The 139,376-nt window shown below is 41.4% G+C and overlaps 33 protein-coding genes across 33 annotated transcripts in view; 15 read left to right on the plus strand and 18 right to left on the minus strand.

The window, feature by feature from the left end:
• Positions 1 to 4,657: 4,657 nt before the first annotated feature.
• Positions 4,658 to 7,213, plus strand: EAE98_004213 (uncharacterized protein; the record flags this gene model as incomplete). The annotated part of the gene is made up of 2 exons (XM_038951833.1): positions 4,658 to 5,199; positions 5,266 to 7,213. The coding sequence occupies 2 exons, from the start codon at positions 4,658 to 4,660 to the stop codon at positions 7,211 to 7,213; spliced, it is 2,490 nt and encodes an 829-aa protein (XP_038811369.1).
• A 4,602-nt stretch (positions 7,214 to 11,815) lies between these two features.
• On the minus strand, positions 11,816 to 14,452 carry EAE98_004214 (uncharacterized protein; the record flags this gene model as incomplete). Its single annotated transcript, XM_038951834.1, has 5 exons — positions 11,816 to 12,508; positions 12,571 to 13,443; positions 13,495 to 13,628; positions 13,683 to 14,031; positions 14,255 to 14,452. The coding sequence occupies 5 exons, from the start codon at positions 14,450 to 14,452 to the stop codon at positions 11,816 to 11,818; spliced, it is 2,247 nt and encodes a 748-aa protein (XP_038811370.1).
• A 916-nt stretch (positions 14,453 to 15,368) lies between these two features.
• EAE98_004215 (uncharacterized protein) lies at positions 15,369 to 16,059 on the minus strand (the record flags this gene model as incomplete). The annotated part of the gene is made up of 2 exons (XM_038951835.1): positions 15,369 to 15,539; positions 15,697 to 16,059. The coding sequence occupies 2 exons, from the start codon at positions 16,057 to 16,059 to the stop codon at positions 15,369 to 15,371; spliced, it is 534 nt and encodes a 177-aa protein (XP_038811371.1).
• A 792-nt stretch (positions 16,060 to 16,851) lies between these two features.
• EAE98_004216 (uncharacterized protein) lies at positions 16,852 to 18,306 on the minus strand. Its single transcript, XM_038951836.1, has 2 exons — positions 17,671 to 18,306; positions 16,852 to 17,616 (listed from the first exon to the last, which is right to left on the minus strand). The coding sequence occupies exons 1-2, from the start codon at positions 18,005 to 18,007 to the stop codon at positions 16,949 to 16,951; spliced, it is 1,005 nt and encodes a 334-aa protein (XP_038811372.1). The 5' UTR covers positions 18,008 to 18,306; the 3' UTR covers positions 16,852 to 16,948.
• Positions 18,307 to 20,207: 1,901 nt separating this feature from the next.
• EAE98_004217 (uncharacterized protein) lies at positions 20,208 to 21,115 on the plus strand (the record flags this gene model as incomplete). The annotated part of the gene is made up of 7 exons (XM_038951837.1): positions 20,208 to 20,283; positions 20,335 to 20,453; positions 20,502 to 20,567; positions 20,617 to 20,682; positions 20,734 to 20,799; positions 20,867 to 20,932; positions 21,056 to 21,115. 7 exons carry the CDS (start codon positions 20,208 to 20,210, stop codon positions 21,113 to 21,115), a joined length of 519 nt encoding a protein of 172 aa, XP_038811373.1.
• Positions 21,116 to 22,690: 1,575 nt separating this feature from the next.
• Positions 22,691 to 24,515, minus strand: EAE98_004218 (uncharacterized protein; the record flags this gene model as incomplete). The annotated part of the gene is made up of 5 exons (XM_038951838.1): positions 22,691 to 22,726; positions 22,781 to 23,064; positions 23,116 to 24,083; positions 24,137 to 24,287; positions 24,347 to 24,515. 5 exons carry the CDS (start codon positions 24,513 to 24,515, stop codon positions 22,691 to 22,693), a joined length of 1,608 nt encoding a protein of 535 aa, XP_038811374.1.
• A 7,488-nt stretch (positions 24,516 to 32,003) lies between these two features.
• EAE98_004219 (uncharacterized protein) lies at positions 32,004 to 32,664 on the minus strand (the record flags this gene model as incomplete). The annotated part of the gene is made up of 2 exons (XM_038951839.1): positions 32,004 to 32,336; positions 32,413 to 32,664. 2 exons carry the CDS (start codon positions 32,662 to 32,664, stop codon positions 32,004 to 32,006), a joined length of 585 nt encoding a protein of 194 aa, XP_038811375.1.
• Positions 32,665 to 33,497: 833 nt separating this feature from the next.
• EAE98_004220 (uncharacterized protein) lies at positions 33,498 to 34,529 on the minus strand (the record flags this gene model as incomplete). The annotated part of the gene is made up of 3 exons (XM_038951840.1): positions 33,498 to 33,919; positions 34,008 to 34,404; positions 34,485 to 34,529. 3 exons carry the CDS (start codon positions 34,527 to 34,529, stop codon positions 33,498 to 33,500), a joined length of 864 nt encoding a protein of 287 aa, XP_038811376.1.
• A 2,526-nt stretch (positions 34,530 to 37,055) lies between these two features.
• On the minus strand, positions 37,056 to 39,263 carry EAE98_004221 (uncharacterized protein). Its single transcript, XM_038951841.1, has 5 exons — positions 39,076 to 39,263; positions 38,511 to 39,026; positions 38,255 to 38,462; positions 37,825 to 38,202; positions 37,056 to 37,772 (listed from the first exon to the last, which is right to left on the minus strand). Exons 1-5 carry the CDS (start codon positions 39,199 to 39,201, stop codon positions 37,246 to 37,248), a joined length of 1,755 nt encoding a protein of 584 aa, XP_038811377.1. The 5' UTR covers positions 39,202 to 39,263; the 3' UTR covers positions 37,056 to 37,245.
• A 478-nt stretch (positions 39,264 to 39,741) lies between these two features.
• EAE98_004222 (uncharacterized protein) lies at positions 39,742 to 40,514 on the minus strand (the record flags this gene model as incomplete). The annotated part of the gene is made up of 4 exons (XM_038951842.1): positions 39,742 to 39,812; positions 39,869 to 39,998; positions 40,056 to 40,322; positions 40,482 to 40,514. The coding sequence occupies 4 exons, from the start codon at positions 40,512 to 40,514 to the stop codon at positions 39,742 to 39,744; spliced, it is 501 nt and encodes a 166-aa protein (XP_038811378.1).
• Positions 40,515 to 41,636: 1,122 nt separating this feature from the next.
• Positions 41,637 to 43,757, plus strand: EAE98_004223 (uncharacterized protein; the record flags this gene model as incomplete). The annotated part of the gene is made up of 3 exons (XM_038951843.1): positions 41,637 to 42,111; positions 42,165 to 42,562; positions 42,615 to 43,757. 3 exons carry the CDS (start codon positions 41,637 to 41,639, stop codon positions 43,755 to 43,757), a joined length of 2,016 nt encoding a protein of 671 aa, XP_038811379.1.
• A 261-nt stretch (positions 43,758 to 44,018) lies between these two features.
• EAE98_004224 (uncharacterized protein) lies at positions 44,019 to 45,398 on the minus strand (the record flags this gene model as incomplete). The annotated part of the gene is made up of 3 exons (XM_038951844.1): positions 44,019 to 44,917; positions 44,977 to 45,114; positions 45,173 to 45,398. The coding sequence occupies 3 exons, from the start codon at positions 45,396 to 45,398 to the stop codon at positions 44,019 to 44,021; spliced, it is 1,263 nt and encodes a 420-aa protein (XP_038811380.1).
• A 443-nt stretch (positions 45,399 to 45,841) lies between these two features.
• EAE98_004225 (uncharacterized protein) lies at positions 45,842 to 51,205 on the plus strand. Its single transcript, XM_038951845.1, has 4 exons — positions 45,842 to 46,677; positions 47,093 to 48,244; positions 48,328 to 48,821; positions 48,905 to 51,205. The coding sequence occupies exons 1-4, from the start codon at positions 46,432 to 46,434 to the stop codon at positions 51,114 to 51,116; spliced, it is 4,104 nt and encodes a 1,367-aa protein (XP_038811381.1). The 5' UTR covers positions 45,842 to 46,431; the 3' UTR covers positions 51,117 to 51,205.
• A 380-nt stretch (positions 51,206 to 51,585) lies between these two features.
• Positions 51,586 to 55,210, plus strand: EAE98_004226 (uncharacterized protein). The gene is made up of 2 exons (XM_038951846.1): positions 51,586 to 52,328; positions 52,389 to 55,210. The coding sequence occupies exons 1-2, from the start codon at positions 51,867 to 51,869 to the stop codon at positions 55,095 to 55,097; spliced, it is 3,171 nt and encodes a 1,056-aa protein (XP_038811382.1). The 5' UTR covers positions 51,586 to 51,866; the 3' UTR covers positions 55,098 to 55,210.
• A 583-nt stretch (positions 55,211 to 55,793) lies between these two features.
• EAE98_004227 (uncharacterized protein) lies at positions 55,794 to 59,032 on the plus strand (the record flags this gene model as incomplete). The annotated part of the gene is made up of 2 exons (XM_038951847.1): positions 55,794 to 56,835; positions 56,885 to 59,032. 2 exons carry the CDS (start codon positions 55,794 to 55,796, stop codon positions 58,906 to 58,908), a joined length of 3,066 nt encoding a protein of 1,021 aa, XP_038811383.1. The 3' UTR covers positions 58,909 to 59,032.
• Positions 59,033 to 59,475: 443 nt separating this feature from the next.
• On the plus strand, positions 59,476 to 61,912 carry EAE98_004228 (uncharacterized protein; the record flags this gene model as incomplete). The annotated part of the gene is made up of 3 exons (XM_038951848.1): positions 59,476 to 59,926; positions 60,019 to 61,142; positions 61,298 to 61,912. The coding sequence occupies 3 exons, from the start codon at positions 59,476 to 59,478 to the stop codon at positions 61,910 to 61,912; spliced, it is 2,190 nt and encodes a 729-aa protein (XP_038811384.1).
• A 2,920-nt stretch (positions 61,913 to 64,832) lies between these two features.
• EAE98_004229 (uncharacterized protein) lies at positions 64,833 to 66,673 on the plus strand (the record flags this gene model as incomplete). Its single annotated transcript, XM_038951849.1, has 4 exons — positions 64,833 to 65,214; positions 65,262 to 65,296; positions 65,346 to 66,113; positions 66,170 to 66,673. 4 exons carry the CDS (start codon positions 64,833 to 64,835, stop codon positions 66,671 to 66,673), a joined length of 1,689 nt encoding a protein of 562 aa, XP_038811385.1.
• A 738-nt stretch (positions 66,674 to 67,411) lies between these two features.
• Positions 67,412 to 68,393, plus strand: EAE98_004230 (uncharacterized protein; the record flags this gene model as incomplete). Its single annotated transcript, XM_038951850.1, has 3 exons — positions 67,412 to 67,703; positions 67,815 to 67,965; positions 68,021 to 68,393. 3 exons carry the CDS (start codon positions 67,412 to 67,414, stop codon positions 68,391 to 68,393), a joined length of 816 nt encoding a protein of 271 aa, XP_038811386.1.
• A 175-nt stretch (positions 68,394 to 68,568) lies between these two features.
• EAE98_004231 (uncharacterized protein) lies at positions 68,569 to 71,838 on the minus strand (the record flags this gene model as incomplete). Its single annotated transcript, XM_038951851.1, has 1 exon — positions 68,569 to 71,838. One exon carries the CDS (start codon positions 71,836 to 71,838, stop codon positions 68,569 to 68,571), a length of 3,270 nt encoding a protein of 1,089 aa, XP_038811387.1.
• A 2,014-nt stretch (positions 71,839 to 73,852) lies between these two features.
• On the plus strand, positions 73,853 to 75,759 carry EAE98_004232 (uncharacterized protein; the record flags this gene model as incomplete). Its single annotated transcript, XM_038951852.1, has 2 exons — positions 73,853 to 75,156; positions 75,207 to 75,759. The coding sequence occupies 2 exons, from the start codon at positions 73,853 to 73,855 to the stop codon at positions 75,757 to 75,759; spliced, it is 1,857 nt and encodes a 618-aa protein (XP_038811388.1).
• Positions 75,760 to 76,451: 692 nt separating this feature from the next.
• EAE98_004233 (uncharacterized protein) lies at positions 76,452 to 79,172 on the minus strand (the record flags this gene model as incomplete). Its single annotated transcript, XM_038951853.1, has 1 exon — positions 76,452 to 79,172. One exon carries the CDS (start codon positions 79,170 to 79,172, stop codon positions 76,452 to 76,454), a length of 2,721 nt encoding a protein of 906 aa, XP_038811389.1.
• Positions 79,173 to 82,086: 2,914 nt separating this feature from the next.
• Positions 82,087 to 86,193, plus strand: EAE98_004234 (uncharacterized protein; the record flags this gene model as incomplete). The annotated part of the gene is made up of 7 exons (XM_038951854.1): positions 82,087 to 82,105; positions 82,171 to 82,215; positions 82,270 to 84,386; positions 84,438 to 84,729; positions 84,782 to 84,936; positions 84,985 to 85,587; positions 85,642 to 86,193. The coding sequence occupies 7 exons, from the start codon at positions 82,087 to 82,089 to the stop codon at positions 86,191 to 86,193; spliced, it is 3,783 nt and encodes a 1,260-aa protein (XP_038811390.1).
• A 1,118-nt stretch (positions 86,194 to 87,311) lies between these two features.
• On the minus strand, positions 87,312 to 90,395 carry EAE98_004235 (uncharacterized protein). The gene is made up of 5 exons (XM_038951855.1): positions 90,115 to 90,395; positions 89,975 to 90,042; positions 89,869 to 89,900; positions 87,967 to 89,812; positions 87,312 to 87,911 (listed from the first exon to the last, which is right to left on the minus strand). Exons 1-5 carry the CDS (start codon positions 90,119 to 90,121, stop codon positions 87,624 to 87,626), a joined length of 2,241 nt encoding a protein of 746 aa, XP_038811391.1. The 5' UTR covers positions 90,122 to 90,395; the 3' UTR covers positions 87,312 to 87,623.
• Positions 90,396 to 91,728: 1,333 nt separating this feature from the next.
• On the minus strand, positions 91,729 to 94,257 carry EAE98_004236 (uncharacterized protein; the record flags this gene model as incomplete). Its single annotated transcript, XM_038951856.1, has 4 exons — positions 91,729 to 91,998; positions 92,050 to 93,901; positions 93,959 to 94,125; positions 94,219 to 94,257. The coding sequence occupies 4 exons, from the start codon at positions 94,255 to 94,257 to the stop codon at positions 91,729 to 91,731; spliced, it is 2,328 nt and encodes a 775-aa protein (XP_038811392.1).
• Positions 94,258 to 109,146: 14,889 nt separating this feature from the next.
• On the minus strand, positions 109,147 to 111,631 carry EAE98_004237 (uncharacterized protein; the record flags this gene model as incomplete). The annotated part of the gene is made up of 2 exons (XM_038951857.1): positions 109,147 to 111,270; positions 111,326 to 111,631. 2 exons carry the CDS (start codon positions 111,629 to 111,631, stop codon positions 109,147 to 109,149), a joined length of 2,430 nt encoding a protein of 809 aa, XP_038811393.1.
• An 866-nt stretch (positions 111,632 to 112,497) lies between these two features.
• Positions 112,498 to 113,163, plus strand: EAE98_004238 (uncharacterized protein; the record flags this gene model as incomplete). Its single annotated transcript, XM_038951858.1, has 1 exon — positions 112,498 to 113,163. The coding sequence occupies one exon, from the start codon at positions 112,498 to 112,500 to the stop codon at positions 113,161 to 113,163; it is 666 nt and encodes a 221-aa protein (XP_038811394.1).
• Positions 113,164 to 113,599: 436 nt separating this feature from the next.
• On the minus strand, positions 113,600 to 115,963 carry EAE98_004239 (uncharacterized protein; the record flags this gene model as incomplete). Its single annotated transcript, XM_038951859.1, has 1 exon — positions 113,600 to 115,963. The coding sequence occupies one exon, from the start codon at positions 115,961 to 115,963 to the stop codon at positions 113,600 to 113,602; it is 2,364 nt and encodes a 787-aa protein (XP_038811395.1).
• Positions 115,964 to 117,966: 2,003 nt separating this feature from the next.
• On the minus strand, positions 117,967 to 119,697 carry EAE98_004240 (uncharacterized protein; the record flags this gene model as incomplete). Its single annotated transcript, XM_038951860.1, has 4 exons — positions 117,967 to 118,341; positions 118,419 to 118,682; positions 118,743 to 118,904; positions 118,969 to 119,697. The coding sequence occupies 4 exons, from the start codon at positions 119,695 to 119,697 to the stop codon at positions 117,967 to 117,969; spliced, it is 1,530 nt and encodes a 509-aa protein (XP_038811396.1).
• A 1,353-nt stretch (positions 119,698 to 121,050) lies between these two features.
• Positions 121,051 to 122,016, minus strand: EAE98_004241 (uncharacterized protein; the record flags this gene model as incomplete). Its single annotated transcript, XM_038951861.1, has 3 exons — positions 121,051 to 121,362; positions 121,433 to 121,527; positions 121,581 to 122,016. The coding sequence occupies 3 exons, from the start codon at positions 122,014 to 122,016 to the stop codon at positions 121,051 to 121,053; spliced, it is 843 nt and encodes a 280-aa protein (XP_038811397.1).
• An 889-nt stretch (positions 122,017 to 122,905) lies between these two features.
• Positions 122,906 to 124,526, plus strand: EAE98_004242 (uncharacterized protein; the record flags this gene model as incomplete). The annotated part of the gene is made up of 4 exons (XM_038951862.1): positions 122,906 to 123,523; positions 123,573 to 123,776; positions 123,836 to 124,081; positions 124,134 to 124,526. The coding sequence occupies 4 exons, from the start codon at positions 122,906 to 122,908 to the stop codon at positions 124,524 to 124,526; spliced, it is 1,461 nt and encodes a 486-aa protein (XP_038811398.1).
• A 1,058-nt stretch (positions 124,527 to 125,584) lies between these two features.
• EAE98_004243 (uncharacterized protein) lies at positions 125,585 to 127,171 on the plus strand (the record flags this gene model as incomplete). The annotated part of the gene is made up of 3 exons (XM_038951863.1): positions 125,585 to 126,302; positions 126,349 to 126,557; positions 126,614 to 127,171. 3 exons carry the CDS (start codon positions 125,585 to 125,587, stop codon positions 127,169 to 127,171), a joined length of 1,485 nt encoding a protein of 494 aa, XP_038811399.1.
• Positions 127,172 to 131,205: 4,034 nt separating this feature from the next.
• Positions 131,206 to 137,225, plus strand: EAE98_004244 (uncharacterized protein). The gene is made up of 6 exons (XM_038951864.1): positions 131,206 to 131,469; positions 131,518 to 132,492; positions 132,564 to 132,594; positions 132,751 to 136,050; positions 136,102 to 136,235; positions 136,288 to 137,225. The coding sequence occupies exons 2-6, from the start codon at positions 132,409 to 132,411 to the stop codon at positions 136,432 to 136,434; spliced, it is 3,696 nt and encodes a 1,231-aa protein (XP_038811400.1). The 5' UTR covers positions 131,206 to 131,469; positions 131,518 to 132,408; the 3' UTR covers positions 136,435 to 137,225.
• Positions 137,226 to 138,266: 1,041 nt separating this feature from the next.
• Positions 138,267 to 139,376, minus strand: part of EAE98_004245 (uncharacterized protein) — a 3,882-nt gene continuing 2,772 nt past the window's right edge. The window contains exon 4 of the mRNA XM_038951865.1: positions 138,267 to 139,376. This exon is cut by the window's right edge and continues 1,007 nt beyond it. Within this exon, the coding sequence (XP_038811401.1) occupies positions 138,583 to 139,376 (794 nt within the window). The 3' untranslated portion in view covers positions 138,267 to 138,582.

The following is a 139,376-nucleotide window of genomic DNA, read 5'->3' on the forward strand; positions in this document are numbered from 1 at the left end:
GCGTCATACAATTGAGGTTCGTGAGAATGGCTATTTCGTATTTGTAATGTGTAGGAGGTTCGAAGCTATGTTTTGTGATTTGGTGTCAACTTTACACGTGGAAGTAAGAGGGTTTGATTGTAAAGTAGAATGTAGCGATTGATTTGCGTGGGAGAAATCACAATATGAAATGCCTATAGGCTGTAAATGATGGTGAAATGTGTTGTAGTCTGATACTAGACATGGAATTTCTTTCTCGTCATGAATCATGCACATCCAAATGTACATTCAGATGGTGAAATCGTAGAAGGTTTAGATCTATGATGAGATGGTCTGGTAGACAGCACGTCTGTAACCACTAGGACCACTTAGCTCACAGGAAATAGTATTAACATGTGTTGTAACATCGTCCTGAGAAAATATAGGACTTGCGAGGAAAATAAACCTTCCTGTGCAGGCCATTAGAATACCGAGTCTGCAACTAGCCGAACTCAAAATGTCACACACTTCGTGCATATCAAAACTTATGTATGATATTTCGGACCTTCCGAGCCGGGAATGTCGGGAGATAATGGTACACGTGGGATTTGCAAGATTGGTTTCATACATATATTCCACTCATTCTTGAGTGTTAATTTGGTGATGTTGGTACTAGGTCGACATCAGATGGAAATATTATATGGACTGCCATAAAATAGTCATTGCGCAGGTCTTTCAATCCTTTATCTGTTTGAAAGTATAGACTTAGTGCATGCAATAAGGTCTGCCAGCACACAACACATTGGAATGCTAGTACCTGGACCTATGTGTGGTTTCTATGATTTCATTGGTCGAGCGAGTCCCGTGACGTAAAATCCATCGGAAGTTTGTTCTGCTGATGCATCGGGTGCATTTCAAGCTGCTCAGGTGTGACACAGAAAACGAGGTTCGAAAGATTTGTTCCAACAGTGGAGAGCATAGATATATGTGAGTTGAAAGAAGATGTTTTCCAGGTACCAGGAACAAAGATTATAGATGGCACCACCTGCCTCGGCATGGATCTGTCCAAAAACAGGAGCCAAGATATATAAGTGGCTGAATTTGAAGTCGATGTTGTGTGACCCAAGGCTTTGGGATTCGGGTCAGTTGATGGGTGGTTTTAATAGAAGGAAAATCATATACTCAGTTACGAGTCATCTTGCCTTCTATCATCATCATCCTCCTCCTCATCATCATCATCATGCGCAGAAAGTACGCCATTAATATTCTGCCACTTATTTTTCAAAACTTACTGTGATTGTTTTTCGTGCCTTGCATTTTGCAGATGCAAAAAGTGTTTTTTTTTTGTGGTTCCTGAGCGTACTCACTACTCAGTGGTAGGTAAATTCGGACCTGGATTCGCACTTGTCTGGGTGTGGTCCGGCTGGACGATCAATTAAAGATCTGCATTATCAAGTTATGCCTACTCATACATTTCAGCTGCCACATAGAATTGCTTAGCTGATGGATATCTTTGTACGGACAAGATGAGGCTAGATGCAATGAGATGAGTGTACCGGACTGGTGTATGATCATTTGTGATCGTCCGTGGTGGTTGAATGATAAAGTCAGCTTACTGTTTTGGGGGGAGTGGAGGTAGCAAATGTAGCAATGTAGTGATGTACCTTGTCATCCATCTTCTTGACAGTACCTATCGTAGTGTTGTCTTGGCTTCATCTTGATTGTTCACTGGCTGATTTATATATAACGTGTTGGATCAACGAACACCTTCTTCCTTCTTACCAAGTATATGGATGAACTTTTGATTCGCTCTTTGGTTGGTGTGATTGTATCGGATCTCGCCAACTGCATCGATTGACTCGAGTCAACGACCAAACAGGGGAAGTCAAGATGATGGTTTATTCGAATTCTTGTCAACGGTGAGTAAGAGTGCAAAGATAATGACTGATAATAAGAGGATTCCAGCACTTTTTGCCCTGCCCCGCCCCTCGATTGCTTATCGCAGTTAGTGGCGGCACATTAGCTCAAAGGTAGAGAGAGCACAGGGCGTATCGGACAGAAAGTGTCAAGCATCTTGTCAAGCCATGAGATTCAAAGGCAACGAATGAGCAAGAAAGATTACCCACTCACCACCGAGCCACCGTATAGTAGAGAAAGAAGAGAATAAGACCCGATCCGATACGATACCGATAGCCCAATATCACATCATTCATGTTCACGAGGCGGCTCTCGAGAGTCGACATATGTAATGTATTATATATCTTTTTAGCAACACAACACATCATCATATCATCTTCGAATCCTGTAACATTACACATGTCACAGATTACATGATGTTATGTATCATGTTACGTGTAATCTATTTGCCGTGAACAAATAGAATTCTTACCAGTATTTTTTTCTAGAGGGGTAGAATCGCAGAAGAAGCTTATTGAATGTGCTATTTAATATTGATCCACTTGATGAAAATACAAAACGATGACTTGCAGTGCTTGCTGAAATGTAATAGGATGCTTGTGTTATATTAAGCGCATATGCTGCAGGCTGGAGCGGTTCAGGTAAGGGACAGGAACATGAATTCAAGTTAATCCTCGTCACTTTAAGTGGCTCGAGAGTTGAGTGAAAGTTTTGAAGATGCACGATGGGTTGTAAAGTGGAAAAAAGTGTATCGTTCCTGAAAATATGGGTTTCCCGCTGTCATCTTGTCATCTTGTCAGGTCCTCCTTATATTCATTCATCCGTACGCCCATTCATTTATTCAAATCAATGTTCCTGCGAGTACTCCGTACGGACTTTGGTTTCATCTTAACAGCCAGCTCTGCACCAGCTAATAAGCCATCAAATGATGTACAAGTAGAAATTGTTCAGCTGTGGGTAGACTAGTACGTGAGACTGAATGAGAATGGGACTGGTCGGAATGAAGGGGGAATACGTCTATCGATTTCCTCTGCCGAGAAGTTATTTTGGTCTTCCGATTTGGAAAGGTAGATGTGTGTTGCGTGCGTGTCTACAACCGGAAATCCAGTCACTTTCTTTGTATCGAAGATAGACTTTGACTAACTTTCACACCGACGATTTCCTTTATTCTTCTTCTCGTCATTCGTTAACTTTTCCCTTCGTACCTTTCGTACCTTTTCGTACCTTTTGGTAGACCACTTTGAATTCGCTTATCGTTACGCTACCATAAGGTTATCGGTTCAACTATGACAGCTCGAACGAGCTTGAGGACAGCTACTACGAAGCATGCTAACAAGACTAAATTTATACTTTACAGCTTCCCTGCTTAGAAGAAATACTAACATTTGGTAGAATAATATGTGCGAAAACTAAAAACATTCCTTTGAATAAAACTCTGCCTCTCTACCCCTTCCTCTGCCTCTGCCGGTGATAAGTAATCGTACCTGGAACTCATCCCACCTATCAATACTTGCTAGCAACGAGACGATCTGATTTCATCGTTATAATCTACGATATAATATATAATATATTAATGAAATACCATGAAAGCTAGAGAGTTGAGTGGATATATATGAAAAAGCCTTTGTACCCTCATACTCTCATACTTACTTACAATCATACTTACACCTCTTCTCACCCATTTTTATCAAGTCAGAAAAATCTTTCGAATCTTCCAAATCTATCAAGTCGTCAAGGAATATTTTGTTCAGGTGTTCGTCTTGTCCTGACCCGAATCCTTCCTTTCTTGAAACACTTAAGACTAGCTAGCTACCCGGCTACTCGAGTCGAGCTATTCTTTTACCCCTTCATTTGCTTCTGCCACAGCCAACAAGCAAGCAAGCAAACTTTGAACGAAAGACCATCCACTACAATCATCGCACACAAGCAATCTTCATAAAATCTTTGAACCATAACATACACAATCGATAGATATACTTCTACCTTATCGTGCCTCTTATTCTTTGCATCAATTCAAGGTACGACGCTTGAATCATTCATCCGCTTACCACGAGATCGATATCGAGATCAATTCTTGCAGATCTTATAAGAGTCGTCTAAAGCGTCTAAAGATTTATAGAAAACCATCCTTGCATCACTCACTACACTATACCGGGTAGCGATAATCTTTTGCAATCAAATCGATTTTTAATCTTCGCGGGCGGAAACGAGGCAAAGAGAGGAAAAGACATCAGGAAAAGATCAAAAGAGGAAAAGAGGAAAAGAGCAAAAGAGCAAAAGAGCAACATCATTCTCCCGGTCGCATATTATTGTTGTAACCGCTACCAACCTAGTATTTCCTTGTCCCCCCCCGCCATCCTCTTATCGACGACATAATATTATCGCCGTTACTCGGATAACCTCGACCTCGACCTTTATAATACTGGACAACTATTGAGAAAAAAATAAAAAGCATTTTCGAGGAAAAAGAAATACTCCTCGATTATTAATTCATCGTCCTGTCAACAATACCCTCTTCGATTCGGTTGCAGGTCTAGGCTGTGTCTTCTTCATTTCCAGGCTGAAAGAAAATCACCGGAGCTGGATTCTTTTGAAACCAAGCCTCCTCTACTTGGGTACCTTTGCCCTGCTTACGAATTCAACAACACACTCTTGTTTGTCTTGATGCGGTGACAGAGATACGATTCACATCGCCTCATCCTTTTCATCCCTCACACGACCTACTATCGCAATCACCCCTCTCGTCGAGTCCGTAGTGATCAGATCAATATCGTCGACCACAATGAGTACCGATCCTCAATCAACTCGGGAGCCAGCATCTGGTCCGAGATCCGGTCCCTCCTTCCTACCTACAAATACCATCCGTACAAATAACCTCAATGGTTCCGAAGTCGAAGGACCATTCAGCGGCCACAATCCCCAAGAGTCGACGGTTACGACACCTCGACCCAATACCGCACCCAATACCCAACCTCGGCCGATGCATGGATCGGAAGATGCAACAACTCCTACAACAGTCTCATTCAGACCAGTCTCAGATGCGCTTGCCAATCAAAGACCTCTCCCACAAGCTCCTTTCGATGTCGCCGCGACCATTCCAGAAACCGTGGCAGGTTTGACAGCCATGAACAGAAATAATTCGACGAGGTCAAATAATTCTATTGGTTCTGAGGATGTTGATATGGACAAATCCGATGCTGCTAGTTCCAATGGCAATAGCCCAAGACCGCACAAGAAGAAGAAGAGTCAGAAATTCTATTGCACGGATTATCCGCCATGTAACCTCAATTTTACCAGAACCGAGCATTTGCAGCGTCATATAAGGTAATTCACTACGTTCTGAACCACTCTACAATCACTTCTCATCTACTAACCCTTGGTGTGATGCAGAAAACACACCGGAGAACGTCCCTACGAATGCTTTTGTGGGCGTTACTTCTCTCGAAGAGACAATTTACGCCAACATGCTCAAACGGTACATCAAAAGGAGGAAATCCCCCCAGGATCGTTGGCAGCCACTAGCACAAGATTTCCTAGACAGCCTCGTACAGATAGATCTAAGCCCCCTGGCAGACAACGAGCTGCCACAGTGAGCGAACAGGTACCATCATATCGTGGTCATCATCGAAATTCCTACTCCACTTCCAGCATAATGTCGAATATGTCGCACGCATCGAGTTATAGTCAAGCACACAATCTCAGACGCCCACTCGCTCTACAAATGCCTAGTCCCTTAACAAGACGCCCAAGTTCACCTGGAGGTTACAGTACGCCCACTTCTGCTACTTTCTCAACTGGTCAGAATAGTCCGCGATGGCCAACCCTCGGGTTTCAATCATCTCCTGGACCAGGCGTAGGTGTACAAATACCAGCTGGTCGCATTTATGACGGGCATCATACGCCCGGTCGAAGATTGTCTACACCCTCGGCCGCAAATCCGTTTTCCCCCACTGGTCCCGCTTCCAACCCTTTTGGCACGTCATCAAATTTCTCTGCAGCGGCACCCTATTCGCCAAGTTTGGTTTCAAGCCCTACAAACTCGACATTCAACAATGGTGGACAATCGATGGCTGCCCACCATTCAGATATGGATAATAGAAGGAGAACCTGGCACCAAGGAACCAATGCGGCTACACTAGCATCATTCACCACGAGACTGCATAGTGTTATGAACGCAAACCATTACGCTGATGGTCCTATACCTGAACCGGCCGCGATCCTTCGCAGTAATGCCCCTCCACAAGAACATGCAAGACTTCCTGGTATCTCAAGCTTGTTGCCTGGTAGAGGAGAATCTCCTCCGCCTCGCCGTAGTCGAGAACAAATGATGATTGACAGACCACACTCTTATCATCAGCCAAGCCTCAGTATGACTGAACGTCCAAGAGAAAATCCTGCGGATAGACCAGCGTCCTATTATCAGCCAATCTCCGACGTGTCTAATCGTGGTCCAAGTCAAAGAATGATCGATAGACCGCCTTACTATCAGACCAATACTCCCATGTCTGATGACCCTCGTCCGGGTCAAATGATGACCGATAGACCAAATTCTTACCACCAGCCAAACCCGATTGTGCCTGAACGTCGTCCAAGTCAAATTATGACTGATAGATCAAGCTCTTATTATCAACCAAGACATTCCATATCAGAATCGGTCTCCTATTCTAATCCAAGACCAATGCCTTCCAGGGACCGACCTCTTAGCTCTCACCTTGATCGACAATTTACCCAATTGGAAATTCAAGGCCCACCACATGCGGATGCTGCGAGCTGGGCTAACGAGACAGCTCGTGCTGTTCATGCAACTGCACAGCAATCACAGGCCAATCAACCAAGAGTAACGTTTGAGCAGCCAGCACTTAGTCCTCGAACAGGCGCATCTTCATCTTATCACCACAAGCATACCGCTAGCTTACCTGTAAACATGCACAGATCAAACAGACGCGATGGGTGGTACAACGGTCCAGTAGTATACCAGCAGACTTCTGACAATAGATTCCAAGGAACTTCTCCGGAAGGATCGACTGGTTCCGAAGGTGCAGCGCCTATAACTCCACAAAGTGCCACCGCGACAGATTATAACCCTGCCGTTGTACGCTCCAATGGATACCACGAGGAACCTTCTCGAACCATTCCTCAACCACCAGCTGTTCACCACTACCACACACTCTCAAATGGCAATGAACATTCTTATACACATAAACCCCCTACGTCAACTCAAACTATGTATCCGCAAGTCCCTCAATCATCTACGCAACATTATCGCACTGAAGGATTGGACGCTCTGGCAGCAGCCGCAACAAGTGGTCAGATCAGTGTACACAATAATGCATTTTGAAGGATTGATTTCGTTGGTGCATACCTTTTGTGTAAATATTACACCTCGAGTCAATTTCTTTTAACGATACCCGACTAACATTCTATTTGTAAGAATGTCACGAATTCATGAAACAAGACAGATTCACTTTATTATCACGATTTTTCCCTTTATTTTTCTGCGACTATTGGGAAAGGGACATTTTGATTTACCAGCGTTGGTGTTTAGGTTTTTGGCATTATCAACTCTTTTTTCTATTATTCTCTCTCAAGCTTTATCGACTTCTTCACGCCATTCGATGTTGTGGTATATACAGATCTCATGTACCGCGGCTAGTACCCGTGATTGTGTCTAGTGTTTTCATCGTCACATTCGATATCGTCGACCACTGATTACACAGTGCATTGATGTCCTATACGAAAATTCGATTGTCTTCAATGACTTGGAGGAAGCTTGAGCCCGAGGTTTTGACCAATTTCCTTTGTACTTAGGTCTGATTTTTGGGTAGCGTTTGGGTGGGATTACTTTGGATTTTTTTTATCATGATTTAGCGTACTTGGGAGGTTTCAATTGTTATTTCTAGCGTCAGGACAAGGCGGTACTGTACTCGGGATTTTCTAATGGGCGGCATGCTTGGCTATGACTTGGCTATGAGATTTGCAATATTGATACCTCTATACCCAAATGCTATTCAAACATTTTCTCAAGGCTTTTTCGACAATTTTTCTTTAGAGATTACGGTTCTAGATATGTGTGTATGCTTCTAAATTTTCATGGGTGGCAGATATAATACTTGGGTCTTGGGGGATGTTACGAGGAAGAGGAAGGTGAAATGATGTATGTCATGGGGGTTTGGGATGGGTTGAACGAGTTGGCTGGCGGGCGTCTGGCTAGTCTGTTTTGTATGCGTGCATCTTTCTTTTGCGGTGGTGGTACATCCTTGCTTGCATTTTCGTCTCTAGGGAAGGGGGTCTTTTTAGTATGGTATGTATGGCCTCGAGAGTTGAGAATATAGGGTTTGATCTTGGAATCTTTTGATGTTTTGATCCGTGGAGCTGGGAAATGAGGTTGGGTGGCCGGGCCGGGTGGTTTGTGGATTGGTTGGCGGGCTGGATGTTAGATGGGTGAAGGGTTGTGTGTAGGTACTTATGCATGTAGGGTAGTTGGTTGAGTGGTGTGGGCTGGGCTGGGCTGGGCTGGAAGGGGTGGGGCTGGGTGGGTTGTGGATGGATGGATGGATGGATGGGTGGAGGGATGGAGTGGTGAATGGATGGATGGATGGATGATTGGACGAGGGGATAGAAGAGTGAGATATTTCTGGGGAGTAGGGGACGGATATGGGGACGGAGATGGGGGTGCGTGGTAGCTTCGTTTAGCTTGGTTTTATTTAACTTGACTTCGCTTGACTTGACTTGACTGATCTTGACTTGGGCATTATATCATCATTATCTTTATATTCGTGTTTTGTGTTTATGTATTTATGTATGGGTGTAGGGGTGTAGGGTTGATAGGTTTGATTAGTAGGTAGGTAGGTAGGTAGGTAGGTAGGTAGGTATGGTTTACGGATGAGGTTTATGAGTATTCTTTAGCTTTGATATTTATGAATTATGGATGTGAGTTTTGGTTAGGGTTAGGGATGTGGTTTATGGATGTGGTTTATGGATGTGGTTTATGGATGTGGTTTATGGATGTGGTTTATGGATGTGGTTTATGAATTATGAATTATATATTACGAATTGTGAATGATGGAATTGTGATTTATGATTTGTGCTTTTAGGTATGTATGTATATCTAGTATATGTACATCCCAACCTCGCTGTTTTCACTTTTCGGGTTTTTTGCTTTTGCGGGTTTTGCTTTTTTTTGGTTTGAGGGGGAGAGGGGTGGGAGATGGGGATGGGAGATGAGGGGAGAAGAGGCTATGGCGTGGAAGTTTGGAGTAGATGGATGGATTAGATAGAAACTTGGGGGGGGGGGGGGGTATCTGGGTAAGTAGGAGAGAGGGAGGTAGGGAGGTAGATGTCTATTAGGGGATGTGAGATGGAGATTGATAGAGGGGAAATGAAGGGGAAATGGGGATTGGGATAGAGAGAGAGATACTGGGGTTGGATGAGATCGGATGGGATATGATGGGATATGATGGGATGGGATGGGATGGGATGAGAGCTGCTGAGATCATACTATGGGAAGGGAATGCGGATAGTGTGTGTGCGTGTATGGTGAGTCTGTTAATTGATGGGGAGCGATTCCGGACATAGGTTGGTAGGTGTTACTACACCATTACTATGCCATTACTATGCGAACAGATGGGCGGGCTAGCTAGAGCATGAGCCTTGAGTTGCACAAGCTCATTTTCTTAATTTCTCGTTTCCTTGATTTAAGATGCAAAGATTATAGATCTAAGTTACGGAAAGGAAAGTACGAGGATATACGCGGAGATGGGAGGATTTAGAACAGTGGATGGATGCTTGCGAGAGGATATGTTTCAGATTTGTATGTGTGAGGGGTACGTGGGTTTGGATTTGGGGTTGGGTTTTGGAAGAGTGGGTTTGATTGGTGGGGTGTGAGGGGCATGAGGGGAGGGTGGAGAGTGGGAGGGAGAGTGAGTGTGAGTGTGAGTGTGGAGAGGGTGAAGGTGTGAGGGCGCGGGGAGAGTTGGAATGATTAACTTGGTGAGGGTTTGGTGTGTGTGTGTGTGTGTCTGTGTGAGGGGTGTGAGAGAGTATACGGGAGGTTTGTGTTTGGGGTTGAGGGGGAGGAGGAGGAGAAGGAAGTCAGAAAGCAAGCAGATAAGTACGAAACAAATGGGCAAAGAGATGAAGTGATATGGGAAATAGGAAATAGCAAATAGAAAAGAAGGGTTAAAAAGGGGAGGGCTAAATTTGGAGATTCGGAATTAGGCATAAATGAAGCGCGAAGCATCTAGCCTTACTGTATGATGAGATAAATAGGTAGGTGGAAGAATGCAGGCAGAATCGTTTTCGTACATCTCCATTTCCTCGACATCTACGTATGGAGACCACAGAGACATAAAGATGGGAACCATGTATGAAACTTTTGGGATGGAGATCCATAATGAGATACCCACTGGTGACCTAGATGGATGGATAGGAATGCAATGGGCTTTTTGCATCAATGGAGTCTCGATCGAATCTTATAAGCTTATTTATGATCATCGTTCGGGTCAACGGCGGAGTTACATATCTAGTTACAGTACAGATAGATAGATACTTGGAAAACTGGATAGTGGGAATGTATTCTTCGATGTGTATGCTAGAATTCCGGGTCCAAGTTTCTTTATCTTGATATGCATGCGATGTATGATATTCATACGCATGAAAACGGGGCTGCGGGAAAGCTAACATGTAATAGGACAAGATTCAACCTAAAGGATTCCGCCCCAGATACGAACAGCAGAGTTCAGGTGAGGGAAAAGAGAAAGAGAGGTGGATTGGATGGGGTGAGATCGGAGTCGGGATGTGTATCTGTGCTTTATGCAGAGAAGTGGAGATGGGAATGAGCTGAGTGGTTTGGTTTGTTTATATGGATTTGGGAGGATGGAAGGGAAAGGAGGGGTAAGTGGGTATGTGGGTATGATGGATGGTGGCGATCTTTTCTTCCTTGGGGGATTGGGGATTTGAAGGGTTAGGTGCGAGAGGGTGTGAAAGGAAGTTGGATGGTTGGCTGGTTGGTTGGATGGTTGAATACACTTCGTTATGATACGATGTATGATGAGAAACTGGGAATTCATCTAGTCGAAACTTGATGTTAATATATCCATCTATGATGGATTGGAGTGGGAGAATAGTTTTGATACGAGATGATGTGGATATTTGCGACGCTGTCTATAGACTTATTTTTGTGTGTGATGTGTTATCATTGGTTTAGCGATGGATTTGGAATTCGTGAACAGAGTGGTATGTATGTATGTATGAATGCTTGGGTGCATTGGGACCACGAGATGAGAGCGTGCTGGGGCGAGGTTGTATTTTGGCGTGAGTTTGCATATGGGTATGGGTATGGTGCATGATGGCTGTGGTCAGCAGGAGAATTCTCTTGGTGTTGATAGAGTGATGGGAGAGGGTGTTGAGAGAGTTGACTGCATCGAAGTTGGATATTCTAGTTTCAAATAGTGGTGGGGGAATGTGTCTTCAGACTGGAATTTGAGTCAGATGGATAAGAGCGTTGGGATTTCTTACTGAGGAGCTTGGGATGGAGGGAGAGTGATGCTAGGGTGTATGTTGTTGTCTTTATATCAGACGACGGTTGATGATTTCGTGGACTGGTAGGTGAGAATTGATGAAGAGGGGTAATGCCATTGTACTGTAGTATCTCAAAGGGGTAGGGTGATCTGAATCATCTTAATGTTTGTTACAGATTGGAACAATCAGGGTTGATTAGTTATTAGATTATCGTTTCAATAACCCAATATCATGATAAACAAGTAGAAGAATGCAATACCTACCTACCTGGGTACTTAGCTAAGGATGATAGGAACTACTCTCAAAACCACAACATCTCGTTCACGATATTACTTAAGTAAATGCTAAGTTCAACTCAACATAAACCAGACTCTGCTATGAAGTAATTGATCTCTCAAATATCTCAAGCCAACTTCCAGTATCATCTCAACTCTTCTTTCTCTTCAATCTCACTTTCCTTTCCTTTGATATCACTTCCCTCAGTATTCGCGAAAGCCTTTTCACTATTGCCCATCCAATCAGACTTCCACTCCGCGTGCCATTCCACTTTCTTACCATCGTTCCTGGTTTTGAAGATGTCTGAGAATGTGGGTGTGATGGAGTCGGCGTTTTGGAGCTGAGATGAAGAAGGATTGTTTCTCCAGTTTTTTAATGGGCGTGGGATTGTTTTGTGAGATGTGTGGACTTTGAGGCTGGATTGCGTATCATCGTCCTCGTTCTCATTCCCATCATCTTCGTTTCCGTCGTCTCCATTCTTGTCTCCATCACTTCCATCATTCCCATCGTTGTCATCACCTCCTTCATATCCATCCCAATATCTCGCTTCACCCCACCACTTACACCTCTCTCTCGTCCCTACATCAACCCACAAATCCTCTTCTACTCTCACTTCTCCTTCCGGTACAATCATACTTCCATTTTCTTTCGATCCAAGAATTACAATCCCATCTTTATAAACTGGAAACTCTGGTCCAATCAACCCGCGATTCGGATCTCCTTCTTTCACAAACCCAACAATATAGGCCTGAAGTGTTTGTGCAACGATTTCGGTAGATGGAAGGACCTTTCCCGTGTTGTATATATCTGCTGGATCAGAAGGCGGTTTTTGATAGAACTGTTTATACAGTTAGAATGTTTGAAATGGAAACGTAGAATATCAAGAGAGGATTCACTAACCGAAAACCCAACATCCTGTCCATGAACACCCGGTTCTACTCCAAAAACATACTTATAACTCCCCTCAGCTCCAAAAGCATCAAGCAAATACACCGCATTACAAATCGTGCTCAGTTCCGCTGTTGCATTTGCACCCCTGAGCAATTTATCCAGAACTCCTGCATTTTCGTCGTCCAAAGGATACAGATCCTTAACAATGTACTCTAAATCTTCATCTTTTAATCCTGGTAAACTATTCCGTATGAATGTCGCAAATGTATCATCATTTTCCACAGCTTTGATGTCTGTAAATAACAGTCCCTCAAGTGAATTATGAGCAACCATTATCCCATCAATGTCATCCCAGAAATCTCCATCTCTCAATAGAACGGAAACAGGCTTTGGGATAAAAATAGTGTCTAGAGTAGGTCCGAAAGTAAATTGTGCATATGGCGATTTCGAAACCAAAAGCTTATTGGCAGAAATCAATACTTCCTCAGGCTTGTTCTTCAATTCTTCAAAAGTATCTGCTCTAGCTACGAATAAAAAGTCGTCAAAAGCCTCGAGCTCGGTATCAGCATCGGCTGCGGGAAAAAAGGCTGGGGATTGTAGAATAGCTCGTTGAAAAGGTGCACGTGGTAAGGAATCTGGGTTTAATGAGGACGACGAGCCGCCATAAGATGTAATGTGGTGCAGGATAGATGATGCGCCGGCAGATTCTCCGATGACGGTCACACGGTCGGGGTCACCCCCAAATTTGGATATGTGTTGGGAAACCCAGTTTAAGGCGAGAGCTTGGTCGTAGAGACCAGCGTTTGGGGTTGGGTGAGGGTCGGTCGAGTTGTCAGGGGTGGAGAGGAAACCGAAGGCGCCGAGACGGTAGTTTAGGGTTACCTTGAGTTAAATGTTAGTTGTGAGCAAGCCCTAGGAGGACGATAGACAAACAAAAATGATGCTATCGTGGATAGCTACGCTTTCTGATGTGAAGGTAGAAGCATTGAGAAAACCATATGGACTACCATCTTGATTCTTATGTCCGAACGTAAAACCCCCTCCGTGTATCCAAACCATTACTGGTACTATTGTTTTGTAAGTCTCTCTATTCAGCGATATCATACGGTGATAGTACTTACAAGGAACAAAATCATCATCTTCCTCCACCGCTTCAGCTACTCCCTCTGGTACAACCACATCCAACAACAAACAATCCTCGCTTTCCCAACCATTAGGAACGTCTTCAAATGGATTTGGTTTCAAGTGACTTGGATCTATATTATTAATAAGTCCCAAAGTATACAACGCAACTAGTAGACCAGCATCCTCTGTCCAATCTGGACGAGCTTGTGGACATATATGTCCGATGGAACCATCATTAATATGCGAAGAAGTACTATTTATAGGAAGAGGTTTTGAAAACCGAAGATCTTGGAGAGGTGGAATAGCGTAGGGAATATTGCTGAAGTTATTATAGTGGCCGGTGGACTAGATGGGGATTTGGTTAGTAAGAGTATGGGAATAGGTAGGGTGTCTGATAGTCCAAACTGAAATCCAACAATGAAGATTATCAAATCTCTAAGGCAATTGGAACATTGAGATATTTTCAGATATCCAACTGCTTTTAGATATTCAAAACCTTACATTGTTGAACTGCAGTCCAAAATATCGGATACTCTGGTCTGAATGGGAATGAATAAGGGGTACTGACATTGAAGATGGCTTGATGACGCTCGTAACCGAGATCGACTATTGGTCCAGGAATTGATGTGTTTTTGGGATGAGGTCTTGGAAAAGTTGGAGGGGGGCGTAGGGAAGGTCGAGATGGTTGGAAGGGACGGCCATGATGACCTCCCTCAGATGCTTCAACTGAAGTAATGATGAATGCAAAGATGTTCAAGAGCTTCATCTTGAGACGGAAATAGCAATACTTGGAGAAAGAAATCAAAAAGGAAATGGGGTGTAGGCTTTCTTGTATCTGAATGTTTCGTTCACTGTCTCATTCATGTGATGTGTCTGAGCTCAGCTTAGAATTAAAAATCGCATTGTAATTGCGATGCAACGCCGGATAGCATATGTGAAGTTGTGAAGTCGTACTAGGACTTGTGTCATAGATTTTGTCTCAAACACAATAACTCCCATGTCGTACTTTCACTATCGCCTTCATCCATAGGCCTAATCTTTGTCCAGATTCGAACACCGTATCTGGAGGTAGGTTATTGATCTTTCCAATCCTTTCAGTTTCGAGAACCTTAAAAATGACGAAAGCAGAGTGCAGTCAGAGTACATAAGAAGCACTCAGTCTGTGTTGGATGAAGATCAGTTGTAGTACAACATTGGGACGAAGCAAGACATGTGCTCATTGTCCCATAAAACTCCAGATATTAGAGTCAAGTCTCGCTTTCTAGTACCACGAGACTGAAATGCCAAGTAATTGAAGTACTTTGAAAGCGGGATAACACTAAAGTTGCTCCTAAGACATTGAACTGTGAGTCTGGCAGATTTTCAAAGTATTATGACGTATAAGTGAGATGGGAATTTCAGATTGGGAAACGAAAAGGGCCAATTTATCCGTAGGTTGAGACAATAATACTTATTGCGTAGCTTGAGCTAATCCAGTTGTTCTTTTGGATCAGGGTGTGTAATTGTCCGGATTTCAATTCAACAATGAAGATTATCAAATCTCCAAACCAATTCGAATAATCAAATCATTTGTGAGACTAAATCTGGTTGAACATTGAACTATTTGCAGATTTCTGATTGCTTTTAGATATTTGAAACCTTATATCATTGAATCACAGTCTGGACTATGGGAAAGCGTTTGCCTATGAAGAAGGCAAGTCCAAGTTGATGATCCAGGGAGCATTGGTAGGCTGATGTTCTCCATCCAGAATCGCCGCATTAACCATCAGAGTTTCTTTGCCAGACTCAATATGCAAATCCATAGCCTGCGGATACTTGTTGACCAGGTCATCCTCTCTCTTCATCTCATCTTCCTATGCGATTTTGTTGGCGCTATACCCCTCATGGATATGGCCGAAGCAATTCATCAAAGACTTCGCACATTGGATTGCGCGAAAGGTATTCTCGCAGCCCAAGTTCTCGTCACGAAAGCCCTTTGGTGGTCCGTGGGTCATAACAATACCTATCCACATCAGCTGGGATAGGATTTTCAGCAATGGAAGTTACGCCCTCTGCAGTTTCCCCAGATGCATTGAATCGATCTTCGTTACGTTTGTAAGGAGAGGTGTAATCGTTAAACTCGTGTTGGTATGGCGAAGCATATATCTTAAATGTTGCACCACTTTTAAGATTGAAAGTGTGCGTTCCTTCCTCCAAATAAGTAACAACCGGTTCTTTCGCTAATTCCCCCTTCATTACCTCCATGGCCCGTGCATGGTCGTCAAGATAGTCCTCGTCTTCCTCGAGGTGTGCTTTGCACCATCCTTCATCAAGCTCCAAATCATGATTTCCTGTAATAACCAGTCTAAGCTCTGCTTCAAAGTTGCTGGGCATTTCGAGTGCTTTTTTGAAGGCAGGAACACCTCCAACTTGTGTTAAATCTCCATAGTGGAGAAGAACATCGACTTTTGGGACAGGAAGCTACAATTTGCTCGAGGCGTTGTCGCCAAATTTGTAATCGTGTGTGTCAGAAAACACGATAAAACTTGTTGCTTGAGTTCTTGTCATATTTACCATTGTAATATAATTGTTAATAGTGTAGTCTAATTAAAATATGAGAATTATTCCAAATGATAAATTCGTGGATTCGAAGTGATAATAGTCGGCTCTTCCAAGCGGCCTCCTAGTTCCTAGTCGGGGAAAGCGGTTGTCCCTAAAAAACTTCGAAAATACTATAATAATTGAATTATATCAATCACAACCTTTATAAATTATATAACTATTAATAAAATATTAATTTTTATTATTCATTTCCTACATCTATTATAATAAATAAAATTAAAGCTAAATATAGTAAATAATATTATTAAATTTAAAGAAATTATAATCATATAATAATATCAAATCTATCCATCATTTATTATTCTTTTTTTATAAAATACCTACCAAAATTTTTGGGGACAACCGCTTTCCCCGACTAGGAACTAGGAGGCCGCTTGGAAGAGCCGACTATTAATATAGATTCATCCTCGTATATCTGTGCATGGAGCTAGAGTAGGTGACGTTGAGCACGTGATCAGACATCACTCACTAACGTATCCTGGCTATTTGGATTGATAATTTTTACTAGACAGGCTTAATGTTTGTAAGTTTTTCTTCCCAGAAACAGAGATAACTTTTCCTCAACACGATGCACATTATCATAGTTCTCACAGCAATTCAACTCTAAAAACTCAATACTATTGCACAGCATCAAACTTCCAATTCAGTTCACTCCACTTCATTACAGAATCTCCGTCCCATCCTGTCCATCATCCTTATGATTATCAAACCACCTAAATATCTCCTTCGCCTCATGCGTCATATGTCTAACCGGCTCATCCACCGGTCTCCTCAACGCCCCAAACTTCTCCAACGGCACCGCAATCTCATCATGATACTCTAGTATCGCTTCAAAGTCCCTACACTTATGATTGATATTAAAATCCGGCACTGCATTTTCCTGCATATCCACCCAATAATGTCCATACGTATCCACATTTCCCTGGCACATCAGATTCTGCAGCAGGGCATACACACAATGCGAAGCGTGGAGTTGATGGTACTTCCCCATCTGTTCGTTAGGGTAATAGTATTCTACGTTCCAGTAGAGATGCATGCGTAGCCGGTTGAGACAGTGGATTTGATGGAAGACGTCGATGCGTCCGATGAAGGCATCGCGGCCGAACCCGAAGGATTCGGGAAATTTTGCATACAAATCTGGGTTTTTGCCTTGATTTATGAGGTCTTCTCGGGATATGGGAACGGGATCTTGAGTCTCGATACGAGCCCATGCTGCGTCGACTTCTGGGGATGGAGGTTTCCGATAGATGGATTCGTTTTCGCGTTCTAGGAAGGTGCCGTTGAGTCGCCAGGTTGAAAGGGGAATGTCGATTGCGTCTAGAATTGGAGCTATGATTTTTTTCATGAGATGAGTTTCGGTGTTGGAAGATTTTTAGATCTTACATTTTTCGGAGACTTGCTTCAACGCCCAATTTCGCTCTTTTCCACCGGGAACTTGCTTCCAATTAAGCATAGCCGCTGTGAATAAGTACAAAGACAGACAAAAGAAAAGACCATTTAGCCAACCCAGACACCTCACAAACGAATGATGCTTATGGCAGGTATCATTCTCTTCCTTTTCAGTATGTTCGAATGACTCATCGCCGACAGAAAAGCGGTTAAGAAGTCGATCTTCATCTTGATATTCGTTATCCGAATTTACATGAGAGGGATCCAATTCTGCATATGTGAATGGCTTATTGTGCTTGAATATTTGTAATATGCGTTGATTAAAACCCATTTTGAAGTGGAGGGGTTGGAAATGGGAGAAGAGAGAAGTATAATGCGGAGAGAAAAAGCAAATGATAGATTAGTTGTTTTCAAACGGAATGGGAGATGGTATATTGTAAGTTATACAGCTAATGGGTATGATATAGCATCATAAATCAGGACTCGTGTTGCTTGCACTTCGGACCACCAGCAAGTGTGTGGATTGACAAATCACCTCCCAATTTTCGATATTTTTAGCAAATTCATTTTTTAATTGTCTAATGTTAGAACTCACGTCTTGATTATTCTATTTCGAATCAAGAATTATAAACAATTCTAGAAATAAACGATTTGATGTATTAAGAAATATTCATCAATCTATTTTTGCAGCATTTCATCAGTCCGTACACCCATTAGTACTCCCTCACAATCAACACTCAACCCCCAACATTCGATTATCTCAACACGTTACACATACCCGTCATAACTTCCTCCCCATATTCTCTCTAGATAAGAGAAAACCACCCTCTTCTCTTTCAGCCAAGAAGAGATAAGCCACATACTGCACAGTTATCTAGATCCAACTGATTCACGAATATGCAAGCCAACTCATGTAGACAGTAACATGCACGACATCTGTAGTCTCATGATGGAAGTTTCGGCTAATTTTTCCCGCTCGCGTGGCAAACTTTGTGTTTCTCGGTTGGTGGTACAGAATACATTTTGGACTTTAGTTGGACGAGAAGAAATGCTGTGGATGTGTATCTATCGGTAGATTAAAATTTCACTCCCTGTATTGTTGATGATCTTGAAAAGTGTGGGTAAAGCTTCCGAGAACACATCTACGCGGGTTTGACGACTTGAAATATTTTGGGCCCGAACTTCACACTCGGAAGCAACCTTGATAGATCAGCAGCAGAGAGCAAACGCCAAATTATCTTTGCATCTTTATCTTAGCTAGCTGCTCGCTCGATATGAAATCACGTCGTTCGTAACTCAGAGATAGTTATCTGAGGGGCATCGCTGTTTGTATGGATCATATTTCATACAGGGACTAAACGGATGGGCCACAGATCAAAAGTATGTAAGAATACATGGCTATAGCAATACTATTGACATCATAACCGATTTAGCCTACTCTCTGTCACAAAAGCGAGAATCGAATAAACACTATCTTTACTCCTGGAAATACCAGAAACGCTTGTCGTGAAGTCTCCTGCCCAAAATACTTGAAGTCTACAACCGCTATATATTAAGAATCAATTCTAGGTACATTGAATCTCCCAACAGAAGCCCAAGTGAGATCAGCGTGTATCTCTCCTATTCGTGGTGATGAAGAGTACCTCTTCCCCCCTATTCCAACCAACCCTGCTTACTCCCCGCGTAATCCTCGCTTGCACACCCACACATTCTCCATCAATTTTCCCATCCTCCCATTTCACTCTTGCTTCTCGGTATGTAGCCCGAATCAAACCAACTCTATTCTCGCAAGTGTGTAAAGTCACTCACATATGCAGATAGATATCTAAAAATGACGTATAACCCATTACTTGCACGGATTGCTTCAGCAAACACAAACAACGACTTGGTGATAAAGAAACAATAATTTGAGGTATTTCTTTGATTTCTGCTTCGCCACAATTTTCGTCGCAGCGGAGAGTTTTGAAAAGTCTCATGATTACCTGCTTTGACATCCTTGTAGCGTTTTCGACAAAACTCGAGTTGCAGGTATACTTTGAAACGATACTGGGATCTAATTCACAATTTGTACATCTTTCTGATTTCTCGAATCGGGGTTGAGTTCGACTTCGCTTGCCGAATACATGATCCGATAGACTACACGACTCGTTGCAAATTACGTCGGTTGTGCATATGATTGTATGTTTAAGAACGTATTACACCAGTGTTCTTTGCGGGGATAATCTTATCTTGTATGAATGAACGAAAAGAATAGATCGGCGGCAAGATAACAGTTAGTTACAAAACTTCGAAGCTTGTTACTCTACGGAACAGTCTTGTGCAGCACTTTCGGATCTCCCGGTCGGCTTTGCAAGTAGATCGAAAAGACTCACGCAATTTCACTCATTTGAAAGTCAAAAAATATCTATATAAACAGTCCACAACTAGAAATTTAATCTTAATCCTCTCAACCATCTAAACCATAAATCCCTTCAACCAAACTCAACAACCCCATCACAGAAGTTCCAACACTGCACAGAAACCTCTCCAAAATGGTTCGAATGACCGCAATCTTGGCTACGGCCATTCTCAGTCTCGCATATGCTGCTCCTCTCAGCCCCGTTCAAGGTCTACTATATCCTCCCTCAAACAAAAAACATTACTGACTGACTTAAGTAGAAGAAGTCAAAGCCCGAGGTGTGTTGGATGCTACGTATGCGCAGCTGGATTGGTTCATGGCTAAACGTGATCCAGAGCTATCTTATGTGAATAGCCGCGCAGCGGAATTGAGTTATGTGGTATGTTTTGTGAAGTTGCTGTGGGGTATTTAGCTCACGGGAGTGTAGAATTCGAAGCGGCAACCGGAGTTGAGCTATGTCAATTCTAAGCGCGAGCCTGAGCTCAGCTATGTGGTTTGTTTCACAGATATGTTGTTTTAGTATCCAGCTCACACAAACATAGAATTCAAAGCGAGAACCAGAACTTAGCTATGTCAATTCTAAGCGCGAGCCTGAGCTTAGTTACGTGGTTAGTTTAGCACTCCCCATTTTCGAATAGACCCTATTGACAAGTTTTTAGAACTCCAAGCGAGAGCCTGAGTTGAGCTATGTCAATTCAAAGAGAGAGCCCGAGCTCAGCTACGTCGTATGTCCCGCACATTCCTCCTCCTTCTCCATTGATTCCTGTCCCATCTACTAACCTCCAATTCTAGAACTCCAAGCGAGAACCAGAACTTAGCTACGTCAACTCCAAACGTTCCCCAGAACTCAGCTACGTCGTACGTCCCACACTATTCTCCACACCTCCCTCCCCCTCCCCCTTCTCCTTCTCCTCCTCCTTCACCACCCCCCACTAATCCCCACCCCCCAATCCCCACCCCCCACACACTAACCTCCCCCAGAACTCCAAGCGCTCGCCCGAACTCAGCTACGTCAACAGCCGCCACACGCACCAGGAATAAAATTCCCCACCCCCACCCCCATCCCACCCCCATCTCATCTCCAGATCTCTCTCCGTCTCCGCATCAGAGATCAGATCTATCTCTTAATTACCGAGTATCATACGCCGAGAAGGGGAGAGGAGAGCAAATTCATGTATTCGCGGGCGTGAGAGCGAGAGAGAGAGACAGAAATTGACCCCACCCATCCCAATATCTCAATCCACATTTCCATTCACATCCATCAAATCAAATCAAAACACGCACACAATTAATTTCCTTCCGTGACCTAGCTTCAACTCACCACTCCCAACCGCTCTGATATACATACAAATCAAAACTGAACAAGCGACACGCACACAGCACACAGCACAGAAAAGAACAGAATATACATGCCCAACCCGCATCTTCCTTCCAGCTATTTCATTCTCGTGCACAATATGATGTGATTCCTATATTAATGTGTGTATATTTATATACTCTTCCTCTCTTGCTCCGCATTCATCGATCCATATCCACACAGCAGAAATCCCTCGATTCGATTTCCTATTCCTATTCCCACTCCCACTCCCACTACCGCCCCTTTCTAATCATCTCCCTCCCACAATCTCCCTCCCCCCATCACCCTCCCCCATCTCCCTGCCAAAATCTATCCCTCAAACCAAACCAACCCAACCCACCACCCACCCATCAACCCAAAAAATTAAATCCCAAAATTTCAAACACCTAACTAACTGCCAACTACCCGCGGCATCCATCTATTTCTGTAGTGGTGAATATACCCATATATCCTGATCTCTATCCCCGTCCCCGTCCCCATCCCCATCCCCATCCCCATCCCCATCCCCATTCCCCTTTCTTTCTCCATCTCTCCACCTCGTCTCTTCCCCTCGTCTCATCTCATCTCATCTCATTTCGCTTCGCTTCGCCTCCCTGCTATCTCATCCTGTTTATCCCATCTCATCTATTCCATCCCATCCCATCCCATAAAGAGTACAGCAAAAGAAGATACCTACCTACCTAGGTATGAAATAATAGACAAACCATACAACCAAGTACCTCCAGGGCTAGCTATAATCACGAACAGAATGTACAATTGACCAACTTTGATCAATATCTTCTCTACATCTAGAAAAATCCAACTACTCTATCATTCAAATCACATATCACACTATTCAATCATCCAAGTGTTCATTAAGCCACTTATTGCAATTCAAATGAATCTTCATTCTCATTTCTCATGCTTCCCTTCTCATCTCTTTTGAAAAACAAAAGTTGATGACTAATTACAATTGATTAAGTACCCTTTGGTGAGTTTCATGTGCTTTCTTCGTCGAAGGTTGAAGAAATTACACAAGCCCACTCTTCCATTCCTATCTTCATTACTACTTTCATGAATAACGCCTATCCTTCCCCTATAATTTAATGGACAGAAATATTTGAACGCCCAGTCTAATGCATTAAAATGATCATAACCTTACTGCCGCAACTTTGCCCCTAGTATGCGGAGATTGGCGTTCCGATAATAAAAAAATGGTGAGAAGGTAGTTTGAAGATTGATGAAAATTTTCGAAATTTCGAACAGAGATATCAAGATGATTAAGGTCTCTTTGTAAAGGTCAATGGACAATCATCCTGTAATTTGTGTTAGTAATGATCAAGAGCCATTCAATGTGAATGTGTACTAACCATAGGGAAAATTGTAGCAAAGACCTTGATCTCTTCTGATTTTGGAGTTGGATGATGAACCCAGTCAAGTTCCATCGATGCCTTTCCAATCATAAGAGCAAGGTTCATTTGGGCATATTCTTGTCCCAGACAATAATGAGCACCAGTTCCAAAGACCAAATAGTTCTTAGCACCCTTTACTTCTGCGTCACCAGAGAAATAACGTTCAGGGTCGAATTCGTCAGGTCGGTCATAGACATCAGGATCGCGTAAAGCTGGGTATGTTGTTGGCACAATCATGGCTCCTATTTCAGTGGTTAGAATTGGATTTTTGTTTTTTTATCAGCTTGACATACCTTTGGGAACAGTATAATCTGGAGTGATTGGGAATGCTTTCTTGGCAACATATGGAACCATGAGAACAGGAGGGCGCCATCTCAATAACTCTCTAACCACGGCACGAGTATATTTCATGCTTTCCATCATGTCCATGTTTGGTCTAACTCGTTTGTCACCACCACGAACGCGTAAGTTCTCCTCACGGACCTTATCTAAAACCTCAGGACGTTGGGCCATAACTTGGAATAACCAGGTGGCGGCACTGCTCGTAGCATCTTGGGAAGCGAACAAGAAGGTAAAGACGGTTTGAGCAATTTCGTAGTCGGTGAACTCACGGAGTAATGGTGTTGGCTTCGTCATTCCTTTGGTTGAGAGACCCTTTTCTTCTGCCTCGCGCCAAGCAGCGGACTCGAGTTGAGACTTGACCCATCCATCCATAATACAAGAGACTTCACCACCGGCAGCCATGCGAACCTTGCTTTTTGCGGCACATTTGGAGAATTCCTCAAGAACCATATCAGCAGCAATCTTTCCATACCAGGACTTGGTGAATGGAAGAATGATTGGGAAGTTGACCAATTCCAAGGCGGCAGTGATGTTGTAGTAATCGTCGGCAATCTTCTTGATAGCTTCGTCTGAGATGTAGAAACCAACAAATGTACGACAGGAAACGGCGCACAACAATTCTCTGAATTCGGACATGAATGGAACGGGTTTTCCTCCAGCTTCCTCGGTAACCTTGGCGAATCTTTCGTTGTATTGATTGTAGACGTCGTCTTGTCCTGGGAGATAACAATCGAGAGCTTTGCGAGTGAATAATCCATTGAGACCCTTTCGGAAATCAACGTGAGCCTTTCCGTCAAGGAAAACCCAGTTGGTCTCGCCCAACAATTTATGTGCTGAATCGACTACACATGGTTTGACGTATGCTGGGGAGTTGAAAACTTTTCTGGCCATATCACGAGTAGAAGCAATAACGACGAATCTGATCGAGATTAGTGCCTGATTTGGGAGTGGCAGATAATAGTCTTGACCTACTTGTGGAAAACAGATACGCAACTGAGGTCACCGCTTGCCCATTTTGCTTGATATTCGTGAAATTTTGGATTGACAGATTGTAAAAATGGACCGATAAAGGGGGCTTTCCATGCTGGACCGATGATTGAACCTTTTTGCCAGAGATAACTACCTTGAAAGTTGTTAGTGGGTGGTGCAATTGGTTGATTGACGCGTCGAGAAGTTTCTTACATTGATCATAAGCTACCATGAGGCAAAGAATTGTAAGTACAATCTGCCATGCGCTGACTTCTGCCAGTTTGGCTAGATAACCATTGAGTTGAGGATGCCCAATAATCTGAGCAAATTTTGCATCTGCCACAGGTGAGGCATACGTGATATTTTGTACCACGTCCGCCATGATTTGTTCGTTGTGGTATCTGTACCAAACGAGGTGGTGAAAATGGTCGCAAGTAACAATTCCACTCAAAGAAGATTGATATGCAGAACAATCTTGTAAGAAGAACAATCTGACTGTGGACTAGCAATTCTCTGGTCAGAAGATATCTGGAAGATATCTGGTACTTGAACGATAGGACAAGTTGTTGAATGAAAAGGATTAAGAAGAATTGAAGGCAGGGGAAGGAAGAGAAGGAAAGAATTTTGGGTGGGAGGATGGGATGGGAAAGTCGGGAATTATTATTAAATTATGAAGCACCCTCGCACCAAAAGCTAAGGTTACCTCAGGTTGCTACTCTACTAGGTAGGTACTAGGTAATAGTTAATTACCGTAAGGAACAATTGGGAAGTTACGGAATTTGATTAAGTAATCCACTCCAGCTACCATGGTGACCTGAATGACGACCAGACCCAATCATGTTGGATCCAATTTGATGAGTTTGGTTAGATTGGCACATTGGGACACAATCGGGTGAATAGACCGATCTGAAAAATTCATCTAACGTATTTGCTATTGGATTGTACCAGGATTAGATTTCATTAAATGGTTAATATTAAAGACCCTCGAGAGGAGAGACCTTTGCAAACAAGGGTTAATCCGCCCGGCAAGAAAGGAAAGAAAGGAAAGAAAATTCGAACATGAACATGAACATCAGTGGAGTGGAATTCGAAGAGCTAATATACTAGGGAGGAACTAGAAGGGAAAAAAGGCCATCTATGATCTATTGACTAGTGGCGCGAGATGTTGGTGGATTAATCCGGCCCATGAATAATAATAATGATACTAGAAAAGACCTAGGTATAATTGAGTGAATTTAGGAAGGATGTTGAATGAATTTAGGAAGGATGTGTATCGTAGGAAATGAGATATTCACAGTTGTCAGTAATAACCTTGGAAGTAGCAGACAATTACTCGTAGAATCTACTCAAAAAGGAGGAGCGTAGCGAATGCGCGTATTGTTCCGGTACCTAGGTAGTTGGTTACATATTCACTTTTTCTATACCGGTACTCGGTAATCTTTTATATGCATTAGTTAAAGGAGGGCAAAAAAGAGAAGTTAAAGATATTTCATCCTATCACAAAGACGTCATGATTCTTTCAATTCATTTATTCAGGTGTCTAGGTTCTCTAGGGAGGTACCTAGGTAGATAACGGAAGCAAACAATAGGGCTAGATGTTACCTAGTTCAAGGGTTATGGGTTGATTGATAGGTTGATAGGTTGATGTTCATAGGTCAAGCATTTGGATGAAGAAAGTAAAAAGTTTGTATAAAGAAAAGCATAAGCAAGCAAGCAAGCAAGCAGGTACGAAATGATTGTGGTTGGTTCTCATACTATGTGCCGGATGCTTTCTGTTGGTGCCATTGTGGTGGTGACCCTTTGCTGACCTGATTTAACCTTATTGTTTCTGAGCCCAATATCGACATCATCATATCATCCGTCCACCACCACTAGAAATTAAAGATGTACATGCTACTTCGCAGGTACCTTGTATATACGGGAGAATCCTTGTCAAATAATATAATCAGTCACTCACTCATACTTGTATTACCAACCACTTTCCATATCTTCCGAAGCTTCCATACATGATACAAAGGAGGGAGGAAGAGGATTTGCAGTAAATTTCATTCTGGAACGACATACTTGTATATTGTTAGATATGATATATTGTTCTAACCATACTACAGACTTTGATGGCTACTACAGACTTCGATGGCTACTACAGACTTTGATGGCTACTACAGACTTTGATGGCTACTACAGACTTCGATGGCCAACGCCTAGATGAAGCCACTGTTAGATTCTACATATCAAAAGCATGTCATGAATCTCCATTTGACTCAATCACGAGAGATCATCTATACTTGGATCCCCCAATCTGTACTCCATACCTAGTGAACAAAACTGGTGGCTGGTTATAAGGTACAACCAACTCAACAAACACAAGTCTTGGCATGCATGCATCCCCTATTAAGAATATATCTTCATCCCCCGACAGAATCCTCCCAAAAGCAGCACAAACAACTTCAATAAACACCAGGGCCTCCGACTCAAAACACAAAACACAAAACACAAAACACATATATCAATCGGTATCTACATACGGGAAATATCATATCACGCCAGATTCCTCATCAAACAAAATCCTCCGCGCCATCTCCAAACTCCAAACTCCACAAAAATCCACCCAAAACCTAATCTGAATCAACTTCTCAGATCGCCTCATAAATAAAACATGTGTTAGCTCAGTCCACCGAGGAGTCCAGCAATGTTGTTGAATCGAATGCTTTTGTATAGGCGTATATATTACATACTTACATAGATGCAGAACGGAATAAATATATTATAACGATAACAGTGGGGAAGTACATATCTATCTCGAGCCTGTCCTGTCCTATCTTGTCTAAAAATCTAGTCAGCAGCATTGACCAACATACATATTTTACAACCACCTCAAATTTTCAAACCTCAGTACCAGTATTTTCACTCACATCATCTCTAATTCAAACCCAAAACCCCCATTTTTATCCAACTTGAATAACCTCCAAATAGTAAAACCATCTATCTACCTATCAGGAAAAGTAGAATCTCAATCTATTAAATCCTCTTCACACAATCCATTCTCTACGCCATGATTGATTTCCAGCCCCGCCCTCAATAGCAATCGCGAGAATCAACAAATCAAGCTAGAATCTCACATGAAGGAATATAGCCGAGCTATTCCACGGAGTATTTTCCATGAAAATGGGCTTACTTCCTGGGAAGAAGAGGGGTTGAATCCTTCATCATGATTAGAAGGTGACATATTGATCACGAGTCAATTATCTCTCTAGTGGGAGATTCTAGACTTGGTATTTACTAGATGCGAGTAACCTTGGTTTACTCTCATATGTTTTGAAGTGCATTGTTAGGTGTTTGGTCATTACTTTGATTTTCTTGGGACGGGTCCTCATATGTATATTTCAGTACGAGATGTGTTTTAATAACATGTTCCTGTCTTCTCCTCTCTCTCTCCTTTTGATATTCTTACCCTTTCTGCCCTTTCTGCTTCACTTTGGCTTGTCTGTCAATTCCACGCGTCCAAACACTCGCAGAAACATCCCTATCGCATTGCTACATACGCATTCCTTCACTCACATACAATCACAGACAACAGAAGATTGATTTTCAATTCAGCTATGCCCAGATGCAATTTGTACTGATCTATATCCCGATCTAAGTTTCGATACAATGAATACAGTTCTACCTTTCTCTCTCACACCAGGAAGATTTGAGGAAAATAAAATCTACCTCTTGAATACACTTACACACACCATTATCATTACACAAAGATTAGATCTCCAATAATAAAATCAAGTATCACCTCTATCCACGTGCCTCCACTTTCTCATTCTCCTAAACGTCATCTTTCAATGAATCAAATTCATAATCTTGTAGTCAATGAAAAAACATCTTACCTCCTCTCTTCCCATTTCTTATTTCTTTCTTATGCTTTCTTCCTCTCCCTTCTCCTATTTCTTCCTTACTCTCTTCTCTCTGCTTTTCTTCTACTACTACTCTTCTTTTTCTTGTAACTCCTTCATCTTCTCAGCGGTTTCAAGAGCTTCATGTTCATTGTATGCCTTCAAGTTCTCAAGTATCTTGCAGATTTCCTGAAACAACACTCCTGCATATGGTCATTCGTATTTTCGGATCCAAGTCAAACACAAATATAATGTTTCATCCACATCTTCATATAAATCTTGTTTTCTATCTATCTCAAGAAATATGGTACGTAGGATCTAACATCCATCTTTCATCTCCCATCATTAATCCCTCCGCTTTCTTCCCTCAAACCCGCTCCACAATCTTTCTTCTAGAATTGAGAAGATCCAAAAAATTAATACAAGCATATAACAAACAACCATTCATCATCACCACACATCAAAAATTCCTTCCCATTACAAGCACACTCACACATCTACCAATCCACCATCCATCATCCATTATCCATCATCCATCATCCCAACAACCCAACAACACCCCTCTAAATTCCAAACCGCATAAACAACCCATCATTCCATTTCAAACCTCTTTCACACTTAGATTTTTAAATTCTCATTAGATAGGTACCTATCTATACAATTCTCAAAATCTCCTATCTAAAGAGTCAGAAAATCCGCATATAGAATCTATTCAAATCCAAAACATCATCTATTTTCTCATTTCTGTAACTAGAATATCGGGATATTAGTTATTTATTGATTTGAGAATGATATCTATATATTATACGTTATATATTATATATTATATATTATACATTATATGTTATATGTTATATATTATATATTATACGTTATACATTATATATTATATATTATATATTATACATTATACATTATACGTTATAGAGTATAAAAATAGATTATCAATTGATCAATTTCAGAAGAATTTTCTATATCTCATACTCTCTTTTTACTTCTATATTATTAAATATAATATCTATAAACCCAACCCAATCCAACATCCCAATCTTCAACCAAACAAACATTACATATACAATATCTAAACCCAAACTCAAATCATTTATTCATTTCTCAATCTCATAGACTCATCTCACCCCCTCGCTAAATATTCAAATATCTCATATCTCATCTCTTATATCTCATCTCTCACAGAAAGTATCTCTCTCTCTCTATATATCTTCATCATACAAAAATTCCATATATGATCCACTAGAAAAATACATAAAACTAATACTAATTCACTATATCATATTATTATTATCCATAAATACCTACTTAGATATTAATAACAAATTTTCTATATACTATAATCTTACAATCTCAGCTAGAAAGTATAGAAAGATAGAAGCGTTTTTGTTTAAATACTTCTTCTTCAGATACTTTTAAAGTTATATAATTATTTCAATATTCACTTCATGGGATCTCTTAAGTTTATTTCATATTTCATCTCGATTCTCCTTAATCTTTTCTTTTTTTTTATCTTTTTTTTTTATCTTTTCTTTTCTTTTATCTTTTCTTTTTGCTCAAAGTAGGTAGGTAGGTAGGTATTTATCTATCTGTTTGTTTAAAAATATAGATGTATTATATATCTGTTTATTAAAATATATAGATGTATATATAAGATTATACTATACTATACTATATTGTATTATATTATATTATATTCTTTATTTACTTACTTATTTACTTACTAACTAAGGAATTAAATATACTATATAGATATATATATATATATATATATATACCCACCCTCACAATCCCTAAACACTCCAATCCTGAATCTCTCAACCCTCTCAACCCTCTCCCTAGTCCTAGTATACACACCATATCATCACATCTCACCCCTCCGATCTCACTTTCTCAATCCCATTCCCCAATCCCCATCCATCATAAAATCAGACTCCTACTCGCAATCACTATACATACTCACTAGTGGCACTACACACAAAACAATTTATTCTCGCTTCGCTGGGTATCCATACTCTCGAGTCTCGCGATGGCTTTTAAGTTTTTAGGGGAAGGGAGGGGAGGGGGTTTTTGGATTTATATTATTGGAGCTGCTGGAGAGGAATTGTTTCTTAACTTTTTTTGGTGAGGAATTTAGGGGGTTGGGTTTGGGTTTGGATTTGGGTTTGGGTTTGTGATGTAATGGGGTGGGTGTATATGTTTGTATATGTGCGAAGATGAAGATGAAGATGACAATCTCCAGCGAAAAGTATATGTATATGAATTATGAATTAAGAGTCAGAAGTCAGAAGTTAGAAGTAATCAACAATTTCCTCCCCTTCTTCTCCCCCCCTTTTCTTTCCCCTCATCCCCTCATCCTCTCCCCCCCGGAAGAAAACAAGAAAACAAGAGAAAACACAAAATCAGATACCTTCTACGAGTAGGCAATCAAGATACAATAATACAAACTCACCACCACTCCACTCATCTGATTACCCTACTCTTTTACCCTTTTTAACCCTCCTACCTACCTCCCTACCTACCTATCTGAAAATCGAAAATTGAACATGGATTTCTAATCGAATTGGGATGGTTTCTTGTTTTACAGTTTTATATATTTACCTACCTAGGTACCTAGACATTTCACGGTAGTTTACGAAAGACGATGTTAGATGTATATTTCCATGCATGTCTTTCGCTCTAGGTTAGAATCTTGTTTTTTCATGAATTGTGATTGTGTTTGTGTTTGTGTAAACTTTATTCTATCCTTATTGCATTCATATCCAAACCTCATATCCAAACCTCATATCCAAACCTCATATCCAAACCTCATATCCAAACCTCATATCCAAATCCACATCCATATCCCAACCCACAAACAAACATCCCACCATCCCACCACCCTCAAAAACTCCCAACCCCCTTTTCCATCCCCAAATCCACATTCCACATTCCGCACCTAAACATATCAAATCCAAAATCCAAAATCCATTCTAACAACTCAAAGCTTATCTACAGATTCAACAGACTCCACTTCTACCAATCTGCAACTCTATATCATACCATATGAATGGAATAGCTTTTGTTTGTTATGGTATGTTATAATATAATATAATACGATATAGTACATATATATATATATATATAACAAAGTGAGTATGAAAAACTAGTAAATGCGCACCAAGTATTCCGAGGTCTAGATAGATAGTCTCCTTTTGATAAGCGAGTAAGTATTGGGGAGTAGGGAGTTAGGAGGGATTTGATATGAAATGAGATTAGATTAGATGAGATGAGATGGGTATATATATATATATATATATATAACTATAAAGTTGTTAGACGATAGTATGTATTGAATAGGGGATGGGTAGATTTGTGGGAATAGAGTGACAACATGAGATGAAGTGGAATGGTATGGGTGGATGCATGGATATATGAATAAAGGAAGAAAAGGAAGAAAAGGAAGAAAAGGAAGAAAAGGAAGAAAAGGAAGAAAAGGAAGAAAAGGAAGAAAGAATATCGCATCCTATAGCATGTAAGAAACATCAAGAGAGCAAGAATAAATATCACGTTTCTAAGACTTGAGGATTTGGATTGTAGTAACACAGGCAAGTACCATCCAATTTCCTATAGAATTTTGTATTTCCCATAGGTATCTACCATCCATCATGAAATAGGTACTTAGGACAGATGCTTGTGCAAATCGTCTTACAGACGGGAACAATGTGTATTGAACACATAAAGTTGAAGCCAAGATTAATACAAATACAGGTGCTTTGTTTCATGACATAGAGTTACTTTTACTCTGTGAGCGACTACTAGGTCTGCAGTAACTTCACATTCCTCTGTAAGAAAAATCCATCTTGAAGCTATGCTTTGAGAGTACACCATAAATGCATATGTAATCCACGAACTGTCGCCCATCAATGATCTATTCACCACCCGTGGACATCACCATTAATACCACCCCCCCAGCAACCCCAACCCTCACAACATCCTCACCTCTCCACCTCCCCCCCCTTCCCACTCCACTCCCCCCAACTCCCCTCAAACTCCCCCACCTTCCTCCACCCATTCCCCTTTGCAATCTGCGCCGCCGCCCGCGACCTCACTCCCGCCTTACAATAAAACACACACTCCACCTCCTTCCCCGGCCTCTCAAACCCAAAGCGATCTTCAAATTCTTCCTCGCTAATACTAAACGCATCCGGATCCGTCGTGATAGAAATATTCACCGCGCCGGGAATGCGTCCTGTTTGTTGCACTTCGAGAGGTGTACGGACATCGATAATATGAGTATCGGGATGTGGAGCGGAAGCGAGTTTTTGCATCTAAAGGAAGAGAGAGCGAGGGAATAAGTCAGTCATTTCATCTCAGGAGAAACAGCGAAGGGGGAGGAGAACAAACATCTTCAAAAGTGTAGTATTTTGATTTCGTCTCCGATTCCTGCGAATACGATCTTCCAACGTATCTCGATCCTCGAGCCGACTCTCGACCAAAAATCCCCGCATTCATCAACCCACCCTCTCGAACCCGGATACTGAAATTCTTGCGACGGCTCGTGGACAACTGCGATGTGGAATAACATTTTACAGACGAAGCTCCCATGCGCGTTTGGAGCGCGCGGGCTAAAGTACGAGATACTCGAGGGGTAGACATATTCTTGGTTTTTGGTGCCGAAGTAGTGAAAACAAAATCTGTATTCGACGCGGAGTAATTCAATTGACGACTGCGAGGGTGTGTACGGTCGGGTTATGGAAAGGCTTTCTTGCTATTCGAGGTGTGGTTTTGATGGTGGGATGAAATGGAGGGATGAATTATTACCCCGGATTTTAGGTCCGTCTAGCGACCCTTGTTTGATTTCATGTCATTATCAACTCGTAGAAATAATTGAATTCACATCAAAATAAAGAAAACAAAGGGCACAGAACGAAATCGCAAGTTACTCAATCAAGAAGTTTTCATGGATTTTGCGATTGTAGAGTAATTGGGTTTATCCATTAATTTACAAGGCGGCTCGCCGGGAGTAACAAATAGCTAAACATCGTTCTCAAACGGGCTCACCGGGAGCTCACCAGGGGTTCACCAGGAACAACTTGCCATGGAAGAGCTTAAAAGCACATGAATATTCTACGTTTTAGAGAGTCGATAATTTGCCGAGTCACAAAAACACATCAGGAGATCTTTACCAAAAACCAAACTCGGAGCTAGAATCTTAATTCTCGGACACTTCAACAGCTGTTGCAAATCAAGTGTATTATAGATCCATGATAAAAGGGGCCATAGTACTTCAAACGAAGATCGATACACGATGAATAACAGGTTAACACAATAAATTGTACATGATAATGGGTATCGATCTATTTGTTTGATTTGAAATGACTTGTACTCCTTGAACATATTCCTCTCCCCTTAGTTCGGGCCAGCCTTTACTCAGTCTCTCCTCAACCATTCATCCCAGGGCAAATATGTCCCTCAAGGTATCTCCAATTTTAAAACAACATCCTACTTGGATTGGCCTCCTTGGCAGGATCTTCCCCCTCAGGCTTCTTAGCTACCGGACTTCCATGGGCGAAGAACAACACCTTAATAGCAATTGCCAAACCTGCATGTAGAACAACTACCATGATAAGTAATATTTTACTTGTCTGTTTATCCGTAGCGCTAAGAACTGGATATAAGTTCCTAAGGAGGAAAGCAACGCTCAACCCAAATCCAACTCCTACGAATACCCAATTCATGATTGTAAGGGATGACCAGGAGACCAATGCGACAGGAATCCATACGAGATTGGAGTAGCCGTAAAGAGCGGCGCATTCGAGAAGATTGGCAGATTCGCTACCAAAATATTTGAGGGCTAGGAAGAGAAGGATTGGAATTACGAATGTATATCCATAGATTAGACCTGCGGCGCCTGTAGAAGAATCCAAGTTAGTATTATGCTCATTCTCTCTAGCCATGAATGCACTTCAATTTTCACGCAAGAAGAGGGAATAACCTACCGCTCAACAACCCAAAATCGTACGCAAATCTTCCTTCTCCTCTTTCCGCCAGATACAAACTAACCGTTCCTCCCATGAATAAAATAAAAATAACCGTCGTAGCAATCCAAAAGGGACCATACAAATCCGGATTCCCCTCTAACACATCCAGGAAATTTGCACGAGGATATAAAGCTGCCCAACATCGTGCTAGAACGGAAGAAGTATCGACATCGAAGAACTGTGAGTAGAAATGTAGGGACCAGAGGTAACGTTTCGAGGTATTGGGACCACCTGCAGTCGCTGGAGCGGGGAGACCAGGCGATGTGGGCTTATTGCGGGATGAGGAGGGATTATTTTCGAAATTGGAATTATGGAAGGAGAGATCCTCTTGGAGATCAGTGTGGCCTAGATCGCCCTGGGTTTGTTAGTATGAGAAAATGGGTTTGGATTCAAGACAGAAAAATGAGTCCTGGGGGAAGTAAATGATAAACATACCTCCTCATCCACATCAACAACGACATCATATCCAGCTCCTGACATTTTGTTTTGCTGCAACTAGAATAATTTAATGTTGTGAGGATTGTTGCATGAGTGGTGTTCTATGTTGTAGCTTGGGACAGCTTGCGAATCTGGATAGACGCGCTAAGAGATGCAGGCGATATCATCCCTGCAAAGCGAGCGTTCATTCCGCTGATTAGATGAGATGAGATATCAAAAAGTCCAAAACGAATCAAATGTTATTTTATGTAGGTCGGGTACGAGGGCGTGTCTTTGATGAATGCCGGGTCCGTGCGCAAGCACTTTTTCACACCAAAATTCACCCAAATTCACCCATTTTAGAATTCAATATTAAATCAATTAATATTATTATATATTTGAAATTTTGTAGAAGTAATAATTTTTATTGAAAATTTCATAACATAATTTTAGTTTTCTTATTAGAGTTTTCAATTAAGTCAAAATTTATATTGAATTTTTATGTTTAAAATTTTTATGAGAAATAATGTTTATTTTAAGAATCAAATTTCTATATAGAATTTTATTATCAATTTGATTCAAAAATTAGTAATTTTAATATTAAATTAATTATTAATCAATGCTTTTTATATAATTAAAATTTCAAAATTTTATAATGAATATTTGAATTATTATTTATTTATAAATATATAGAATAAAGCATGGTTTTGGTGAGGAAATTCGCTTAAATTTCAGCCCGGCATTCATCAAAGACACGCCCTCGTATTCTTATTCATATTTCCAAATTCACATAAAGATATCTCTTCATGTGGAGATGTTATACTAGACGTGAGGCATTTAGATACATTCGTTCAGATAACAAAAAAATTGATCTAATAGATCTCTTGTGCTTGACAACGTTGTATCTTTCACAATAGTCATAGTGCTGGAAAGACTTGTGCTGATCCACCACGATAATAAGACTAAAAACTATTTTATATACCTATCCACCCTTGAAGATAACCACCGATTGTTGTGTTACCCTTGTTCTACTACGTACTGAGAGATTCATTATCCTACACCGTTCAAGTCTGATTAGATTTCTGCTGGAAGGGGGCTTGCTTACCAGGCAATAAATGAATCTTATTTGTGTCTTTTGTATTCCTCATTTAGCTACTAGGTCGTCTGGAGATTATGCCGGCTCGAGAAAGAATGTCGCAAAGTACCATTTGTCACAAAGTCATTGCTTGCCGCAACACTGTACATTGTGTAGAATAGATAGTTCGTTCCCGTGATGCATCCATTTGTCCAAGCAAGAAGTCCTCCAATATTAGCTCAAGGCCCACAATCGACTAGAAAGTTGAATCAAATTAGTTCAGACAGGCAGGCACATATCGACTTCAAATTCAACTGCACACGAATGAGTGTTCTTGAAGATATTTGTAATTGGTGTGCTGAATAATCGTCTCATTGCTTCATTTGCCTCATGCTATTGTTCTCAAATACAGAGCCGGCCACGCAAAGAATCCATTGATACATCCGCGCACCAATCCTCCCTTCCACAATCTCCCTGTGAACCCAAACGCCATAGGAGCGAAACATTTACTTGAGCTTCTTCTTTGGGCGGAGTTGGTTGGTGTGTCCGCACTTCTTCTTTCTGCAGTTGGTAGCACGGGGAGGGAGACGGGCCTAAATTCGTTCATTAGTATTTTATGAATTGATGAGAAAGATCGAAAAACGTACGTAGCACTTTCTGCAGATCATCTTCTCGCAGTTGAACTTGGAGGCAAGGGCCTTGAGAGATGGCTCAATAATACCACCACGGAGACGGAGGACCAAGTGGAGAGTGGATTCCTGTGGGCAAAATAATGTCAATCAACCAATTCCGAAACTTCCATCTTGTTATCCCCTCCATATACACCCTCCAGCTCCAATAGATTCCAAAGACATCCAATCCAAACTTGTCGGTTCAACCTGGAGTGTAAGATAATCGTACCTTTTGGATGTTGTAGTCTGAGAGAGTACGTCCGTCCTCAAGTTGCTTTCCAGCGAAGATCAAACGTTGTTGATCGGGGGGAATTCCCTCCTTGTCTTGGATCTTGGCCTTAACATTGTCGATGGTGTCAGAGGACTCGACCTCAAGAGTGATGGTCTTGCCCGTAAGGGTCTTGACGAAGCTATTATTATATCATCAGTTTCCTATCATTTAAATTCGTGTATCGATGTCGCAAATAATTCCGAAAATCGTATAATCTCAAAGGAGGTGGCGGGTGGGATATCGGGGGTTCTTACATCTGCACTAAAATCGCAAACAAGGTCAGTAATTACTCGCAAATATTCTAAATGACCGCAAGGGCTGTATATACTTACTGGTTGCTGAGGTTCTTCGATTTGTCGTACTTGTCGTGGAAATCTAAATTTCGAAGTCCCAACTCAGGTCGAATATTGCAAAGAATGTGGGTTGGGAAGCGAGAAAAACCCTAGCGCGTTGAGTCACATGACATGACCGTGTATCAACCCTCGAATTTGAGGCTGCCTGCCTAGTACTCATCAAGTAGGTAGCCATCAAGGTGAAAATGATAGGATGATGTTAGAACAGAATTGATTCCATTGATGTAAACGTTATGAGTCTGAAGGTTTCATTCAATCATTTCTCTGGGTATCTACAATAAATCCTAAACACCAATGAACCTATTCAAAGCAAGATCGCACCCTTTTCCAATGCGTCCGAACCAGAACTATTACCCGTACCCGTCTTACGAAAACTGCACACGAATTAGGGAACCTAATTGCTTCATGCTCACTCTATCGTAGGAGAATCAACGTCTTTCTCGTCGAATTCTTCCTTCCCGACGTCGCCATGCACCTCGTCGCCATGTATCATCTCCTCCTGATTAGCGTTTTCTTCCTCACTCTCTTCCTGCTCTAACAACTCTTTCCTACGCTCATCTAACATCCATTTCTCCAATCGAACCTCGGTAGTAAAAACACCATGTACCAATTTTTCAATAGATGTTCCAATATTCCTCGCTATACCAGTCAATGAGAGCATGAAGACATCATCTAACAAGAACAACTTACCAGCAATCTCAAAAAAGGCCTTAGCACTTTCAGGTAACTCTTCAACTGTCCGATATCTTCTATACTTTTCACCTGGGCGAACAATATCTTGGGATTCTTCATCATCCACACGTGCTACTGGCTTCTGAAGGGTTAATGTTTTGTGAACTTCTTTGGCCCGATTGATTGGATCCGGATCAACTATTTCCATTGTCGTCTCAGATATGATATCCGTCAATGGGAAGAGCTCCAAAATTTGCTGCGGAACTGTTCACAATCTTAGTAAAAAGTATGTTCAACCAATGTAGTACCTGCTCACCTTTTTGATCTCTATCATCGATCCAAGTCTTGTGATACCAATTCATCCAGTCATCCATTTGTTCTCCAGTCATTTTAAAAACATCTGCATCGGTAATTTTGATTTCATCTCCACGCTTCAAGCCTTCAGTCGTATTGTCGAGCATAATACTTTGCCATTTGGTCCAGTTGATTCTTGCAGCTGTGGCATCTAGATTGCTTTCTGGATGACGGTGTATGTCATCGAATGGCTGGCTGAGCTTTGTGGCAATAACTATCAGACTGGTGAGTTGATATTCTGGATACCCAGTTGTTCCATGTAGCCGCTTGTTATGGATCGGGTATGAAAAATTGTATTCCAGAATCTCAGCAAGATGATTTACAGCCATGTAAATGTCAACTGAGAGATGTTAGAGTTTGACAGAACCCTGAATTTAAACTTGAGAACACACCTGGAAGACCCAGATCTCTAATACTCTTGTATAGAAGTAGTTTGTGGTTTATTGGGGGGAAAACCATTTCGAAATTGAAATTGAAAAAGGAAACCATATCGAGTACTGTTTGATGAAGTCTATGCCCATTCAAGATGCCGTGGATTTCGAGTGCTCTGAAATAATGACCTGGTAATCGAGCTCTCATATCTTTAGGAATTTCTTTAATCTGCATTCGTTTAGTACATATGGAACTATGTCTACGAACCTCACTTACCGCTCGTGTATAGATAATCTCATCCCTAGTTGCCCATTTATATATCTCTCCTAAACTTGTAGGCAGTCGCAAAAGTAATATCCCAAGGTAGCAAAACCCCAGAGTCTCAATTAATCTTGGAAGATGTTTCTTGGTCCTAGATGCTCTCTTCCTACTCATAACAGTCGAAGCCGTACTTCTATACCCCGTCCCATCCGTATCCGTCTCGTCCCCTTCCGTCGTTGACCCAAATTCTGTCCCATACTCACTTCTCTCATCTCCCGAACCTTGTAAGACTCTCAATCTCAATTCCCACAAATCTCTTACGATAGTTTCTAGTTCTTTTGGAAAGCCCTTCACTGTCACTAACCAGTGGGTTTGTTTCCAAAGGATTAATTGGTAACATTGTAAATAGAGTTGTGTAGCATCACGACCCCCGAAAACTTTTTCCACCTGCTCTTTTTCCTCTCGTCGCTTTCTGGACTTCTTCCCTTGTTGATTCCAGTCATCCTCATCTTGTTGAGTTTGTGTAAAACCCTAGACTGGTTAATTTTATGAACATTTTGATTTGGAAACGTTTACAAACTGCTTGCTCATGACCTCGTTGACAAAACTTTTTACCATCTTCAATATAGAATTTTCGAGCGCGGCATCCTTCTTCGCTACATGTCTCCCCTCTGCGAAATTTATGATAATCAATGGCCGATGACATAGCTTATAGCAGAGATTAGGACTTTGAGAGTTTTTGAATCATGACTTCCAGTGGCATATTCAGTACATAGAATCGGATGTCATTTTCCCGAAATCGTTTACGTGGAAGAATTGGCGCTAGAAGCGGGCGGACATGGCACTTCTACTTTTTTTTCTTTTCAATGTACTACTACGGAGTAGTAGATACTTCACTGATGGAAATTATAGATTCATGCGTCTCACATAGATTCTTGATAACTGGGAGATAATTTTTTATTTCGTGAAAACAGACTATGTAGCATGTCCGCTTGACTACGCCGGTCAAGAATATCATAAAACAGCATTCAGCTATAAAATTATGATACTGGGAATACTAGGAGAGATAAGATAACCAGTATGACCAAGTTTTCGTAGATCAAATCGCCCCAACGTAGACCATAAGAATGCAGATATCCGAAAGCATCATATTCCTCTGGATTTAAAGGACCTTCGAGCGAACAGATATTCACGCAAAACAACCCATGCTATTGCGAAAATCTCGGTGATATTACTTTTCAGATATTTAACCAGATTTTGGTGCCTCCTTTCCATCGATAGCGAGTTGCTCACCCATAGCAGTGAGGACAATGACGTCTAGAAGAGGGACCTGTCAGTGATGTGTTGAATTTTTCCGAATATGCGTTACTTACTAGTGTCCTTGTCGGAGTCGAAAAGACCACGGATCTTTTGTCCGACCTCTCCATCTGGCAACTTGACATCCTCCTTAAGATCACCTCCCTCAGACATCAAGGAGAGGAAATCATCATCAGTGATGTTGAGCTTTAAAGATTCGTTAGCGAATGCGCCCAACAATTGACCATGTATTTATGTTCTTACCAATTGGTACTCGACACGGGAAACGTTGGGGACATCCATGTTGTGGGTGGATGGACAAAGTTCTTCAAGCTTCTTTCCGGTGAAGATATCGGTGGCGACGAGATGGACTTTGGCGTGACCGTGCTTACCAGTCTTGGAGGTAGACATGTCGATGATCTTGCAAGGGCGGTTCTTGATGCAGACGAATCCGTTCTTTCTCAAAGCAGAACATTGCATAGGGTAAGTGGTGGATGCACCAGCATCGGCGGAATCGAAGGTGTGCTCATGCTATTAGAAAGAAAAAAAAGGTCAGCGATCAAATTTTTATCATCTTCGTCGTCGTTGATTTTGGTTGATATGCACGCAAAGCGATTTTTGGTGGGGGGAAAGAGTTCATGTGCGGGGTGAAATCGACACACAGAAAGAAAGGACAAAATTCTATCTTACTTGAGAGTCATCAACTGGGGTTTCTCCAGACATCTTGAGAGGTGTTCGGGGGGATTTGGGGAGTTAGAATAAAAATTGATGGAGTTGAGGATTCGTGATGAGAATGATTGCGAAAAGATTAGGAGATGTGGAAGAATTTATAAATTGGAGGAAGAATAGAATGTGGTGTGTGGAAGGTAATCTGGTCCTGGAAAGATTGGTAGATTTTAGCGATTATTAGTTCCAGTTTTTTTGTGAAAAAAAGTCGAGGGTGGAGACTGTTCAACCAATTAAATTGATTCATTTAAACTTCATTCCTATTACGGTTATTGGATAAATCGGACATGGAGGAGTGGCTGAAAAATACCAAGCTGCTTCTCCGGGTTTGATTGGCTATCTTGATCAACTATTGCTGTGAGTTGTATTTTCGGGTTGATTTAAAGCCACCTGGGCAGATTTGGGTGCAAAGTGAGGGGAATATTGATCACGTGACGTTGCTTCCACGATGAGTAGTACTGATTAAAGAGGCAAAGAGTGTTTTGAATGAAAAATACTAGACATTTTAGTACATTATAGTATATCCAAATTCGCAATCATTTTGCTTGTGTATCCACAACTTTATCGTCCAGTCTTCTCATATCAGATACTCCAGCCAGGTAGGTTGGGTCCACGTACTTCATGTAATACCCAGCCAGGGACACCAGCCACGAAGTAGAAGTGGCTTGAAAGGCAAAACCATCCATCTTCCTTATCGCTATCGCTATCAATTCATACATACAACAAGGTACCACCCCTTCTCGAGTCCTTCAACAATTATACACAGCTTTCAAAAACAGCTTGCATAGGTAGGTAGTAAAAGATGTACTTGTTCGTGTTGAGATGTAATGTTTGAGTCATTTTCCTGGTATACCTTCTCCAATTGAGGTAACCATTCTCATTACTTTACTTTGTTGACTGTTCACAAAGCTTTGGGTGCTGAGGATGCCATTTTCGATAATCTGGTCTGTTCCATATCGATAAGCTGAAGCTCCCTTTTGTTTATACTTAACTGCTTTATTCAGACTACACCAGGAGTAACACTTCAAGTATTCCGTTTAAAAAATAAATCTTTCCCCTTTCGATCAATTATTGGCGCATGGGAAGAGGGATTAACTGCTTCACATTTCAACCATCAGAATGTGGTCATTAGATCGATTATCCGGACATACAACCCCTTCTGCCTCTCCACCTCCCCCATTACATAGGATCCCAAATCTCCCTCGTCGACCGAGTCATCTTGTGCCGTCTCCAGTTGGTGGTAGACCAGCATTCAATCCGAGATCGTCTTCACTATCGTTAGTCTCCAATGACTCTAATTCATCTTTGCTATCATCACGGAGACCCAATGGTTCGAACCTCAAACAAACAGTTACACCTCCGAATGTGCCAGATCCTTTGGAGGTTTTGGGAACACTCTTGAACAATGGAGAAGGCACAAAATTGCCATCAACGAAGAGCTTGGGGACTGCAAACGGGACAGTTGCTCCTATTAAAGAGGAAGACGATGAAGGTGAATGGGATTTCGGAGGTTTAAGTCTACAAGACATTGTAGCAGGAGAACCTCTCGATGTTGAGGTTGAGCATGTATATAAATCTCAAACACTGGAGGAATGTATGTATACTACTTCTTAAATTACAATGCGCAATTGCTGATAGCTTCAACAGATGAGCGCGATAAAGAAAAGTTCGAAGACCTCCATCGATCAATTCGCGCCTGCGATGACGTTCTTAATTCAGTTGAGATAAATCTCACCAGCTTTCAAAATGATCTTGCTATGGTTTCTGCAGAGATCGAAACTCTACAAGCACGATCAACGGCTTTGAGCGTAAGGTTGGAAAATCGCAAAGTAGTAGAGAACGGACTTGGGCCTATAGTGGAAGAGATCAGTGTCTCTCCAGCTGTCGTTAAAAAAATCGTGGATGGAGCTATAGATGAAGCTTGGGTTCGAGCATTAGCGGAAGTTGAAAAACGATCAAAGGCAATGGATGCTAAATCAAAGGAGCAACGCGTTATAAAGGGCGTGAACGATCTTAAGCCTTTACTGGAGAATTTAGTTTCCAAGGTAGACTTGCCTACTCTTATCCCTCCTACAAATATATTGACGTTACATCCAGGCACTGGAAAGAATCAGAGATTTCCTCGTTGCTCAAGTGAAAGCATTGCGATCGCCCAATATAAATGCACAGATTATTCAACAACAGCACTTCCTTCGCTACAAAGATTTATATGCATTCTTGCATAGACACCACCCAAAGTTGGCTGAGGAGATTGGTCAAGCATATATGAATACAATGCGATGGTACTTTCTTAATCAGTTCACGAGGTATCTGAAGGCGTTGGAAAAGATCAAGCTTCATGTATTAGACAGACACGATGTGCTCGGATCAGATGATGGGTCTCGCAAGGCTACCCTTCTTTCAGGATCCAAACAAACAGGTCCACCGCATGACGCATTCAATCTAGGCCGACGAATCGACCTTCTCAAAACCCCAAACCAAACTGCGCTTCCCTCTTTCCTAGCTGAAGAAGACAAACAAACCCATTACATGGAATTTCCCTTCCGCAACTTTAACCTCGCATTGATTGACAACGCTTCCGCCGAATACTCCTTTCTTACCTCTTTCTTCTCTCCTTCCCTAACCTACGCTACCATCTCCCGACACTTCAACTACATCTTCGAACCCACTTTTTTCCTCGGCCAATCTCTCACCAAGTCTCTCGTCCACGAGTCCCATGATTGTCTGGGTCTCCTCCTATGTGTGCGCTTGAATCAACACTTTGCATTTTCCCTTCAACGCCGTAAGATCCCCGCCGTAGATTCCTACATAAACGCAACATCCATGCTCCTCTGGCCACGCTTCCAACTCACAATGGACATCCACTGCGAATCCGTCCGCACCCTCACATCCGCCCTTCCTACCCGCAAACCCTCAGCTTCAGAACAAGCTAAACAGTCCGCAGCGCCACACTTCATGACCCAACGTTTCAGTCAGTTTCTACAGGGCATCTTGGAGTTAAGTACGGAGGCAGGTGATGATGAACCTGTAGCGAGTAGTCTGGCAAGACTGAGAAGCGAGATGGAAGCGTTTTTGACAAAGTGCGCGGGGGTCATGCCAGATAAGAGGAAGAAGGAACGATTTTTGTTTAACAATTATTCTTTGATATTGACAATTGTAGGGGACGTGGAGGGTAAATTAGCCGGGGAACAAAGGGCGCATTTTGAGGGGTTAAAGAACGCTTTCGGAGAGGGTATCTGACCCGTCACTTCTTTTTGATATTGGATTGGAAGTTTTTGAGCGTGTACACTTATCAAGGCGTGTTATTTTGATCATCCATTTTGTACTTGTGCAGAAAAACAAAAACTTTTATTATGGCAGGAATAGAGCCAGAAATAATCTACGCTGTAGAAGAAATCATGCTCCACCCAACCATCCATGAACCCGTCTATACTCCATTCCCGATACCCTGGTACCCCAGAGACCTTATACACAGTCAGTAGACCCCGCCCAGCCTATATTTCAATAGCCATTGTAACCCCCGCCCAGTAATTCCCAAAAGACCCCAAATATAGACGTCCAGCGTCTTCCTACTACATTCGACCTGGGTAAACAATGATATGAAAAAATTCCGACCAAAACTGCAATACCAATAGCCTTAGCAGGCCGTCTGTATCTCCACATCATCTTTAACAATTCGTCACGCTTCGCAGCCCACTGTAATTCCTTGACTTGTTCCACGAAATACCTCTGGCCATCTGAAAGGCTCTGTTTTGTGATCTGATCAGACCAACGAGCGGTTTTGAGGACGCTAGATGAAGATATCGATCTCCAGGAGGGTAAAGTTTCGGGTGGATGCTCCTCAAATAACTTGACTGTATTGGAAATGAGACATTCGAGATCGAGAGGTTTAGGTAGTTTCGAAAGTATAGAATGTAACATTTCCGGTTCATCGGCGGGTGTCTCGAAAAGCTCTTCGGAGCGTGAGAGAACAATTTGCGCAAACATATAGACGGAAAAGACAGTCTCTCGTGCCAATAAAACGTCGAAAAGTCGAGCGATATCACCATACTCTTGTATATCATGCGCGTACATTGTAAGGGTGCCAGAGAGAGCAAAGAATGGTTGGGTTTGTGAGAGATGAGTGCGAAGAGCAGGAGAGACAGTATTTATGATGGATGGAATAAGGCGAAGTTGTGCGAGAGCTGGGGATAGTGTTGGAAGCATGAAGTCGCGAATTCGAAGTGCGGAAAGCCGGGCAACAGAGGGGGTGCGAGTAGCAGGTGGGAGAACAAGAAGGAGTACTTGGCAGATATCGTGGTAACCCTGAAAGTAGCAGAGATAAGGATTGCGACGTAGGACTTCGATGATGAGGTCAGATAGTTCTTCCTTCCTATGGCCGATCTCTTTCGAGGTTTGATCTGGGAAATATATTAGCTTGTGCTATGCATGCTGCTTCATTGTGTTTCCATAACCATACCATTTGGATAGTATATGAAAGACCGATTGACATCCAGCGCAACCTGGTCCTCGTCCCCATGCTTTGGCAGTTCCCTCCAGCTAGTCAAATCGCCCTTTGTGTCGCCGTGTTCATTGTCACAACCGAGGAGTATAGGCCCTATTATTCATTGTCAGATTCGAATCGAGAGGTTTGTTCGGGAGCTTGAACATCTTACACGCTTGACGACGAACTTCATCTGAGACCAAGCCATCTTTCGATGTTGCCAATTCTCTAATCGTATCCAAATCTCTCCATTTGCATGCCTCCAAGATCTTTACTTCCTTTTCGGTAGGCTCTCGTGGTTGCTTCACGTTGATGGAATGCGAGGGGGAGCGGGACGAGGCTCTTGAGGAGCTTGCCGAGGACTTCTCTCTCTTAATGGGATGCTCATTAGACTCCATATTGAGTATGATGAAATTTGGAGAGTCGAATTATCATGATAGCCTCTTTTAAAGTCGGAGAAAGAAATCCGACAAAGGGCCAATAAATCACTTGTCGTAAGGCTCCGGCTCGTAGAGTATCCCTTCCATTGTTAACCAGTTTGATAGCTTAGCGTAAAAACAGAGTAGAAGCGACCTTGATGGTTTCCCGTCTTCAGTCAGGGATTCTTTTCCATCCATGTCAAATAAAATATGATATATTCAATTAACTCATCTTGATGACAACCAAAATATATTATCGAGTTGAAAAGGGTATGAATTTTCTCAGAGCGTATTTTACGTGGTCTATAGATAGATAAATGTCTGAAGTCTTACATTTTCTATGATATTTCGGGCCGAAAGAGGTCTATCAATCAGCCTTGTTTTGTAAAGGCTAAATACAAATACAGAAGTCACGATCAAGGTCACATACCTACCTAGCATCTAGGTCATATATCAAATATTGGACCCGTAAACTTATTACATTGATACGGCCATTGGTGCTGGCCACGGCATTTCAAGTTCTCCAGTGGTAGATACAACTTTTAGGCGGTTCATCTGAGGAGCATGATCGGAGTACTGGCATTTGGAAGCAACCCCAAGTACCAATATTGTCCTTACCAGGTGGTCATGGATGAATAGGCTCGCTCGCTCATAGGCCAAACTTTCATGTCGTTCACCTACCTGCGTATCATTTTTGGACTATTGATATTCCGAGGCACCTCCAACTATTAATATCACTATTCTCCTCCTAACCCTCTGGTTAAAAGTCTATAAAAAAAAATAGAGTTCCTGAGGTTAGGTAATGACACAATCAATATCTGTCCAATCTCATTGATCAGTCCTCTCGAAGTTCACATCCAAAACCTAAAGTCATCGATCATTCATCATTCCACCTCTTACTCAATACCTATTATCAAGTACCTTTCGATTAGGTTGGCATATACGAGGCACGCCGTGTCTTCCTAATTCGGATGATAATTAATTGGCAATCAATCTTATTTGAATTGTCCCCATGGCATTTCCATTGCAAACACAAGTCTTGGTTGACGGACAATGGGTTACCAGGACTGTCGATACCCATACACTGCTTCAACGCTACAATCGAATGGATGACAGGGCAATCGATCATACCATGGAAACGATACGACCTCCGGTCCGTGGTGTTCTGACTCAAACAATCATTCCCAGTCCTCTTGTACATTGGATTCTGCCCATCAGACTTCGTGGCCAGGAGTACAATGATGTAGCATATATTGGAGTAAGTAAATCTAGCTTTCGTTGTCACGCTGTCGTGCTGTATGTTAGCTGTGTTGCTTTTGTTCATTGTTGTTATCAGTTCTTTTATTACTTGTGGAGGAACTGAACTGTTATCACTGAAATTCTGCAAGTATTGAAAAGAATCATAAGATGACAATGACACAGAGCCTATCAGGAATTCTAAACACCTAATATACTCAAATTGTTACACACATTTATGATACCCAATGTACTCGCAGTATTGGTGAATTTTCATACAAATGCAAACGTTTGAGGCCTAGCAGGTATATGTAGTACCTTATATACTTTCTATCTTGAGCATGTACGAAGAGATTGATAAGTCACTACGAATGCCGGCACCTGTTTCATTTATATCATGATACCCATCTCATTCGAATGACCGCTAACAAACTCAGGACACATTTGTCGAGATTCGACGATTGGGGGTTGGTCCGCATCTATTTGAAGTCATCCGAAAGGACGACTTCGGTTCCAGAATTCGCAATGCGACTGTCCTGGGATCGCTCGAAGACTACGAAAAGGAGCAAGTGCGTGTCAAGGAGGAATGCGAAGACGTTGACATGATCGACTTTTCGGCGTCGTCAGATAACCCGTCATCTTCCAAGACGCTTTTGCCACCTCAAATTCTAGTCTTACAACTCGAAGCGGACACGTCCAGCGATTCAGTTTTTTTAATGCTACACCAATCCGGCGACGGATCGTGGAAGTTTATGTCCAGTAGGCGACGGTTATCCAAAGCGATGGATAAGCTCCAGCCTGGAACGCATTTATCTGTTGACCCCAGCTCAAGATATATGGTTATAGGTTGTTCTGAACAATGTTTCACAGTCCAGGCCTTGGAGTCAAGAACGGAGCTGAATCGCCAATATATCAATGGCGAGGAACTTCAGTATATCGAGTCTGAGAAGATTATTCTCTGTAAAGGAGCAATTTTGAACTTGGAATTCCTTCATCCTCCAGCTGGGTCAGACGATGATATTATCCTGCTACTGATAGTAACCATGAATGGCAAGATAAGGATGCTCATATATTCATGGAGAGTTGGGGAACCTCTGTCAGCCATTAAATCACGAAATTCTAGAGGCAAAAAAGGCTATGCCTTGAGGGAGATCCCCCTATTGTTCATACCTTTACGCTTCCAAGCCGCATTTGTCCTAGTGAACAAGCATTCCATGGTGGCTTACAAAGGTATTTTAGAGGGTGCACCTGAATGCATACCAATTGGGTGCGGTCCAAGAATGCCCCTCGACCTCTATCAAGGCTCAGATGTGCCCCTATGGACAGCCTGGGCAAAACCGACTCGGTTGCCCCACTATACAGCGGAATATGATGATGTATATCTTGCTCGAGAGGATGGATGGATCTGTCTATTGCAGGTGAATCACGATAGAGAAGATCTTGATCTTTCTATAACCGATGTTGGCGAGATGCAATGCAATATCGGGAAAGCTTTTGCTTGTGCAGACTATTCACTCGATCCGGATATTCACCGCCATGGTGATGTGCTTGTTTCTGCGGGTGACGCTAGTATCGGGGGGACTTATTTGGTGAGTTTCAACCTATGGTATCTTATTGCAACGGCGGGTTGAAAGGATATGCTGGGAACTTCACTGACTATTTTTCTTCATAGATTACGGCTCGAGCACAACCTAATGTTAAAAAAGACACACAAAACTGGTCGCCAGCTATGGATCTTGTAGTAATTAGGAAAAATTCGAAATCTAACTTAGACATTAATACTAGAACCCAGAGCTTCGTTCCTTCGCCAGATTCGATATTTGTTTGCAGCGGAAAAGGAGCACTATCATCCATAACAGAATTGAGGTCTGGTATTGAAGCTATTCTTGGCCTGGATCTTGAATTCCATTCTGCGGTTACGAAAGCATGGATTTTGCCCTCAGAAGTATACTCGGGCTCAGCTGGCGGTGACGACTGGTTGTTACTTTCGCTCGAGGATCGATCAGCTATTTTACAAATTTCTCTAGACCGGACGAATGCAGAAGAACTTGACCCAAGTCATATCCCATTAGACCTGATGAGTCGGACTATTGTGACCAGCGTCTCTGGAAATCGTGCCATACAGGTAACAGAACGATCCATTGTTGTTCTCGACTCGGGCAATTGGTATGTCTTCCAGTCTCTCATATCATGAACTATGCTCTGAAAAATTTTGTGGGTGTGATCAAGCCGTCTAACCTTTTCCTCAGTACTACACTTGACAGCTTGAATATGATGGGCTATCCTCAAGCCTTACCAATTTCAACTTCATTCATTAACAATGCCATCATCTGCAATGGAAAGGTATTGTTTACCACACATCATGAGGAACAGCGCCTGCTTAGCATACTCGATACCGCCATTGATAATAGTACCTCGCCACCTACCATATTGTATACCCCCAAGATAATTATTAAGTGGACCCCCGAAGTTGGAGAAGTAACGTGCCTCGCGATGTATCTGCACCCACAAGATCCCCAAGGGCTTATTGTTACCGGAGAGAGAAAGGATGGCGAAATTTTCTTGATGTTCATTGGGCGGGGAAATTTTCACTTACGCGTACCTACCATCTACGAAGGGTGTAGCTATGACCTTCGAGCACTAGCCAGTATTCTTGTTATACCCTCGTCAACTCCCGACAACTTTACGTTACTGTGTGGAACACTCACCGGTTTAGTCATATCTTTGGACATTGCTCAAACCGGACAGAAGTTCGATATCCGCAGGTCTTCTTGTATTAGATTCGGAGGTAGTGTGGCAACATTGATTCAAGCCGAGCAATCGAACTGCTTGTTTGTGAATTGCGATGAGAAGATTTTTAAGATAGATCAAAGTACTCTAAGTACTGATGGAAAATCTCCAAGGAAGCAGACATCGAGAAAGGCTATCAATGCGGATCAAATTTGGCTGGTAGATGCACTGAATACTACCCTACAACAACCGAATATTAACTCCATATTACCGCTCGAATCTGAATCACTAGCTGATACTGACCTTCTTCTGATATCATACAATCGGCTTCTGCTTGCTAGAATGGGGACAAAGCAAAAAACGGTACCTCGCCGCATCCCAATCAGAGGAACACCATATCGAATCATTCATTCGGAGATTCGCAATGCATTTGTCGTTGGTGCCTCTATAGACGGTCGAAGTACACTTTACTTTGTAGACCCCGAAACTGGCGAAGATTTATCTGACCCAAGGGTCAAGAAGAATGGGCCACAAACAAATTTCGTAGCAGGATTGGGCCGTTTTGATGAGAAAATCCTTTGCATTTATGAGTGGCTGTACTGTCATGGAATTTCCATTTGGAATTTTATTGTCGTATGTACCAGTGGAGGCAGAGTTGTGATTATCTCAACCAACAGTGATGATACTACGGTGGCATATTCTGGTCGACCCAAGATATCATTTTGGCAAACGACTCAGTTTAAAAATTTCACTTCTGTGTATTCAGTCGTTGGAGATTCTGAAGGCTTGTACTACTGTGCACAAAGCGGCAACGAGGTCAAACTATACTATAGCACGCTAAACAGGGCGGAAAGAAAGTTTAATGAAAACGTGGCAGAAGCCAAACTACTTTCACCGGCCATTTCACTGTCTTACGATTCTGGAAAGATATACGCTCTCACCAGGCATCATTCTCTACAAATTCTAGAGGTCATCAAAACTGATGGAGCTGTTCATCTTCGTCATACGCATACTGATCAACTTCAACACGAATCTCTCCACCATATGATTGGCAGACCAAATCCTCTTGCAGGATCCGATAGCAATCAAATTGAGTTTGTCTCGGACAGGTCAAAATCTGTCATTGGTCTGTGGGCTAGTTCGGGCTTGAAAGTTGATACACTCGATACTGTATTTGAAGCACAACTACCGGCTTCAGTAATCCGGTTTCGATCTGCGAATTGTCGTCCTGTATGGGATTCAAGTTGGAAAGTTCACAAAGCCGGGGATTCTGTCGTGGATTCTACTCGTCTTCATGGTCTTGGTGCGATCTTCAATGATGAAATGAATTCAGAGACCTTGGGATTAGGAATTGATGGATCATTGTACCATTTCACCACCCTTAATGTCCGAGCGTGGCAATTTCTCAGTTATGTTGCCAATCTTGCAAGGAGTTCTGGTCTTGTTGGAGGACGACCATGGGATGGATCAGCAGACTTGGAACCAAAACAGGGTCGAACAAGTATGCAAGTTGACGGTGATATTCTGAAGAGGGTTTTAGAAAATGACAAACTCGAAGCAATGTTTGGAATTGGGCATCGTCAAACTGATGAGAACAAGAGACAGTTTAAGCGGTTTTGCATGCTACTCGAGAATATGCATGAGGGAAAGTTGGAAACTAGTCATGACCCTAATGTCTATATAGAGCAGGCTTATGACGATTTAGGAGCATTTTTGAGACCAGTCATTTAATAGTTTCAAACGGCTCAATGGTATTTTAGATAGTATGAACCATAAAAACTATTTATTTCAATAGTCCATATAATTTGACTCAAAATAAGAGACCACATCCGGTGTAATCTTTCCAGAGTTTTGTAATGAAGTATGAAGCAGGCGAGACCTGTCGGCATGATTGATTATAGATTGAGATGAAAAAAGATTCAGCCGCCCAAGATGAGATGAATTATTATACAAAAATCACGATCCAAATAATCCATTTACCAAGACTACAATACCAAGAACTCGACAATGTCATCCTGAAGAGTACAAAGAGAAAGATTCGGAAGAGACCCAGAGATATGAGATGAAGTGAAAGAATTCCAAGGAGGGGGGGTGAACTCGTTTAGATCCCTGCTTAGTGTGAATTTGAACGCAAATCAGTCAAACCACCGAACGCACATTCAAGATTAAAATGCCCCGCGCATACCTCAAAATCTTCAATCCCACTCGAAATAACATTCATACATTCACGATATAGTGAATCTCGAAAGTTATTCAATTATCATCTTTTTTGGCACTCTTTCACTAGATTGTCAAATTAACATTCATTGAACAGCTGTCGCTCATCTTTTTAAGGCTAGCTGATTTGTTTGGGATCGTCTCGAATTAAATCCTCGATCTAATTAACCTCGACTTTTGATTTCGCCACGTAATTCTCACTATAATTAGGCAACCTTCTCCAACTCTTCGTTCTTGAAATTGTCGACAAAATCAAACACCAAGATGGCACCAAAGAAGAAGAACAATAAGAAGCAGAACGATGACTGGGAGGCGGAGCTAGGAGAGACCGTTGAACCTGTCAAGGCAACGGAACCCGATGCCGACGCTGCGGAGGCTGATCCTGAGGAGGAATTTCCTGCAGGAGGTCTCATGGCTATGATGCGCAAGAAGCAAAAGAAAGGCAAAAAGGGAAAGCAGATGGAAGATTTCGTTGAGGGAGAGGACCCACCAGCCGCCGGTGAACAACCTCAAGATGATTTCGCCGACAAAGCTCCCGTTGAAGCTTCAATAGATGATGAATTCGCCTTGCCAGAGAAGAAAGGAAAAGGAAAGAATGCGCAAGCCAAGCCTGCAAAGAATGACGATGCAGGAGATGATGAAGTGGGTGCGGATGGAAAAATGCTCACAAAAGCGCAAAAAGAAAAGTTGAAGAAGGAGAGAGAAAAGCAGAGGAAAAAGGAACAAGTATGTGAATTTCTTGGTTCAAGGTTCTTTTGAGAGTTTTGCTAATTGTAAAATTTGTAGGCGGCTTTGAAAAAGAAGACCACTCCAGGTGGAAAGGCTGCCGAGCCTGAGAAGCCAGTCGAGGCAGAGAAACCCGTCGAGGCCGCACCGACTCCCGCTCCAGGTGGGAAAGGCAAAAAGATTCCAGCTGCTCTTGCAAAGCTACAAAAACAACAAGAGGAACTGAGAAAGCGGGAAGCTGAAAGAGCCGCTGCCATTGCAGCGGAGAAGGCTCGAATCGAAGAAGAGGAACGCCGAGAAGCTGAAGAGGAGAAGAAGCGTGAAGAGGCCAGAGCCTTGCGAAAACAAAAGGAGAAGGAGAAGATTGAACAACAAAAGAGAGAGGGTACCTATCTCACTAAGGCTCAACGAGAAGAGAAATTGCGAAATGAAATGAAACTAAAGCAAATGATCGATGCCGGTGTAAAGGTTGGAGGTGGAGAGGGCGGAGAAAAGAAAAAGGTTGTTTATGGCAACAAAAAGAAGGGCGTAAAGAAGAATCCCGCCGAGATTAAGGCAGATGAAGAGAGAGCCCTTGCCGAGGCCGCTGAACGCGCGAAGAAGGAAGCCGAGAGAATCGCCGCTGAGGCCGCAGCTAAAGCAGAGAAAGAAGCTGCCGAACAAGCCGCCAAGCAAACTAAAGAGGACAGCGAGCTAGAAGATTGGGAGGTAGCTGCTGACGAAGAAGATGAGGATGTCAAAGATAGCTGGGATGCGGATTCTGAGGAAGAAGGCGAGAAGAAGGCTGCCTCTTCCTTACCAGTTAGGAAGAAGGAGCAAGAAGATTCTGATTCTGAATCTGATTCAGAAGACGAAGATTCATCCGATGACGAAGAAGCCACAGCGAGAGAATTGGCCGAACTCAAAAGAAAGAATGAAGCCGCGGAAAGAAAACGAAAGGCACACGAAGCAGCATTGGCGGCTAGATCAAAGGATAACTTGCGATCCCCCATTTGCTGTATTCTTGGACACGTCGATACTGGAAAGACCAAGCTTTTGGACAAGATTCGACAAACTAACGTGCAGGAAGGAGAAGCTGGAGGTATCACGCAACAAATTGGTGCGACTTACTTCCCAGTTGAGGCTATCAGGAAGAAGATTGCAGTAGTGAACAGAGATGAGAGCTTCGATCTCAAGGTTCCTGGTCTCTTGGTGATCGATACACCTGGTCACGAGTCTTTCTCTAATTTACGTTCCCGTGGTTCATCACTTTGTAACATTGCCATTCTTGTTGTCGATATTATGCACGGTCTCGAGCCTCAGACTTTGGAATCGATGAAACTTCTTCGGGATAGAAAGACACCTTTCATTGTTGCTCTTAACAAAATTGATCGTCTATATGGCTGGAAGAAGGTTGATAACAACGGATTCCAAGAGAGTTTGGCACTTCAAAACAAGGGTGTACAAAACGAATTCGCAAAGCGTCTCGCAGATACAAAGGTTGCTTTTGCCGAACAAGGATTTAACGCTGAAGTTTTCTACGAGAACAAATCTATGGCCAAGAATGTTTCCTTGGTTCCTACGTCAGCTCACACTGGTGAGGGTATTCCAGATATGCTCAAGTTAATTCTCCAACTCACCCAAGAGCGTATGGTTGGTGCTTTGATGTACCTTTCGGAAGTTCAATGTACTGTCCTTGAGGTCAAGGCTATCGAAGGTTTCGGTATGACTATCGATGTCATTCTATCCAACGGTATCCTCCGAGAGGGTGATCGTATTGTCGTATGCGGTGTAGATGGAGCTATTACAACAAATATCCGAGCTCTACTAACACCAGCTGAGATGAAGGAACTTCGTCTTAAATCTCAATATGTCCACAACAAGGAGGTCAAGGCCGCTCTCGGTGTCAAGATCTCTGCACCTGGTCTCGAAGGCGCTATTGCAGGTTCGAGATTGATGGTTGTTGGTCCTGACGATGACGAGTCGGATGTCGAGGCTGAGGTTGAGTCCGATCTTGGTGCACTCTTTAGTCGAGTTGAGAAATCTGGACGTGGTGTCACCGTTCAAGCATCTACTCTTGGATCTTTGGAAGCTCTTCTAGATTTCTTGAAGGTATCCAAGATTCCTGTTGCCAACGTCGGTATTGGTCCAGTTTTCAGGAGAGATGTAATGAATTGTGGTACTATGCTTGAGAAGCAAAAGGAATACGCGGTCATGTTATGTTTCGATGTTAAGATTGATAAGGAGGCACAACAATACGCCGATGATCAAGGCATCAAGATCTTTACTGCAGATATTATCTATCATCTTTTCGATTCCTTCACCAAGCATATGCAGATTATTGCTGAGGCAAAGAAGGAAGCCTCTAAGCTTTTGGCCGTCTTCCCTTGCGTTCTTAAACCAGTAGCTGTCTTCAACAAAACCGGCCCTATTGTTATCGGTGTCGATGTTGTTGAAGGAAATCTCAGGTTGCACACCCCTATAGCCGCTGTTAAACATAACTCAGTCACTGGTAGCAAGGAGATCGTGGGTATTGGAAGAGTCACATCCATTGAACGTGATCACAAGCAACTTGAAAAGTGCAAGAGGGGAGAACCTTCCGTTGCTATCAAAATCGAAATGGGCAGTTCACAACCGACATATGGTAGACACTTGGAGGAATCTGATACATTGTACTCATTGATTAGCAGAAAGAGTATCGATACCCTGAAGGAGTTCTACAGAGATGAAGTCAAGAAAGATGAGTGGGCGCTGATGGTGAAGTTGAAGCCACTTTTCGATATCTCTTGAGTGGATTAATGGTAGATGGTGAAAAGAATATTTGTGTGTATTATACATGAGCCATTTAAACTTTGCCCCTCAATGTACATGCTTTACTTAAAAGTCAAATGATTATACCCCTGTTTTGTTCATTTTGCAATAGTGATACATCTACGAGATACCATACATGTTTCTTGGAATCGAGCAGCAATGAGGTCGCCAAAAAGGAATAGAATGAGGGGACTAATAGTTCAATTTGTAATGAGTGGCCGTTATGAACTTTCAGATTTCATATACCTATCCTTCTTGACTTCCTCCGGTATTCTAATGTAGATTCGATATTTACCTAGGTATTTGAAAGTGCGTTGGTAGGTAGTTTCAGATGTTGATATTTTTTTGTTAATAGTGCAGAGGAGGAGACGAGATATAGTATGGTGTGGATGTATATGCTGCTCAATTCCGGACATTGGATACAACCTTCTTGATAGGTATGTAATACCTAGAACTTTGATTATTTGTAGTTGAGAGCATCTGAACTTTTGTGTGCTCTAGAGCATGGGGAGCTCTCGTACCCACATTTAAAACGCTAGCAAGGTATAAATATATTAAGCCAGTCTGAGAACCCAGAGTCTTACCGCCTTATGGCAGAATTTAATTTTTGGTCAAGTTTTTAGACTGAGCTCTTCAAATTTTACAATTTCTGCAACTATCAAGCTATAATTCGAAATGGGTAGCAAAAGGAAGCGTTCAGCTCAAGATGCTGCAGTTGCAGCTCCTGCTGCCAAAAAGCAACAAAAAACCTCCAAGCCAACGACCAAGAAGCCCGTGGAAACTCCCGCTCCTCTCGATACATCACCATTTGTCAACAACCCAAGAGGGGACGATTTGAAGCGTGAGGTCAATCTTTACGATATGCTGAGTAGTGAGGATGATTCGCAACGACTTGATGCCGCCAATGCAATTGTGTCCGGATTGTTAGGTGGAGATGGAGTAGAAGAATCAACATTACAAAAGCATCTCGAGAGAAGATTGTTTCGGGGACTCGCAAGTGGCAGAAAGGGTGCGCGATTGGGCTTCAGCATTGTACTTTCGGAGCTTTTGGCCCAACTTTTTGGTTCGGCGAATTTGAGTGCGACAAAATATCCTGGATTGACCTTCGATAACGTCTTCGAATTTTTGATCCTCAAAACGAAACCCGAGGGCGATCTTAGCGGACAGGAACAGAAAGATCATGCTCTTGGATTGTTGTTTGGACTGCAATGCTTTGTCAGGTCTAAGATACTCTTTTCGATCGATGGAAAATGGGAATTGATTCTGGACAAGCTATTGGATTTATCCAGCAAAAAGTCCTGGACTCGGGAGGAATGCGGTTGGGTAATTATGGAAGCTTTGGAGCAGATGAACCAAGACCAGGCGGAATCTACCTTGAAGAAATTGTGCGATGTTGGATTAGGACTCTCACCAGAAGGTGTTGGTATATGGCTTAGAGCAAGGGACAAGTTTCCAAAAATGAAGTTTCCAAGCAACCCTTGGGGACAGAGTGGTAACCCATTGGAGCACCTCAACTCCCTTGCAAAAGCCCTCAAGGAGAGTTCTTCCAGCGAGGACACTTCGAGCAAAGGACAACAAGCCAAGCAAACTGGAACATGGAATGCAAAGTTACATTTTGTTTGGGACATTGTCTTGAGTCAATATGTTAAAGCAGCTAATAGCAAGGCCAAGAACATTATGTCTGAATTCGACAAATTTTGGAAGGTTACTGTTGATGGTACGTTATTTACATTCTATCTTTTGACCCATTATTGACTATTCCTTAGAAAATCTGTTTTCTGCATCTGCATCAAGAGAGCGTAAATTTTGGGGCTTCTTGGTCTTTCAACGAATGATTCAAAGCCATATTTCGTGTACAACACTCATCACAAGTATTTTCAGTCACAACCTCGTGCGCTGCCTTATCAATCACGTTCAGGAAAAAGATCGCTTCCTAAACCGGGCCGCCGACAAGTCGCTAAAGGTTCTTACACACGCGGTGGAAGAGAATCCTGAAGCATTGGTTGTTGTCCTTCAAGGATTGATTGACGGCAACGGTGCATACAGTTTTGACCGAGTCACAAAGACAAAAACAATAGAAAAATTGCTGAGTATGGTTGATGACACAAATGGTGAAGCCGTTCTCGATGTTCTCACCTCTCCTGTTATGGTCATACCAAGCTCGGAAACCAATGACGCCGAAAAACGTCGACAAATGTTTGGAGACTATGTTTTAACCGCAATTCGACATGTTGATATCACAGAAGCATCACAAAACTCAAGTTGGATCAAATCCGCTGCGTTACCTCAGCTTGCCTCATTAGCATATTCGAATAATTCAGAAGCCAAACCTCCCATTTCTGAAGGAACCCGAACACTGATCAGAAACCGATTGACATCGGCATTTACTCATCTATTATCCAATATGGATGGCTATCATTACCCCTGTGATTTAGTTATTTCCTGCACACCTGATGCAGTCGCCATGGACGGGCTTATCACTGGTGCTAAAGATGCTGCATTCAGTACATTACAGAAACTCATCAAGAAAGCAAAAAAAGGAGGAAAGGATGAGGCAACTTTCCAAACCCTGTCATTATTATATGCTTTAGTAATCTTTCAGTTGTACAACGGAGATGTTGAAGCTGTGTCCATTCTGGATGAATTGAAGTTATGTTACGACAACTTGATCAAACACAAATCAACAGAGGATTCGGAAGTTGAGCCTTTCGAGGTTCTCGTGGAGCTCTTACTGTCTTTCCTTTCTAGACCATCCGCTCTTCTCCGAAAAGTCACTCAACATGTCTTTACTGCTTTCATGAGTGAGATGACTGAAGGTGGATTAAAACTCATGACAGACGTGCTAGAAACTAGCGAAAACATGAGAGGACAGCAGGAAATGTTTGATGAGAACCCAGATGATGAAGATGCGATGGACGTTGATGAAGAAGATGATGAAATGGACTCGGATGTCGAAGTTGTTGACATGAACGGCGAGGAGGGTCACTTAAATGCACATCTTGCAGAGGAAGAGGAAGAGAGCGACGAGGAAGAGAATGAAGAAGAATCAGAAGACGATGAAGATGAGGGAGACGACGAGGCTAACAAAGAGCTCAACGACGCTCTAGCAAAGATTCTCGGCACCTCAGCATTAGACCAAAATGACGAAGACGAGGATGGCGATAGCGACTCCGATATGACTGATTCAGGGATGGATGCTCTCACACCAAAACTGGAGGAGGTTCTCGGAAGAATGCAAAAGAAGGGGCCTAGTAAGAAACAAGAACAAAAGGACGCCAAGGAAAATATGGTCAACTTCAAAAGCAGAGTTTTGGATCTTCTTGATATATATGCCAAGAAGCAAGCGTCTGATCCCTTGGCCGCTGAAATTCTATTACCTTTGTTACGACTGATCCGTATTACCAAAGCCAAACACTTGAGTGACAAGGCCTTCTCAATAATTCAAGCTTTCGCAAAGTCCAAATCGAAGGCATCGTCTTCGGAAACCGAGGTAGAGGTTAATGTCAAGGCACAAATCGCCTTGATCAAGGGTATCCACGAAGAAGTACTCAAGGACCAGTCTAAGGTCTTCGCCAAAGCTGCCAGTACAGCTAGTTTGTCTTTGGCCTCTGGTATATATAGAGCGGATAAGAGTCAATTCGAGAAGATTGGAAAGGTTTACCTGCACACAATGACAAAGTGCGATGTCGAAGGTGTGAAGATTCAGGCTAGTTTTGTAAGTGATTGGGTTAATTGGTGGCAAAGTCATATTGCTCAAGCTGCGGCAGGAGGTGCTGTGAAGGAGGAGTAGAGGTAGAATAGGGAGTCTGAGTGTACATGTAAAGATACCAATAAACCAAAAGTTTTAGAAGTTATGAAATGAGATACAAGGGCTGTTGCTTGAGTTTTCAAGTGGGAAGTCCTTCCCGGTGAGCATAAAGTTTGGTTCCATTGGGGCTTTTCATTCACTTGCACTAATACCAAGGCGTAGTGTAAAATACAGTCAAGTAAACCTTTGTTTCTATAAAACTTCAAGATGAGGCGGTATTTTCGAAGCCGTATTTTTCGTCGAAGCGTAAGCGTTATCCTGATAGAAGAGAAGGTGCGTCCAAAATAGCTTATTAAGCACCCATTAGATATCCGTTGCTTATATCATGGAGTCCGGGGTCCACTAGTCCTGGAGCAAATAAAAGAATCCTAGACACTACAGAACCATACACCCAATTTCACATCATCTGTCCAAGCCATCCTCATTCAAAAGTGCGCCGCAATCAGACTTTATCGTCCATCTTGATTCGTATTATCTATTGACCAACATCTCATCAATTCCCCCAAAGAACTGAAAATCTATTCAATACATCTCGGAGACTTTGAAAGCATGGCGAGCGTCAACCTGGAAATAGCTGGTCTCTCCGAATCCTTCGAAGGAGATGAAACCACAACCATTTGTGAGCTTTGCAACAGCATACTCTTCCACAACACAGAGATTGGAAGTGAAATCGAGGATATGCTAGGGTTAAAGCTATCCGAAGAAGAAACACCTACTATGCTGCTGATCTTGAACGGCGCACATGGAGGCTGTCGCTTCTGCGCCGTGGTATGGAGAGCATTTAGAGATGAGGGAGTTTATCGGAATTTCTATTCAAACAATAATACTAATGCGTTGTCCTTGACTGATATTGCAAAGCGTTTCATCATAAGCTCTTTGTCTCTTGAACTTGAGGAGGGGATTTCTGTGGGCTATTACAAGCTGTCCTACAAAACAACCTATGAGAGGACAAAATGGAAGGGCGGTGGCGTTTTGGTGCTAGCTTTAGACACATTAAACGGTAAAGCACTTTTCATAGTGTCCAATCCCTGAGTTACAGCTTCAAGGGTAGACATGGAGAGTTTAAGCATATCTGCTGAAATCTCTATACAGGTTACCAAGACTTCCATAAAGCGTCACAGTCTCTTACAAACACCAATCATCTTTCTGAAGAGAGATGGAGGAACTTCTGTTATTCATCAATAAGAAAGTGCCAAGAAACTCACGAATTATGCAATTCCGCGTCAATATCTGAGAAGACTTCGCATTGCTTGCCTACACGTCTCATTGATGTTGAATGCGATCCTCCAAGGTTAATCTTGTCGTCTAATGCAGAACCTGCAAGTTCATACGCGACTTTAAGTCACTGCTGGGGCAAAGCACCGATCCTTACTTTGACGACGAAGAATATGGAAGCTTTTCAACAAGGGTTGCCCATTTCTCATTTAAGTAAAACTTTCCAGGATGCCATCGATGTAGGAAAAAGACTTTTACGAGACTTTAATGTAAGATATCTTTGGATTGACAGTCTTTGCATCATCCAGGATTCCAAACCAGATTGGGAGAATGAAGCACCAAAAATGTCCCAAGTCTATGGGAATGCCTTTTGCTGCATCGCAGCCTCTGCTGCGACTGATGGATCAAAGGGTCTTTTCTCTCCAAGGAACTCTCTGGTGGACGACGTACTATGTATAAATCTTGATAGAGCAAAATATCCGCGTCTGCAGAGCCCAGTAAGAATAACAATTCTCAACAAGGACAAGTGGCTTCAGATCATTCGAGAGGCACCCCTAAACCAGCGCGGTTGGGTTGTACAAGAGAGGGCTCTAACCAAAAGAACATTACAGTTTTTTAATGGGGAAGTAATGTGGAAATGTCAACAAATAATGGCATCAGAGTCATTTCCTGTCATATCATCTTGTTTAAAGATATCCGATGATCATCTTCTATTTCCCCATTCTCTTACCGCAAACTTCGCTTTCCGAAGATTCTGGAGTCAACTCTTACAGATGTATAGCAAGACTATTCTTTCGTATCCAGACGATATACTTATGGCAATGGCTGGTGTGGCACGTCAATTTGGGGAATACTTACCGACCAAAAACAAGGTTTATCTCGCCGGAATGTGGTCATTCGAGCTTGAGAGGCAATTGGGATGGCTAGCAACCATTCCTGGCTCTAGACATGATCTTGATCGTCGAGAATGCCCGAGCTCTAACGTCGCACCATCTTGGAGTGTGAGCGCAATTCATTCCTTGATATCATAGCTTCTGATACTAGTTTCTTTTCTCCTACTTTATTTTTCGTTTCCTCCTTGTAGAAACTTTACCAACATATTTAACCTTTGCAAGTATTTCCGTGATAGGCAATTGCTGACGATCCTATGGTCTAGTGGGCCTCATCAACAGGCAGGTCAATCGCAAATGCATGGGATAACGGTCCATACAATGAGGCTTCTACGCGCTGGTATGACTGGACTCCAGCAGAATACAAACATCACATGACTTTGGATTTAAATCGGATCCACCCTCCTGAATTTACCATCCTTGATGTCGGAACCACTATTTCTAGCAAAGACCCATTTGGATCCGTCACTTCGGGATTTCTTCGACTTCGTGGTCAATTGAAGGTTGGGCGTCACTCTTTTACATTGTCTAAACAGAATGCAGCGACCTGGAATAACAACAACGTTCACTACATCCAGGTGCTCGGTAGATCTCATCCGCTATTTTCTCCCATGGTTTTTGATCGTTTGCAGTCTGATGACAACCTGAGGGAGATTAGAGAAGGGATGTTGTTCGTTTTCCCCCTAAATTTCGAGACTAGTCGGAGCTCTCGTGCTCTCATTCTAAAGCCAAGCTGTACTCGGAAAAGTTTGGTGAGGGTGGGCTGTCTATTGAACCTTGCAAAGAATGTCGCCTATGATGCGGAGAGTGATAAACTGATTGGGGAGGAATTCTATGAGGAATCTCATGGGAATGGAGAATATACTATTCGTATCATATGACGGTTACTTTAAGAAAAGCTACTCCTCTTCAAAGACCATGAACTATGCAAGGCCTGGTGGACTAGCATCAGCCTTCTAGCTGTATTAGCAGATGCCGAATATTATGATGGAAGGAACTCTGAACAACTAATCATACGGGCTATAAATCAGTGAGCACAATGAAGCTCAATGTGATACTACTCGCATATTTGAGGGATTTCTCAACTCATATGACAAATATGAAGTTATAGAACATTACTCCTCAAATAATTGACACCGTCATCAGAATGAGATTCATGAAAGTTTACTATTGGCGAGTGGAATCATTGAAACAATTTAAACCCAGTATACCTAAATCGAACGTGATTGTATCACTTGAGGTACAGGTCCATCTGATTTTAGTATCATCGAGCACGTTGTTCGTCTACTCAATATAAGATGAACTACTACCATGCTTGGCAACACCATCCAGTTCTACAATATGGGTTCTAGGGCTTGGAGAAAGTAGGATCCCCAGCCCGCCCATTAAAATCCCTATTTATAGAAGGAACCCAGTCGTCACCGAGCTATAAGATGACACATAGAGATTCGCTTCAAGACATGAGTATGAATGGGTACTGGTAGTATGGTAATCAATCTTAAAATGCCAGCCATCTGTAGTGTGTATGAAATAAGCAGGACCGAAAACGCAATTGGCCATGCCTCGATATGAATCACTGCGATGTATTCAATAGGAATAAATAAGAGCAGATTTAACATAAGCTTTAAGGCCTCTATTAGCTGTAGCTTATTACTATATGAACTAGCATACAGATACCGGTACGAGTGACTCTAATCAAGACAAGTAATGCAGTCTAGTTTTAGATATCCTGTCAACTCTCGACTGCTTGATTGAGCGGGAATCATTGATCAAAACTATTTTATGGATCATATTTCCGTTTCGGTTTATGGAGTCTGGCAATATTATCACCATAGACAGTTGGTAAAGACTCGTGCGCCAAAACGAAATTAATATACCTGCAAGCTAGTGAGCATAATTAAACGGATAGAAGAATTTTTAAGACAACTGATGTGCTATTCTGTTTTAGGCCATCAGTTAATCGCCAAAGATCTCCGACCTTCGTGCCGAATGCCTCGTCTTCCTCTCGTCGAATTGAGACAGGGTATTACAGCCGGTACCAACAAGTGACCACGCATCAGGAGGAGAAAGAAGAGCCTGATATTCGACGAATAGAAGAGGTTGTAGTGACGCGAGATACTTTGTGAGCTTGATATGAACGACTAATACTGCTTATTACGGTATCATAGTGCAAGCTTTAGTATGGCCTGGTAGCTGATGTTAAGAAACAGTCAGACCATCCTCTTTTGTATAGAGTGATGAATGGATCATCCTTCACGATTAAGGACTCCTAGCAGAAATTGACTACAGATGACTGTTAGATATTCTGACTTTGTATGCCTAGCTAATCTCAATGTACTGCTTAAAGATTCGCGGCAGTGGTTGCATGGGACTGATTACTATACGATTTAAATTTGCAATAATCTTTTAAATTTAAATTTAGATATCTTTAAGTATAATAATATAATTTATTATAAATAATATAAATAATTTATATAAATAAATTTCTCTAATAAGTTTTTATAATAAGTTTTTTTGATAAGTTTTTCTAATAAGTTTTTCTAATAAGTTTTTTTAATAAGTTTTTCTAATAAGTTTTTTTAATAAGTTTTTCTAATAAGTTTTTCTAATAAGTTTTTATAATAAGTTTTTCTAATAAATTTTTCTACTAAATTTTTCTAATAAGTTTTTCTAATAAGTTTTTTTAATAAATTTTTCTAATAAGTTTTTCTAATAAGTTTTTCTAATAAATTTTTCTAATAAATTTTTCTAATAAGTTTTTCTAATAAGTTTTTCTAATAAGTTTTTCTAATAAGTTTTTCTAATAAGTTTTTCTAATAAGTTTTTCTAATAAGTTTTTCTAATAAGTTTTTATAATAAGTTTTTCTAATAAATTTTTCTACTAAATTTTTCTAATAAGTTTTTCTAATAAGTTTTTTTAATAAATTTTTCTAATAAGTTTTTCTAATAAGTTTTTCTAATAAATTTTTCTAATAAATTTTTCTAATAAGTTTTTCTAATAAGTTTTTCTAATAAGTTTTTCTAATAAGTTTTTCTAATAAGTTTTTAAATAAGCTTTTAAATCTTTTAAAACTATTTTATAATTACTAGAAATTAATAATAAAAAAGATTCTTTTACTACTACTAACTAGTAGTTAGATAATAACTCCTTATTCTCTTCTCTCTTAGATCTAGCGCTCAATTCATATATATAAGTCTCTCTCTAGTATCTATAGTATTCTTTACTCATAGATTCTAAGAAATACTACTATTTGATTTAATATATACTACTTTAATTACAAAATTTAAATTATATTTTACTAGAAAATTTACTAATTTCAACTTGAAACGATATAATAACTACAAATTTTAATCGAGTTTTAAATATATTACTAGTACTTTATATAAATTCTTTTCGCGTTAAAATGATATTATCAATTAGTATTCCCATTGAATATAATCAATGCCTACTTGATTGATACCTAGTAGTCTGTTGGCGCTACTTCAAACTTCAAGCGATTTACTGTCTCGCAGATGTCATAATAGATGGCCGCCTACAACTACACAAGATGAATATCTGTTATACTACACTTGCATTTTTTTGATGTTAATTTTGCTACAACAATTACCCGCCTCTTTGGGGGCCGCTTAAATTTGAATGGAACCCAGCCTTTTCGTGCTGTGCCGCTCGTCCAGGCTTTCCGCTCCAGTCTTTATCAAATTGGAATTTTCCACATAGAGTCTTTCGAGCATCTCTCTTGAATTACTTGGTCACCACAATAGAACCTTCAGAACAAGTAAATAGACCTTCTTTTCTACACAATGATTTTCGTTTACCCAATACTCTTTCTTGTATCGTTTCTTCTCTACAACGTGTACTCGCTGTATTTAAATTACAAAGATGCATCGGCATTGGGATTGCCCCGCGTAATCAGCCCTATCACTCCTGATAACCCTTTGTGGATTGCACTCCAAACGATATTCAAGACTGTTGTACGGCAATTCCCCTTCAGTGCATTTTCATTCACGAGACACACCCGTCTGGGATGGGAATTCCACGATAGGTTCCATACTCACGTACGTCTTGGAGACGCTTGGATTCTGGTAACGCCCACAAGAAACTGGATTTTTGTAGCAAACTCTGCCACTGTTACTGACATCTTTTCTCGTGGTCGGGACTTTGTACGCCCTATATGGATGCTGGGTAATTCTCCCATAATTTGTTGCTGAGAACGGGCTAATATGAAGTAGAAGCCCTCAATGTCTTTGGACCAAACATCTCGACTGTAAGATATCTTCAACTCAACATCACTGCCACGAGCTCACAAGTTTTAGGCAGAAGGACACGATTGGCAGAGACAAAGAAAACTCACTGCCACTCCATTCAATGAACAAAAAAGCCCTCAGGTGTGGGACGAATCTTTTCGCCAAGCCGAGGATATGTTGCAGTCATGGTGTTCTCAAAGTAGGGATGGGACAAATGCAACGCCGGACGATACTAGAACTTTAGCTTTACACGTGCTTGCATATGTTGCTTTTCAAAAGTCATACCCATTTGGTAGCATTTCTCACCACACAATTCAGGATCAAGACTTTCTGACTTATCGGGATTCTATCTCGATCATCCTGGAGAATGCCCTGCTCACAATGGTTCTTCCCGAGAAGCTGTTCAATCTGCCATTCTTGCCACGCAGCTCTCAGCAAGTTGGGTGGGCAATCAATTCATTCCGCAACTATATGGCTTCCCAAGTGGCAGCGGAGAAGAGATTAATACAGAATGGCGAGTCTGGTAACGGGAACCTGGTCAGTAACTTGGTCCGAGCCTCGAACGAAAGCCATTCTACTAGCCTAGATCCCGGCGAAGACAATAAACTCAAGCCTTTGACAACCGCCGAAATCCTTGGTAACATCTTCGTGTTCAATTTTGCTGGACACGATACGACTGCTATATCGCTTTCCTACTCCATGCTACTTTTGGTGGCGAATCCACAGGTTCAGGATTGGGTTCACGAAGAAATCAAGTACTATGTTGGGGGTCGAGATCCTAAAACACTGGCATACAGTGAGCTGTTTCCGAAGCTCAAGCGATCTCTTGCGGTTTTGGTAAGAACAATTGCTCGGGAAAAATATCTAGATGGTCAGCTAATTACTTGCCTTAGCTTGAAACACTACGTCTTTATAATCCTCTTCCCGGTATACCAAAATATACCGGCTCCAAGTCCACCGACCTGGTAGTCGATGACCAGACCTATCACATTCCTGCCAACTATTTGGTGGTTCCTCATTTGCAAGCTTTGCATACACACCCCCGTCATTGGGGTGGTGACTCCCTGACATGGCGTCCAGAAAGATGGATTGAAAACTCTTGCAATCTTGAGAAAGAAAGTCTATTTAATCCACCCAAGGGCACTTACTTTCCGTGGTCCGAAGGGATTAGGAACTGCCCCGGCAAGAGGTTTGCGCAAGTTGAATTTGTTGCCACCTTGACAGCACTTTTCAGGAGCCATGCTGCCGAGCCAGTGCCCAACAAAGGCGAATCCCTCGACGCAGCTAGGAAGCGAACTTTGGACACTGTCAAAGATAGTAACGTGGAGTTACTTCTACAAATGGCAAATCCAAGAAGTGTTTCTATCCGATGGAGACAAAGGCCAGCTGAAAAGTAGTACCTAGGTATGAATAGATGTGCGAGGACTGCAATTTGGACATCATGTTTTTGTATACCTTTCGTAAATAGGCAAGCAGGATTTTCAAGATCCTGAAAATTGCTTATAAAAATCTATTAAACGAGATTTTGAATATATCAATTAATAAAAATAGTATACTTATAGAGATATAAACTCTTTTGATAGATTATAGATTACAGAATCAATCAATCAATCAATTAATCTGAGATTATTTCAATTATAAATTTTAAGTCGAAGAGTAGGTTATATATATCACAAGATCACTCATCCATTAGCGAATAACAACATCGGCTTACATAACAACACAACCTCTCAGACTGTTTCAAGCAACCATCATTCCCATACACCACCCAGACTCTCAAACACCATTCGTGACAGCAACCACATGCGGATAGCAAAACAATGAATTTACAAACTTTGAACCAATCTCCCTGCAAGTAATCTGCTCAGGAACACCATGATTTTATCAGATACACCTCCCTCCAGAATCGTGGCTGAATGTGTCTCTAGGGAACCATGCATCTAACAAACTAAATCTTCACCATTCATTGACTAAAGAGCTAGTTTCATATCGTTCTCCTACTCTTCCTTATGACCATCTCATCCTATCCCATCCCATCCCATACCTCTTCCACAAACACATGCCAAGAACATTCCCTTCCCTTCTCTCATCCCAATCAATTCTCGAAGGCCGGTCCTTCCCTTCCACTCCCTACCATGACATCCCGAACATTCTTCTATCTCCCACTCATCATCTCCCTCTACATCACCTCCATCTCTTCATATCCCTTCCCCCCCCTCAACCTCAAAAGCAACCCTATCGAAACCCGCGATCTCTCCGCCGTAGCCAGTGAACTCGGCACTCTAGGAAGCGATCTCCAGAACTCCAGCACTCTAAAAACATTTCTCGGCGACAGAGGAAATGTGATTACGCAGAACGATGTGCTGGATAGTAATGGGAGTTGTGCTACGATGACTGTATTATTTGCGCGCGGAACAGGGGAAGTGGGTATGTTTATTTCACTTATCTACTGATTCATTAACCATCCCCTCTCTCTCGGAATCAAATGAATACACGGGAAGTCAGCAAGCGAATCAACATGACTAACTCAAAAACTAGGCAATGTGGGAATCCTAACCGGTCCTCCATTCTTCACCGCCCTCGCCGCATACATGAACCAAACAGGAAGCATGTCCATCCAAGGCGTCGATTATTCCGCGAGCGTGTCCGGGTTTCTCGCGGGCGGTGATCCCGCCGGTGCAAAAACTATGTATGTACTCCTCCTCCTACTCCTCAAACCCATACTCATCATTAACACACCCCAGGGCCGATCTAATAACCAATACTCTAACCAGTTGTCCCAATACCCATCTCACTGTATCCGGCTACTCTCAAGGAGCACAACTTGTTCATCTGGCTATGAGTTCGCTCCCCACGACCACCACATCACGCGTGAAATCCGTCGTCATGTTTGGAGATCCAAAGAATGGTACTGCGTTGGCGGGTATCGATTCGAGTAAAGTGATGACGATTTGTGATCCTAAAGATGATATTTGTAAAGGTGGAGATGTCATTCTACCAGCCCATTTGGAATACAGTGCAAATGCTGGAACTGCTGCCATGTTTGCGTTGAGTGGGCTGGCGGACGTGGGCATCACGAGTGCGAGGAAAGTTAGCGGAGTTGATGGGATATCTTGAATATTTCAAGATTGTGGAATGGGAAGAATATGAGAGATAAAATATTGTCTATATGTGCTGTTGAAGTCTTGAGACTAACAAAGTTGAGTTTGTTTGTATGTAATAATCTATCACAAAATCTATATCTATGGATCGTACATGGAATACATAATTGTACAAAAGGTATCTACACGCTTCACCCCAAAATTTCTCGTTCTAGAGAATCTCCCGTTCTAACCATTGTTTTGATAGCATTCAGTGTCCTTGAACAATCATGCTCCAAATCATTTAGTAAAAGCCGATTAGCTCTTGATTCCGCCGCCATAGCTTGTATATTAAGGAATCCTTTGGTAAGGTACAAGAATGTGCGGTATTCTGGACGTAGAGACGTCAGTAGCTTTCCCTTCCTCCTGATTTCCAAAGGTAATCTGTTCTTCTCGCTTGTTAGAGCTCTCAGCTTCGCCCATCCCTTCCAATGATCCATAAGAACCGTTTCGCATATCTTAAATGCTAGTTTAAAATGTCGAAACTTGGTAAGATGTTGAATATATTCGTTCCAATTTTGATTGCTTAATTGAAATCCCATATCCGTAATCTCGTTAACAGTTCGTATCATAACGTTGATTTTCCCTTGCCTTACAAGAGCCATCATGTAGAAATGCAAGGCTTTTGTCAGAGCGAGTCTATGTGCTGCCTTAATTGGCTCCTTGCTCTCATCGACTTTGGTATCCTCCAAAACGCCCTCTCCAGGTGCATGGCCGACCTCACCTTCAACCACTTCTGCCTTTTCGGAATCATTGGTACGAGAAAGTGATTTTGAAAGCCGAAGGGATTGAGCTCGCTTTCTAGTATCGGACACGAACTGCTGCCACAGATCTTCTACGGCGTCATAATCCAACTCTTGAAGTTTTAGTGACATCAAAGCAGTGGTAATATTCCCGGGTTGTGTGTCTCTTCTATCGGCTGGTAGCAATCTCAAGAAACGTTGATGCATATCCTTAGCGGATGTTATCTCCATGTTTTTGGAAAGCACGAATACAATATACCCAAAGAACGTGGTAGGAAAAGCGATATCAAGTGGCTCGTGCTGGATACCTTTCCTGACTTTGTCACTCATGTCGCGGGGATTGATTGTTTGGACAACTTGTTCAAAAATCTCCGTGGCACCGTGTGGGTCTCCCCAAGTAAGCCTAGCTGCGTGAATTGCAGCTCTTAATTCCAAGAATTTTGTACTTGCAGTTTTCATTCTTTTTTGCTCAAGCATTCGATCTTGGATTACAAAAACATCCCTGTAGCGTTTAGCAGCAAGATAGCCACCCATCACAATCGCATAATGAAGACTAGTGGCAGGTATACCAGCTTCTGGCATAACTTCTGCTAAAATTTGCCAGGCACGTTCAGGTTGTTTTACCATAGCCAGCGCTTGCATGAGAGCGGCATAAGTATCACCGTCATGCTCTATGTTAAGCTTAGACATTCTTTGAAGGATTCGATTAACGTTGATGAGGTCATAACGCAACGCCCAAGCAACAAGCAAAGAATTCCACATGCGGGTTCGTGAATCCGAGAACTTTAAATTCACGGCCTCTTCGCATATGGTTTCAGCTTCTTCCAATCGATCGCCTGCCAAATAGGCAGTCACGAGAGTGCTAACCATAGCTGCACTCTTCTCAACTCCATAAGTAGCAGACACCCGATACAGCTCAATGGTGTTTTCGAGATCACCACGCGAGGCACACATCCCCATCAGTGTTCCAAATGTGTAGTCGTCTGGTTGAAGTTTTCGTTTTGTGACAGTAGATTCAAAAGTCTCCAAGGCATCATCAACTTGGCCAACCTGTGCATAAGCACTGATGAGAATGTTGCAGCATGTTATGGTCGGCTTAAGACGATATTTCTTTCGAATACTTTTGAATACCTCGAGGACTATTTTGGGCTCTCCCCGCCTTGCGTGAACATGTAAGAGAGGAGCCATATCGTCGGCTGATGCCAGAGGATTAGGAGTTGTTGCAGATTCACTTTCTAATCGCATATACTTTTCTGCAAACTGCTCAAACAAGGCATGAACAGTGTCAGCATCTCCGTGGCGTGCAAATTCATCCATGCATCTCCTGTGCGACGCTCGATCTAAAGTCTGATTGAAGCGAAATATATCCGCAAACACTTCTTGGACCCCAATCAAATCATGATTTTTGAAAAATATTTGCAGTACGGATTGTAACATGGATCTTGGAAGTAAGAGATTCTTCATTGGGCTTACTCGGGCCTGCCTGTAAAGAACGATTGCTGCTTTTAGTTGACCAAGAGACAGTAGCATGCTTGTTGCCTGTGTATAAAGAGAAACAGACTCAGTTCCCCAGTGCTGAATATGCCTTAGAAGAGGCCAGAATGTAGCATATGAAAAGTGTTTGGCACTTAGTAGAGCTGACGTGATCACTGCCGTGGCAAATTTCGTGAGGGCTTCAGATGGTAGAGTTTCAACTTCTGTGGGAAGGCGGAGTGACTTGTTGACATACTTTGCTAGAAGTAAAGCTTTGTTTGGAAGGTCTTCTATGTGATGTAGACTTTTAAACATATCATAACGTGGACCGGCAAGATTCTCATGCAGCTGCACTTCTGTCCAGAGAGCGAAGGCTTGCGACCATAAATTATTTGTCATGAGATGTAACATAATATCTGATCCTCCAGCCGTTGTGTTGAACTTTTCGAGGGAGTAGTGGTAAAGTTCATTCGCTCTCGAAAAATTCTGCAGTCTCAAATAAGTACGAATCACAATCTCGTATATCTCTGGTTTCTCTCGACGTTCATCAGATCGCTCGAATAATGAAGTGGCCCTCTCCGCATCTACTATCCGATTTGAAGCAGCCATATATTCTAAGACTTGGATTCGAATTCGCTCCTCGGCCCAGCTCCCAAATTCCAGACGCCGATATTTTCGCCATACCTCTTCGTATCGGGATGATGTTGTTATTCCTAGAACAGTTGCAATGGTTGCTGCATCGTCAGGCGCCTCATGTATAATAGGACGCTTCTTAATCTCGGTGGATCCTTTCGTCTCTACATCTACTGGAACCAATGCTAACGAAGGTTTCTTAGCAGAAGATGAGTAGAGCCGATAGCCATGACTTCTCAATCCCAATCTGGCCCTCTTCCCATCTTGTCTATCAACGCCCATCCCTGGATATTGCCGTAGGAATCTGAGGGTACCGGCTGGATAGAGAAAATCCAAGAAGATGCCAGGATTCTCGCTCACAGTTCCATCGTTGGGCGATCGTGAGTTCGAGCCCTCGATAGAATCAGGTCCCTGTAACATGAGCTGCCATAACGGCGAGAGCTCAAGCTCAATTGCACCGTGGGTCCAGAATCCCGAATGAAGTGCGCGACGACTTTTGGCTAAGTGTTTTGGTCCTGGTAGAAGGCGCCGCAGACTGCCTGTTTCAAGACATCCCGCCGTGCGCTCGAGCATGCCCTACCAAGAGAGACAGGAATCGTATGCGAATTTGTAGAAGAGAGGTTTAATCGTCACCGGTGTGCGGCTCTAACGTGAAAATCAAAATCTAAGTCGAGATCAGCCGATTTTGTAAGTGAAAAAGATCACACACAAGCTCTGTACTCACCGTAGAACATGCTTTGCACAGTCAAAACTAGACTGCAGTTGAAATGACAAGGAGAAGATACTGTGAATTTGTCAATCTGCCAATCTATGGTGGTTTCGGTGAGATATCAAGTCTAATAAAGGGAAAAGAGGCAAAAACTTCACATATCAACGTAGGCAATAAATTTAGCTGGGTCGGATCATTATTTATTTTTGCTCCGGTTGCTTAAGTAAGCAGGCGGTATTTGTTTTTGTATGGAGGGGTGGTCTCGGTAGTATTCTCCGTCAGCCAAAACTCGAGTGATGATATCACCATTTGATTGTTCCAAATTATATTTGATAATGAAGGTCTTCAAAATGGATCGATTTGAAAAGCTTACTTGGAATAGAGAGAGAGAAAGATATGACCTCGGGAGGGAGTTCTAGGTAGTTTGTTCTTTCCCACTGCTAGGTATTTCTTTCATCTAGCTATCTCAAGGAGATGGATGATATGTATGTATACATTCGACCCATTCAGTCTATCAAGAAAGAGACATTAAGACATCACCGGGCACGTTAGAAGAGACCGCATTTGACGAGTTTAATATTTGCTAAAAGCCTTCAATTAATTGAATTGTAAATCAACCACCAATAAATCATATAAATCTCAAGACACCCAGACGATCGTTACCATCGAATTCTCCTGAGTCTTATCAATAGATGCATTTTCTATCAAACGTAAAGGGAGGTCATTGAAGTACCTATTGAAAGTACCTTCCTGGTAGGTGGCATTAAGAAGGTACTGAGGCCGATTTGAATCATTTGGCATAAACTCCAAAAATAAATTTCTGTCTAATGAAAAAAGAAATTTTAGAATCTATATAGTGTGTTTATAGAAATCTTATAAAGAAAGATAGAATTCAATTTTATTGAAGACTTTTTGTAAAAAAAATTATATCTTTGAATAGCCCTTAGAGTTAGCTTTATTTATTTGTTTTTAAAATTCATTTCGAAATTTTCTAAAAGAAATATATTAATATTTAAAATCTTTTTTCAAATAATTTTCCTTATAATATATAAATCATTTTAGAATAAACAAAATAAGCTTAATAAGGATTCCTTATCTCAGGAAAAATAAGCAAAATAAGCTTAATAAGAATTCCTTATCTCAAGCTCAAGCTCGAGCTTATCTCGCTTAAACTATATAATTAATAAGCAGAAATTCCTTATCACATTTATCTTAAACTCGAACTCAAGCTTATCTCGCTTAAATTATATAACTAATACTACTCTCAATTAATATATATAATATTAGTATAAATATTCAATTTAGTACACAACTTTGAAGGAATTGATAAAATAAAAAGAAAAGAAATAAGATTAATAATTAGAATTCAAGGAATCGATTGATATATTTCTTTTTGAATAATCTCAAAAATTGAAATTTTTATTTAATATAATAATATTTGAAAAACAAAAGATTCAATATTAAAAGTTCAAATTCATTAAAATACTTTTAAATTGAATATAAATTTCAATTTTTGAAATAATTCAAAAAGAAATATATCAATCGATTCCTTGAATTCTAATTAATAGGATTTCCTCTTTTCCTTTCATTTTATCAATCATTTTGAATTTGTATACTAGATTGAATATTTTAGTATAAAAGCACACTACTAAATTCTAAATACGTTTTTAGCTTAGACAAAAATCTATTTTTGGGGTTTATGCCAAATGATTCAAATCGGCCTCAGTAAAGGTCCAGCCCAGTATTTCGCTGACCGCTTTCCTTCCACCTAAATCATTCTGCCAGGATTAAATTTCGAGCTACAACTGATCTATACCTCTTCCACAACCCCACAATCCCGCAATCCACCCAACCATTCTTCCCAAACCCCTTCAAACAATGGAAATAACCAAATTCGTCCTCGAAGGACGAGACGAGGCTAAGCTGTTTGGTGATTCTTCTGCTTATCGAACTCGTCTTTCAAATCGCATTCACACCTTGAGAAAGAAGCTTGGAATTACCACAAAACCCCGCGCAAAGTACTCAAACAAGCCTGTAACTGCGGAGGATATTAGTCAAAGCCATGATTATATCCATCTCTTATTACTCACCTCCGAAAGAGCTTGGGCGCATGCTATGTCAATGAAAGAGATGCACACTGTCGATACAAAAGGAATAACTGGCTCAACTCGATCGCACATTGTTTCTCGATTACACAAAGCTACGATATATGCCAACGATCTTTTTCGATTACTGTCCGATAAATCGACCACCAATGCGAACGATGTCGATATATTGGAAGCTAGAGCATATGCTGCTGCTCTCGCTGGAGCAATGGAATTCGAGAAGCAAAGTTGGGAGGCTTGTGTGAAGAGATACGCTGAGGCTAGGATTATATACACTGCACTTTCTAAGGTCACCAAAGCGGATATCTTCAAGGATCTTTTGACCGACCCTGTTGATCCCAGTATACGATACGGAGCTTATAAGATGGGGCTGCCTCGAACACTAGCTATTTCTGCCATTGCACGCAAGAATTTCCCTTCGGAAGATCAAGAGTTGACAAGCCAGGTGGAAAAGCTAGACCCCCATTGTTTGAAAGACGAAGGAACATTGTCAGAAGTTGAAAGTCTGGAATCAGATGGGACAATCAAAACTATTGTCTGGCGATCCCGGACAGTGGTTTTAGAGGATGCGGCAATCGCTACTGCCCTTGGGTCAGTAAAAGCAGCTACGACGAAACTATCCGACGCTCTTTCGTCATCCAGTCCTAAGGATAGGGGTTTCGCTTACGACGATATTTTAATCGCTAGTCAAGAGGTAGTAGACGCTACGAAGCATGCTATTGACGAGCTAGTTTCGGAAGGTGTTGGGCAAGGCGATAAGCGAATGCAGAGCCTATTAGTGACTAGGACCGCTGTTAGCTATGATATGATTGGCTGGCGTATAGGCAGAAACAGAGTCATGGTGGGGCAGCAAGACGGTATTATCGACTACGTTCAATCATTTCCCGCGGAGAAGGGCAAGAGATCCACCAAAGATGAGCCTATAGGACGTAAACTCGCAAAATTACGCGAGAAGGTTGTCCTCTATGACGCAATCTTGCAAAGTGTCGAGTCAATTAGCGAGCTTCCAGGCGTTGCAGCAGATTCTAGTCTACAAGAAGAGCTAGATGCAAAATATAGCTATTTCCAAGCCCTTAAGTAAGTCTAATAGCTTTGAATTAACATATACACAACTGACTCTAGAATAGATGTTTGATCATAGCCCGCTCTCACGCAATCCTTTCAAATCCTAAAAATGCACTGGCTCTCTTGAATCGCGCAGCAGAAAAGTGCGCAGCTGCCCACTCAAAGCTCTCCTCTTCAATGGACACAACGACCACAGATAGTCCACCTAATTTAACCGTCTCTCCCTCTCAAACCGAAAACCTCCTTGCTTATCTTCAATGCGAACTTCAACGCTACCGCGCCTTAGTCGAGATATCTAATCTCACCTCGACTACCCCTAAACCAGGTGATGAAAACGTACAACAAGTTCCCCTAGTTGAACGTCTCCATGAGTACCCAGCCGATGGAGTTGTTGATCTCAAGAATCTCGTAAACTATCCTCCAAAGCTGGAAGTTGTACCTGTCAAACCACTATTCTTCGATTCTGCGTGGAACTATATTGATTACCCAGGAAGAACAACCGAGAAAGCTGCTGAAAAGGCTGCTGTGGAGGAAGAAGTGAAGGAGACAGAGCCGGAGGAACAACAGGAGCAGCACCAACAGCAGAAGAAAGGATGGTTCGGCTTCGGTAGATAGATACAGGAATTGGATTAATAATTGTTGCTAAGCGAGCGAAAGCTATCGAACATATCCATCAAATATCAATCTTGCTAACGCGGGGTTCGCTAGTAAGATTGGCAAAATAGAGCGTTCACAATAATTAGCCGAAGCTAAATAGTTGTAAGAGCTAGCTAGCTTTGAAAATATATAAAACTTTCAAATCCTGATATGTTCTCTTACTTGGATCATCAGTGAGTGTTCAGACTGATGGGATGCAGTGAAAATGAACTTGAAAATACTTCTTGAAATATCGATTTGTGTTTCTCGGGGATAATTTCAATGATTCATTGAAAGTTGGGCAATGAAAAAATAGGGCTTGATATCAAATTATTAGAAAATGAATTTGTTGATTTGTATATCACCAGAATGATCTCAATAATTTATTAAGAATTGAACAATGAAAAGATAAAGTTTGACATTAAATCATTAGAGTTTGAATCTGTTGAAAATTTCAAGTGTTGTGAAGTATCCCGTTAATCCATATACTCACTAGTGGACTCACTGAAACATCTGTTAGGCATCTACGAGTAGTTTATAATCATATTTTATTACCATACTCCATTGCTACCATATTCAAACAACCTCCATCCCATCATTTCAGACGTTCAATACCTACCTAGCAATAAATACAAGCATATCTAACCCACCCCACCCCAATCCCTAAACGCTCAAAAGAAGAGTAAATCCTGATCCCTCCACCCCAAATCCGACAAGATACCATGTACACTCTTCTCCAAGGCTTCCGGTCCACAGATCAAAACCAATTGTTCACCATCCCTATACCCATGATCCTCATCGCTCATCTCAAACCTCCCGATTTCCTTCTCCAAAACATCTTTTCCAAGTCTTCCTCGTATTCCTTTCCATTCCTCCGTTGGCTGACTTAATGCATATACTAATCTACATCTCTCCTCCTTTCCCTTCACCAAACTATCCAATTCCTCTCTGCAGAGAATATCTTCCATCCTCCGGTTTCCATCTAACACTATGCATTTCGGTCCGTCTGCCGTCTCCTCTTCATTAAGCACCGCTCTCAACACCGAGAAAATAGGCGTCACGCCACTTCCTCCACAAATCATCACGAATCGCCTTACCCTCCTCTTTTTACCCCCGATTACACACTCCCCTTTCGACAGGTACTCGAACTTTCCAATCGGTCCTTTGAAATTAATCGCATGTCCAACGGGGATACTTTCCAGCGCCATTGTCATTTTTCCTCCTGGTCCCTTTTCATTTTTCACATAGATCTTGATCAGTATTTCTAGAATACCTTTGTCGGTCCCAAGCGAAAGAGGCGTGTAGGATCGTATGATCGCTTCCCTGGTAACGGGATCCCGTAAACGCATCATGAGATGTTGACCGACCGGTAATCCAATGACTTGCTCTGGATGATCGAGAGTAAAAGAAAAGATGCGCGTATCGCTCGAGATGACTTTCTTAGCGGTGAGGATGGCTTTCTGCCAGCTTTTGGGTTGGAGGAAGATGGGACGGAGTGATTGGGATGAGGAGGATAGGGGCTCGGGGTTGAGGAGGGAGATACGGGCTGAGGGGGAAAGAGTACCGATGTGGTAGGCGGTCATCATTGCTTTTGCCGTTTCGGAATGGATGGCCATGAATTCGTCGGTGGAATCTTGACCTGCGGCGCCAGTAATACTTGTTGCGCCTCCTGGGTGACCTTCCAGGAATGGGGCACCGTCGTAGACTTCGCCATTGAGCACAAACCAAGGTTCCTTTTCGTTGTCATGTTGACGTAATTCCTCGATGGATATCTCACGTTTCAGGCCGTCTTTTGTCATTTTTATCTCCTGCTTGACTTCGACCAAATCGACAGATTCATCTTCAGTGCCCATCTTCTCGCCCCAAAATCCATTGGCGAGATTCCCTCCAGCAGCTTTTACTCTTTCCATCCATCCTCCTGGCATAAGTGCTGGTTGTGTGGGATGTTCGAAGCGTAGATAATCGCCTTCTTTGGTAATGGTTACTCGATACCATGGATTGTTCATCATGCCAAGCACACTCCAGTACATATCCCTCGGTTGGACATTCATACTCTCGTCCATGGCTCTTACCATGATATCTCCTGACATTGCGAGGTCTTGGATCTCCAAATCAACCTCCCAAAAACACCATGTGAAACATGTTTCTCTCCATTCCATATCTAGTTTACCACCGAACAACGTTTCATTTTCGTAGGCACGGTCTCGATAGTCGTCTTCGTGGTATCGTATATCAGCTAACGCCCATGATTTTCCTTTGTCAAGTGTTACCTCAACTCTAGTAATGCGTCGTCCACCACCACCATACGCATAGCCCTTTGCACGATATGTTTGTTTTCCGCTTTTTAAAGATATTCGCTCTTCATGTTCTGGATATGCGGTGGCGCTGTTTGTACTCAGATCATAGATAGCATATCTCTCGTCTGTCCACCACTTCGGTTCGTTGGCACTCTGCTCTGGGCTGATCATAGTTGGAAGGACTCGGTTATCGTAAATGTGGTACCAGTTATCACTAGGAGCTGCGGTAACAATAATCTTTTTCAACCATTTCACACTGCGGCCACCAATTTGTCCGGGAACAACAGCTCGTAAAGGTTTACCATGATCGGGTCGAAGCATTTCTCCGTTCATCTTGTGGGCTACCATAATCCCTCGATTTGGGTCCATAACCCAGTTAAGCTTTAGGGAAGTTCCATAGTAACCGTTAGGAAGCTTATCGGCACCCTCCATACAAACATACTTTGCTCCTCTCATTGGCATCGCCTTTCTAATCAGCTCGTACATTGGTACGCCTGTCCATAATGCCGTCGACACGCCGGCAGCTCCCCACGAGAAACCTTTAGACTTCCGGACTTGGTTCTGTTCTTTACGACGATTTCCGGCGCAGACAAGTGTGATAGGTACGGTGATTTGTTCGTATTCTCTCAGAAGATCTTTGAGTGTGAGAGTAAATGGTTTTTTGACCAATCCTTCAACGGAAAATTCCCAGTCGGGTATTGATGAGTCCTCAACATGAGGTACCGCTCCATGATTCCGAACATAGAACAATTCAGGCGATGTGAGAAACCCTTCGTCATATAAAGCGCTTAATGGAGGTTCGACGTTAAAGGGATGAATTCCAGTCAGCCGAATAAGTCGAGGGTCCCGGGGTACTTGGTTGTCTGGTGTTTTCAAATCCTCTTTGAGAATCTCCGTCGGTGGATTTGTTGGAGGTGGGAGAGTGTATCGCTGTGATGACAATGAGGTTGAACTAGGTCGACTTGATAAAGAACCCAGCTCATCTGCACTGTTCTCATTGGAATCTGGTGGAGTCTGTGGCAAATAAGGAATTATCTTCGACATCTCCGCATCAGCCTCGGAAGAGTGTCTATTCATGAATTGAGCACTAGCCATTGAGATTCTCTTTTTCGTTCAAGATATCAAAATCATAAGAATAAGATAGAAAAGCTGGTAAAATCTTACAACTGAAGGGCTTGTAGGATACGATGGTATTGATCCAGTGAAGTCCTCTTGCGCTCAGATAAATGAGGGAAACAATATTCGACGAGGGTTTCAAGCCAGTGAATATATAAATTTCTCCGCGGGTAACATTAATGGAGAGTGATGATGCAAGGAAAGTCTAGAGGCAAAACCCAGATCGATACAAGGAGCAATGGAGCGCAGTGCACCAATTATTTGAAATCATTTCAATCAATAAGTCCCACGGCAGAAATCCCACTAGAGATTCTCCAGACGAGTGTATCATTCACAAAATTTACAAAGGGTATCATCTAACGTCGAACTATGACTTTCCTAAAAGCCACGATATCGTGAATGCTGCATATCCTGAAGCCAAGTACGATCTTTGAGGATTTCCGCGGATGTCTCTTTATTTTTATGCAGAGAAGATAAGAAAATCTTTCTCTGTATCCATATCTATACCCATCAGTAGCCATGGGCTTGAATGAGATACGTTTGGTGGCTCCGAGCGGACCATACTTGTGCTTTTTTTCTTATCTCTATAATTATCGAATATGATTGGTCCACCAGGTTCGGCCACTAACCGTTACTAATAGCGACGGGAACGAAGTATTTCCGATTTCGAGGCCTAATTGACATGCTTGTGTATATCATGAACTGATGATAAGGAAGGATTTCATGTTATTGCGCCAATTGACTGGAAAATCTGGTTGGTAATGGCTTCGTTGTTAACTCGGGGTTCTTTGGATTGTTTCATGGAATGATTTGAAAAAGATAAGAAGCTAGATATCCCGGGCTATTTGCCGGACGCTAGCCTTCAATTAGCACCGTGATCCCCACGATTCATGTCTTCCTTAGATGCAACACTCATGTCGCAGGCCATGATCAAAACCCCTCATGGTGAACCAGATATCAAAACAATAACGCAGTTTCCTTTGAGAGCGATGGCTTGTTTGCGATCTCAAGACCGAAATCAACAACTTTGGAGCTTTGGGAAGAACAGGATACACAAGCATGCATGCGAGAAGGAAGGAATTGACGACTTGTTCATACTATTATTGTGAAAACCCTTCCCTCTAAGAGTGTCAAAACTTTATGACCGTAAGGCTATCTCTCATACATTATTGTGCCTCCAGAAATGCAAGTCACAGTGTTGGCAAATGTCTCAACTCGGACTCGTATCAAGATAGACAGAATCGGGCGAAGGAATTATAGCAACAATGACCACCAAAGCTTTCCCGAGATCCATCTGGTCATAGCTGGGTATTTGAGCTTGTTCCTGTTTGCCACGGCCATCACATCAGATGACCTATACTAGATACTCGCAGTGAGATAGATGGTCGAGCCCCCGTTTATCCAACTATTGGTAGAACGAAAGGGTGGTGTTCCAGAATGGAATGGAAATACCACAAAAGTCTCTGGCAATCCAAATAAAACCATTCCAGCCATTATTGAAGTGAAGCAAAAATTTCAGACGGTTCAGAGTATTGCGTCACAAATGCGCATCGCGCGAACCAGTACATCGTAGCAAGTTGATCATAACGTTGAAGTCAACGATATAATAGGAAACGCTGTCTGGATCTTGCTACATTGTTGAAAGAGGGATGTCCTTTCGCATCATCGAGTCGCTGTAGCAAAGACTCAAATGTCCACTCAGCATGCAAATCTCCATCATGAAGTTTAAGTGCTCTATCACTTCTGACAGGCTTCGATGAAAGATCCCTAGACACTCTCCTTTGCTGTTTGATCCTTTCTTTGATGAACATGAATCTGTGAGGTCAACCATTGTGCTGGTTGGCATTCATGTGGGTTATGACTTGGGAGAGTGTAGGATCAATCTTGCTCATGGAAATTCAGAGAGAGGGTGCACAATCTTTGGCTCTTAGTTGTGTGAAGGTTCATTCATTTTTGAATGAAAGTAACGTGAGACAAACGAAGTCAATACACCGAATAGTCAATAGATGTATTCTCAGACCCTTGGCAATGAGAATAAGTGGGCAATAATATATTCTTACTGATTGATTACCTACATGAGATGACAGTATTGTGAGCACACTAAAGCTATCATGTACCAAGACTGACAAGTAAGGAAAGATGCAGACTCAACAGGCTTATGAGCATGACACACTCTCATTGTATATGGCTTTATAGATGCAACTATTCTTATGCAGGACAAGACGGTGATATCTGACCCTCACGAATTCACTGACTTTATAACATGTAATGGTAGTGATTGACTGACAAACGAAACAAGCATTAGCAAGCAAACAATGAATCCTAACCACCAGAGATGTAGTAATCTATTCACTGTGGTGAAATACATGCATTCCAATGAGATTTTGTTATTTGATTTGTTGATTGAAATATCTCAATGTATTGATCATGATGGATCTTTTTGAGGTCACAGAAACTTAATCGATAACAGTAGTAACCTTAGGTCTGTTAGTTCGATCCCTTCATTCGAGCAGCAGCAGTAGCAGTAGCAGTAGCAGTAGCAGTAGTAATAAATATATTTGGGTAAGGCAAGGGACAAGGCTCGCACGGGCTACCTTTAATCTTCTCTACTGTGATTCCTCAATTCCACAATTTATTGGGAAACTTTCTCACAACCCATCTTTCGACTCAACTTCTAATTTCTCTCAACCTACATAAAAGGGTGCTGGACAATCAATTCAAAGGGAAATAATCACCCCCCAAAACTAACCCTTCATATCCAGATGCATCTGTCTGCTTCTGTGAAGTCATACTACCTTTGGTCTTTCTTACAAAATCCCTGATGTGGGGCGCAAGGAACACATATCGCACCCCCCACCTCAAAATATAACGATCCCGCCTGAATAGGCTCATCATGGATCGCAAGAGAAAGCGTGAGTACTTGCATATTACCCTACGACATGCAGACATACAGGCTGACGTAAATATTGATTTGAAGGCGAACTGCGCGACTTAAACACTCGCGCTTGGAATGGCGAGAAAGGTTGGTTTGATATGCGAACAACTCATAAACTGTTCTGTCTAACGTTGGATACAGACATTTATGCCGTGAACAAGTCACTAGACTCATCGCTCAAGAAGAATACAGCCTTCATCAAGCGCCTTCGAACCGCAATTTCAGCTGCGACCCTTAGCACCTTCCTACAAGAAATTCGAACCCTCAGCCTACACAAATATCTCTCGGAAATTATATCAGCTTGTTATGAAGGGCTTTGCAGACTCAAGTCGCCGGGAGAGGTTGAGGCGGGTGTAGAAATTGTCAGCGCATTACATCAGCGTTTTGGGCCGGCAGAATTTACGGAGTTTCTAGGATGGTTGGTAGGAAAAGGATTGGCTACACCCGAAAAGTCGTTATTGAAGAGTCTCGCAGCCGAAGCCCGGGAGAAGGAAGAAAAGGAGCGGATTGTACGACAGAGAGTACTTTTGAGAGTTGTCACCGAGTTGTGGCTGGTGGGAGTTTTGAGAACGTTGGACGATGTTGCTCGACCAGATGACGCATCTCACGGCAAGGAGTCTCTTTCGGGATCATCGAACAAGGCACCAGATACTAAAGCGAAACCGAACGGGGCTGGAAAGGGGGGAGGTGCGGAACCGTTTCCTCTAGAAGTTCTCAAGGATCTTCTGGGCCATGATAGGGATCATGCAAACTTGCCCTTACTGGTAATTTTTGTAAAAGCATTTGGTTGGGACATCCTCGGTGTCAGAGAAGCCGGATATGAGGGCAGAAAAATTGTGGAGGAAGACGGTACTACGAAGACGACGAACGATGCCACCGAAGGTGAAGGTGAGAATGAGGACGGCGACGAGAACGATTCGGTGGAAGTGACGTCACCCTTAGTGGACTCGACCGAAGATGCCCCTCTTGCTTCACCTGAACTCCAGGAGCGTTTCCGCAATATCCTCAACCGCTATTTTGAAGATGTCAAGGCGCACATTATTCGCGATCAAAAGGCTATTGCTAAACAGGCCCGCAAAGACTCAGAAGCATATGTCAAATCTGGCCAATTGTTTGAGGATCGCCAGGCAAATTACGAGAAGGCGCTTAAAGGGCAAGAACGACTTGTATCAAACGCTCAAGTTCTCGCAGAATCCATTGGCGCAGAAATGCCAGATCTCAAGGACTCCGATGATTCTTCGGCCTTAGGCAATGGAGGCATTGGGCTTGTGAAGGCTGGCGATTATCTGAGAGGGGAGGGTGAGGGCGCAGGTATCTGGGAGGACGAAGATGAGCGAAGATTCTACGAAAATCTGGTAGATCTCAAAGGAAAGGTCCCGGGTATGCTCCTCGAAGATGGTAAAAAGAAGAAAACAGATACGGACGAGCAAGTGGGCAAAAAGGTCGACACCTCCGAGACGATTCCCTCGGAGACCACTGCGCCCACAGCAAAGACTGCAGATGATGATCAGTCTACAGCCATCGCCAACAAAACCATTGGTGCCCAGGTCGATGCATTGCTTGCTAGACTCCCTGATCTTACAAACAAAGACTTGATTGACGAGGCTGCTATTGATTTCTGTTTCTTGAACTCCAAAGCTTCTCGTAATCGTTTGATCAAAGCTGTGCAAGAGGTTCCTAAGGGCCGCAGTGATCTTCTGCCATCATACTCAAGACTAGTAGCAACACTGGGAAAGTACATGCCTGACATTACCAAAGGCTTGGTTGACCACCTTGATCAAGAATTCCGTAGCCTTCAACGTCGCAAGGAAAAAGAATTCTTAGGCCAAGCCCGACTAGGAAACATCCGCTACTTAGCTGAACTGACCAAATTTGGCGTGGTTCCTGAGCATGTTATATTCCATTGCTTGAAAGTCAGTCTTGACGACTTCTCACGGATGAATATCGAGATTATATGTAACTTGCTAGAAAACTGTGGCCGATACTTACTTCGCAATCCAGATATGTCCCCTCGAATGACATCCTTCTTGGAAACACTGAAACGCAAAAAGTCTGTCCAACATATTGGCCAACAGGAGCGGATGCTGATCGAAAATGCCGTTTACTATGTAGACCCACCTCTACGACCAACGATCCAGCAAAAGGAGAGAACTCCAATTGATTTGTTCATTCGCAAGCTTGTCTATTCTGATATGACTACACGAAACTATGCTAGAATTATCAGGTCGATTCGTAGACTTCACTGGGAAGAATCGGAGGTATGTACTATCCTCAAACTTTAGAGGAGATTTGTTAACATTTTATCAAAGGTTGTCACTATTCTCGAAAAAGTCCTCTCCAAACCCGGAAAGGTGAAGTATGGTAACATTTATCTTTTGGCAATTGTTACAAGCGCTCTATTCCGTTACCACCAAGGGTTTGTAATCACAGTCATTGACAATGTATTGGAATACATTATTGTTGGTTTGGAGCAAAATGATTTCAAGTTCAATCAACGTCGGATTGCAGAAGCCAAGTACCTTGGGGAACTGTACAATTTTCGAATGGTGGATCATCCTGTCATATTTGACACAATGTACCGTATTTTGACATTTGGTCATGGTGAGCTTCAATCGCAGCATTTTACAATTTTGCGGCACGCTAACATGATTAGGTGGACCACCTGTGCCTGGTCGCATCAATCCTTTCGATATGCCTGATGACTTTTTCAGGATTCGTCTTGTAGCCATTCTATTAGAAAGTTGCGGCGTTTTCTTCAGTCGTGGTGCGGCAGGAAAGAAGCTTGATTATTTCTTGTCATTTTTCCAGGTATATTATATTACAATCCCATTATTGCTGCCATGCTAACCTGTGTAGTACTACATCTACACAAAAGATCCTCTCCCTATGGACGTTGAATTCATCGTCAGTGATGTTTACGCGGCCACAAGACCTCAATGGAAGCTTGCTTCAAACATAGAAGAAGCTAGTCGTGCGTTCCAATTGGCCATGGCCCAGGATCAAAAGACTGCTGGCATCGAGAAGGTTGCTGAACCAGAGGAGCCTGACAGTGAGGCATCATCAGATGAAGGAGACGCAGGCATTCCAGAAGGAGATGTCGACGATGTTTCCCTAGATTCGGAAGAAGAAACGGAAATTGATGCTAATACCGACAACTTAACATCACCAACAGGAAATGAATCAGAAGAAGAGAATTTCAAAGTCACTCGCCAGGAAGAAGAAATCGACCCCGAAGATGAAGCCGACTTCGAACGTGAGTATGCTAAAATGATGGCTGAGAGTCTAGATTCCAGAAAATTTGAACGAAAAGCGACCTTCGATGTCCCACTTCCCATGAGACGCAAAGACCGTGAAGTCGCAAACCCAAGCGAATTGCCTAAAGAGACTACCTCAGAAAATGGTCCATCCAGTGGTACAATGGCATTCTCACTCTTAACAAAGCGTGGTAATCGACAACAGGTTAGAATTTCCTCCACGAGATATTACAATTGTCACTAACTATTCACTTGTTAGACTCGAACGGTAGCCCTCCCTTCAGACTCAAACTTCGCAATCGCTATGAAATCACAACAAGCTGCCGAGCGCGAGGAGCAACAACGCATCAAGAATCTAGTTCTGAATTATGATCTCAACGATGGCGAAGAACAAGATGGTGACTCTGCACTGCAACCCTTACTCCCTAATCCCAATATTCACACTTTCACTTCAGGTTTCGATAAAAATGCCTCTACAACGTTCTCCAGATCTGACAAATCTGGTAGTAACCGTAGTGGACAGAGGTCAAGAAAACTACAGCTTAGTGATGTTGATTGGTATGGTCCCCCAAAAGAGTCTTCTCAGATTCAAACTCCAGGAAATGCCCTAAAAGAAGAGAATCGTAAAGCCCGGAATATTCCTGAGTTGGACGTTGGGATAACTTCAGTATCTACGCGAAAAGTTTCCAAGTCATGCCCAAACCTCACTGTTGAAAGTAGCCCAAAAGATAAAGGTTCCCCCCAAAAGGAAGAGAATCTGCCAATGAGAGATACGCCTGGAAGTATTTCCAAGAAGTTCCGTCCGAGATAATAATCTGGCTTTCATTTCGGCAATTTGGTATCCTACTTTGAACAGAGAACAACTCAAAAATTTGCTTTCATTTCTTCTTGCCAACATTACTAAAAACAACAAGGATAGACGAGTGCTGACATGTTCCCCTTTATCCGGGGACCGCTTAATAGGACGTGATAAATTTTGGTATTATCATATTCGCATTTCAAACCCGAACTTTGACTTGGGGATTGAGTTCGCGAACACATAAGTATACACTTCTTCTCTGCTCACTCGATATGAAGTTCACCGCTGTCTGTGGATACTTCTTCTTCGGGTGTTCATTCATTAGGGAGGGGTATGATTCAACGTGGCCCATTGTCGACCGAGACTCAACGCATCAGCAAACAATCAATTCCGATGATGGATGATGAGTTGATGTTTGTCAAGGTGCTAACTAACCCAAAGAAGCGGCAATCGTAGTGGAGATGGAGGATGGGATGCAGATGTAGCTCTTATGAGGATCCGAGAGATGAACCTTTACAATTCACTCTGGTGACCAGGACGGATGGACGCGCAGTTGATTGGTGGGCACATGAGAAGTGAAGTGAGGTACCTAGATAGATATGATGCTGAAGAATCGCACCGTGATGAAGATTAGAGAATTTGGTGGCCAATCTCATTTTTTTTTGTTCATGCACTCGTTGCACTTGCGTCCCTTATCTTATCTTACCTTGCCTTGCTTCCTCTGTTGTCGTCGATCGTTTTACATTCTTCACGTGCATGCATGCATATGTTTGTTTCATCCTCACTATCCCATTCTCGCCCGATCCTTACTCTTCTTCTTTGACGACCAGTAGAGGACTCGGGAATAGATATAGATATAGATAGGTACCTACCTGTACGATAGATAGGGAGATTGTTATTAGGAAGATATGGATGGATTCGATTCAGCATATATTTGTAAGATACTCACTATTAATTGAAAATGAAGTACAGCACATTATCTCATATTATATCGTATCGTATTGTTTTGTAGTGTTTTGACGTAGTTTATAAATACCTAGGTATATACATCATATATCACCTAGCTAATTGATGTAGTAATCTAAGAAAATATAAACATCTAGGTATTTATTAAACATTTGTTAAAAATTAATTAATCATACATTCTCGTTTACTAACCCTTCCCCCCTTCCCCCCTTCTCTCTTCCAATTACAATTCCAATTCCAATTATTACACTTCCTCTCCCTCCTCTCATAATCCCATACTCCCACATCTATAAACAACATATCAAATTACACAACATCACTCCACTCCATTCAAACTCCATTCATCGTATTCATATTCATAACATCCATTCATTCTATAAGATCATTCGTAGCTTCGCAGTTGTACCACAACGTACGTCATGCCTATTCTATTTATTTCCACCCAACTCCCTCGGCTTTCACATCATATATTTTGTTTACTTCTCTTCAACCTCTGGCTCAACCTTTTCAGCATCTGTCATGATTTCATCACCATTTCCTCCACTCTCGGCTGCCTCCATGGCCATCGCAGCTTGTTTAGCAGCTTCGGCCATATCTCTCTTCCTCTGTAATTCAGCTTCTTCTTGTTTCCTGACTTCCTCACGCTCAGCTTCGACTTTGTCAAAGTAGCGTTGAGCAATTGGTCCTGCTACCATGCGGATATCGTCCATCTTTGATACGTAGACAGCCTTGGATGCGTCTTCACCTTCATCGTAGAGCCAGTCCTATTTCCTAGTTAGTACGACTAATTCCAGGGATAAGCAAATCAAGAAAACTAACCTCGCTAGCCTCAAGCTTAGCCTTCAACTTCTCCTTCTCCTCATCACTTGCAAACTCGGCATATTGATCATCGATCTTGCTTCTCATTTCGTAAATGTAAGTCTCGAGTTCGTTCTTCTTCTCTTCGGTATCGGCGACCAATTTGTCTTCCATGTTCATGGTGTTTTCTTGTTCAGAAGCAGTGGCAATGGCGGCGGTGTCGAGGGAAGCGGTACCAGAAACAATTGGAAGATCACCCTTTCGGACTTGCTTCTTAACCTTTCTGGTCTTTGGTTTATCATCGGTGTCCATAGCCTTGGTGGTGTGTGTTAGTTTATCATGTCCCTGTAAACGGGGACGTTTTGCGATACGCTCGTCTTCAGAATAGGGTTGAACATTATCAGAAATTTGGTTACTCACATCATCCTTCTTCTCACCATCCTTCTCTGGGATTGGCTCCTCAACTTCCATATCTTCAACGTAGTAACCTTGCTCAACGTTCAAGATACCGTGTAAATTGAGACGTGCCTTCAATTTACAGATCATGAAGTCATCCTTTGAGTCGGCCTTAACGTTCTTCACGGTAAATCTTCCGATCCATGGGTTCATTGTGCCGGGGAGTAATTCTGGCTTGGCATATTTGGCCTCTAAGTTGAATGGTTCCTTTCTGTAGAAAGTAAGGATCTTGGTTGAAGGCATAATTCCACCTCTGTTGAAAACGGTGAGGCTGGTATCTTCATCTGGAATATCTGGGGATTTTTCCCATGTGAATTCGATTGGGTAGTTAACGATATCGTGAATGGCAAAGTCGCGGACACGGAAAACTGGGGAAAGAATGGCGCAACTGAAAGCACATCCTCTCGCGATAGCCTCATCTTGGTTGAGGGTGAAGGAAAGGTTCTTTCCGAAGAATTGTTGGATGCGCTCCTTGAGAGCTGGGACACGTGTGCAACCACCAACAAGTTCGATAATGTCGATATCCTCAGCCTTCAATCCGGCGTCGGCCAAAGCTTGCTCCAAAGGAACGTGGGCACGGCTAAGAAGTGGCTCAACAAGTGCCTCGAGTTCCTCACGCTTCAACATAGCGCTAACATCAACGTCGTTCATCAAAGATTCAATGTTGAGAGGAGCCATGGCGTTGGCGGACAAGATCTTCTTCAACTTCTCGGCACCAGCGGCAACACGGACCATAGCCTTAGGGTTGGTCTTGATATCGATCTTGTACTTCTCCTTGAACTCTGCGGCGAAGTGCTCAACCAAAGCCTTGTCGAAGTCTCGTCCACCGAAATGTCTGTCGTAAGCAGTTGACTTGACGGTGAGTTCACCCTTTCTGAATTCCACAATCGAGGCGGTATAGTTGGAGTGACCAATATCGATGAAAGCCACACGACGGGGCTTCTCCTCAGGACTTGGGAGATCCAATTTAGTAATACCCCAGCCCAATGCAGCGGCGGTGGTATCGTTCATTAAACGAAGGAGCTTGACACCGGCAATCTCAGCAGCATCCATCAAACTTCTACGTTGAACATCGGTGAACCATGCTGGTACACTCATGACCATATCTGACACTGGAAGCTTCAACTCAACGGAAGCGGTTTGTTTGATCTTGCTCAGGTACATAGCCACGAGTTGAGTAGCAGTGTATCTCTCCTTCTTGCCCAAATATGTGACTTCCGCACCAACTTGACCATTGAGGTCGACGAGAGGAGCCGAGACATAATCTTGTTCCAAAGCGACATCTGGGTCCTTTAACGATCTACCTGCCAATCTCTTGAGGGATCCAACAGTGTTCTTGAGGTTGGAGATTTCTTGTGTCTTCGCTGGTTCACCGAGGTATCTGGCTTTGGGTCCGAATCCTACAAGGGAACTAGATGGCAGACATGTTAGAAGTAATTCAAATGAAGTGGAATCCAGATAACTTACGGAGTTGCACGATTCGAGACTTCGTTTGTGATCTGCGCAAAAAATAGTTAGCATAAACTAACCCCCACCAAAGGGAAAACCCATCCAAGAGTGTGAAAATACTCACGACATCGACACCACGGTTTCTTGCGACCGCGATGACTGTGTTCAGAGTACCGAAATCTACACCGACGACTATTACACCATGACAGTTAGTATCAAAGTCCCCATCAAAGAGCAGAGCTGGGTAAAGTAGTCATCACCTACCAGACATATTGAGTTTGAGTTGATGTCTTTGCGCTTAAAAGTAAATGGGGGTATGTAAAAGGTAAGAAGAAGAGGAATCTTCTGCAGATAAGGGAAGAAAGGATATCTAAAAAATTAGAATTCCTTTTTGGAAAGTCTAAAAAGAAAAAGATAAAAACTTTTTGGGGGGGGAATATGAGAAAGTTGTTCTTGTTGATAATCAAATCCTCAAGTTGGTTTGTGGTTTTTGGACAAAGTACGAAATCGAAGGGGTTCTCAGAAATTTTAATTTTTCAGTCTAATCTGGCGAAGGCGCGGTCCCGTTGTCTACACACACCACCTGGGCACACTACACTACAAGCGCTTCCAGCTTAACGAAGAAACTTCTCGATCTTTCTCGACCAATTCACTTCATTATTACATCAGGGAATTTGCCATACACGGCTATTTACAGATAATAGACAGACAGCCTTATTCTTGCGTAATATTTTGGATTAAATTAGGTATATTTCATATCTTATATATAAACATAAACACAAACATAGATAGGTAAATATCCATAACAATACTAGTCGGTATACATTTAAAGTTAGCATTTATATATTCTTTCCTCTCTCTTCCTTTTGATATTGACATAGCTCCATAGGTAATCATTCACGATTATATCTGCACCCAGGTACGAGTATGGATATAAATGATTTCCCTCTCTCCCCTCTCAACAAACCAAGCTACAAACCCCTCCCTCCCCCAAACACTTCCAATCATTCTCCCACTTTCTACTCACTTCGTTCACCCCTCTTCATCACGTGATACGATTTGATAATTGATAAAGCGGACGATAAGGTGAAAACTAAAGTCAGAGCCACCAAGCAAACCCTGGCAGGAGTAGGACGGTCGGAGCCACTTTGAGCCACTTTGTTGGTAAAGTGACGTCTGTTTGGTGGGGGGTGGGAAGATGTTGTGTTGGCAAATTTTGATCAAAGAGCCCAAAGAGAATCAGAAACCACATCATAACGAGTTTCGCCCTATTCTTTGTCACAAAAACAATAAATGTTAGGTATCAAGCTTCATTGGGACCATTATAGGCATTGGCATTAATAAACATATTCATATGTCTAGTCACAGTAATCATGATGTTTTCTGGGAATCCACATCCTGTATCGTAAATAAGTCTTAATTGTTAAACAAGTATCCAAATTCAGGGCTTAGTTTCAAAACGTAGACATGACAGCAAACTTGTTTCCTTTATTCGAATTATTCTACTGTAACTCTCTCTCTCTTCAGTTTCCTTTTATCATTAATTACAACTCCTGCCAAGAGTCATGGTTCTCTGGCCTCTGTGATGCAAAATTCCTCCACATGCCTTTCTATGCTCGTGGTCTGGTATGGTTGTTTGTACGCCGCGCTATGCCCACTTCAATATGGTGTATAAAAAACCATCAAAATGCAAGATGCAATATGCAGATGCCATGTTATATGAATGCCCTTCGTAACGCCCAAGAAGTTCACCCTCCCTGTGCTTGTTCCGTAAACCTTTTCAGCCGAGGAATCTTCCTACAGGCTCTTTGGGCCCAATCCGATAGATCCCATTTCCCTTCCAGAATTTCGAAGCCCTATTTCCACCGGAGACTCTCCTCATCGTTTTGGTTTCCGTTCGGGAGAGTTTGAACTGTCAGAATGCTGATCTCTATCTGATCGTTGGTCTTCCATCTCAATTGGGCCATCCCTCGAATTGGAACGAATCAAAGACAAACGACCCAGAGGACTTCGTCCATTTCGGTACGAAGATGCTTGAGGAACTGCCAAAGAATTTGATGTCGTTCCATCAAGGGACGCCAAAGATTCCACTGAATCCTGAAATTTACCCTTGGCCTCTGGCCCATCAGGAATTTCATAAACGTATCCCTAAGTATATAGTTAGCACTGTTCAATTTGCAAAGATCTATTATTGCTTACCTGGTTGTAGTATGCTCCAGCTGGTGCCTTTTGATTGGCTTGAGCAATCTCATACTTCTTTCTATCCTCTTCTCCCATGATACTTTCCACTCGTCTTGGCATGTACACTGAGTTTGTGCCGGTAAACCCTGACACATAACTATCGATAGATTCTCTGGATCCCGTGGGATTTTGCCCAGAAGGTGCAACGCGTCCCACAGCAACGCTAGTAAGAGAGTCATTGACATGTTGATACCATCCACCTGGGAGTCTCTCGGCAGCTGCGAAACGACCTTCGAGACGAGTTGGGGGCAACAAGGGAAGCGTTGGGCGGCGAACTATCTGGTTGTTTCGAGCTTCGGCAGCGGGTTTGAATGTTTCTGGAATAACATTGAGATCATCTCCAGCCTGCTCTGCTGCTTCGATAACTTGTTGTGGACTTGTAGTCGAATCGGCAGCTCCAGCATCTGCTCGAGGTCCACCCCAAGTTCGTTGTCCACAAGTGAAGATGCCATAAACCATGTAATACCAATTAAAGAAAGGATTAATGATAAACATCAATGGGTAGAGCCAAATCTTGAAACGGCGAAGTTTAGCGCCAAAGTAAATCATCATCAACCAATTAAGGCCGAGTGAAATACCAATAAATCCAACTGGAAGATCTTGAACTTTCTTTGTAGTTGTGATAATCGAAAGTACCATGATGAAGAATAGTAGAGCTGTTGTTCGGATCGTGTTCTGCATAAATCGCACGACGGCCAAGATTGGATATCTCTTCCAGATTCTGATGTCAGTCAACATACAAACTTCATTGGTGATAAATCCCAAGAACCAACGACGGCGCTGCTTAATCAGAGATTGATAAGTTTGAACAGCTTCGGTCTTGCAGAAAGCAGAGGTACACATTTGAATCTGAAATCTCTTCTTTGCTCCAATCATGAAAAGATGGGTGAGCCATCGATCCTCTCCCAAATGACATTTACCGTAGTCGAAAAGATCATCGCATTGCTCAGCCTTGTCAGCAAAATAGTACTTGGCCATACGGCGAAAAGCAGAAAATCGTAGCATCGTTAAAGCTCCTGGCAAACACGTGACGGAACCACAACCTGACTCGACTGTTCGCTCAAAGAGTTGGCCGTGAATGTATTCCATATCTTGGAGCAGAGTAATGAGACTGTGTTTTTTGGTAGTCGAAGTAATAACCCCTGTCATTGCCAGCATATCTCTGGTGTTCCCCGGACTCAGCTCCATATCGTACATGAAGTTCTGGAGACAAACACGATCCAAAATACAATCGGAGTCGATGAAAAGAATGAACAGGTTGTCATTGCGCTTCAGGTATTCGGTATAAACTTTGTCGATCAACTTGAATGTGGCCTTCTGGCAGTGACGCTTTCCACCGTGTGGAAATCGGGAGACTGTAATTCGGGCAGTTCGGTAGGTCACGTCGATACTCTTTGGATAGGAATCTAGGGATAACGGAACTCCTAATGCCTCAATCGTCTTAAGGTATAATTCATCCTCTTGATCGCCATCGAAGGAAAGAAAGACGTGAATACAAGAAGGAGGGTAATCACAATCCACAATTGAATCAATAGCCGTCACCAAAATATCTGGTTCTTCCTTGTAACATGGCATGACAATCACAACCTTTGGTGCTGAGTGCTCATCTAACACTTGCTTTATACGTTTCTTTCGCCCCAAGGAATTTGTTACAATTTGATAGACGCAAAAGAGCCATGGAATAGTGAGAAGAGCTGCGAACGACCAGAATCCGAACCATTGGAGGAAGGTAACCATTTCCTTTGGGAAATATTGAGTGACTCCTTCTGGTAAAGGAAGCGTGACAACCATAATGGGCAGATAAATCGCTCTGTAAAAGATCGCGATTAGCAAAGCCTACACACACATTCTTCAATAGATTTCGTACCTCAAGAGAAAGAAGACAATCGCCACGATTATTGACAACACCCGGACGGACCAGTGCTCAGCCTTTTGGAAAACCTTGAACAGACAATACATGAACGCTGCCAGCCAGAGAAACCATTCGAGGAATGCGGCAAGCATTACTGAGCCCACTATGGAGGTATAGACGATCTGGAACAAAAATTGTCAGTAAACTATTCTTCACAGCTCCATCGCGAAAAAAAGGGCGAAGACATGAGCCTGCATAGGGAACAAACTACTCACGTCTCTCACCGGCCATGGTGAAGTATCGTATTGAACCATCTTGAACCCCGAATAACAGTTTTAAATGTGATAGACTTTCCGCAGACGGGTAGTATGGATGTGGGCCGAAAATTAAATCGCCGGCAGCAATATCTCAAGTTTGGGAACGGAAGAACACCATGCGCGAGGTTTCGAAAAGTGCCCGTCTGGAGATGAGTAACTAAAGAGCAAATTCGTCAGAGTGTGTCTGTGAAGAAATATTGGATTCATCAAACGTACAAACCAATGACTCTCCAGCGAGTTGGTCAATCTGAGTAATTCAAAGATCTTCCGTCACACGGTATTCGAGTTCCTGCTTAACCAGGTCAAACAGGTCAAATTCGAGAATAAATATGTTGAGCAACGCTCCGCCTAATCGGTTGAAAAGTTTAGGTAGACACAAGATGGTGTGGGAAAGAATGAATCGTATTCACTCAAGAAGGCGGGTTTGAGGCGTAGATTATCTCTGTATGATTTTGTGAAATGATCGTGAAAAGGAGAATGAAATGCAGGTTATCGTGGTTTGCTGCAAGTTGGACTATCACAGCAGGAAATGGGCGAAAGCTGCAGTATAATGTCTTGGAATATCGAATTAATGTTTGGTTGAAACGAATGGATGCCCGTTAGATGCGAGATGGTCCTAAAAGGAGAATTGAGGTTTCACCAAACGATTTGAGGAATTAAAATTTCTTTTTGGAACGATGAAAGGAAAGGAAAGGAAAGATTCAATCTTCCAGTGATTGTGACAAAGTAACAGGTCAAGAAGGGGAAAGTAACATGACAGTGGGAACGAATGAAGATGATGACAATGTTGGCTCCAACGGCGACCCAGCAAAGAATCTTTCTCTCGCAAGAATGATTAAATTTAGAAGGAAGATGATGAGGTCGACGAAAGGTATTTGAAGAGGTTCGACCGGTGGTCCACGAGGGTCAAGTAGGAAGGAGAAGAGCAAAAGGAAGTTAAATCATCACCCCTGCTTGACTTGGAGAGGGGGGCGTGGTGGTGGGTGAAGTCCTTTTTCTTATACTTGTTGTTACTTGCCTCCCAGGGTGCATATTAGAAATAAGGAAATCTTCGACCGTTTCTTTAGACTGCGTCCGTGGGGCTTCTAAGGGTATAAGGGTATACAAACTACACTGCATTGGAAAAAGCTGGGATGAAATCAATGTAACCACTGGCTCCTGGACTCCGACTCTTTTTCTCTCTGCTCGTTTGGACCATATCCATCTCACAATGGAGGGAAGTGTCGTGGGACTGTGAGAGGAAGTGGGATGAAAATCATAAGAGGGTACGAGTCTCTAGTAGATGTGAAGAGTTCGCACGATACTCTTTTGGGTAAGGTCACATCGAAATATCCAAATCACCAAGGCGCTTTGATGATCGTGGGGGGGGGGGAGGGGGTAGTGGAGTCACTGGAGTGGAAATATCTTTCCCGCCAAGCTATTCAGGTCCCTAGTCAGTTCTAATTCATCTATCGATCCTTTCCGCTGGTGCTAGGAGGTCCAAGTGTTTCCGGCTTATGTTGGGATCTATGACCAGGTGGGAGGGGAGGTGGGTAGAGAGGTGGGTAGATAGGTACATGATGTGGATAGCATTTCTACAACATCTCGAGAACCACTGGTGAACATGTAAGATTACTAGTACATCGTAGACACCTGAGGTATCCATATCTCCAGCCATCATCATCATATCTCTCTCATCGTTATACCTTCCTCATCATATCCTCCCTCCTCCCTCCAAACTTCCAAGAATCCTCACGTGTCAACGCGAAAGAGGTATATGTTGACCCCAAAATTAATTTGTATCCCATTTTTAACATCCCCCTCACCACCGGATTGTTCGCGCCACCGGATTGTTCGCGCCATGGTCAAAAATATCTCAACCCTAGTCAAGCCCGGATCTTTTTCCTGCCCCTGGTTAACATGGATGTAAGGGCAACGAGTGGCCAGTTTCATCTTGCAGCTAAGAAGCGAGTGCAGCTTTGCAAGGTTTTGCAGCAAACGACCTTTCCAACGCGGTTACAAGAAGCACAGCAGCCAATTCTTTGCGAATATATTGATTGACTTTGCATGATACTTTGCCAGTCGCTCTCGTCTACTTGGGCACATTGTACATGCCCAGGACTTAGCCCAAGAATATCTATTCTTCTTCATGGATTTTGTTCTAACATTGTATCTGGTCGGTAGATCATTGGTTCACAGGTTTCTAGAGAGAATTCACCAAGTCGATTAAAGATGATCATCAAGTTTTGAAACTCTCAAACATACCTATCCTCCTCCACATCCAAGTCACGTTTTTCACGTCTTCGCATCAAAGAACAAGTATTTTAGTCGGTTCTAAACTCTAATTACTCATGGTGATTTGATTTAGTCCAGTCAAGTAAAGTTGAATTATCGTTTCCCGTGAGTAATTCATTCTAATTTGAGGACTTTCGTCAAGCTAAATTTCTAGGGCGGTTGGATCATGACCCTCGACTTTCAATGATTCTACGTACATTCGACGAAGACACGGCAGTATTGCATGCATAGTAACAAGAACAAGTTAAACAACATAGGAGAACAAGAAATCTATCCGAATAGGAATACCGAGACCGAAAAAGATTCGATCCAGAATTAATCTTTACAATATCCTGGGATCACAACCATCTTTTCGAAATTCACTCAACATCTTACATTTTGTGGGAGTGGAGGTTATGCCATCCATATCTACTTTTTTCTCTTCTTCCGTCAAGGTGCATAAACGAACGACCATTTGTACTATATACTAGGTAGGTAGGTAGGTATGCAGAAAGGACGATACCAGAAGAACTTCAGCCGTTGATTTTCTTGCACAGTAACGTACAGTCAAATCCAGAAGAAGCGTGAGGGTGTGAGCATTTTCCCCTCCTCTTCGTCCTACAAGGATGACGAGTCCTTCAGCTGTTGGTTACATTTCCCTTCTTCCTAGTATCATCAGTGTAGCCGGCGACGATAAAAACGGCTGTGCCAATACCTACATGGTGATCCGACTTTCATCCGTCGGAAGATGTCAGCCGTCAAGCTTTCATGCCCATTCCACGCATCACATCTTCTTTACTATCTGTACCGCAGCTTTTGTCAAGATCCAGCCGCAAATACCTGAACTACAAACATGGCATCATCAAATAATACGATGTAATAAGAAATGCAGTTAGCCTTCGAACTGCCTCCATCTACGCCACAAGGGACATCCTGTTCAGCCTCTCAGGTCTTTAAGAAGATGTTCATTTGCTTTGACCGTTCTCAGACCTTTTGACACCTGGGTATGAATCAAAAACATCAGCAAACTTTTCTGGAAGCTGGACCTAACCCAGGACCAGATGTACCGGCATTGCCAATGTACCCAATTAGGCTGACTCTTTTGACTTCTATTATTGATCTCAAACAGCATTCAACCGTCACCTGACAGAAAGACTTATCGATGGATTATTACCTATCAAAGCTCGTTGATTGTTTCTCTCTGGTCACATTGTAGGAGATGGGAAGCCTTATTCTGTGTAAACATTCAATCCTTTCAGCTGGACAGACTCTTGAGTCTTTATCATTGCTTTTTCATTGCTTTGCCTTACCTTACCTTATCTTACCTTACCCTCGGCTCAACCGAGATTGTTTTTCTTTTCATTTATTCTCATCGCCCATTCTGGACCAAGCGTACTAGAGCAGGTACGACAGTACATTTAAGGATCCTCGGAAAGGAATGGTATGTCAGGTTACCAAAATGCATGTGGTGCTTCCCCAAAAGATCGTCAAAATTTCATTTAATATTGGGGAACCAGAGTCGGAGTATTTTTAGGTGCCATATGAACGAAATTCAATCTCAGCTTCCTCACTTGAATACGATTTTGTGCTTCTACAAGATATAACATCAAGGATTTATACGATATATGGGATTGTATGTGTACATCCTCCGTACGAAGTATCCTAACACAATTACTGAAAGATTAAAATACACCCAAAACACACAAAACACACAAGTTCGATATGACGCCTCAACAAGCCGCAGAAAAACTTCAGACGGATTACTACGAAGATATATAGGTCGGGTAGGTATGAGTTTTATTACTCTCTTCCACAATTAAGAGTCCGGTATCATCTTGAAACAAAAGATCGCAAGGAAGTTTCAAGGTCAATGCTTTCACCCTTCACCGCCTCCTACTCACATCTTTCATTTCTGCCCTTCTTATCGTCATCATGATTCAGATTTTGTTTTTTCTCTCTCAAACTTTTGAAACTTCCTGAGTGGCGGAGTCTTCTCGTATTGTGTTGGCATACATTTTTTTGTGCAAGCTGTCATATATACTGAATTTCATATGCACAACACCCCTTTTACACACATGGATTTTATGTACCTAAGTAGAATGTGCCAAGTAAGTGATACTTGCGATTCAGTACCGGTATTATTAGTATGAACGTATGACAAGCGAGTGCTCATCCTTTGGTTAGTAGACGAACTGAGCGGTAATGAGTGGATTGTCAAAATCTAGATCTTAGTCCAGATTTTTGGTGTCAAAATTACTGGTCAGATTTACTTTCATCTACGGAACTTTAGGTTTTATAATCTGATTACTGATCATGTTTGCACATCATCGATATTGATTATATTGCCAGCCTTTGCTTTGCTCTTGCGAAATAGGCATTATGTATTCTTTCAAACTAGCATGTTTTTTCAATATGGAGAGCTAGTTAGCTTTACAATATCCTTTCCTCGTCAATCTTACTTTAGTATGATAAGCTTCCATCAATCGAATTAGCAACGGTGATTAGACTCTCTTAGCAGAGCTTGTCCCTTCTTCTTGTCCTTGAAGATCAAAAATAACCTTTGACAGAAGAGTGTGAACGATGGAATAAACTTGTCTTCTAATTTCATTCCTTCGACTAATTGTATACTTATATCATTCCCAATTAACTGGAGACGAGAATTATACTTTACAGTGCGTAAATGAACAGGTGCAGGATGAATATCTATCTCTATATATTCCGTCAACCCACAAAATTACTTACTGTTGATTGATTGATTGACTGATTTTGTGGATTACTGTGGGAAGTATATTTATGTGATGTGGTTAATCTTTCTGGAATTCTGGGTGTCTTTGTTGTGTGTTAAGGCGGATGTATATTCATAGTCCTGTATACTACCACTTCATCTTCAGAACCTCAACCCAAAGATGCACACAGTACAGATCTATTCTATTTAAATCCAACTGTCATCTATAGCATCTCTTCATAGTTTTAATTTAAATATGCATACATGGTAAACACATTTACTTCGCATAGCCGTTCTGAACTTGCTATTCATACCTAGTATTCACATCTATATTTATCTCTCCACCAAATAAATGAATATCTCCTCATCAATTTACCTTGTACATGTATACACAATAAAACGAATTCTCATATATTAAACTCGCTATTCAAACTTGCTTTGTATGATGCATGTGCATATGCATATACATATCTCTACATGTCTCTCCATCGAAGAGGTCAATGAATGCATGAGTAAGTGATGGATGAATAGGAATTGGCTGAATGAGTAACAAATGAGATTAATGAGAAGAGGGAGCAGGGGAAATACTATCTCTATATAGTAAGATACATACCCCTACGATACAATAACCATATAACCATACAACTACATCCTCATATAAGATAGAGAATAACTCGAATGAAATGATACTAGTAAAGATAACAACGTTAATACTTCTTGTGTATGAGGTGTATATTGATTTAGAATTCTTGTAAGATTATATTTCTCTCCTCTCTCTTTAATGTTTAAATCCTTGTAGTTGTTGTAAGTTTTGTTAGATGGTTCGATCTATAATAGATACCTAGGTACTTGAAGATTTGAAAGATTTGGAAGATTTGGAAGATTTGGAAGATTTGGAAGATTTGGAAGATTTGGAAGATTTGGAAGATTTGGAAGATTTGGAAGATTTGGAAGATTTGGAAGATTTGGAAGATTTGGAAGATTTGAAAGATTTGAAAGATTTGGAAGATTATTATATTATATATATAATTTGTTATATTTATATTTATATTTATATTTATATAGATACTCACTCGTAGGAATATGTTTTTTTGTATAGCTATAGCTATAGCTGATTATATTTTTATAATAAAGAATATCTAGCTATCTATCTATCTATCTAGTAGAGAGAATATCTTGCTAGTACTGTATAGATATTATTGAGAGGAGTTTTGATATAATAATTGTTGGTTTGAGAGAGATACGGAAGATGTGGTTCTCACTATGTGTAGGCCCTTAAATATCTATTTATATTCAATCTAAAAAACTAGCTAAATAAAGGAAATAATAAACCTTATATAGACATTACTAAAAGAGTTAATCTCCTTTACTTTTGTCTAATAATCATTATACAATTGTCTTTATATTGAAATGAATTCTTTAAAGTAAATTCCCTTGAATAAATTCCCTTATTTATATACTCGAAATTCTTTTTTATGGCTTCAAATATAATAGTAGAAAAAGAAATTTGTGAAATTATAAATATTCTTTATTTATTAGTTAAAATCCCTGACCTCTTACTAACAAAACTAATCCCTTTTTTCTCTTAATTCTATTTCATTTATTTTATTATTTTGATATCAATTTTATTTATATTGATTAGATCAGTAAAAGCTTAATATAGTTTTCCTTTTGTTATTATATTAATTGGATTAATTGGATTATTAATCTAGATTACTTTAATGATTTTTTTTTATATATAGAATTAATATAATATTATAATATCAATTATTAGTCTCTTTTTACTAATCATTTCCAACTTTATAAATAAATTATATAATAATTTGAAATTAATATATAGAATTAATGAAATCTTCTTATTGAGAATAATATTAATTATAAAAATGATTACTATATCGATATCGAATTCCTGAACTAATTTGTATAGTTTAGATATTAAAACACTATATATGATTTTCTTGTATTTGATAGATAACTAATAAATAATATTAATATTGTTGTGTTTATTTATTATTATAATTATATAGTTTATTTGAAACAAATAGTTTTTATTGTTTGCAAAAAAGATATCAGTAAAGATAATAATCTTAAATGAATCTAGGTCAAATAATATGTATTTGAGTTTTCTGGTAAAGTTTTCTTTTTGTTATTTGATATGCTTATTTAATATTGTAATATTATCCTTACTAGATTGAATTGTTTGTATTGTTATAAATAGATCGAAAGATGCTTCAGATTGATATATAGTTGTAATATATACTTTACAGACTTATTGTATAATATATTGTTTATATATAAAAGTATATTTCCAAACTTTATTATATGTATTGTATATATTTATAGATCTTATAGATACAAGCTGTAGATTATCGTATTGTTTTTCTTAATTAAAATGAATATTATTACCTTTAAGTATAAGAGTAATATTATTAAATTTCAATAAATAATTATAAATAAGTTTTTCGCGATTTTTAGTTATAAAACCAGTTTACTTAAATTATTTGTTTTTAGTTTGTATAAATGTATTATCTTTAACAATAAGTGTATTATTTATTTAAAGTTCTATAATACTGAATTTAGTTTTTTTATTATTAATATATAATAGATAAGGATTATATATAGATTACTGTATTTTAAGCTTCTTGTAGTGATGGGTATAATATATCCGGAATTAATAGTTTTCTATCTTAGGAATATTATATAATAGTTTAACAATTAATAAAATCATATCGATTGGTAAATCCATTTCTTTTAGAGTATGGGTATAAAAAGTATAATACAAGTTCGAAGTGGATTGAATATATACCTGAGTGATATTTCGAATATATATTCCTATATCTATCTTTTGAGTATTTGTGGTTAGTAAAACTAGAATATATTGATATAATTATTAAATTATCAGGAATTATATCAATACAGATATCTTATCAGTATTATTATATACTTGAATAATTAATCTCAACTTATAGAATTCAATATCCATTTCCTTGTTTTTGATTTTATTAACAAATTGCGATTTGAAAATATATATGCCAAAAGGAATATCCAAAAGTAATACAACCTCGAATATATCCTTAATTGTTAATTTATCAATCTCTTTCTTTCTGGATTCTTTATATAAAATAAAATCCTTAGAATCAGCAGTAAAATATTCGGGGTGGTAATCTTATATATAAACTCTAATCTGAAATATAACTACTTGTAGAAAAGATATTAAAATAGAAATCTAGTTATTTTTGAATAAATCCAAAAGAGATTTCTCTGAATTTATTGAATATATAACCACTATTCTTAAGGGAAATAATATAACTTTGCTGGATTTTAGCAAAATTATTTCGGAATTAATATTATAATCAATTTTCTCAACCTCCTCAATACATCCAGCTTCTAATTATTTATAATATAGCTTTATTAATATAGATCTAAACCTTATAGATTTGTAAAATAAATCAAGAGTACATATTTCCTTTTTTATACTAATAAATAAAAAAGATTCTTTCTATTTACTGGTAACTATTTTATTACCTTCCCTTCAAATCAAAATCTTATTATTCAGTAATAAATCATGAAATATAGTTGTAAAGGGTTTATTACATGTATTCAAGACTTTTTATACTTATATAAAATTATATAGTCTACAAACCTCTATTATAGCTTTAAAGATTATAGTAGTATACTATTGAATAGTAGGTATTGAAGGGCTGGTATCGATTATATAGAGAAATGTATTAAAAACGAGTAAGGTAGGAATTAAATCATCAGGTTTAATAATATTATTAATTACCTTTATAATTATCTAAAGTATAACTATTTTGTGAATATCAAATTTATAAACTTTTTTGTAAATAATTTTATAAAATCTATGTAATAGTATATGAAATCTTTCAATAATATTAATCGAATAATATACCTCTATAGGGACTGTCTTTATTTGAATGAATATTGATGTAGTATATTATTGAAACTCTTTTTCAACAAAGTTGGTATTAGTATTATAAATGATATACTTTGGTGGATCAATATATATATCAATCCAGTATTTATAGAGTTTATTTTATGTATACTTTATAAATATATTGTTTAATTATCAAGCAATTTAAAAATATATAGCTTTATTAACAATATACAAAATCGAATTATTATTGATATAAAGTATATTAATAAGTATAGTATAATTAAACTTAAAATCCTTATTAAATAAAGAGAATTTGAATCTACTAGGCAACTTATTATAAACTTGATAATAATAACAAAACTTAATAAACTATTTGATCATCTTAAAGTTTTTATTATGTCTAAAGCATTTGAGTATTTTATAAAACTTGTATATAGATGGATAGCCGAATTAATAATAAATTCATTGTAGCTCAACTTCGATAAGATAGCAATTATTATTACCAATAAAATAACTAATTAATTCTTTAATATTAATATTCCATAGCAAAAATATATAACCAAATCGTTGATATACAGAATAGATACCTTTAGGTGTAATAGCAATATCATCAAAATTGTTATATTTGAACCTAAATTTATTTATATTGATTAAAGAGAGTAAGAATAGAAGATTGGCTTTTATTATATTCTATTTTATCTTTTTAAATGAAAGCTCAGTATAAAACAAATCAATGGAAATTGTTATTCCAATATTGTACTGAATTGTTATCTATCTAGTAGTAATTATATTATACTCAATATCCTCAATCTTTTTTTATATCAAATACTAATTATATTTGATAAATAATCTCTCAACTATACCTATATTAATCATAATATCAAAGAATATATCAGTACTATATTGCTTGTTATTTATAATAAACATTTTAATTATCAATTTATAAATACTTGTAGTATTGTTGAGATTAATTATTATTAAAAAACCATTACAAGCACTCATAGAGATAAAGAATGTTCTGAAAACCCCTCCAGAACTGTTTATATCAACAAAATATTAATCAATAAAATAATTATTATTATTGTTATTATTATTATTACTATTATTATTTTAATCATCTTCTTATCCAATATCAATAACAAACTGTTTGTATTGCTTTGTAAAACTCTTATTATCAAGATTGTTATATTTGATATAGTAATCTATCTTAAATCAATCTTTTTCCTTTTATATATACTTATAGTATCTATAGCCCTTCTTTTTGTAATCAGGGAAATAATAATTATCCTTATCCTTATCAACTAGTATAGAAAAAGATCGTTATTCAATATATTTATTATAAAGTTTCCAAAAAAAGGAACTTGAAGATTTATTGTTATAGAAACATCGATTTGTAAGAAATATCTCAAATGATATATTTTGCTTCGAAAATGCTTTTCGATAAGAATCAATAATTTACTTAATCTAATTAATAAATTTTATAATAATTGAATAAGGGTTGTATATTACAGAATAACATTTTAGAATACTATTATATACAGATAAAATTCTAATATAATATGATTAAAAGTTATATATATTTCTAGGAATAGTATATTAAATAAAGCGTAAATCTATAATCATTATATTAAATACTTTCTAAGATTCTTTAATCGAATTCTTCTTAATATAATTCTTGAAAATGATTTTATTCTATTTAAAAAATATATTCTACTAATATTCAGATCCTTCGAAATTATTAACCATTATTTTATATATACCCTTATATATTTCAGGAAAAGTATTAAGATTAGCTTGATAAAAGTCTTTAGCTATATTTGAAAATATAATCGAAAAGGTTATCAAAGTTATCTCGATTAATACAAATACCCTACAATAATACTTTACAAAAATAGAAATCTTTAACTGAAAAGAATTATCGATACCCTTATACTTATTATTATCTTTATAAATCTTAGAAAAATCAATAAAGTAATGATTCTGATTACATTAATTATTTTTCTAGTAATTAAAATGATTATAATAACCCCTATTCTTATTATCTCTACTATTATCTTTGTTACCACCTCTATCACCTTTATTGCTATTATTACCTCGATTACTACTATTATTATTATCATTATCTGAATTATTATTATCATCAAGTAATCCTACAAAAACATCAACTAATGGAACCCTTGAACTTGGTAAAAGTGTATTTCATGTATCCTCAGATTGAAATGAAAATTGGAATAAAGCTAATCCTCCCATTATATCAGAAGGAAGGATTAATACAACTTTACCAGATTTCAACAAAATTAGTTGATTAGCTATATCATTATCCTTAGATTCGGGAGATTTGGCTTATGGTTTCGGATTGAGTTTGATAGGAAAATAAGCCTATTTTATTAATACAAATAATTGTATTTCAGTAAACTGATATTCCAGAAGTTGATTTGTAATCTAATTATAATATTTATTGTAATCAAACATTTCTATAAGAATATTCTCGATATTTATATTAATATCAATATAAACTTTATAATATTACAAAATTATATGAAAATTATATAATATCAGTTTATCAATATTCCTTAATATATTTTTATAAATATAATCGAAATTGGATATGACTATATCCTGAAAAGATATATTAGTGATCTTTATATTCAAATATATAGCTTTTTTAAAAAAAAAAGTATCTATTAATATAATACTCTATTTCCAATTTGAATATATATTCTTTGTAAAACTACCTAGCTTTATTGAAATCCTTTGGAAAAGTATAATTCTAAAATTCTTCTTTAAATCTCAAATCCTTAATTTCCTAAACTTTTCTTTTTTCAATTAATATTTTATTAAAAGGAATATAAAGATCAAAAGGAATAATAAGATAAGGATAAAGAGAAGTATTAATCAAATCCAAATCTTTATAGAGGGAAATACTGAAACCTGCTTGTAGAGAATCAATATTATCAATTGTTATATCGATATATCCTTTTATACTAATAGATTAATTAAATGGAATCGGTTTCTTGCTAATATTGGGTTTCTTATTAACTTGCTTAAAGCTAGTATTAGCACTTATCTGGGATATCATAGTGCTAATAACAGGAAGTAAAAGAAGTAAAAGTGAAAAAGTATTTTGAATAAATAAGTTAAGTAATTTGTGATATTATTAATTAGTATTGATTTGAAAGAGATATAGAAAATATAGTTCCTATTATATATAGGTCTCTAAATGTCTATTTGTATTTAATTTAAGAAACTAGCTAAATAAGGGAAATAGTAGGCTTTATATAGACACTATTGAAAGAGCTAGTCTCCTTCGCTTTTGCCTAATAATTATCATACAGTTGCCTTTGTATTGAAGTGAATCCTTTGAAGTGAATTCCCTTGAATGAATTCCCTTGTCCATACAATAATAATAATAATAAGGAGTTTGAGTTGAGGTGAGTTTAGTTTGGTTTTTGGGTATGTACAAGGATGTTTTTTAGGGTGGGATGGGGTGGTTTGGGGTGGGATGAGTTGATTCTATTTGATTTGTCTTTTATTTCTAGTTTCTGTATACCTGTTTCTTTCTAGTTCTTTTGGGGTTTACGATTAAGGGAGTTGATTTATAGATGTATGTATGAATGTATATATGAATATATGTTATTACTTATATTATACTCTCTTGAGTTCAGAGGTTATAACTTAAGACGTATAACTTATTTAACAAGTTTCAATATTATCTATATATTATATTCATATATCGATAATTATCAATAAAACTTCTTAATTCTTAATTCTTAATTCTTAATCCTCGATCCTCGTTTCAATAATAACAATTATAATAATAATTTAATTATTCAGCCACCTATCAACCCTCCTCTCCAACCCCCCCTTTCAATACCTCTCCATTTCAAATCCCAATCTCAATTCTAATAATCTATTTCTTCTTTTTCTCAAATTCGAAAGTAAATTATATTCTCTCCTCCTCTTTAAACTTCTCTAATCTACCTATTCACAAATCTCTTATTACTTCTTTTCTATACTATTCTCTTTTATATTCCTTCTATACTCCTTTTATACTCCTTTTATACTCCTTTTATACTCCTTTTATACTCCTTTTATACTCCTTTTATACTCCTTTTATACTCCTTTTATACTCCTTTTATACTCCTTTTATACTCCTTTTATCATTCCCTCATTTTCCCTCTCACCTCTCACCTCTTACCTCTCACCTCTCGCCTTCCCTTTTCTATATTCTATATTCTATATTCCTATTTTCTAGTAGAACTATAATTACAACTAACTAGAGCTATTAATCATTAATTTATCAATAACTTCTATCCATTCAGAATATTAAGACTTAAAAACTTCGAGACTTTCAAAATCATAAAATACATTATTACTTGAATCTACTATCTAAGAATAGAGTAATATTTGAATTATAATATACATCTTATATCTTACATTTCATATTTCATATTTCATCTATCCATCTCCCCCCTCGCCCCCCAATCCAACCAAATCTTACCTAGCTACACCTACAATCTAAACCTCCAACCTATTCCACTCAATCCTTAATCAACCTCAGCCTCTTCTCAATCCGACCCCCCTAACCCATTGCTCAACCCCATTTAAATCCAAATCTTAACCTCAAATCTCAACTCCCCAACCTCAAATCTCAACTCTCCAACCTCAAATCTCAAATCTCAACTCCCCAACCTCAAATCTCAACTCCCCAACCTCAACCTCAGCTCCTAAATCTCACTCATCTACAATCTCTAAATTATACCCCCTCGCCTCAACCCCCCCAGCCTCTTCTAAATCCAAATCTCAATATACCCCTTCAAACTATCCAATTCCCCAACCTCAACTTCCCAACCTCTCCAACCTCCCCCAAATTCAATCTTTAAAATCCCGCCCCCCTCATCCCTCATCCCTATCCCTCATCCCTAGCCCTCATCCCTATCCCTCATCCCTATCCCCCATCCCTATCCCCTATCCCCACCATCTAAATAATTCCAATTCCAATTCCAATTCCAATTCAAACTCTCAAAAACACACACACACACACACACACACATACATACGCAAAGAAAGCCACACCCACTATCCCTATCCTATTCCTATCCCTATGTATCTTCCTACTCCCCTTCTCCTTTCCCCTCCCTTCCCTTCCCTTCCCTTCCCTCCCTCTAAAAATGCAAAATGCAAAATGCAAAATACAAAATACAAAATTATCATCTACTTAATCCTTTATATACCTACCTACCTATCTACCTATTATAAATCCCAATATCTTTCTTACAGAATCCAAAACTAAACCTCTAAACCTCTAAACCTCTAAACCTCTAAACCTCTAAACCTCTAAACCTCTAAACCTCTAAACCTCTAAACCTCTAAACCTCTAAACCTTAAACCTCTAAACCTCTAAACCTCTAAACCTATAAAATATCAAAACATCAAACCATCTATCTACTCCATCTATAAAAATAATTATATCTCAATATCTCAATATCTATCCCCTCAAAAATATCTCTATTTCTTTATTCCTCTTCATCGCTCCCCCTCACTCTCCCCCTCCCTAAACTCACTTAATCATAAAATTACTCAATCAATCCAAATTATTCAAATCTTCAATTCCTCATTAACATACTATTCAATATATTATCCAAAATACATACATAAATACATACACATACACACTAACCTATCCAACCCCAAATCACCCTATAAAATCCCATATTTCTAAACTAGCATCAGTAGTATATTCAGCTCCAACCCCATCTCCATCTATAAAACCCCATCCTATCCCAAGATCCCCAGATTCCAGATTCCAGATTCCTAATATTTTCAAGCAAGAAAACCACACTGCGCCAAACGATTCCCATACCCATGCGATGCCATACCTTGCGATGCGATGCGATGCGATACCAAATTGCTACATGTCAAGAACCCAAAAAGCCAACCCTAGACTAATCCAGCTTGTTTATACTCCGAGTAATGTAATCACAATATTCACAAATCCCGTTCCTAATAATGCCTATAAATCTCCCCCTAGCTTCTCGCTTTCAAGATCCGTTTCTCTCTCATTTCCACCAGCCATCTCCATCGAGAGCCCTACACCTAATTCCCTCAATCTTGTTGCCAACAATCCTTCGGCGGGAGATTGTCTCCCCTCTCTATCGGGAGTGTTGACTCTCGTTGGCGAGAATCCATCACTGCCATAACCCAAATCGTCTTTCTTCAATTTCTCATATAATCCCGTTCCTAACCCACTTCTCATACCACCCATTTCTACCTCTCCAAACGCCGTACCCGGTCTCGAATTATAATCCGAATTTAATGATTCCCTTGTCCCCAAATCCAATGGTCCAATATTACTATCTCCGTCCGTCATACCCCTCTTCGCAGGAAATTGAAAAGGAATAGGATCCACCACTCCCCTATTCGATGCACCGTCATCACCTCCAAAATCAAAATTCCTATTTCCACTCAAAGGAAATCCAGAACTTCTCCTCCGAAACGCCTTTTCCGCCGCCAATGCCGCACCTGCACCTCCAAAACTCGAATCGCGAATTGCTTTATAAGTAGTAAATTTCGGTTCTGGAAATGTGATTTCGTTGTGAAGCTTTTCTTTACCATCTGGAACACGATTGGCAAAGACGACTCGTATGCTTTTGTAAAGATAGTAGCGACCTCGAGCTGGTGAGCAAATATGGATATGAACTAGATAGCGGAGGGTAGGTCTTTCAGCGAGTGGATCAATGATAGGTGCGGATCGATGAGGCGAAGATGAAAGTGCCGAATCAAGAATAGGCCCGGCGGAGTAGCTCCGTTGACGGATAAACGTTTTAGTGCCAGGTTCCATTCCAGTGAGATCATATGGGACGAGAAACAATTTGACAGCTGTTTTGTTAGGGTTCTTGATGATAATTTGCAATTGCCCTTTCTCGGGGATACGATAGCTACCACCCGGAGGTGCTCGTGGAGAAGTGGATCGACGTTTCTGTTTTCCTGCTCTACGAATTTCTCGTTCTGAGACTTGTCCTGAACTTAATGGGTTTGTGTCGAGATCATCCGTATGTATTCGGTCAAGCGTAGCATTTCTCCTCCTCTTTTGATTATCCTTGGCTTTCTCGGGGCTCGGCAATCCATTTTCTAAATCAATACAGCCAACATATGGACTAGGCCCATCATCAGATTTCCCTCTCCGACCATGACTTGTGGATTCATAGGCATAAAATACTGCCGGAAATGATAGGGTCACATGAGGTGGACATTTGAGACTCGGTTTGCACTTTCCGAACCCCAGCACCCCTATTTGAGCAACAAAATCGAGTGGTTTCGAGGGTGTAGTAGACATTCGTCCCCGAAGGATACTCTCTTCGTACGATCCCACCATCGAAGCATGCAGAGGCGATAAATCTGAAAATGAAGGTCTCCTAGACCGCGAGAAAATCGGTGTTTGCGGAGAAGATGTCGAGTGGGGCATTGTGTTGGAGGCAAGAGATCTCCGAGGTTGATGAGCTTGGTAAGGATATGTATTATCTCTCCTAAGACTCGGTAAAGGTTTGTTAAAAGCAGTGGATCCCGGTATAGAATTACTTGAATATATTGAATGTGAAGCCTGCAAAGTATGACGTCTTGAGTTAGTTTTAGGTGTCCCGGGAGAAATGTCTATTGGATTTAAATTTGACGTATAATCTAAATCGTCGTTACTTTCTGATTGTACTAAAGGGCTTGTTGGTGCTTTCAATACAAAGCTCGAAGAGTATGAAGAGGATAACGATGGTGCACGAGTTCTTGTTCTTAGCTCTGCTTCAGCTCTATCCACTGATGGAAACCGAGGATCGAGTTGAAAGGGAGTAAAATTTCGCGGTGGAGATGTAGCTAGCCATGGTAAATTTACTGTACCAAATCTCTTCATATCCTGTGCAGGACTACCAGATATAGTTTGTTGTGGACCTTCCGTGAAATTCCCACTGTGTAATGCGGACCTTGGTCGTTCAATCTCTAGACCAGCTTGTAAGCTAGGTTTGTCTACCGACGAGGGCCTGGTAGTATTGGATATTTCGGGAGATGGCAATAGGGGAGATGAATTCGAATGATTCGAGGACTTTCGAATGGGAGTTTCTGGGCGTTGTCCATGAAGTAGGGACTCCAACTGTATTCACTGTCAATATAAAATCACATGCATTGGAGGTCAATGATTCACACACATTTAAATTCGGGAACCAACTCGAACTTTCGCCCCTTTTCAACCTTTCAATAAGGTCCCCTCTGTCCAATGTTCCGCTGTATGAATTCTTCAAGCTTGTATCCAAACCCAAAGTCGGTATAGTCTTTGATCCCTCGGGGGTATCTGGTACAGGGCCTTCACATAATTCCGTTCTAATGCTTTCTTCACTATCTTTCCTCATGATCGTTCTTCTTTCCGGTGGTGACATTGAAACGGGCGTCATTTTTGATTTTTGAATGGGCAATATCTCTCGGCCGTCACCGAGGTCATCTTGGAATATGGGCATGATGAATGGATGTGTGAATGGAGCCTTTTGAATTTGCTCCTTTTCGTTTGGTTATAAGAACATTTCAACGTAAATTTTGGATACTTCGGGGTGGAAGAGAGCTTTTATCTGGTGTGATGATGTGGATTTGGAGGGATGATGTTGTGACGAGGCGGGGGACAAGTGGTGGTTCCTTATTCCTTTGTCTCTGCCGATGTGATGTCGTATTGTATGCAGGACGTGTACGACGAATGAAAGGATGAGATGATGATCTGATATTTGATGAGAATTGATATTAATAAGAGAGAAATGTGGAAGATGCGCGTTCAATAAATTCAGTAATGAGAATGCAATTTAACAGTTCGATATAAATGTATAGATAGATATATATATATATATATACTAGGTATATATATATATATATGTGATAGTTAAAAATGTAAATAATAAAGAAGACAAGAAATGGAAGAGAGGAAAGAAAACGAAGACGTCTTCAATGTACAGACCGGTATATGCTTGCTGTATGATGACTCTGCTCTCCCAAACTGATAACCCTACGATTACCGCGGATGCATTAAAATTCCACTATTCTACGTTATCGCTCTTGAGTACCGGGGTACCCTACAGATGGAAGAGTGGTAGGTATCAATTATATCATGCTAACTCGTATTCAATTTGGTGTCATCAGGTGTGAATCTAGTAAATCTCTGCATATGTCTAGTAAATCTCTGCATATGTAATAAGTCTCCACTAAAATTTTCTCACAAGACCCTTCCAGTTCAATTCATTCCACCAAGGTATCACATTACATCCTCGATTCTCATATTTTTCATTTCATCCCAGTATTACAATTTCACAAACGTGTTTCCACTCAACAAATTCCACAAATGGCTCCCACCAAGCGCCCCCGCGAAGAAGATAATTCATCACGCTCAACGACCAAAAAACCTCGCCACGGCTTCAAAGTTGGCCCCGACAATTTGCCCGATGGAACTTGGCGTCGAAAGGTCATTGCCATTAAGAAGGACTTGATTCATAAGGCGAAAGTCAAGAAGTCGTATGCAAAAATAAAGGCGAGGGAACCTTTGAAGGACGAGAGGAAAATATATGCCGATGATGAGGATAAGGAGGACGAGGTAGCAAAAAATGAGGAAGGGGAGGATGCTATCGAAGGAGAAGAACCAGCGGAGCTCCATCCCCAGAGAAAAGCTATGCTTGATGAACCTGAAGCCGCCACCAAAACCGTTCCACGTTACTCGAATAATTCTGCAGATGCAAAGGACAAGAAGAGGGAAAGGGGTGAAAAGAGAGGAGCAAAGCCGGCATATTTTGCAAAAGAATTAGCGTTTGCTGAGAAGCAAAAGGCAGAACAGCAAGCTCGAAGAGAAGAGTTTGAGAGGAAAGAAAGGGAGAAAAAGGCTAAAATTGAGGAGCGGGAGAGATTCAGGCGGCAGATGGCAAAGGCTAGAAGTGGAGGAAAGAATGGGCAAAGAAAATTAGGAAGGGAGAGTCAGGTTTTATTGGAGAAGGTCAAGAGGGTTGTGGGTAATTGAAATGTTGGTGGGATTTGAGTAAAGTAAAAAACGAGGGAGTCGTCGGGAGACCTTTTGAATGGATGTAATGGTGGATATTAAAAAATGCAGCAGCGAGCTGCTCAGGGAAGGCTGGAAAAGCTTATGATACCCATGAAGTTATCACAGAGGAATGGACGAAAGGTCTATGTAGAATTATGGCGTTATGGCCGGTGCTTCCAACAAGCGTTTTTGCATCATGGCACTTTCTCAAAGGCATATTTAGTTAGTGTCTTGAATTTAAACAGAGATTGAGGTCATTTCTTCACTGCGATTTGCATTTTATATTGACAAATTATCATTAACGCTGCTATACGACATACTATGTACTTCACTCTCCTAGTCCTACACTTCACCTAGTACTTCGTCTGATCATCGGACTTCAACCTGGACAATTGGAAGCCCTTTACCCTCCAGCCTATCCACAAAACTCCAGTTCTTCAAGAGCACCACTCAAAGCCTGTTTGACTTTTATCTTTTCCTCGAGTTCCGCTTCGATTCTTTGCATCTCGGCTAGATTAACAGCCTGGCTTTCCAGCTGCTCGGCTCTCCTCAAGATCATGATATCTAGTTCTTCCGCAGTATCATCAAGTTTCTTCATGTCATCCTCTCTTGCTTCCTTGACTCTCAAATAATTCGCTCGCAAGTTAGCGATTTCGAGATCGGTCCGCTCCTGCTGTTCCCGTAACAACTGTTCCTCTGGTTTCGAGCCGTGGCTGTTTTCGGACTCGATATCACTTGTGGAGACTGGCTGGGACAATGGGGTCTCTTCGATTGTCTCGCTTGATGTCAAGGAATCATCAAAGGATGGAGGTGTTGCCAATGTCAGAGGATCGCTCGAATCTGTGCTTGCCGAGATGTGGCTGGAGTTGAAATTGCCGTGATTATCCATCTGTGTCATACCATCCGTTCCACTTGGTCGCATTGCGGGTGGAGTGGCGAAGCCCCACTCGTCACCAATCAATCGTACACCGTCTTCTGCATCCTCTGTTTCGTTCGGCTGGAGTGGTGGTGTATCATCAACCTCTTCTGACATTGTCTCTTGGAAATCGATTCTTTCGTCTGAAGTCGTTGGCTCTCCCGAATATACTCCCTCATTTGACGTCATTGTCTCACCCAGTTTCAAAGCTTCCTCGGGCGTAGTTGTCTCATCTGATATCATGGATTGATAATCTGCCAATGCAGGTGTAGGGGAGAAGCGAGAAGTGGTCGAATTCCGAGCTGATGGCACGGAATCTCGCTCGTTCTGCGGCTCGTCTTCGGTTACGAACAAAGGACTTCCGGGCGGGCTGGCGGCTGGGGATTGAGGAGGAGCATAGGCTGCCTGCGGCTCGGTAGTGAAAGGTTCAAATCGCTCGCCAGCAGATGGCGCGATTAATTGTAGAGGGTACTCTTCTGCTCTTTTTGCCGTCTTGTCTTTAACTCTATAGCCACCCGCCCAACTTTTGTTGTCATGTGCTACCATACTTGCCATCCGTGGCTTGTTGGCTCTGGGCGTCTTGGGAATCTTGGGCGATTTTTGCGCCAGGGAAACTTTAAATCTCACTCTGCTACTATTAAGCTGCGAATTTCCTCGTCTTTTCCTGGGAGCATCGTCGACTGGAGAGTCTTCTGGTGTCATGATCCCATTCCCATGTTGCATTCTACCAGCGTTAACACGAAGATCGCCAGGCTGCGAATAGTAACCGGTTTCGTGGTAGCCGAAGTGCCTGTGACCATGCTGCTCAAACCACTCGCGATATTCATCCGATTTCCGGGTATATCCTTCCTTTCTCATTGCTACCCCGACCATCGACCACCAGTACTTCTTGGACTTCACACGATATTCCTTATTTACACATGCTTTCACCACTTCAAAAAGGAGGTTCTTCTCTTTTTGAGTCCAATGCTTAGATTTTCGGGCTGGGCCTGGTGCCGCGACAGTCTCGGTAGTCTCGGTAGTCCCAGGAGTTACAGAGCTCTCGGAGGTGACTGGTGCTGTGGCCAATCTCGCTACATATGCTGCTTTAGTGCTTTCAGACTTGGTAGTCTTCAATTGCCTATATCTTTCCACCTCCTTGTCGACCTCATCTAGATTTTCTGGCCAGCGTGGAGCGATGTCTCTTTGCATACCCTTCTTGCGCCAGTACAACCAACAGTCGTGTACTTCGAGAAATGTACCGGTTTTCGCAACGTTATTGCACGCTCTGCTGAGAATCTCTATCGCACTCAAGTAATTATTACCCGAATTTTCTGTAATCGTTTTGGTGATAACGTCACACATTAGCTTGGTGAAGCGGCGTATTGGGCCTCCGGCATGCTCGGAAAGGAGCTCGTACTCGTCCTCGGCTCTTGATGGAAGGGCTTCTTCTCTCTCTGGGGAAGCAACGACTTCTGCAGGATGCGAGACCAGTGGAGCTGACTCCCATTCTTCTGTTGTGTTTGCAGATCCTGCAGCACCGCTAAGCGAAGTTCTCGCGGTGTCGAAGCGTGTATTCTCTGACCCCTGAGTGGTGGTCTCACGCGTACCAGGACCGAGGGGCGAAGGGTGGTGAACCGCATGATTGCGGTATGAAGCTCGAGGAAAATGTGGATTGTTTGTTCTACGGCTTGGTCTATAGCTATCAACTTCTCTTCTCGGTGTACTTCCAGAGTGTTTTGAAGCGTACGAGTCTGAGTCTCTTCTTGAGTCTTGATACTCTGCGAACATTTCTCTTTGTGACTTTAACATACGTGGTTCTTTTCTTGGCGGATCATCATTGTCGCGTTTTCCGAAGGAATTGATGCTGCTCTGTCGTTCCATGTTGAATTATGTTTAGAGAGGAGGTGGTGGTTGTGAGATGTTGAAAGTAGAGAGAAATCCAGAACCCTTAAGTAATTCTCAAGAGTTCGCCTAACGATGTAGTAAACCGTAGAGGCAGAGAGCGTATTAAGTAAAGAGGGAAGGACTTCAACCTCCAGGGCTGATTGTGTCTGGCGATTGAGTTATTGAATGATGTTGTGTGTTGCGAGAGAGAATAAAGTTCTGGAGCAGTGCGAGGAGGGTTGTTAAATCTATCTTGCAACCTCGCGTAGCAACGAGAAAAACTGTGTTTACAGTACAGACTGTGGTGAAAAATACGCTAGTGCTCTCGAGTCTATATTCAGTACGTTCATCGCGACGAGAAATTTTTATGAGCGGGACAAGCCGTGGTGAGAAACGCGCTAGCGTTTCCGAGTCTATGTTCAGTATGGACATCGTGCCTACAGAATCGTATGGTCAGTACAGACTGTAGCAAGTAATGAGCTAGCGCTCTCGAGTTCATTCTCAAGATTGGTAGATAGTGAGCCGTATAGACCGTAGTAAACGCGACAGAATATCAAAGTGTATTCTCCAAACTTCTGTTGCGAAGGCAAATCATATGAACCGTATGGACCGTAGTGGGTGACGCGACAGGTGAATCTCGAACTTCTCAGTAACGCGAAAAGCCGTATGAGCTGTGCAGCCTTTTAGATTGATAAGTTCTGTGGAAAAAATTTGCTTCGGCAAACCTGATTTTCTCAATGCGTTGAATTGTTCGAATTTGTTGAGACGATTGTCTGCTTCTCACGTTTGGGTGATATCACACTTTCTATTCACTATTGCACCAGCTGCATTTTGTATCATTATATTTATAGGTCTTAGGGTACTTTCGTATGTCTTTTGCCAACGAGTATAGCAACCAAGTCCCTGGGGTTTCTATCTGCGGCTTGGCAGTACTGCAGCGGCGTATCTGGAACTGGCATTGGGATATGATGAAAGTAATCATCCGAGCCGTAACTTTTATACTGCCACAAGTATACATCGATTAGATATCTCCTAGGCTCATCTAAATTCTTGATCGCAGGTTGAGTTTGATATTGGGATCCAGACTTGTGAAGGTACAGGAGGACCATGGATCGGGATAGTCATAGACCTTAACAGTATCTATTAGTCTGATACAGCCATTAGGGCACGGTCTTATATCATTCCATATCCTTCTTAACTATTGTTAGCGTGTGATTTGTTGTTTAGATAAAAATGCACCGCCAGGGTCTGGCATATGAATGATCACAATAATAGATTTGACTGATATATCGAGTATGGTAGTACGTAACTGTTAGCATTATCTAATGTTTGAAAACGAATCTGTTCAGAACTTTGAGCCCAGAAGTCAAGTGGTTGTAATCGTAGCATTCTCGCGGTTTGTCAATCAAACGATGCTTTCAATTGTTTATTTGACTGTTATATCAATCTAAACCCTCATGTCTCACCAAGTACTCAGCAATGAACCGATGAGACCCCACAACATCCGAAACATAATCTCTCTCCCCCGCAGGCCTGTCCACAAGCGCGAATAGTCCAAAGGATCTCTCATATATCAAAATGGCAAAATAGTAATCTACACGCACAGCCCTGGAGAACCATGAATGGACCGGTTAAGTGAGCTGGCCTCACTAACACACATTCTTTACAGCATTGTTAGACCTTATCATCTGAATCGAGAAGTGCGCACTAGCAAGGTGAATTACGATTAAGATTGAGATAGATGTATTCCCCTTTGTTAAAGTCATTCTACATGTATACCCAAAGATCATACAGAGAAATCAACCACACCAAGTACCCCATGGTACTTAAAAGGTCTTCAAATCCCCAAGACTAGTAGGACGAATCGAAAATATGTAAAAGTCGGTATTATCAAGGAAACTATCCAGAGTAGTGAGAAATCCCAACCAAAGTAAAGAAATAGACATGAAACTTTTCCCAGCCCAAAGAAATTACAATGCCCTCCTTACAGCACAATACACTTAGTAGTCGTCAAGGAAGCTTTCAATCATCGCAATACGCTTTGTGGCTTTCTCGCGAATTTCCCGTTGAGCTGTAAGCTCCCGTTCTTTTGCATGTGCAGCCTTAAGCTCCAGATCTGCTCTTTCCTTGTGAGCAGCTATAGCGAGTTCCAATTGTTTGTATTCCTCCTCAGCCGCGTGTACCTTTTGTTGTTCCATTTCCCGATTTGCTTTCATAACGGTGGTCACATCAGATGTACTGTCCGGAATGTTTCTTTGTGGTGCAGACTTGAGAGAAGGTTGTTGGACTTCGATAGTTGATATCGCAACATCATTCGCTGAAGGTTCATTCGGTTCTGGTATAATTGAGCGACGACCAAAGGTCTCGGGTTTCTCCTGAAGATCATATGTTAGAGAAACTTTCAAAGAAGCAGCGATTGAATGGTCAAAATAGAACAGGATTCTGAACTTGCCTGAGATTTCGAGTCAACCAGAATTCCCCCATGATTTTTCATCAAAATCTCCGGGCCCAGGCTGTGGCGAGCTCTTTTGGCTGGGTTTTCCTCTTCTTGAAGATGATAACCAATGTCTGACACGCGATATCGCTTCAATCCCATACTTTGAACCCCTGTTTCATCGAGAATGGGAGTAGATAGATCTTTTTCGCTCTGCAGCTTAACTTCCTTTTGAATGTCTGCTTCTTTCGCATCTATAGCTCTCTGATTTCTATACCACAACTGAGTTTCCTTCATTAGTGACGATGAACTCGAATAATGACCTAATCAATGCACTCGTACCTTAATCTGCTCTCTGCTCAAACCTGTATCCTCTTCCAACTTGTTCACCACAGGGTTATCTAGGTGATTGTATTTTGTATACTCAATCATCAGAAGATCATGCTGCTGAGATGTAACCTGGACTTGTACATCTCCCATAGCCGTCTCAGCTCTCGAATTATTCTGCTAATCCAACATTGTCAACAATCTTTGAACTATTGTGTGCGAAAGCTTAAATAATAATTACCTGGAAATATTCTTCAGTTGAGGATTGAGGAGTCGAATTGCAAGGGTCAATTTTATGCGCTGCGTGCCCCGGAGAATTTTGTGCGGATTTCCCTCCACGCACTCGAACTATTCCACGCGAGGATTTCTCAATCGTATCTGGAGTTCTTTCATCGAAGTTGTACTTTTCTCTCCCCTTGTTCTTCCAGTAGATGTAAATGTTTGGAATTTTTCGGTAGATCTGACGTTGTTCTAAAGCCTTTGCCACAATGCGCCAAATTTGATCCGCCGTGATGGGTTCCAGTTTGAGTTCTTTCTCTTTGTCTCGTTGACTTTTGATGCATTGGTATGCAATATCACTCTCTTCATCCGACCAATTGCTTCCTGTCGCCCAAGGTTTAAAAGCATCCTCTCTGGACTCAATTTGGAACAAAACGTCACTTTTAGTGTCAGTCTCTCCATCGAAGTCCACAATTCCCTCTTCGTCTCTTTCTTCGTCTTCAGTGTCACTGGAGTCCCAATGATTAGATTGACCTTTCTTCGACGATTTCATTCTAGGTGGTTGAATCAGACGCATCCATTTAACATGAATGGCATTTGCTTGACGATCGAATCCGTGTTCTTCCATTTCATCGGCGACCTTCTCCCAGAATGGGTTGTTCTTTCCACGTATGTCAACATGTTCCTGACGACTGCAAATTTCCTTTAGCTTGGCAATCTCTTCAGAATGCCATCTTTTAACCTTTCCCATCGCAGAATCTTCTGATACTAGCAAATGATCTAAACAAAATAACAGTTAGAAGTTTAATGAAAGTTGAAGGTAGTTAGGGTAGCAAAGAAAGATCAGTCGATAGAGTACACAATGAGAAGCTCAAAGTATAAAGCCTTCGTAAGTTGCTGCCTACGGGCGAGCTGGCGATTATTCAATGATGAAGTTCTATGATGTCTGAAAGTATTTGAAGATAACACACGGAAAACTGGGAAGGCGTGTAAAAGCAAACGTGCTGTGCCGCAACAGGGTTATCGCGTAAAGTCTATTTTTAACGTATCGAGGCGCGTGTTGATAGGTCTAAACTGAAAAGTCACATGCACACGCGATTTTGTCCTACATACCTAGGTAGACAGGGCATCCATCCATCCATTCTTTTATGTAGGATTGAAATTTCCATGGTGAATGTTTATCAAAAGAATCATATTTTCATCTCAAGGCATAGGTTCATTGCCATTAGGAATTCACGAAGATTTATTCTCAACACCTCTACTATCGACCAGAATATAATTTATTGTCCCCTCTCCTAGTTCGTTCATTTGGTCCACCCATTCACATATACGGAACCCTACATGTATACAGTAGCGAGCAAGAAGAGGCGAGCTGATTCATTTGCTTGCTTTCCCAAAGATTTTATTAGTCCGCATTCAAGGACACCTGCAATGAGTTTTATGTGGTATATTTCAAGGATTGTTTCAAAGTGTAGATGATCTTTTACTTCCTACGACAAATCTTCTCGTTGATTGTGAACTGGCTTCTCCCCTCGAGACTTTGTTAGGCGATCGTCAATTTCTGCTTGTACACTTCTTTGTTCGATTTCAGCGACTTCGATTAGACTCTTCGACTGTTGAGATGTAGAGATCCCCTGCACTGTCTAGGAATCTTCTGGATACTTATTAGATTCTGGTGATTTTTTCTTTATTATTGGAATTCTAGTCTCGGGGGGGGAGGAGGGGGTCAGGTGATGCTGAAATATCGTTGTAAGCTGCAAATCCAGGGGCGCTTTCCATTTTACTGGCCTCATTTATGACTTACACAACACATCCGCTTCCATTTGATCCGACTATTGAAACATCACCTGATAGATACATCGGAGACTGGAGCGTGGAACTGGGTGGTGAAAGAATGAGCAACGCCTGGAAAATCTGATGGCTCATGTAGCATATGAGAATAGTTCTATATATTTTCATGGTGTAGGAGCTTGCATTGCAAATTTGTAACCAAAGTGTTGTCATATGCCCGCAAAATCCAACGCGGCAACCTCTGAAGCACCGCCAAGATAGGTGTTCTAAATCGTGCTAACCCTTATAAAAGGGTCGAGCCATTCTCTTTTCCTCACATGCCTCTCTTATTTGCGGAACCTCTCACTCGACCACCTGTAGTAACATTCACATCCAATCTACTAAACCACTTTCCCAGCCATATCTCTTGCTCCTCATCCACCCCGCATAACAAAATTTCCTTCAAAGTCTCAATTCCATAATCCTTATACCTTAACTCCGGAACTACATAACGAAGCTCATCTGCCCATTTGCCCGTTTTCTTGAGCTTGCGCCTTCTCAATGGCAGTCCTAACATTTTCCGAGTTTCGCCATCTGGATCGTCGTCGAGTGGACGAAAGGGACGTTTGATTGGGGGTTTGGCTTTCTGGAGTAGGGATTGATTAGTGCATGTGGATGAATAACAAGGAACAAGGGATGGATGGCAAGAGTCTTACTTCTTTCCCCGCTAGGGCCTTCTTTACTAATTCTAATTCCTTTTGTTGTTGTCTTTTTTCATATTCGGAGATAGGCTCGGGGAGGTTTCCAGTAGCTGCCCGGTTTATCAGTATTAAAAAAGGGTTGGATATTAGGCAAAACACACACCTCGTAGTGCATTATCTTTCTCTCTTTTTTCTTGGGCCTCTAAGCGCTCGATGGATCTTAGTAGACGATCGCGCTCTTTAGCATTGATAGCTCTCTCACGCGGATCCTTGAAGGAAGTATCAATGACAGCGAGAAGTTGCTTTCTAAGTTCCTCGATCCGAATTCTCAGTTCAGACTTTGGTTTCGTCTCATACCTAACAGCAAATGGTGTGTTTGACTTTCTAAATCTTTCCAGTGGGGCCTCATAGTCTTCTTCGTTGTCACCAAAAATATTCCGAAAAGTGTTTCTTTCTGGCTCTTCATATATTTTCGGCTGGGCTGATAGCATAGAAGCCTCCTTTGTAAATTTTGGGGATTCATTTTCTGTGGGGACCTGAAGCTTAGCTTTTATAACCTCCCTGCGAAGGAAAGCTTGGAGACCGAGTTTCTTGGTCATAATGATGGGTCAAGGTGGCGGAGATTCAAGCACTTGGTATTTTTGGGAGAAGAAGAGAAAAGGCCGGTATTAGGTACTCCGCATACTTACTGCAAAGATTTCGATTTGATAACGAAGCACTTAGATACTAATCTAATCCAAAGATGCGGGGTAAGCACAAGATGTTGGTGAATATCAGATCAATACCACAAGACACTGACAACATTTTCCCCTGAATTCATTCGGCAATGAAAATAAAGCTTGGCAATCCATAGCACTTTGGCAGCCATGCCAGAGCCACGTCAGAAAACATAAAGGGACATAGATATTGAACAGCTATAGTCAAGCAGGCTCAGTTGCACACCAGGAAAGTCTGTGGCAATTTCCTGGGTATGTGAGGAATCACAACTCGACGAAGACAATGAAAATTGATTTGCTGGCAACTTAGCTACTTGGCTAATTCGAAATTTTGAAATACACTAGTACTGATTGAAACATTGCTTCACACCCAAATGAGTCGAAGCATCGTTATCTGAAAAGGAGAGCAAGTGCTCTGTCACTTTAAAATATGATCCGATCTTGAGGGCAAACTTACATCGATCTTGTTGGTCCACTTTACTTCGTTTATCTCAGCTTTCAAAAAACGTATCATACAATTTCAGCTTTGCCGACAGTAGTTTATCATCGCTAGTTCGGAAAATTTAGTTTTAAATTTGACCTGAATTATCTCCTACTTTGTTTTTTGTAAAAGCTCGACAACTTTCGGTCTTCGCCAGCAACGAGGAGTCCACCAACGTTTTATCATACAACCTTCGTGAGTATTATCATCTTGTTTGTCTTACGCTCAACGGTATCAATTTGTTTCTGAAGGTGGATACTAACTTCTCAACTTTGCAGCCCATCGATAAAAATGGAAGCCGATTCAGAACAACAGTTGGCAGAAACAGCTGTGCGTTGGCATTGGAGCTTGCCGGAGGAAGAATGTCTAGCTCGGCTCGTCAATAAACACAAGAAAAAAGCTGAAGACGGTGAAACTCATACAGGCAATCTCTTTGACGGGGTAGCCATCGAACTCAATGGACTAGGATTTGGCATAGAAAGAACTAGTGGTGCATGTGCCAGTAAATGGCGTCGAATGAGCGATAATCAATCAAAGCTGCGTGGCAACACATTGTCAAATGGCTCGAATTGGGATTATGACTTTGATGACACTGGAGACTTTATCACAGATGAAGATGAAGTTGACAAAGGTTCCAATAGCATGATTGATAAAAACCAGAAGATAAGTAGACCTATATGGAGCGAAGAAGAATCGAGAACCCTCTACGAGAATATCAAAACTCTTCTGGAATTGAGCAATCAAGAGAGGTCATCAAAGTTTACTAATACAAAGCAACTTTTCAATCATGTAACCGCACTGCACAGAGTCAAAGGTTATTTTAGATCTTCAGATGCTTGTCATCACTATTGGAATACCACAGGTCGCGAGTTGTGGGACTATGATGAGCGAATTGTTGGAGATTTCAAGGTCAGTTTTCAAATTACGACTCACATCAAATATTCTAACTATCTTTCAGACGAATGATGCACGCGATGCAAAGGACATAAACTCTTCCTTCAAGACCAATGAAAGAGCAGTTGAGGACGTCAAGAAGTCAAAAAGATTTACACCTAGTCAGATAAGTGAACTGAGTCAATTAGCTAAAGAAACACTCAATCCATCCACGGAGCAAAAGGAGAAAGTTGCGAAGGATCATGGCATCAGTATTTTCCAAGTTTCGGTATGTTTGAGTTCTCATCACACATCCCAAGAGTTTGTAGTTTCTAACGAGATTTTAAGACCTATTTCGCAAATAAGAGATCCACCCAAAAGAAGGAAATGGCAAAAAACGCGTTAGACCACGAAAGTTCCAAACGGAAGCAATCTGGAAGACTGGAAGCAGAGTTCGCTGATGGTGACGAGTCGACTGTTGCTCGAGCAGATAATGTTTTGAGGGACACAAAGAAACCCAGACTGTCAAGTTCCTCTCACATAGCATTTAATAATGATGGGAAGAGTGCTAAGCTACCATCATCTATCGAACAAGTGAGCGGGAATGAGTACATGCCGTGTTTGATCATTGCTAACATATAGCTAGGATTATATTCGAAAGCATTCTGCCTCACCACCACTTCCAAACCCCACGAGACTGTACCCACCCGACAAAGACTTTATTGGATCGAATGCCCCTATCGAAATCAACAGTTCACCTATGCGCCCCACAAGCACCATGAAAGATGCACCGAATTCAGATGACGAGGCTGGATTCAAAGAGATGCAAGAAATGGTGCTCGTTCAGCGTCGCAGAATCGAGGAAAGAATTGCAGCATCGATCGATAGACGAAAGCAACTGGAATTGGAAACAATTAGACATCAAACCAGGGCGGATATGGAGCGAGAGGCGGCGGAAGGAACCCAGAAAAAAGTTGACGAGGAATTCAAGGTCGAGGCTCGATTGAGGACTAGACTCAATCAAATCGGAAGCTTGTAGAGAAGAGGACAAGAAAAGATGTTCATGTGTCATTAGCATTGATATGTTTTTGAGCTGCGAGCGCCGCCCTTCTTCTTTGTAATCATATTAAGAAAGAAACGCCGTATGAAGGACAAATAGTAGATGCAGTTAGTAATGATACAACAATGAGTTCACAATCATAAAGCGTAAGACACTCTCCAACATTCAAAGCCACAGAGAATCTACCCTCGAGTCGATTATCTACGAAAATACTGGGTGCATTATCTTAGGACTTGATGTGTAGTGAATGATCATGAAGCTCCTTGATGCAAGAACACCGGCCCAACAGTCTCGCCATTTCATGTATGCATTGGCACACGGTTGACACATGATACTCCACGAAATTTGTCATTCTGCAAGTCACTACATAGAACAGATTCAATGAATGAGTGAATATCATGATCAAAAACCCCTCATCTTATTCTAGATTCAACCACACCCAGCAGCAATCTCCGAGGTGCCACCTCTCCTCGTCCGAAGGTCTCAGGAAATGACTATCTACTTATTCCCCTATGAAGCTAAACCTTTTTCAACCACCTCTGTATGCACCGCCCTTCCATTCACTTGATATCACTTCGGGGAATCACTTATTCCGCTTGCTTTGATAGAAAATCTGATGCGCTAGTGGGAGGTACCGAGAGGAGTAAAATATTGCACTTTTATTTCTCGCGACCATATCCCTCTTTTATCCACTTCTCAACAACAACCTTTGGACCACCTGACGTCCAACATCTGTGTCGGGGGTTTTTTTACGCGCTTTGCGCATGTTCTACGCTGAGTGTACTTGTTCGCAAAATTCATTTCATTCAAACGTCGAGTTCAATTTTTTTGTTTTTTCCCACAAGCCTTGTGTCGAGAATTGAGTTGCACGAACTCTTTTCCAACGACATCATCTCATCCATCAACACCCAATCCGAATACAATCAAATCTTCAAGTCACCTGCTGCCTTATGCGCATTGAAGTAACGTCTCTTCAATCTTCACCCTTCTCATTCTTCCGATTACAAAGCAAATCTACGACCTCAAATTTCGGCATAATGGCGCCACCTGATGAGACTTCTGTCAAGGAGGTACCGGCTCTCACCAAGGATGCAGAGGTAGAGAAAGCAGACGAGCACAAACATGCAGAAGAGGAAGATGTCCCGACACTTCGATCACCAAATCTCGATGTCATTGGTGTCAAAAATGTCAATCAAGAGGTCAATCAGGGTGTCAATCAAGAACTCAATCAAGAGGTCAATCGAAAGGTCAATCGAAAGTTCAATCAAGAGGTCAATCGAAATGTCAGAAAGCGCCTTCCATACACAAAATGGTCAGAAAAGGAAGAAGAGATTGTTCGAGACATCATTGACAACCATAAAAGCAACCCAGAGACATCTAGAATGACTCTTGGAGAGCTGGATATATATTCAGTCAAGAAGCTAGCAGAGGCAGGATTCATCAGAACAGCATCGGCAGTTAGTTTTGTCCGGGGAAAACAACATTGTAAATTCGATTACAGCAAGGTATGTGATCTTGTTGCTAATATGCCCGAGTCAATTCGTGCCATGGAAGCAAGAGAAGATTCTGAGAAATCTGCCACCGTCGCACGCGAGTCAATTCGTGTCATGGAAGCAGGAGAAAATTCTCAGAAATCTGCCACCGTCGCACGCGAGTCAATTCGTGTCATGGAAGCAGGAGAAAATTCTCAGAAATCTGCCACCGTCGCAAGCGAGCCATTTCGTAGACGAAGTACAGTCCCTTTCCAGAGCGCAAGTGAGTTATGAATCATTGTTTTACTCGAATTATTCTAAACCTTTAGCTTCATTGCAGGAGTATGATACTTTGAGCAAAATGAAGAATAGCCAATTCGCTCTGAATGGCAAGCGGATTTACGAATCGTACAACGGCGATCCGGCAGTAGATAGTGCCAATGCTACTAATGCTGCTGCTGCTGCTGCTGCTGCTCGGAAACCGCAAGCACAGGCATGTTCCATGGCGACCAACGGCGCATTTAACTCAGTAACCAATGTTCCTTTTATCATTTTGAAACTTGATCAGCTGAACTTCTTGCTGACATAGAACAGCAGCAGGGCTTCCAAACGACTTCTGGATCCAAATCCTGTGAAGTTCGCAAGAGACAAAGTGAGATGGGGTTGAAGATGCCGCCAGCATCAAAGCGGATGAGTGTCACCAATAACAGCAAGGAAACTCCTGTTGCGATCCGAAACGATTCACCATTAGGTCAACCACAGTCAGAGAGTGATCGAGTTGAACAAGCCAGAATTGAAAAAGTCAGAGCTGAATTAGCTGGTATAAAAGCAGTGTTCTTGGAATGTTTCCGAGCAAAGCATTGGTCTGAGATGATTGTAGGGGAATATGATTTTCGGCTCAAGGAGGCAGCGGATGAGGCAGCGGATATGGCAGCGGAGTATGATTCTCGGCGCAAGGAGGCAGCGGACAAGGCAGCGGAGTATGATTCTCGGCGCAAGGAGGCAGCGAATAAGGCAGCGGAGTATAATTCTCGGCGCAAGGAGGCAGCGGATAAGGCAGCGGATTACACAAAGCAAGCTAGCGAGAATGTGGACAAGATGCTCGAACTCCAGAAACTAAACCCAGAGTTCGAGAACTATGACTCATTCTAATAAATGTATAGTTGACAGGGCTGACTTTGATTCAGAAGACGACAATGATAATAAAAAAGTCTAAAATGAAGTGTGAAATGAAATGTGAATGAAGTGAAACCAAACGAGTCAAAACCTACCTTCAAGATATTTAATTCAGGATTCAGAACTATAAGCAGTAGCCTGCAAGATCTACAATTGAGAAGTTGGCGTTAAAGTATCGTTCTCCATTGTATTAAGCGAGAGACTGAACAAAGTCTCGTTAACACCAACGCATTCCAAGCGGTCCCATTCAATTTTTATTCCACTTATTACATCATTCAAATTTTCTTAAAGACGAGTTTCTTTCTATCCGTCATAAGGAACCAATAATATCAATTTAGAATATCAAAGAATTGGGAGGGAGATGGCTGCTCGGGAGTTTCCAGAGCTTGAGCGATATCATGTGTCCTTTCCCATGATCTAAATGAGGTGAAATCTGACAAGAACCTTGGTACAGGAGGTACGACAAGAAAGGAGAGGTCTATAATAGTACTGCTAGTGAGATCATCAGTCGCACTGAATGAATTATGAGATGGTTCATCGGGACGAAAACTTTTCGGCTACAAACAGTCACAAAGCAGGCCATCTCTCGAATTATGGCACCGGCGCTGCGAACAGTGCAAATGACAAAGCCCGGTGCGGAACAACCAAAAGAAGAAATCACTAACTTGTTATGCTATTTGCTATATAGGTAGACTATTCCATATGGAAAACAGGTGTATTTCTGGCCGCATCAGACAAATTCATAGAAATCTAACATGCAACGTCCGCACCTACTAAATTTAAAGACACTAATCTTTCTGCAACGATAAGTAACCGTGATAGCACTACAGGTTCAGACTGACAAACAAAATGCTAGGAAAATCTACAAACTCAACAACACTTATCATCATTCCTCCATGAACACGGGAACAGCCCACTTACCTCAGTAAAGTAAAACCTCCCAGCATATAAGCAACAGTCCTAGTACCACAAAAACGATATACCATTCCACTTGACGGTTTACCAAGAGACTATCGTTGAATACGTCACTAAAACCTCCAGCTAATCAGACAGCTACTTGGCTATCACATTATCGATTATACCGTTACAGCAATATTTAGATTGATGGATTGTTTCACTAAAACATCGAATGGACGTCTGCACTCACGTCAAAGTTAAATACACCACCGTAGAATACATCAGTTCCAACCGAGTGCTCTGAATACGAAACAAGGCATAGTCTAGACAGGGTTGAAGAGGAGCCGAGGGAATGGCGACGTGTGAGCGGGGGATGAGGGATGGACGAGTATGTGCGTCAGACTGAACTGCCTTTTATGCATGTTATGTGAGATGCAATGCGATTATATTATTGTGTTACGCTGGGCGTTGGTTCAATGTAGGATGATAAGTGTCACCCAGAAAGTGGGTTGGTAGATGCTGAGTAGGTATCAGTTTCAGGTCCGATAAGATTAGGGGCTGAGCTTGGAGTTTATTCATGCGGATGATTGTCAGTTGGTTGGAAAAAGTTGGTGAGTGTCGTTGAGGCGGCAGTTGGGAATTGCTGGCGATATGTTGGTGGTTTGTCCTGATACCCGTTGGACGGGTGCTATATAGCGCGTTGTGCTTGATATGAATCACGGATAATATTCAAGCTCACAACAGTTTCTCCCCCCTCTCGGTGTGGCACACCTCCAGATTCGACAAGAACGACGTCAAGTTTATTCACGTGACATTCCAACTCCCCTGCTCTCCCACCCACGAAAAGGCCGCGGCACTGGTGACCGGCATGAAACTTTTGGTAAGCGACAGGGACAATGATCTGAATGAAGGGTCTAGAACGGAGTTCTATTCTTGTGATTTGCTCTCCACAAATAATCTCCCTTTGAAATTCAATCAGACAGGGTCAACTCTGGACTCTGAAGAAAAGGATATGGTATATCATCCCTCGATCCCATATTTTCTGCAACTCCCTTTGTGATTGGGGTGATCAATGGGCCATGGGTCGAAATTTCTTGTTGGAAAACGCGGTCGAAACAAATCCAGGCGTTTCTTTAAGGAGGATCATCAAATTGACGCTGAAACATCGATGTAGTGTTTTAGGACAGGACAGATAGGCGGAGTTGCCGAATTAGGCATTGGCGATCGAATTATCTTTCTCAGCTGATAATTTGGTTCCTCCCGGATCAGAACAATGGTATGGAGCATAAATGATATAATTTAGGGAAGGAAAGTCGACGTAAGAGCAATTTAGGTTTGATTCTTCCGATGAACTATTTTCAACCTACGGCGCAGCTACGTAAATTATGTACTCAGCCTCGTCCAAGGAGTTCGAAGTAAAGATTCAAAATCAAGGGGAAATTGTCAAACTGGACATGTGGGCAGCCGCGTGTTTGGATAGAATCAAGCGTTATTTGAGATGTGGTGTATCTAGTAATGGAAGAAGCGGTAAATCATCAACATTGTTCCCGGCAACCGACAGGAGGATTTTCGAGGTACATACTTTAGTCTGGTTCTTGACTACTAGCTAGACCTTTGGCATCTTTCTCGACGGACCAGCCTTTCCAATATTGAGAAGTTTGAGAATTACTTATGGGAGTCTCCAAAAAGAAGTTTCGTGGAGTATAGACCGCAACAAGGAGTATCATGTGCAAAGAGTACTGTACTCTCATCCTGGCTTTGAGTGGCAGCGGTACTGTATGACGATAATCTTGTAATACGAAGAACACGATGTTATTCAAGATGCTTGGGAATTGGTGGCGAATGAATAACTACCTCGTATGTATATCTATAATTTCACGAGTACATATCAACATCCTGATTCGAACACAAAGACTCCATCTCATCATCTTATATGTACACACCATCTGTTTGGGATCATCAGATACAGCACACTCTTCAGCATGGAGAAATTACTATAGACTGGAAGAATCCATGGATTACAGCATAAATAACACGAGATGAAAGGATGCGTTGTGGAAGTTCATATCGCCACGTTCATCTTCTCTATATGTCATCTTTCGATCGGCGAATAAGATGTGACCCGTCCTTATGTTCATCGCGACATCTCCTTGGTTGAGGGTCTATATTTGAAACCCTTAAAAGTGCCACCATGCAGGAATAATCGCATCTCGTAGGCTAAACACTCTCTTGGTTCCATCGACCCATGGTTATTCCTGGTCTCGGATCAAACTCTGTTGGAACATTGAAATGTCGGGTCATTGTATGTATGTATGGACTGGGTTCCGAAGATTCATTGTTATCTTTTCGGTATTGGAGAACAATGGGAGGTCCTTATTGTGTCTCGAAATCAGTTGTAGTTATATATATTTGACGGAATGTGAGGAGTACAGACGACATTCCATCTTTCCCGTTCCTTGGGGTCAATATACGAAGAACATCGATATTCCTTACTGTGACCATTCTTCCTGTACCTTACGCCATGAGAGGAGAATATGAATATCCCTACCGAGGAACGAATATAAAACTGATACATATTCTCCATCCATACCTGCAGATTTGATCTGCAACGGTAATTAAATTCTGAGTGTTTGGTATCTCGAGTGGTCATCCTTCTTGTAGCTACCCATATAAACGGTTCACGGTATTGTTGAACTACAACATGATGAACAACCGTAGAGTGATTTCCGAGAGAGAAATAACTAAGAATAAATTGAAGAATGATCCGGCGGTAAGGAGAGGCGTTTTTGGGGTAATTCACTTATTGGGTAGTCGAAGGAACAATCTCACATCTCACATCTACGCCTCAAAAGAAAGATACCGGTACTACGGCAGAAAAGTTAATCTTCATATCGTATATTCCACTCTGTCTCTGCTTGAAAGAAAAAAGAGGTTAAAATTGATCACTCTAATAAATTCTATAATAAATCAATAGATAATAAAAATATAAAAATTAATAATATCTAATAAATCCTTGAATAATCTTTAATTACAAAAGTATTTAAACATTTAAATTCTCTGAATTAGAATGGAACAATAGGATTATTCAAGGGCTTTGCTAGTGGTCAATTCCGGCCTGTTTTTCCTCCTACGAAGAGTCTGTATCGTACCAAATCGGTACTCAACTTGATTCACTATATTCGGAATCAGAGCGGTCTCGTATGTTTATGTTATATAATTTATCCCCATCTAGGGTTCTAAAGGCTTATTAGACTGTCGGGTGGGAGTTGTCTCATCTCACGACTTCCACTTCCACTTCCACTTCCACTTCCAACAACGTGCTGCGCAGAACTGCCACCAGTAGATGCTCTGCCCCCCTTTGGAATGTATGCTGGTCGCTAAAGGATCATTAGCCTTTCCTTCTCCTCGATTTCCTAAAATCTTACCTCCCTCGAGCCTCCTTGACCATTTGTGTCTCATCTGATCTGAGCCCAAGGGAATTTCTAGACCACTTCCCTCATTGATAAGTGTACGGATGTACCAACCACATTCACCCTGCGACCACGGTGAAGCAAGAAAGATACACCGTTTGGCATAAACCTTCTTCTATCAGTCTAGCCCTTCGTCTCCCTCTTCGTCTCTCCTTGGTATCTCTGTACTTGCTGGACTAAGGACTAAGATTACGTTTATATTGGTACAGGTACAGGTACTGACCTACTTATCGATAATACATTTAACAGCAGGCTGAACAAGAAGTCTCAAATCTCACAAAATCGGATCGAATCGCAAGTACCTACATTCATTCAATCAACATCAGTGGTATCTTCAACGGGTGGATTGATTTAATTTTGGGTGAATTCGTCCAACGTATATCTCATCTCATATCGTTCTCCAACAATTCACAGTTCATCCATCCCTCGATCTCGTCCCGTCACTACGACCTAGGTATTACTAATTATTCTCTCACCTCACCTGTCTGTTCTCTCCCATAGACAACCAAACCACCCTTCAACTCATTTTCTCCACCCAACTCAATTGACCCCCAAACTTCGCGAATCAAGCTCCAGGAACGTTTCTTTGATGATCGTCTATTCGCACTAGCTTCTTTTCCCCTTGCGAACTTGCATACCTCCGTAAACAATTCTCGAATCTCCTACAGACCGTGCGCTTTTACTCTCTAGAAATCGACAAACCTAACGTCGAGGGATCGCATCTGTCAATTCATGTTCAGCCTGGGTCCACCGTCCGTGATACTCGAGGAGGAAGTGTATCTGCAGAAATAGAAGGATATTCAAAGGGTTTCTTTCGAGGCTCGCTCCTCACATACATTTGGCAAGATGGAATCGCCAGACAATAGTACATATCTGGAATCCCCTATGGAGGGTGACGATGTGGCATATCCGTGTAAAGGATGTGGTGATGTGAGTGTTCCCGTCCCTCGCACCCATAATGTGTTTACGAATCTGCCACTAAAAGTGAATTTTTTGCACAGATCCTCGAGGAGGGAAAAGCCTTCGAACTTGGTAAGTTGTGAACTATCCCACGATCTTCTTCAATCTCTTTACTATGCGTTACGTTGCTTGATTTGATTTGAGCCTCGAGTTGTACATTGAATATCCGAGAAATCAATCAAATGAACCCTCCGACCTCAAAATTTAACAATTCTAACGATCCTGTAGCTGGCAATCGATGGCATTTAAATTGCTTCCGATGCAATACTTGCGGAACTCTCCTGGATTCCGATGCGAATTTGTTACTCCTGGGTGACGGGTCTCTTATCTGCAATAATTGCACTTACAGCTGCAGTGCTTGCAATAACAAAATTGAAGACCTCGCAATCCTCACCGGTGACCAAGCATTTTGTGCAACATGCTTTCGATGCAGGAACTGCAAACGTAAGATCGAAAACCTTCGTTATGCTCGCACATCTCAAGGAATATTTTGTATGAGCTGTCATGAGTCGCTAATGGCTAGGCGGCGTAAAAAGTCGAGGGCCGCTGCGAATGCGAAGAAAAAAGACGATCAATCTCCTATGCTTGTCGATAAATCACTACCCGCCCTACCACCGAACGCCGTTCCACAAAGCGCCTTCTCCCTTGAACGTGAGATCCCGGATCCTCACAATGCAGATAACCCTACAGAATTATCACCAAGGCCGCGGCCAACATATTCTCGTACAGATTCCTCATCTAGGAGTAGTTCTCGAAAACCTCGCGATGATACTTCCTCTCATCGAGCCTCCACCGATACTACTGGCCGAGATGGATTGACGCTTCCAACGACGACGTATCGAAATAATAGATATTCGGGGATATCGCAAATGTCTGAGATTGGAAATGGGGACGGCGAGAGCTTTTTCATACCTCTCGCTCTGGACCCAAGCCCTGCGCCATCCTTGACACCAAGATCTACGTCGACATCATGGGACACCAAGAAGGCGAAAGAGAACCAAGCACCAGATCGAGATTACTTTGGCGCGAAAGACAATATGCGAAGTCAAACCGAACCACAGCCACAGAGACGATCAAGGGATTTGAGGGATGCGAGTTCAACGTCAACACCGCACATCGCATTCCAAGATAAAAACCAACCATCCGATGAACAGTTGGCACAGATCAAGGATAGCATACGCAGAGCAGCGAACGGCACAGGCGCACTTGCCAAAGAACCATCTGCATCTACGAGCGATGATACTCTATTACAACATGCAAGCTCGCCAACCGCTGACGCCCCTGATGGAAAAACACAAGGATCTAGTGAAAAGTTCAGGTTAGGTGATGTTCCAAAGGGAAAGCGGGCTGGAACAACGAGAAGCGATTCTCAATCGGATTACACTGGCAGCGAGAGCAACTCCTCGAAATCTGCCATATCCAACATACCCACCAGGAAAGACAGCAACATGCCAAAAATGGACTCTCCAAGGACTCTAATGGCAGCAGACCAGATTACGTCCAGATCTTCACTGGAATCACGACCAAAGGACATGGAAAATTCTACCATTTCAAGGGTCAATTCTGGGAGTTCCAAAGTCTCAATACCCCGTAAGGAGATAGCCTCAGGACCAGTGAAAAGTCACGTTAGTACAATGAGCTTGTCTTCCGGAACAGAAACCTCTCCATCCACGGAATCCTCTCCAGAAGGAACAGCTCATACTCCGACAGTGAATGGCAAATTAATCTCTGGCCCCTTGTTGCAATCGCCTATAGATGATATGGTACCTCCAAATCGCTCGTCAACTCGCCCTCCTTTACCAAAACAACAACTCAGTGATACATATATGACTCCAAGAGCACCCCCAGCGCCGCCATCAGCAGGCTCGAATGGTACCGCTTCATCGCCCAATTTACCAAGGTGGAGTGCTGGCGGTGATCTTACCATGGATGAAGATATGGCTAGGATATTTGGCAACGATGAAGGCTCACAATCTATAATTCGCAGAGTCTCCAATGCTGTACGCCACGTTCGAAATACCAGCAGTGAAGCAAGCACTTCTGCCCGTGGTCATGGTCGTAGCGTCAGCGAAACAACCGCACGTACTCCTAACTCACCACGATGGCCAAAAACTCCAATTATAGAAGACACTAGCGGACCCAGAGATATTAGTAGCCCGATTTCTATAAGCTCGCCAAATCCTGGAGATGATCCGGCTTTGCTGAGAAGGCAACTTCGCAACTCCGAACAAAGAGTTGCAGAACTTGAGAGACAGTTCGTAAACGAGAAAGATTTGAAAACACTGAACAAAAAACTCATCGAAAAGCGAAAGACTGTCTCGGTTCTAGATTCTCAAACGGAACTTATGATCCGCCAATTAGAGGTTCTAGCTGGCTATGTGGAACGTGCCAAAGGTTCGAAACAGCCACTTGACATTGCTGAGCTGGAAGATTCTGCCATCAAAGAATTTGTTCAAAAGCTTGATCGCCTTAAACAGTCAATGTCCGGCGCAATTGAGCAACTCTTTGAGGAGCGAGATGAATTGCTAGAAGAAAAGAACCAAGCTATTGCCGATCGTGATAGAGCTCTAGTTGAGTTTGAGCAATTATCGTCTAAGAATGCACAACTTGCAGATATGAATAATGATCTTACCCACCAAATCCAGGAACGCTTCAAATCGGCCAATACCAATATGGAAAGCCCAAGGCCATCAACAAACGGTCTGGGAATCTACACTCACCATAATAAGGATAAGTCTAACGTTTCCGTTCATTTAGATAATGCAAGCCTCCGCCCATCGGAAAGCAGTAGTGCTACCTACAATAATTCGATCAATAGCTATCCACACCCAATGGAACAGGACCCCAGCATGGAGCCAGCGACGTTATTATCAGCTCCCCATGTCGTCAATATCCGCAAGGGACAAGCAAAGAAGTTTAACTGGAAGAAGGGTGGCCAAACTGTTGCCAAGGGAGTTACTAAAGGTTTCAAGGGTGCTTTCTCCAGCGGACAAGAACGGCCATTAAACCAATGGCCAGGTCAGACTGGTGATAATATCGGTATGCCTTACAACATGACTATGGAGCACGTGCAATCTCCGGCGCCAAATGCCTCTGGGGCAAGCTTACCCAGGTCTACATCAAATGATCCCTCTCGCCAAGGATTTGGATTATTCAAGAAATCACAGTCAATGCCAAAGTCGATGTCGAGTGGTAACATTCTCGCCGCCGAGAGTCCTTCAACTCTGTTCGGTTCTGATCTTGTTGAAAGAGCTGATTATGAGCGTCGGCAAATTCCAAGTGTGGTCACTCGCTGCATTGAAGAAGTTGAATTGCGTGGAATGGACGTTGAGGGTATCTATCGGAAGACCGGAGGTACTGGGCAAGTCAACATTATCAAAGAAGGATTCGACAAGACTGAAGACTATGATATTTCGGATCCCGACCTCGATATCACCGCCGTTACCAGTGTTTTGAAACAATATTTCCGAAAGCTTCCTGTACCACTTTTGACCTTCGATGTTTATGATCGAGTGTTAGAATCAATCTGTAAGTTCAAACTCATACTCTGACAGAAGTTACTTGCTAATATAACTATAGCTATCGAAGACAACGCAGAACGCTGCACACATCTGCGGAACACAGTTAACATGCTACCTCCCAAGCATCGTGATTGTCTTGAGTTTTTGATTTTCCATCTTGTGCGTGTGGCAAAACGAGATAGCGAGAACTTGGTACGTTCATCTGTATACATTGTTCTTCTGATATACTAAATATTCGTCACAGATGACACCTAAGAATCTGGCAGTGGTTTTTGCACCGACTATCATGCGTGATCACAGCTTAGACCGTGAGATGACGGATATGCACGCCAAGAATCAAGCTGTTCAGTTCGTCATTGAGAACAGTTACGACATATTTGCTGGCGCTTAAAGAAGCTTATAACCTTACCACGAAACCTCTATGACCTTACACTTCTGAATGATTGGAACCTTTAGCTTTTCTTATCTTATGTTTCGCTTTCAGCGTCGGATACGCAGAAAGCGTCGAGATGTATATTCTTTTTTGCACTCATGTTTAGCAAGGTGATGGGTGGGGCGTTAGTTCTGGAAAGCGAATGAATGATAGACCGATTTTTTCATCGGTAACAGAGATGATTGAGAGAGAAATTTACATTTTTATGGCGTTTTTTTAAGTGCCTCACTTGCTTCTGTGTTTTTTGATTGATGACTGATTTGATTTGATTTGATATTTGAATGGCTGGAACTCTACATACTTGCTTGCTAGCTCTCTTTTCTCTTCTTCAAATCGAGCTAATTGATAGGCTTTCATGTCTGGGGCTATGCGTCTGAAGAATGCATATAGGGGGTACGAAAAGGGGGCAATATGATTAGTAGGTACTGTGCATTTTACGCGACAAGACGCTGCAGGGAGAGAAAGTTCTGGCATTAGCTTGGGGGTAGGTAGATCATGAGATAGAAAGTTCGTCGTCGCTCACGCAGAAAGGAGGATACTAGATCGGAAGCGTGGTTTATTTATGGGTTGATGTTTCTACTGCGATGTGGTGCGATGTGGGAAGGAGTGATGAAGTGGTGGTTCTAATGGCTATGATGCGTGGGAGGTTGTGGGTGTTGGTTAGTTAGTTCGGTTGTGTATGTATGTATGCATGTATGCGTGTGTGTAGGTTAGTTAGTTAGTTAGCTTCGGGAATGATTATTGCGTTGATGTTGTAGCATATCATATCATATATCATATATCGGATGTTTGAGTGTGCGTGCGTGCGGTTGTGGATGGTGGATGCGTATGTGTATGTGAAATGGATAATGGATAGATGAATGGATTATCGTCGCGCTCATATATCTACAGATGAACCTGGATATACGGGCACGTGATATACAGGAATCCCCTTTATACAGGCATATCTTTTAGATTTCCCAAAAATTTATATGATAAAATTGACTTAAACGGGCATTCCTTTATATAAAAATATACAATCTTAATTTTCCTAATGTTCTTATAAAAATTGATAGAAATGGCTCAAGCTTTAACCTATCACATAATAAATTCACAAATTTATATAATAAATTTAATAAAAATGAAAAAATTAAAGATATAAAATGAGGTTAGGGGTATAAAACGAGGCTAAATATCGAGGCTGAAACTGTATATACGGGAAACCCCTATATACAGGCATTTAAGCCTTGAAATTTTTAGGCCCTTATATCCAGGTTCATCTGTATATCTATATCTATATCATATCACCTCACTCCCTAGCCATCACTATATCCACATCCACATCCACATCCACATCTACATTCTCAACCCCCAACCAGCCAACCAAGCAACCCCGTCAACTCAATACCCAAGTCTTCTCCCATCAAGATCAAAAGAACCGACATCTCAATTCTCGCTATACAAAACCACCCCCGGCTGGATCTCTACCCTTTAATACACTTTCCCCCAATCTATCTCATAGCATACTCCACCAGTACAACGCTCTTGAAAATTGAAAGTTAGAAGATCAGAGAATCCCGCCTAGCGAACCCGGGGTTGTGGACTATACTCGTAATGTGCAAGGAGATATTGATCAACCAACTATACGGATCTGAACTCGAAATTTTATAGGATCTCTGTATAGCGAGTACCTACACTCAGGCAGCGATGCAATAAGTAGGTGGAACCGAATATACAATTAGCAAACATAGAAGCCGTCATTAGATCATCCATGATCATTACTCAAAATGCGCAAAGAAAGCTAGCCATGAGAGCGCACAAAAATGACAAGATTATAACATATAAATGTACTATGACTATGACTACGACTCAAACTCTTACGCCTTTGCCAATAACCAGAAAGTTGATATGTAACGTGCACTGCACAACGCCTTGTATCGCCCTTCCATTTTCCCTCGCTGCACACCATAGAATCCATCGCACCACCCAGAAAATATCCCAAAAATATCCAGTCAAAACAAAAGACTTTCGTATTGTACAACGATCTTACTCATGATTCCCTTCGCTCACTCAAATGAAACATCAACTTATGCCACTGACCTTCGTTCCATGTCACCCTCCACACCGTCAGTTTCCTACCTCCAACTCCCTCTGCCTCTTGACAATATAGTACGTGATCAAGCTCTTTGGATCACCACTCACTCTTCCACCAATTCCACTCCAGAATCTTGCTTCTCCGATTCTTGCATGCGTACTCACACAGAGTACCACAGCATCCAGTCTCACTCCGCTCTCCTTGCTCTCAAGACACTTCGCTGCCAATTCCAGGATGCTATCAATTTCTGCATCTTCCAGCTCAACTTCTGATTTGATATCTAAAGTCTGCTTGAGTATATGTAATCCCATACTAAATTTTCGGCATCCTTCCAATGTCATTTCTTCGTTGGAGAGGGAGTTGAGAATGGTCGTGATGGTCTCTTTGGGATTGGCAAGTGTAACAAGCTCATCGGCGAGAAGTTCGAGGCCACTGACAATATGGGCGCGTGCATCGTAGCAGGATCTAGTTACAAGAATAGAATGAAAGCCTTTCGCGATATGTGGTCTGAAGTACTCTCGGTAATTTTTGTACAAGAGTTTAACTGTGGCTAGTATTTGTGCTTTGACATCCTGAACTTTTGCGGGCGAGAGATTTGTTAATGGTTCTTCAAGATATTCAAAAAGTCCTAGCAAGAGGGCGGGGAATCTGCCTTCTCCCCATACGGCTTTGTTATCTCTGATCATGGCTTGAAGTTTTCGGAAACCGTGGACGTCTAGAGATTTGGTTCTGATCTTGGAAATACCACTATCGAGTAATTTTGTGCTTTGTTTGAGTTTATCCGGGGACATTGGCGGGTTCTTAGCTCCTTCACCATCAAATTCGC

Source organism: Botrytis deweyae (genome assembly GCF_014898535.1).
Source record: "Botrytis deweyae strain B1 chromosome Unknown BDEW_008, whole genome shotgun sequence".
Taxonomy (NCBI): domain Eukaryota; kingdom Fungi; phylum Ascomycota; class Leotiomycetes; order Helotiales; family Sclerotiniaceae; genus Botrytis; species Botrytis deweyae.

Bases quoted from the DNA above. Each gene is read 5' to 3' on its own strand.
- EAE98_004226 (XM_038951846.1), top strand. From the start codon at position 51,867: ATGGCACCAAAGAAGAAGAACAATAAGAAGCAGAACGATGACTGGGAG. The intron at 52,329-52,388 runs GTATGTGAATTT...TAAAATTTGTAG, and splicing joins AGCAGAGGAAAAAGGAACAA to GCGGCTTTGAAAAAGAAGAC.
- EAE98_004225 (XM_038951845.1), top strand. From the start codon at position 46,432: ATGGCATTTCCATTGCAAACACAAGTCTTGGTTGACGGACAATGGGTT. The intron at 46,678-47,092 runs GTAAGTAAATCT...TAACAAACTCAG, and splicing joins ATGATGTAGCATATATTGGA to GACACATTTGTCGAGATTCG. The intron at 48,245-48,327 runs GTGAGTTTCAAC...TTTTCTTCATAG, and splicing joins GTATCGGGGGGACTTATTTG to ATTACGGCTCGAGCACAACC.
- EAE98_004235 (XM_038951855.1), bottom strand. The intron at 89,901-89,974 runs GTGAGTATTTTC...TTTTTTGCGCAG, and splicing joins GAAACCGTGGTGTCGATGTC to ATCACAAACGAAGTCTCGAA. The intron at 89,813-89,868 runs GTAAGTTATCTG...TCTGCCATCTAG, and splicing joins GTCTCGAATCGTGCAACTCC to TTCCCTTGTAGGATTCGGAC.
- EAE98_004221 (XM_038951841.1), bottom strand. From the start codon at position 39,201: ATGTCATCGGCCATTGATTATCATAAATTTCGCAGAGGGGAGACATGT. The intron at 38,463-38,510 runs GTAAGTGAGGTT...AAACGAATGCAG, and splicing joins AGATTATCTATACACGAGCG to ATTAAAGAAATTCCTAAAGA. The intron at 37,773-37,824 runs GTGAGCAGGTAC...GATTGTGAACAG, and splicing joins CGATGATAGAGATCAAAAAG to TTCCGCAGCAAATTTTGGAG.
- EAE98_004244 (XM_038951864.1), top strand. From the start codon at position 132,409: ATGGAATCGCCAGACAATAGTACATATCTGGAATCCCCTATGGAGGGT. The intron at 132,595-132,750 runs GTAAGTTGTGAA...ACGATCCTGTAG, and splicing joins GGGAAAAGCCTTCGAACTTG to CTGGCAATCGATGGCATTTA. The intron at 136,236-136,287 runs GTACGTTCATCT...TATTCGTCACAG, and splicing joins AACGAGATAGCGAGAACTTG to ATGACACCTAAGAATCTGGC.
- EAE98_004216 (XM_038951836.1), bottom strand. From the start codon at position 18,007: ATGGGTTTTAATCAACGCATATTACAAATATTCAAGCACAATAAGCCA. The intron at 17,617-17,670 runs GTAAGATCTAAA...AAAAAATCATAG, and splicing joins GAAGCAAGTCTCCGAAAAAT to CTCCAATTCTAGACGCAATC.